Genomic DNA, 144,179 nt, shown 5'->3' with positions numbered 1-144,179 from the left:
GTCTTTTCATGGAATCTATTACTTTAATGCTGAATGTATAAATGAAGCCATTATGAGCATCTCTGCCTTCTGCTCTGCAGCCTCTCTCTAACCTTCTTTAGTGCTTCTAAGGTGGAGCTACAGAGGTGTTCTAAAACAAACTTTCCATTACGAAGAAAGACATTTTTCATACCCATTCTGGTAACTGAAACACAGTTCACTATACTGAGAGATTTCACGTATGGCTTAGCATCCAACTTCAATGAACAGATAGAAGATAGGTTGTATTTACACCACAGTCTTACTAATCTTTAAGTTTATTTAAACGTGGACTGTGAATATATGCTTTTGAAATATAAAGGGCAAGAGACTTTGACTTAGAAAATTACATAAGAGGGAAATTATTTTCAGATAATCTTGTCTCTGTAAACACATTAAGTACTCCACATGTGGGTATGAGATTAGTTTTTATTAAACAACTAAATATTTTTAATTAGACATGGTGAAAGATTTCCAGCACCCTGTGAAGTCTGCTCAGGCACATGCCGAAAATAGATGCAAAATGAGCATATACAATAAAAAAATCATACATTCTAGCTAGTTTGTACAAACAAGTGAATTTTCTGCTTCATAAGAACTAAAAGACAGATCAGACAGACTTTGATGTTGTATTTTCTTATATGAATTAAAGTAGTTTTATATTAACATCTAGGTATTTTTTAAAGATTATAATGCTTGTTGTAAAAATCAAATTAATGAAAGGTTCATACATTTGAGGTTTTGTGATTGAACTTTCTCGGAGGTTTTGTTGCATATGGGTTACTGTCTGTCTGAGGCTGCACTGATGTAATGGAGGCTGTGTGTATCCAAAGAACAGACTGACAAAAAAATGCAGAACATAAACACCAAAAATTGTCAAAAATATAGAAAGTTGAAAATGTAACTTCTCTTTTTGTCTCCTTTTCTATCACTCAGTTTTCCCCTGCTCTATTACCCAAAAGTGGGAACTGTCTGAAGTAGCATACTGATCACTGCATTATAAATTGTTGTACTATGTTGCTTTTTCTGTTGTCTTTGTGTTCATATTCATTAGCTTCCAGAAATCTTTGGAAATTAAAAAAAATAAGTCTGAGTGCTGCTCAGTTAAGGCTATCAGAGATGTTGCGCTCATACTAAGTGGCTGAATTGAAGATATGTTTTGGGGACTAAGATTGTTTTATTTATTTGTCTGGTGGTTTTGTGGGAAGGGGAAGATGATACAAGAGGATCGGCTAAAAATGTTCTTTAAATTGCTTTCACTTCCATCAGGAATTTTCCAATATTTTCATTAAAACTCGTACTTTTTCTGCAGCTTCTGGAAAAACATAAGAATACAGAAAGTATGGTAGAGCTCCTTGAACTGTACCAAATGGAAGATGAAGCCTACAGTAATCTTGCAGAAGCAACGACGGAGCTCTACCAGTACTTACTGCAACCATTCCGAGATATGAGGGAACTTGCGATGCTTAGAAGACAGCAGATAAAGGTAGGGTAAAGTCAACTCAGATACTTATTATTTGGGAAGTTCTACTTTATAGTTCCTGTTTACTAGTTCTGTTATGCAGTATATGAAGTGATGTTTTTCCACTAGATGCTTACCCTGTTTTTCTGGGCCCTTCACTAAGATGAGTGCTTTTGATGAGTGAGAACATCTGACAGATGTAGCTAAACACCACCTGTTTATCTTACTGTCTTACCCTTCAAATGCATGGCTGAATTAAGTAGGTCAAACTTGAAATTTTGTGGTTGGGAATATTGAGTAATTTATAAAATACAAAGAGATGTGCAGTGTTTATACTATGGTTAGTCCTAGAAAATTATCTCAGGAAACTAAAATGAAAAGTAACTTTCTATGTAATCTGGTGAACTGTGAATACATGGAACTGTGTTAAAACACGATTTGTTGTAACACTTGGACAGTGTATTTTTCTAAGAGCTAAAAAAGCCATCTGAAGAATACTGCATTTTGGTAAATTTGTTCCAGAATGAGTATGTTTGTTATATTTGAAAGTAATTCTAATCTTGAATGCTTAGCCAGAACTAACAAATGTTATCTTTATTGCATCTTGGATGTACTTTTGATAAAACTATTAGTTCCTGTGCAGATTATTAACAGCCTTCTGATTCTAAGCTAAAATTTTGTTTCATTTAATCTGTATTGTAAATGTCATTTTATCTCAGCTTGATACCTTATTTAGTTAGCCAACAATTTTTTTACTGTTTTCAGCTTAAAAATAGTGTTTCTCTCTGGTTTTGAGAAAGAATGAGGGAGGGAGGCAAAAGATTTTATTATATACTAGCTTTATTTTGGCACATTGCTGTGTGCCTAAAGTAATTTTTCAGAAAAATCATCAATCTTAAATGAACTCAGTTTTATAATGTGATGATGTTTTAACTAAAAGTGCTTTTTCTTCTCTTGAATGATGCTGCTGCACAGAGAATTGGCATGAATATTTTTTTAAGACAGTATTATACCGTTGAAGCCTATAAACACTTAATTTATTGGAATGCTTTCTTCAAAGCATGGTGAAATAATTCCAATTTTATTGGTATTTGTAGTAGAGAAAAAGATTATTTCTTCTTTTGTCAAATAAGAGAAGTAAATATTACATATTAAGAGTTAAAATACATATTAAGAGTTATGTTGTGTTTTTAAACCTCAGTAATCTATTGAATTCCAGTTTTAAAATGCATCATTTAATGTTCTTCCTGAAAGATTAATGTTGATAAACTTCAGAGGTGTGTTCTGTGGTTGATTATTTTAGTGATACATAATTTCTTCTAATGTACATTGGTTCTCTTCCTAACTTGGCAATTTGTGAGTTAAAAAACTTGGTCATCTGTATAATGCAGTAGAGAAAGATGCTGTCTCTTGTTTTTCCTTTCATCGTTTGAGAGAAAGCAGTACTTGTATCTATGATGACAAAACATATATTATACTGGGTAGCTAGGGTTGAAGAAATGTTTTATAAATAGAACTTGTGCATGAAATGGTTTGTATTAACTTGCTGCATATGTGTTTCTGGCAGGCTTTAATGTTTCAGACCTTTTCTGTATTAGGTATCTGTTTCTGATTTGTGGGGAAGTTGGTTTGGTTTTTTGGGGTTTTTTTAAGACTTTGGGAGGTTTAAAGTTTTTTAATCAGCTTAATTTTGTCAGATTTCACAGTGAGTTTAGAAGCATGTTAATTACATCACCTGTAATCTTTGGGAAGAGTGTTTTCTGGTTTTGGAGCAGGACATAAAAATTGGAACATATGTCATCTGGTGTTAAGTTTCTGTTGTTCCTGTGAAATTTTAAGGAAGAGACAAGCCTATAGGAGGCAAGGGAAAAACAACAAATTTCTGTCTTCAGTGGACGCTTACTAGAGAGGGACATCTGTGTTGAACCCAGATTCCTTCTTTGGGGAAAAAACTCACCAAACGACAAACCAAACCAAACAACCCAGAAAGAAAGTTCATAACAAGGTTAAAAACTATGGGGAAGCTTGGAAATGTAGATTACTGCTGCCCATTATAGACATGATAGAATCTTGTTTCATTTTATATTTTGATCGTACACTGTGTATTTTGGTTCATTTAGTGTAAAAGATGGAACATTTAGATGTATGAAGAGTCAAAGCTGTGAAGTAATTAAATATTTCTGGATTTGAAAAGCAGGATGGAAAAGTTATAAGATCATGAAAGGAAAAAAAGCTGGGTTATTATGAAATTAAATGTCACTGTGGAAAAGTAACTTCTAATTGCATTTCTGCTTAATTATGGGCTAGTCATCTGACCGTAGAACAATGTGTTCAGTAAGTGATATGCTTGTCTTTTTTTGGGCTTCCAGCATCAGAAAACCTGGGTTTGTTTATATAAATGCTCTTTATGTGTAAGTGCTGCTCAGATCCATGGGGACTTCCCTTCAAGTGTATCAAGATACCATGCATTCTTGAAAGAGCTGAGCATTGCAAGCACAGCTGTGTTTTGGGACTTAAATCTTTCTATGTATGATATGGGAACAGCCCTGCTCACCCCAAGGCCTTTATGAGGGACACAGAAATAAAAGCCAACTTGTAATGAATGGTATTATCAAATTGAAAAATGCTATCAAAGAAGCAAGTCTGAACTCATTCCAAGATGAAAATGTAAGATACACTTACTAGACATACTCAGTGTGTTTAGTATGACTGTATTTTGTAAGGCAGAAGTGAAAGGTTGTATTGATAACCCAGCCAAACAGTCCATATGTTCACTGAATGCTGGAGAAGGCATAATAAAGGAATTGAAGACAGTATTGTATTTTTTATATACGTAAAAGCTGGGCTGGATTTATATAGGCATTTTCTGATTTAATTATGGACTGTTGCTGGTTTAGTTGTAATAATATGTAAAGACATTCAAGCAGTGAGTTTTAGCATGTTAATTTCACTGTATTACTAGATCTTTTCTTCTGATTTCACCTTTTCTTTCTGATTTAGTTGTGTATTATATAGGCACCAGGAAGTGAAGCTTGATACTTAAATGCTGTATTACATGTTTTGGACTGTCTGTATATTCTTCCAAGAATTGGGAAGACAACTGTGAACATAAAATCACAGGACAAACAATGTTCATGGATTAATCTAGCATTAATGTTGGATTTTAAATGGAATTTAAGATACTCTTTTTGCTAAGAATCAAACTACTTGGCAACCAAGAAAGGGTGTTAAATTTTTCATTCTAAAAATGTTTCACATTTATGGCCACAAATGCTTCCTCAATCAAAATAAATTATTTCCTTGTGAAAATTCGCTTCTTTTTTGTGTGTGCAGAACACGCATTGCCATAGCAGAAAAGTTGGAGGTAGTAGTCATCAATAGCTGGAAATAAAAATGCTGTGTGTTTCTGAAATTTGGAAAAATCACAGTAGGTACCTCTGTTCTGGTGCCTTTGATTTTAGAAAGTTAAATCTAAACTTTGTGAGATCCTCCCTATATAGTGCTGTGTTCTTCAGAAAGTATGTGAGGGAGCGGCGAGTTGGTGGTTGATACTTGGCTATAGAGCTAGTGGCCAGGATACCATGATCAAGCTTTAAGTCCTATAATACCAAGACATGAAGTTTTCTTTGATACAGGGTACCAAATCTGGTTAATTAAAAAAGACAAAAAATAATTTTTTTAAAAAATTACTTCACAGGCTAAACCCCACAGCCTTTTTTGTCTGTATGGCTGTGTTCACCAATCTTCCTAAAGTCAAAGAAACTACCTTGCTACTTAGAATTTTTATAGCCTTGTCGATGTGGACAGTACTTGAGTCGTGATGAATAGACACCGGGTTTGTTCAAATGCCAAGTGAAGTCAGTGGGAGGCCTTCTCTTTTCATGCTTGAGGGTTTTTTGGATGTCCTTGATATTGGACTAAAGATAAAATGTAACAAATTGCTTCACAACCTACATCTAGATGCCAGCAAAACTTCAAAACATGCATACTTGAAGGTCTGAGTTGAGCTGGTTTTGCTTAACTGGAAACTAATAATGTCTCATTGCGGTTGAAAGCTTAGAGCCACCATTACATCTCAGCTCATCTCCAGGAAATGAGAACATTGAAAACTTATTGTATGTTAAATATATTAAACATACTCGTAGCTTCATTGCTTATGTGTTAATTATTTTTACTTGAATGTTAGTTCATGTGAATGTGAGGAGATTTTAATGACTTCAGATACATTAATAGTGAGGTGTAGCACTGGAAGCTACAGATTAGAGCAGTGTATATGTTGATGATTCATAACATCCTGCTTTTAAAAATTTTGGAATCTTATATTAGTCTGTCAGAAAGTTTGCTTCCCTCTCAAGCTCGCTTATGCAGATTCTGCTATATTAAAAATACAATTCTAGCGCAACTGTGTGTGAATTCATTTGTTTAATATATGATGAATTGCAGTAGTGAACTTTATAACTAATTTAACTTTGATTTATGCAAAATTAAGTACTTAAAAATAAATTACATTGTATTGAACATGTAAAACTTTGGTTAAAAATAGTTTAATGAAGCATGAAACAAGTTCAAGGGAGAAGAAATTCAGCTATGAGAACAGCTGGCAAAACCGAGAGAATTACTTTGAAAAGTATTTATAGAATATCTTTTTTTGAAAAGTCTCTAATCACATAAAGATGTTTTGGAGAAACTGTGAAACATCAAAGGATTTTATACTTTTTTTTTATCTATATACAGCTGAAGGTGTGTCCTCACATCATCAGGAATAATGCTTAAATAAACATAGCTTTTGAAAAACCTGTAAACTGGAGAAGAAATCTGAGTTTATGCAAAATGATCATAAGCTTCAGGGAAATTATTTCTTGCTTGTTTGAGAATATGATGCAATATAGTGAATTATGCTAATTTTCTTCATAGTTTGATTCAAAAGGATTGTATGTCAGTCTCTGTTTACAGTTTGGATTATAAATCCTCTAGACTATTATATGAACTCAGAACAGAACGTTTTGCTGACTTTAAGTCAGGTCTTTATGGACTTTCTCAAAAAAAAAAGTTCTAAAGAGGCGATCTGATAGAAAGCAGTCTGGTACCCTAAATCATTTAATGAAACTTAGTTCCTGGTTAGAGGTAGCTGACTACAAAACTGTGGTGTGTATCTGATTGGTTAAATCTGCTTGCCTGCAAAATGAGTATAGTACAAGACTGCTCTAGGTATTCAACTAAAATTGGTTAATAAGACTTGTAGAAAAATTTGATTATGTCAAAATGCTGAAAGGTTTGGTTTTTTAAAAGTCACTGTACAAAAAGCTTGTTTGGATAATAAAATGGAGGTGAAATTTCAATAAATAAAAATTAATGCATGCGTAGAAGGTTGATGACAACCTCCAAAAGCATACATACATATTTATGTGCACCTAAATAACTTTTGAGGGAAAATATATATGGTTTATCTTGAGTTTGCTGCCAAATGCAGCAAAATGGCACTTTTGCAAACACTCTATAGAAAACATCATACTTTGGTATACATCCATGGCATATTTGTGTCCTGAATGTCACAGTTTTATTTTCTTCCTCGCAAAAACATACCACAGTATCAGAATAATAACAGTATGGAACGTAAGGGTGTTTCCCTATTAAGCATCGTCAGTGCCAGACCAAAGTAAAAGAATTGGATTGCCTTAGTTTCAAATGTGATTCATGCCTTAGTTTTGATGTGATTCATGAAAGATCGGAAAGATATATAAATCATGGATGTTAAGGGGTTGAAAGTAAGAAAATAGGGGTACCTCAATGTGGTGCTTTAAAACAACCTACAAATAAAGCAGAAACAAACTCTCAGTACACCTTACATGCTTTGTGGCAATAATTTCTGCAGTTTAACTGTGGACACCAAATATATACGTGTTCAGAAAGAGAATCATCAGTGGCTATTAATGATTCAGATTAACCATCAGCTTAAGAGGCCTGTAAAAGAATTTGGGAGTTAGCAATGTATCCGTACCTTTTCATTTTTTTTTTCCCTCTAGTGCTAGTAATGGTGGAAATAGTGCAGAAAAATGCAGAATCAGTGCATCCATTCAAAAAGGCATCTTGATGGAACTTTGAAAGGCTGGTAAACATGCAGAAAATCCTAAATTATGTGTCCCTGAGGATTAGAGTCAAGGAGGGTGAAACCTAGAAAAGTATGTTGTTGTTTGGGGTTTTTTTTTCCCCTTTGCAGTGTCAAAGTTAGGGAAAGAGGAAAAAGGAGGAGACTTTGATGCAATGTTATTTAAACTGTGGAGGTCAAGGAGAGGGACTGAAGGCCTTCAGAGGCTGAAAAATTTGCTGAGAGTCTAAAGTTTACAGAAAGTTTTTTTACCTAAATACCTAAATTGTTTGATATCTAGTACTTTTTAGTACTTCTTTTCAGTAGTGCTCTTAAAAAAACCCTTTTTGTAAGCTTTCATCATGTTTTCTAACTTTATACTGAAACTTATCAGGCTCTATTTGCTAGTTGTTACAGTTACTTTATATTCATTCATGGCTACTTATATGTCTTTAATCTGATTTCTTCTGGCTAATACTTTTGTCACTATTTCTCTTTTCAGTATATCTGTATATAAAAATTGTCAACTTTATTTTGATGAACTCTTAATATATATGCTTAACATTTTGTCTATTGCATATATTAAGTTTTTTTTAACTGAAGATTTAAAAATCCATCCAATCATTTTAATGCACAAACAGCATAGAGAATGTCTGGAAACACTCAAGAACACTTGCCTTTGAGGTAACTTGGTTTAAACAACATTTTCAAATAACTAGGAGAATATGTCTTCTTAAAAATATATTTTCTGAAAAATAAAAGCTTTCTTTTTGAAGGTGAACTCTCTTAGTCTAGGTCTCAGTCAGTGAAGCTGAGTATATGTATAGAAAGGTTTTGTGCTATACAGATGAATGAGTAAGGAAGGCATAATGCTGGGTAGACTTTAGCTTTAATTCTGTCAATTGCCAATATAAAATACTGAAGGTTAGTGTTTTTAATACTTTACCTCGTTACATAAATTCTTGTGTGTCTCTGGAAAAAATACAAGTTAAATAAACCCAGTCTTTCCTCTTGTGCTTGCCCTAACCTAAATCTTCCATGATTTTTCTCTTCTGATTACTTCCTAGTTTTTCAGCATTATCCATCATACTGAAAAAAACATTCACGACTGCACTTCGCAGTAGAATGACATTACTAGTCAGTCTTCTTTCTGTATGTACTAACATCTTGTTACCTTTTGGTTTGTTGCTTCCTTTACAGTCTTGACTGAATTGTATATGTTGTTCTCCTGTGTTTTAAGATAATCAAAACTCCTGCAGTTTGTATTTTAGTCCCACGTGCCAGATATTTTGAGGAATTTAGATCGTGCAAACTAAATGGGTTTTTATGAATTAACATTGAAGTCCATGTCCGTATTCCTTAGGGTAAAACTGTAAAGCCCTTTTCAAAGCTGAATGCTTTCACCTAATATATTTAGAGCTGTATGTATAGAATTATAACTTATTTGGGGAAATCGTGTTGGGTTTGTGTTAACAGCTCGGAGCACAGTTAAATTAAAAACAACAACAACAACAAAATTAGTAAGACTAACTTTGAAAAGTCTCTGACTAGATGCTGAAATGTGTGTTTTCTGGCTACTGTATCTAGCAGGCTGTGATTGGAATTACTTGTTTGACTTCTTGGAGAAGGCAGATAGCTGAGCCTTTAATCTGAAATGTGCTTTTATGTATAAAGCCATTTCCATTTTGTGTTTTGCCACTGCCATCTGCACTACTCACTCATTTTAGTTTTCTTTGTTCTTTTAATTAACTGACCTGCTGTTACATGTCACATTTTTCTCCTTTTCTGCCTATTACAAGTCCATCCAGGAGAAGGACAACAAAGAGAGCTGGAGAGATGTGACATATCCCTGCCTAAGTTATTACATGGCCTAGGCCAAGTCTTACTTCTGTCAATCATGTCTATTGTCCAGAAAAAAAAACATGGAAAGTATTAAAGACCTTCACTTGGTAGATGTATAGTGTATGTGTATGCCATCATTTCAGGCCTGTTGTTCATATTTTCTCTCAGTAAGCTTACTTTAGTCTCTTCAGAACTTAACCATAAATTGCAAACTGTTCCAGAGAAGAGTATTTCCAGTACAGGATTGCCTCTGTTGATCCATCCTCATTTACTTATGGGCTCGTTTAGGAGACTCCTTTCAGTTTGTTTTCTCTGAAGAATTCATTTGTTTTCCTTCAGAAACATCTCAATACAATGTTGAGATGTGTTCTTTTATGTTCCATTAGTCTGAAGCAATAGCTGATGAAAATAGGTGTTTGTGCGATGTGTTGAAGTTAATGGCTTCTGCTGTTTCTATTTCTTCTTCTGTGTTTTGTGACAACCACTTTTGTGAAAGCTGTCATAATTTTCTTAGCTTCAAAGCATCATTTGAAGTAAAACTTGTAAAACATGAAAGTCTACAAAAGCAAGTTCCATCATCAGGGGAAAAAAAATCATAGCAAATTCTACTGTGAAGCTTGGATTCCTCTCAAGGAGAATATAGGATTTTTAAAGAAAGGATAGCTATATTGTTTTATTGGTAAAGTGATAAGTAGAAGAGAAACTAAAAAAAAAAAACTAAACCTCTCACCTTGTGAGATGAGAGGTTTTTCTGTAGACCAGGCTTTCTCCAAAACTTTTGAGTCCAAATAAGCAATTCCAGGACAAAAGCTCATTTTGAAAAAATGTTAGGTAACTTCAAAGCCTTTTAGGTTAGGAAGAAACTTCAACTACATTGTAATTTCTTAATTTTTAACTAAAAATATTACTAAACTGAAAATAGATATACAATTTTACAAGAAATATCATTAGATGACAGCACTTTTTAGTTATTCTTTGCCTTCTTTTAGTCATACTTAGCATGGATAATAGTAATTTAAAAATTATTTGTTCAGTCTCTAAAATGACATCTGCTCTTTTATGAGCTATAAAAACTGAAGATGCTTGCATCATAAAGGTGAGCAAAATAAAGCATAAAGAGGTCATGCATATATTGCAAACAATAATGGAATGCAGAAGCATGTAAGAGCTTCCTTTAATGCCATAATGAGAGTTGTTGTCTTACATCAAGGTGATTAATTATTGAAGAGAATATAGAAAACAAAGTCTTCAAGACTCTCACAAGCCTGTTCATGTTGATGTTTAATAGTCCATGGCTACTCCCTTTTCCTTTTTAAATTCTTAGCTAGGACAAAATGAGGGAGTGGTCACTTCTGTCATGGAGGTGTTTGCAGGTGGGGAGAAAATCTGCCGTTTTATAAGCTGCGAGCTCCAGAGGCATGTGCCTTATCTTTACTCCCCAACTTTTCCTCCTATTACAGCTGTAGTCTTCATTTAAGCTCTCTTTCTCCTCATGGGCTTACTTTCTGTTTCCTGTGATAACATATGCTCTGAATAATTTCTGTCTTGTATATAAATGTACCACAGTTATATTATTTAAATTGAATATTATGATTTAATATATATTTGTATAGATTTTCTCTAGTGGAATTTGGTTGGGCTGAGATAAAATGCCCAGACTGTTGTTTGGCAAGGGGGACCATATATATTTCAACCTCAGTGTCTCAGTTCTTCATCTCTGTTTTTCTCTGGTGATTCTGTGCCTGCCCAGAAAGGATGACAAGCATAAATTTAATTAATGACAAGTAGATTACAGTAATTCTCTAGCTAGGTTGCACTTGAGAACTGGTAATTCTTCTAAGTTGTTGGTGCTGTCAGTATGCGCACTCATAATATGTCTGTCTTTTTAATATGTTTTCCCAAAGTGTGCCAGGTTCATGGCTAGAAGTATCTTTTCATATGCCCTCTGTCTTCTAGTTTGTCATAGTTATTTGGTTTTAATTATAAAGAATGACCGTAATTACCTTTGGAAAGGTTGCAATCAGTATTTTCTTTTATACTGCAGTTTTTTGTTTAGTAACTATTTTCCAATTTTATGTTTTGATGGCAAAATTGAATCAGGTGGAATGGTGGCTGGATGGGAAGAAATTGGTTTTCCCACAGGGAGCGTTGGATCACCTTGAGGTCAATGGAGTGGCTCTCAGAAGGCCGCGGGGTGTATGTCGGGCAAACCCAGCAGAGCAAGCTTGGGCAGGAACATGACAAGCCTGAAGTGAGAAGCAGGGAGCAGTAGCCAGCTAGATCTGAGGCACCAAAGGAGCTCTTAAAGTTTGCTGCCACTCAGAAAGTCATTGACCTAAGAAAAGCACAGGTGGGAGCTGTGCCTTCGAGGAGGCAGTCCAGACTCTATTAATTCAATACTGTTCTGGAGTCACCTTTTGACAAGTCTGCTTTTCGCAAAATTAGATTCTGTCATTCACGTATCCAAAGAGTAACAAAGATCTTTGTGACTGAGGATTGTTACTCCAGCCTGGAAGCTTGTTCTTGAACTTTCTCATTTGGAATTTGTCACCTTGAACAAAGAAAGGTTCTCTCAGGCTAGCATAGCTGTGGAGAGGTTGTGGCTGTGGTAGTCTGGTCCAACAGCTTCAGAAGTGAAAGGAACAAGCCTTTCAGTTTAAGGTTCATCCTTAGCTTCTAGCCATTCAACTTAATATTAAAAAAGCATGTGGGATATTTCACCTGTCAAGGATAGTTTCCCACTTGTACCCAGACTCTGTCTTCACCTTTAGATTGGATGCTACCTTTGTAATGGTGACAGCTTCATTCTTTGTCATAGTTGAACCATGACCATCAACCCACACAGCTGCTTGCTCACTCTAGCTCAGTGGTGGTGGGAAGAGAATCTGAAAAGTAAAACTGAGAAGACTCATGAGTTGAGATAAAGACAGTTTAATATGCAAAGCAAAAGCTATGCATGTGAAGCAATGCATAGCAAAGCAAAACAGGGAATTCATTCACTGATTCCTGTGGGCAGGCAGGTGTTGAGCTATCTCCAAGACAGCAGGGTAACAGTGACTTAGAAAGACACCCATCCGTCTGAACATTGCCTTCTTCCCTCAGCTTTATTGCTGAGCACAGTGCTCTATGGTATAGAATGTCTCTGTTGATCAGTTGGGGTCAGCTTTCCCTCTTCTGTCCCTTTCCAGCTTGTGAACCCTCAGTCTCGTCACTAGTGGAGTGGGATGAGAAGCAGAAAAGGCTCTGTGCCAGCACTGCTTAGCAGTACGTGAAATATCCCTGGATTGCTAAGATTGTTTGCAGCACAATTCCAAAACAGAGCCCATACCAGCTAATATGAAGAATATTAATCCAGCCAAAAACAGCACATCCATCCTCTGTTATTTCGTGTCTTCAGAGCCAGAAAGTTTGCATTCTGTGCGTTTGTCCCTTATCCAAGCTGCAGAATGCAAAGTCCTAACGTGAACATTAGCTGTAACTTTGATTTTTTTTATTGTACTGCAAGATATTTAAGAACTGTGTTCTAAGTGGCTGGATGGGTAGGTGTGGGCAAGCATGAAGGCAGATCAAGCAACATTATGGAGAAGTTTTTATCTATTTTATCTTTCTGGGGCTTCTTTCACACTTCTGTTAAGCATGCCACTGTTCCTGAAGCCTAAAGGTAAGCTGTTGATCTGTTCTTGTTCATGCAGTTTATTAAAGCCACACCTTCTTGGGTTTTCTCTGTGTTGCTTTATGAGTACCTTTGGTGCTAACTATGATATATGGATGACATACTTGGGATTGTGGATAATGAAAAGATGCTTCCCTTTTTTTTGTTACTTGTAAATACTTGCCCTAGGGAGCAAAGATACAATTACATTATGCAACCATAAAACTCTTTAGCTTGCACCATGTGTGAATATTTGGCAGACAAAACTTTATGAAAAAAATGGTACTTTGAGGTTACTCTCCTTGAAGTCATGCCTAGTAAGAACGTTACTCACATTACTCAGTGATCCATTGTCTATTCAGTGTCAAGTTACCTCATCTCTACCAAGGAGCAGGAAAGGATGACTTTTAATTGTGTTGCTTTTTATCCAGTTTCACAAATGAATTTGCTGTTTCAGAGTTCTATGTAAATGAAAAGCATTAATTTCACCAGTGTGTAATTCACTGGTATGTGTATTTATATATGTCTAAAGTTCAGTATTTATTTGGAAACCTGTCTGTCCACTCATAAGTACTGCTTGTGGGAAATATGGTACATATGTGCTCCATAGAATGACATGTTACAATGTATCTAGTAAGTGTTATTCACTTACCACTTGTCCACATTATGCTTCGTCTGTTGCCTTTCAAAGAGTTTTGGAAATATATGAGAAGAAGATGATTTAAATACGTTATAATGTCCTGTAAGTGTTTTTCAAGAAATGTGTTTTTCAAGTATTTATTTAGAAGGCATCTATTTGTTTTCACTTATGAAAATCATACATCTGAGAGACAGGGACAAGTAGGTGTGCAGAAGTGGGTCCTGACCAGTCACTTAAAAACCTTTCATTAGCAACTGAACTATAGAGTGGAATGGCTGTTTAGGCCAAATTGAAGCTTTGTGAAATCAAGATTGATACCTGAGGCATTAGAACTTGAGTTTGAGATATTCAGGGACAGACAAAGTTATGAGCACTTTTGGTTTTGTTCAGTTTTGCCTGTGCCATTAAAGTACCTTCTTGACTGATAGATATGAAAAGTATTAATAATTAATACTTTGGTATTGAATGAGCAGGCTTAAATTTTTAATTAAGATACAAGATATGTAGTCTGTTGCAGTGTGACAGGTGTGTAAAAATGTTTAGGTTTGGGAGAGAAAGCTATGTATTTATTAATTGTAAAACCAACTCTTTTAAGACTCTTTTCTTTGTCTTAAAAGACAAAGTCTTTTATTGGCTTCAGATAGCTGGAACCTCAGAATGACATTGCCTTGATCTTAGCAATGAAAGGATGTTTGAGCTCCCAGGCACTAGAAAAATATACTTTTTAAAGTCATCTATAACAAAGAAAAACTTCTAAAATGTTGATGGTCACTTAGTGCAACCCCAGGATAGCCCTGGTTGCCAGCTTCATTCTGATCAAAGAGCATTTATTTACTTCAGAATGAAATAGTCCAGGTTGGAAGAAAGCCTGGACGAAGCATGAAGCATGCATGTAATCTACAGGTAATAAGATACATAATAAAAGATGATGATAAATCAAACTTACATATGTGGGTTTGATGCGTCCACTAAGAACAATAATTAAAAAGATGGATGTACTTTTTCAAGAGGAGGGAGTGCTTCTAAAGAGTTTTTTACTGTTGAGTAGAAACTGTGATGGTAGTTTTACCTCTGTTGTGTTGCATTTTCTTTCTTAGCCCTGAAACTGTTTGCTGTTGGCAGAATAGGTGCAATTAATTGTATTTTTAATTATGGGCTCATTTATTTTCAGATCTCAATAGAGAATGACTACCTGGGTCCCAGAAGAATTGAGAGTCTGCAAAAAGAAGATGCTGATTGGCAGAAAAAAGCTCACATGGCTGTGCTTTCTATTCAAGATCTTACAGTTAAATATTTTGAAATAACAGCTAAAACACAAAAAGGTAGTTATTTCTTGTCATCACATACAAAAATTAAATTATTTAGTGTTTACTGTGTTCTGTGTTGTACCATGAGCTATTTTTTCTTCAATTCTTCATGAGGAAAATGCAGTTGTCATTGCTATTTGTTTTTTCTTCTGTATCTATTTGAATCTTTCACTTGTAAACCTTTTCAGAACATCATCAGCAGTGAACAGAATAGAAATTTTAGGTAGAAGTTTTACAGCCACTTTCTTAATGTAATTGTATTAGTGGTACTCTGTATTTGCAAAGGATTTATGAGTATAGAGTCCCTGGTGGATTCTGTTTTCTGTACTGGATATGGCAGACCCCCATAGTAAATGTTAATTATCTTTCAGTTGATTTCCTTTTCTAGTCTTCCTTGCCTTTCAGTAGTTTTTTTCATAACTAAACATTAAGCAACAGCTCAGTTTAACTACTCAATAAAAGCTGGTCTGTTGTTCAGAAGTCTTAATGGATATAACTTTGGCTTTTCTGTGTTTGAAGAATGTGATGGTGTTACTAAAAAAGTGGTACAGTAAAGTGAGGTCAGATGACTAGGTACGTACACCTGTGCTCTCATCCTTGTACCATTTTAACCTAAATAACCAGTTTAGTAGGGCAAACAGACCTTTTTCTAGTTCACTGACAAAGTTTGTCCTGGTGTCCTCCCCTGCCTAACTGCAGGTCCCTGTTTCTTTCTTTGCCTTGGTGGTAGTGATTGTGCAAGATCCACAGGAGAAATCCTTTTTTGACTGGTAGGTCTCTTGTCATCTCTGTACATGACTGCTACATCTGACTCAAGAGATGCAGACACTGCAAATTTATGCTGTTCAGTGACCACCCAAGTTAAAGATAATGTGAAATTTCACCTTGCTCTGACTGGATGACTTAAAAGGTTAAAGCATGTTGAAATAAATTTAATTAGAGAAAATTCTAAATGTACTAATCAGCTTCACTCCTTTTCTAGTATGACAAAGGCAGCCAATAAGATACCCTACTAGATGATAATGCATATTTATAGATATTTACTTGTTGCTTTTGTTCACATGATTTTTTTATGTACAGCAGTCAGGATTTGGGGAAAAAACAATGGAAAGTGACATGCCTGAAAGCTGATTACAGTGTAGATCTTTAAAATACAGGTTATTTACCTGGTTTTTGCATTCAGGGTTTTTCTTGGCCTCCTGCTGATCACAGAGTAGTCTTACATACCCAAATATTAACAGATGGCAGAGGAAAAATACATGAGAACTTAAAGGTGCTTCTTATTACCTAAGAACAGCATGTAATAGCATATGGTGACTTAATGCCACCCCTTTGATTCCATTACTTTTGTGGTTTTGCTTTGCAAAGCTAAGTACAGTCTCACATGACCTGTATTTTAACAGTGATGAAAATCTTGTATTTGTCCAACTAGATGTTATCTGGGGCCCAAAAACAGTAAATCTGAATCAGGCAAGGGATTTTTGCATTTGAGTTAAAATATAGATGTTGTTTTAATTTCATGCAGTGTTCTTACAGAATTGCACTTGAAGTTAAGCTGAAATCTGTTTTAAATAGTATTTTTTTCACTCTTTAGATTTACTTTAATTTATGATTGTAATATAAGTGTTAAGGTAAGCTGGAGGCTTTAGTAGCTGATAATTGGTGGTTACAGATGTGGGGGAAATTTGGGATCCAGTTCAAGACCAAATATTTGTATTAATGAGATTTTTATTAAGTACAAATGTGTGCATTTTCTTTGCAGAAGGATCACTAGTGGTTTGAAGAATAGTCTAGTAAGATGCCTGCCTCTTCTTTTCCTTTCTGCAGCTGTGTATGATCGAATGCGAGCAGACCAGAAAAAATTTGGTAAGGCAGCATGGGCAGCAGCAGTGGAACGTATGGAAAAGCTTCAGTATGCAGTTTCTAAGGAGACTTTGCAGTTGATGCGTGCTAAAGAAATCTGTTTGGAGCAGAAGAAACATGCGCTCAAAGAGGAGGTAAGTTTTCTTGCCAGTAAGTAGAAAATTACAGCGCATAGAAAGAAGTGATGTTAGACAAATGATGTTGCAATGTAGGTGTTGGGAGTTCTGTGCATCTGTTTTCTGTTCACCTTTTCCTGGTTAGTCAACCAGAAAAACAGTTTTTGAAAGACAGAAAGACAGTTTTTGCTGTTAATGTTTACAACCAGCCACTGGGATGAGTAAAATGAAGAGAAAGGATAGGATAGAAACTGGCTACTATGTAATCTCTGCAGTTTAGCTCTGAGGCATGACTACCTTTTCAGAATAGCTCTGACATTCCAGATGGAAGGTGTCTGACCATTAGTAAGTATATGGGTAACTGGACGGTTGTGTTGCACTCTCTCTCTGCTTACCATAATTACTAAGGCAGTCTTCCAGAGGGGAGTGTGCTAGCTACATTTTTCTTGAGGAAAGAGTTCATGCATGAAACTGTGAGTAAATGCCTTAGCAGGAAAAAAATCCACAATTTATTGGATTTTATGACATCTCAAAAGTAACAGTGTTTCAAATTCTCTTTTAAACTTTGCCATCATATGGATGTTTGATGCAAAGAACTTTCTGTCATACTAATGTTAATGTGTGTTCTAGCAATTACATTATTGTTTCAGGAGAACTTTTCAAATGTTTCAACAATATTTGACTAAACTGATGGTGCTGATATGAGAAGGTTATCCAAAGAGCTCACAACTTTAGCACTGCAAAGGCTGGTAGGTTTGTTAGGCTGATAGACTGTGTGTCTATTTTAGGAGCCTCTGTAGAAGACAGCTTGATCTGCAGGGAAGAGAGAGTACATGCAAGACCCAGAGCACAAAAATAGGTTTACTGCATTCAGTGTTCTTTAGATTTGGAAATCCAAGAGTTGTCTGAAAACCTGAGTTTAGCAGGCTGTCATCCTTTATCAAGAGTTGACGAGACAATCCTAATTGGATAATTGGAAATGTATTCAATATTTTCACTTAGAGTAACCATGCATCTTCTTTTTGTGGCACATCTTATTTTTTTTCCCTGTGGAGACCTCTGAATTTTTGTTGAATGAGATCTCAGTCTGGTAAATGAGTGAGTGTTTGGTCTAATATACTGAAGTATTAGGGGCTGCACAGGAAAAGGAAGGATTCCTTGTAGTATACATTGGGATGAAAGTGAGCTGTGAGTTTGGGGCTTTTGGGGACAGAGAAATAAATAACATCTAATGGCCGTGGTGCTTTGGGATGGTGTGTTACAAGGTATAGAGAGTTCTGGGTCTGAATACAGTGATAGGGAGATACCACCAACCAGCTTCTGCTGGTTCTGAGAATGTAAAAAGCTTAAGTATAAAGAATTGAATGTGAGAAACGTGACTGGGAATCCCATCTTTGCGAAGAATGGAATGGTGGCAGTCTTATAATGTTTGTAGAACTGAAATACCTCCTGGCAAACCATTTAGCTACTATATTCTAGAAGATAAAAACAGGATATTTGTTTGAAGATACTAAAATGCTCAAGAAATTAATACATCTGGATTTTAGCTGAGAAAAATGACAATTCAGAGCAAAGACATGATATGACTCCACTTGAGGAAAGTGTTTGTGTTCAGCGGGTTGTCTTTGAATTTTTGAACATTTAGTCTTGGAAAAGAAATTTTTTGCAAGGGCATATTGTGGCAGGAGAAGGGGAAATAACTTTAAACTGAAAGTGAATGTGTTTAAATTACATATTCAGAAGAAATTCTTGGAACTTTGAGGGAGAACACTGGAACAGGTTGCCCAGAGATGTCTTAGATCAACATCCTGAGACATGTTCAAGGCTACATTGGATGGAGCTTTAAGCAACCTGGTCTAGTGAAAGCCTGCCTGTGGTGGTGGGCTTGGAACTTGATGAGATTTCAAGTCTCTTCCAACCCAAGCTGCTCTTATGATTCAGTGAATGCAACCACTCTCTGATTGGTATGAATGCAACAACAAAGACTGAGATTAAATTATTTGCTTTCATTAGTGCAGAAAGTTGTGCCATTATAGGAAATTGAACTTGGATCTCTCCAGTTTAAGTTTTTTGTTCCACCACTGTGATGTTTCAACCCCAGCAAGCAACCAAGAGCCATGTGGCTACTCACTTGCTCCCTTACAAGTGGGGTCAGAAAGGGTTAAAAGCTAGAAAACGCATGGGTTGAGATAAAGGCAGTTTAATAGGGAAAGCCAAACACATGAGCGAAGCAAAATGAGGAATTCATTCATGTCTTCCCATGGGCAGACGGGTGTTCACCCATCTCCTGGATATCAGAGCCCCATCACAGGTAACTATGACTTGGGAATACAAATCTCCACTAACTTCAAATGTTCCTCCCTTCCTCTTTCTTTCCCCGACTTTGTATACTGGGCATGATGTCACATGGTCTGGAACGTCCTGTTTGGTCAGTTGGGGTCACCTGTTCTGGTTGTGTCTGTTCCCAACCTCCCATGCACTTCCATCTTTCCTAGAGTGACCATACAAAAAGCATATAAGGCCTTGGCTCTGTGCAAGCCCTGCTCAGCAATAACAAATACATCTCTGTGTTACCAATCCTGTGTTCACCACAAACCCAAAACACAGCCCCGTACCAGACACTGAGAAGAAAATTAGCTCTAGTCCAGCCAAAGCCAGCACAACTGCAGAATTTTTCCCGTACTGTTCTAATATTAAATTTCTTTGTGTTTCTTTCACTATGTTGATCAGCCTGAGAGCTACCAAGGATGCAGGAAATTAGTGGTACAGATTAGGTAAAAACTCATAAGAATTGCTCTCAATTAAGAAGAGAAATTTTTAACAGAATATACTGAAATATGTCCAAAAGTGATTATACTGTTTTGAATTATCACACATCATTAGTATTTTACATGAAGTTTTAACATAAATTGTTGAAATTCAAGGTGTTTGTTTTACTTTTTCATGGGGAGCTATTATATAGCTAGGATAGCTGCCCATGAACCATGCAGCAGTACTAACTTCCCATTTCTTTTGCACCTGAAAGCCTGAATAAAGTGGTGGGGTACCCCTAAAACAGAACAGGTAACTAACAGCATCTGTAGTGTATGCTCTTTGTAGGGCAAAGGTACAGTTGTCAGTTGCTAAGGTCCTTATCACGCAGACACCAGTGCAACTGACTGAAGTACTCAGCTGCTATAACTTGGTGAGCTGATACTTTTGAACATGGTCTGTATATGTCTTTGTCTTTATTCAGTTTTTATTACATTGTGTAATTAAATATTGGAACATCTGTTTTTAAGAAAAAAATTGTGAAGGTTTGAGTAATTTTCACAGTTCATGGAAAAAGAGAAGTTCTTAGGTGTGGTCACATTTGACACTATCTTGATTTAAAAAGCAAACAAACATTTCCCACACTGACTTTCCTTGCCCCCAAACCCACCAAATTGTGCTGCCTTTTTACAGTGGGGAAATCCTTGAAAAATGCCAAATCCCTTGAAGAATGCTAATATCCTGCCTGAACAATAAACATTATCTGTCTTATGTGGAAGAACTGGAGAGTTCAAGAGAATCAGTCCTTTTTTCTTAAAAAGTAGCCTGTAGTTCACTCCAAATATGCAATCAGTATGTCATTTACTGTTCTGGTCAAATTAGTAATTTAATATGGAAGCAAAGTAATAAAATGGCATAACAAGACATTTTTGTGTAGCACTGGACTCTAGCATATACATGATACATTAATGATTGTAAGGTTTCTGGTGTTCACTTAAGGACTTATTGGAGTTTTCAGACTAATAGTTGATATACAAAAAAGGCATACAGAAGTACAAAATCTAGCAGAAGAAACTTAAAATAGTTAAGTTGCAAGAATTGATTAGCTGATCTTCTGTCTAACAGTCTTCTATGGAAATAGGTATAGGACATGGAACTATTTGCTTTTAATTGAGCTGTGAAATCCCTGTCAATAGATAATGGTGCAGATGCTAAGAGCGTACATTAAAAAAAGAAACAAAAAAAAAGGGCATAGGAAAAATGTATTAATTATGTCCTGTAAGTCTGTTTTGTACAAGAGGCAGCAGTATGGTTTAAGTTGTGTTACAGGCTGTGCTAGAGGCTGGTGAATCCTTTTGGGAAGATACCACTCCACTGCCTGTTTTGTTTCATCGTCTTGGATTTTTGCAACATTTTCCCAAAACAGGGTATTGACTAAAATGGATTGTTGGTTTCATTCGGTACAGATACCTTTCTAGTTTACTATAGTCATATTTAAGTACTCAAGGCACCCAGTTTTAGTTGTTTGTTACAGACTCAGTTTTACAACTTGAAGATAACACCATAATGTACAGAATATGCTAGCAAATATTTTTTTAAATGTATCAGTAAATAGGTTGGGTATTTTTACTTGGTAGACATCTCCTTTTAATCACTGACTGTCTATAATATGAAATTGGACATTTCTTCTGAATAATGAAGGTAGACAGATCACAAATCTCCATTAACATTTACCATTATTTTTATCCAGTATCTGAGAGAAACTATCAGATATGCACATTTTGAGCAGGTAAAGAATTTGGATGTGGCCCTAACTCTTCTGCGTGCAGGTTGTAGAGGTGCACGAATTCCCTCCAACCTCAGCACATAAGATTCCCTTACATGCTGATATTTCTTAAATATGATCCGAATGGTTGACTGTGTTGCGCAGATAAATCTTGTTTAACTGAATAAAAGAGAATGGTTGCAGTTCACTCGGTTGTGTGATACTTTTCTATTCAAACATATAATACAAATCAATACTGAAATATATATATAAGTATTTTAATCTGTGTATATATTCTCCTATGAAGGACTCCAGAAAAAACAGAACAGCTAAATTGTCATTACAACATGACCAGTGCATGTATTTATCCCTGTTTGCACATCCTTTCACATTTTTCCTCAGTTCTGCTTTTACAGGCTTTAACTGTAGCTTTCTAGATGCCTACTTTTAGGCTTGGGATTGAAGATAGGAGAATTCTAATTTAATTATGTATCTTCAGAGAATCAAGTGGTAGAGTAAAAAGAGTGTGAGGGATGTTTCACACTGTGCACTGTATCACTTGACAGTTGCAAAGTGTAATTCAATGCCATGGATTTATTTCATTGCCATGTAGAAAAATGTCAGTTATTAAAGGCATCTTAAAGTGTGTGTCTGATCAGAACATATCTTAGGGACTTGATGTGTTCAGTTTTAACGTGTTACATTTACTGTACCAGACAGTATTTAGCTGTAATCATAAAATCTGTGGTTTTGTTGTCGTAATTATCCTGGAGTTGTATGGTTTTTGTTTGTTTGTTGTTTTCTCTTTTTATTTAGATGCAGAGCCTGAAAGGTGGTACAGAGGCATTAGCACATTTGGACCACTTAGAAGCTGATTACTATGATCTACAGCTTCAGTTATATGAAGTGCAGTTTGAGATCTTGAAATGTGAAGAGTTGCTACTGACAGCACAGCTTGAAAGTATCAGAAGATTGATGTCAGGTGCTTTATTTATTTCAATTAATACAAGTCTGTGAAAGATAATTTTCTTCCTAAGAGTCCAGGGAAGCCTGTGGAAATGAAATGAGAACAGATTCTTTGCCATGTGAAGAGCTGCAAGTACTGTTAAATTAAAATCTACACCTGTTTATAAGGCATATACATACACATAGAGAAGTTCTGGTATGGTTCTCATTGCCTGTATTTGGAAATTTGAATATAAGATATGCAAACTGTATATGTTTTGAAGAACTAAGATGAGCGAGAAGGAGATGTCTTAATTACTAGACTTGTCTAAAAATATGCAGTACACATTGATATAACTAATTTCTTGAAAGTGATTGTTTTTCAAAAGCTATATCTGCAAATTGGATTCCTTTTGCTACACTTGAAGCTCATATTGTTATCTCAGATTTAGAGCAGCAATGAAAATCTTATGCTTACAGAACCAACTATCCTACTACACCTCATGTGCTTAGAAACTGTGAAAATGGTACTTGCAAATCATACAGCATTTTTCAATCCAGTTCTGTCCTTTAGACCCTTCTATCTTTAATGTTTGTATTTAAGCGAGCTTGGTTTTGCTGTTTTTAGAGTGTAGGGCTTGAATAAAAAATTTTGCTATGGATAGAAAATTCTCCTAAGTTTGAAGCTGGATTGTATTTTGAGTTGCCACTGGAAAAGGACAAAACATAGGTATCGCAGATTCATCTCACTGTAACATGAATCTCCACCTTTATGGCTTCTGATGGAAATAGCTATAGCTGTCCTTGGAACCAGAGGGTTGGAAACTTTGTACATGAGTTACAGAAATGTGGCAGCTTTGACTAGGTAGAGAATTAGTTCGTGGTTTTGAGGTAGATAGATTTTGGACTGGGAAATCAGACGTGTACTTTTGGTACTGAAGACGTCTGCTCACTTAGGAACTGAAAGAAACCACCTGAACAGGAGATTAAGAAATGTGTATCAAAATCCTTTGTCTTTGGTGTAGTGATAGTAAACCATCTGGGCCGACAGAGACTAAGCTGTAAAAATTTCACAGGGCAATACAATTTGTCATTGATGTTTTCTTCAGAAATCTCAAAAAGACCCTCAACCTACAAGCTAATCCAAAATAAAACCCTCAGTCAGCTAAACCATTACCCTGTTCCTTCCCTCGTGGCAACAAAACTGTTCACTATTCTGGCTTTCTTTGTTATTTTAAATTTGTAAGATATTGTTTAATAATAATGCCATATATATAATAATTCCAAATAATAAATAATTCCAAAATAATTCCAAATAATTCCAGTAATTGCAAAACTATCCCATAGGACAGAAAATTAAAAATACAGTTCCTAAATGTCTGGGAATTGTTCAACACATGAAATTACCTTCTCAGACTTTCATTAGGTGGATAGAACAATTAATGTGAAAAATAATGTGGTGTACAAGTGACTACATATATTTGACACTATTCGACACCTAATCTGAATTCAAGCATCTAAAGCATTTAGTGTTATTTTAATATGTATTGTTTCCTATGATGTCAAAAGAAAAATCTGTTACACTTTCTTTTTGAAGTGCACTGGTAGTAAAGTAACAGACTTTGATTTTACACATATGTATGATTTGAAATTCATCTGTCTAAGCCAAGTAGATGCTGTTGCTTCTCTCTAGTCTTTGACTGTAGTGGTTCTGCAGAGATAGTTCAGAGAATTCTCAGCTAATGTTTTGAGAGCATGGTTTGAATTGACTGCAGTTGGTTGTGACCTAGAAGAACATCTTTGCAAATTCAGCAAAGGATCTGAAAAGGATCAAGTGATAATACATTGTCATATTATGAGCAACACTACTCATTAACAAATACCTGCATTGAAATTCAAAAAACATGACTTTATTAGGTAGAATTTTGAAGGGTTTTATCTTAGTCGTACAGAGTATGAGTACATTCTTGTCAAAATGGTTTTGTGATGGGTGACCTTTTGTATTGTTGTTTTAACTGTGCATAAAAGTCTTCTGAAGCAAAATTCAGGTGTAAATTCTCCCATTTTATAACTGCCTGGTGAAATATAATTGTCAGCCATGACTTGTCTTCTTACTCAGTAGTATCTCAAAGGGAGTTCCAGTCACTTGACAGTTACATATTGATGAAGCTTTACAGGGTTTTTATTTTTTAAACTGAGCCCTGAAGTAAAGGAACTGTTTGGTATGTTTTATTAGCTTTTATTTTAAGGTGAATATCTTGCTGTGCTTATTGTCTGGTCCTGCCATGACTTCTGCTGAGCTGAAATCAGCATGGCAGTCAGAATTCCGGTTGCAGCAGAGACTGTACACACAAATAACGTGAAGTGATAACAGCTTTTAAAACGGACAGTGTACTGAGGAAAATCCTGTGCCTGTCCCCAAATAATCAAGTAGCTGAAGTAGGAGAAATTAGTCTTTCTGAAAGTAGTTGAAAAAGTTGAAATAAGAAAGGTGGGTGTTGCTGTGGAATAGACACTTGACAGACATGCCAGCTGCATCTGCCTGTTTCAGACAGCAGTAATGCATTTCCTTCTTGCTGTATGACAAATATGTCCTACTTTGTATGCCAATGGAATAAAGAGCAAGAGGTCTTCACTGCTTCTTCATCCCAACATCCTTCAAGGATTTATAATCACCACACTTTCCTTCTTGGCAAGAGATGAGAAGGCAGCATTTAAAGATGAGCTCGGTGTTATTCCAAATGCTTCACTCAGCAAGCTAAAAATCATCAGTGTTGATAAAACTGTTAGTAATTACCTCCTTTTCAGGCCTGTAATGCTTTGAAGGATTGCCTTGAAGTTGCCCTCCCTCCCAGGAGCAGTGATTGGGACATCAAAAACCTGTGAGAGGATTTTTGCTGTCCTGTTGTCTGAGTCCCTTGCATGAAATTACAAGTTGGTTCTAATGGCAGAATCTCATACCGAAGACTTCAATAGTCTTGTTTATCCTGAACTTCATGGTGAAGACCAATGAAAATTGCTACACACCTTGAGTCACTTGTGAGACACAAAGACACGCATGGACATTGTGTTCAAATGAGGCTACACATTATAGCTGTACATTTAGAATTGCATTTGTGTTTTAATATTCTGAGCTTGCCTGAAGAGCAGGCTGAGCTTCATTGCTGTTTATTTCTGTTCCTCAGAAAGACCTTAAAGCTGTATAGTGCCTTGCTGTGTAATGCTTTTCCTCTGACCTATTGACTTTTGGTAGTAGTCCTCTGAAAGGGCTGTGGCATTCTTCTGCATCATATCTTGCAAGTCACTGGGAGGGTTGTTTTTAAGGAAAACAAAATGTTAATCAAATACAAAGCATTGATTTGATTTTTTTATTGCTGACATCTTTAAAACAGAGAAGAGAGATGAAGTGGTGTATTATGACACTTACGAAAGTATGGAAGCCATGCTTGAAAAAGAGGATATGGCAACATCTGTGCACTTGCAAAAAGAGGAGCTGCAAAAGTTACAACAAAAAATCCGCCAGCTGGAAGCAAGGCGTGGACGTATTTCAGCCAAGAAAGCCTACCTCAGAAATAAGAAGGTACTGTTTAATTGCCTTTTTTTTGGACATAATTAGTTTCCTTCAGATACAAATTTCCCAAAATTTTTGTAGATTATGTTCATTGTTTGCTAAAAGTTGTTTTGCAGAATACTAAATAAAATAGCATGTATTAATATATTGATACATTTAAGATTCTGTTTACCTTCTTCTAGCTCTAAAGGAACCTTCAGTTACTTTGAAGTCAACATATTAACTTATTTCTATTAACTAATCAGAATACTTTCATGCAGGAAGTCCATGCTAGGATGAATGTTTTTATGGAGAGTAGTTTTGTATATGTTGCTTTAGTGAACTTTCAAGTGTGTTTTTCACTAGTGAGTTTTATTTTCATTCTCTTACCATCCCTTTAAACTTGTGTCATGTGTTGTTGATACTCTGTGTTTGGCAGATCTATATGAAATACTTTTATATGAAATACAGTCTATATTCTTAATTTGTAATTCTGGACATGCTATTTAGGTCAAAGTTTTGGGAGATCATTGTAATACTTGTTAGAAAATCAGTTCCACGCCATACTATGTACTGTAAAGCTATGCAGAAATGTCAGATGAGGTCTCATTCTAGATTAGGATGAGTGGTCGGTTTTGCAATCATGTCCTTTATGTGAAAATGACCCTTTCATATAAAGAGTTCTTGGTAGGTTGACAGTAAACTCTTCAGGTCTTGCCTCCACTTCATAATTAATATATCTATTTCTATACCTAAATCTGAAGCGTAACAGAGAAATGAAAAGTTGTTGATATATTTTATGTATTTTATTTTTTGTATTCTGTCAAGCACTGCCTTATTTCTGGTTAACCCAATATGGAAAAGACTGCAAATCAAGTATTAGAAGAGAGGTCTCCTGTTAGCTGATTATGTGAACTGGCTTGCTTTGTCATTTTGTTTGTTTTACATGAGTTTGTAAAGACAAAAGGCATCAGGAACTTTGTTAGTATTTTAAGTAAGAGAACTTACCTGTTGTATTACGCTAATTTACACCGGCTATAGTATAATAAGATATTTTCTCCTGGATATGAAAAGACACTGCTAGCACCTTACAAAGTAGACAAACCTGTTTAAAAGTGACAGCCTGTTTGCTGTTCTTTGCTTAACTTACTGGAGTTCACAGGTCAAGAAGAAATCCTGAAGCAGGAGTAGAGATTTTTTAGCATGCCCATATATCTGTATAATGAAGTAGTCACCTTCAGTGGCTGATTTGTTTCAGTGTTATGCTATGATGGAATACCTTGTTTAAACTGAAGGAGTTGGTTTTGGCTGTAGGAGGAGTAGCAGCATGCTACTGGTTGTGCACTGTAACAAGATGCAAAGCTGTGTGTGGCAGTGTTGCTTTTCTGCATCTGCATGCAGGAGTGGTGCGGCTACATCTTCTCAACATTGTGGTGGGATAGCTGTGGCTATACTGCTTTCAGGACCTGAGGTAATGTCTCCATGTGGAACTTGGACATCACATCACTCTCAGAAGTAGCTCCAGCTCTCTTACCTATGTCATTGCCCAGCATAGCATTCTCTGCAGTTGAGTGCTGCAGGGACATACTTAGCTTCTAGAAAAATCACAGAGTAGAACAATGTGTGTTTGAACTTCCAGGAGAAAATAAATTATCTTTATTTGAGCAAAAAGAAAGGGCTGAATCTGTTGTGTGCCATTATGTGGCACTTGTTGCATAGAAAAGAATATGGCCATTTTTGAGCTTCTCTTACTGCTGGATAATGCAGAATACTACCAAGCTTTCTGGCAATTACCTGAAAATCAAAGCTCATAGATTTGTCTTATTTCTTTGAGCAATCTTTGTATTTTTAATGGCCTTTCTAGTGGTACTGTAAAACGTTGTTCATGAATGCTATTTAAGGTGCCTGGTGTGAGTACTTGTATTTGTGGGGGGAAAAAAGTATTCTTGCTCTCAAGTGTTTGGAAATTAAGTCAAGTATGCAGAACTAAGATACAGATGGGATACAAAAGCAGACTGTAGATGGTGAGAATGAAGGCAGTGATGGCTGAATGCTATGTGAAGAAAAGTGACTTTTTGGGCGTGAATATGGAAAGTACATACTGTGTGGTAAATCTGTGTCTGTCTCAATTAAGAAACATTTATTGTTTCTGAGATGAGAGTATACTTAATGCTTTTCAGATTGTGTTCCTGGCTTCATGTGTTTCAGATTTTTAAACTGGTGTTCTGTTTTGGATTGTGTTGGTGAGATTTTGGTGGTCGATTGGTGGGGTTCTTCCTTCTTTTTTGTTGTTTATTTTTTTATTTAAGTTCTGCAGGTGAAAAGAAAAAGCAAGTTATGCATTAAGTGGTGTATAGGAGGACAGTCTTGTGATATGTTTAGAAATTACAGTCCTTTCTCATTATCAAGATTTTGGCAACTGAAAATGCCCTTAGGAGAATGTCTCCTTTTTAGCAGCAGAAATCAGGATTAAGGAAACAATTGGAAGTTTTTCTCCGTCATCAGTTTTATATTTTGGAAGAAGGTACTTTCATCATCCAGGTATTTGAAAATCTTTTCTATTGAGGAGATAACACAGTGAAAGGAAATAAATTACTCTGTAAAGAGTAAGACTATATGTAATTTAAATATAAACTTCAGTGACTTGAGTCTCTATTTTGTTTTTCAGAAATTCCTTCCCTAATTTTGCAGATGATGCATCAGTTTTTCAGTAATGTTGTCAAATAATCATACCAAATTTTTATTTAGAAACTTTTATTGAAGGTTTGTTACAAACATAGTTTAGTCATGACTCTAGAATAAATGAACTGGCATTTTAAAAATTCGTGGTTTTAGAGAGTTTGATATTTTTCTCTGTACTACCATGAGTATAAACTCTTCATTCTCTTTTTTTTTTGCATTTGTTGAATAATCATTTCCTAATGTTTGTGTTGATGACAGTGAATTATTAAAAAATAATTTTTAATAGCAGTTTAACTTTTTTTTCCTTACTTCTAGAGAGCTAGCTGTAGGTTTTTCAAGCAGAACGTTGCTATTGTTATGCCAGTCTACCCCCTGCTGGCTACACATTGGTATTAATTAGATTATATATGGAACAAGCAGCTGATTTATTAGGGAGCTAGATTTATAGCAAGGAGGCAAGTTAAAAAAATGGTATAGAAGGTATCTCGTAAACTGTGAAAAAACAGAGCTGTGAGGAAATTAAATTATTTGGCACCCAAAAGGAGTGTTCCATATCATAAGTAGTCTGGGAGAAGCAACTGGTTGGTGAAGCTGTTTGGGGTATGTTCATAATGTGTGCTTTCATCTAGGAAACTTCCTTACATGCTTTTCTGTTCATTTAATAGGACACGTTTAGAATTTTGTAAGCCCACATTTTAAAGCATGGCCCATGCCAAAACAGGTCTTCTGAAGATGCAGTGACAGCTGGCATAGGATTATTGGTATTCTGTTACTAACTGCTATTCAACAACAGCAGCATAAGAACATAACTACACTGAATGCTTATAGTAAAATATGGTTTCTGCACATGAAAAGTTAGCCTTTTAATTGGGATTTTTTTAAGCTGAAAGCAAGACTTACTGGTATTAGTTAGATATATACTAATGCACCTCTTTTACGTATATTACATCTTACTAGTCTTAAACATTGTAGTTTATGCAGCTTCATTTAATAGGACACGTTTAGAATTTTGTAAGCCCACATTTTAAAGCGTGGCCCATGCCAAAATAGGTCTTCTGAAGATGCAGTGACAGCTGGCATAGGATTATTGGTATTCTGTTACTAACTGCTATTCAACAACAGCAGCATAAGAACATAACTACACTGAATGCTTATAGTAAAATATGGTTTCTGCACATGAAAAGTTAGCCTTTTAATTGGGATTTTTTTAAGCTGAAAGCAAGACTTACTGGTATTAGTTAGATATATACTAATGCACCTCTCTTTTACATATATTACATGTTACTAGTCTTAAACATTGTAGTTCATGCAGTGGCAAAGGTTGAAATGGTTCCTCAGCTCTTCCATTTTGTCTGTTTTGTAGAAGTACAACTTGATACTGTGAAATCAGTCAGCTGATTAAAGAAAGAATGGGCATTACTTCTTGTTGCTTTCCTAGTTCCATACAGTTCATCAACATATTTCTGGAGGTGTGGCTCTCACTAGACATAATTTCACAGGGAGGTGGTAAAATCATCCCTCAAACCCTGAAGGTGTTTGAGAAGTGTCAGGATTTGGTGCTGGGTGATGGTTTAGTGGTAACAATGGCAGTACTGGATGGACAGTTAGACTGAATGATCTTAAAGGTCTTTTCCAAACTTGATTAGATGATGATGTGCCTGCTTCCCAGTGCTCAGAAGTAAGGACTACCTTGCATGTGCAGTAGGCTGTTCATACACCCATTTATTATGTATGGTTTTGGAGGTTTTTTTGCCAGAGTTCATTAGTACATGTTGAACTTGTCATCTACCATAATCATCCAGTTGGTTTTCTTAATACGGCATTGTAGCTGTTTTTTATTTCATCCTTTATTTGAAGTCATTTAATCTTGTCTGCAAGTAGGACCCTGCATTTGTCCCTCTGAAATTGCAACCTATCTTTTTCTTCCTAAACCATTTCTGTAATTAGTTAAGATGATTCAGTTTTCTAATCCTGTCCTGCAACATGTTTTCAGCCCCTCCTAGAAGTTTTTATTATTTCAAGTCAGAGAGATCTAATTATATTGAAGTATGTTGTTCATTAAGACAAACTCAGCACCAAGTATGTTTTGGTCAGGTTTGTCCTCTATACATACTTCAAATATCTTTCATTATTGCATTTAATCAGAAATGTTGAAATACTGATGCTAAAGTGAAAATATTAGATAAAATTTTGCCCCCTGAGTATCTGAGGCATATCAAAAAACCCAAACCATGCTTGACTTACATTTTCTCATTATTTTATAATATTTAAAACCTAAATAGAGAAATAATCTGAACAACTAGAAAGTTGTTCAGATTCTCTATTAGTATTATGTAGCTTGCTGTGTCTTTGAAACATAGAGATGAAGTATTTTGTACTTTTTCAACGACAAATTAAATTGATTGAGTGTTCCAGGATTAACTCTTTTTCACCCGGGGAAAAAAAACCTCCAGAAAGAAGTACAAAACCCAGCAGTGTTTGTCTGTGTATATGTGTGGACCTGTTACAGCAAGTCCAGAGTAGGTCCACGAAGATGATCAGAGGGTTGGAGCGCCTCTCCTATAATGACAGACTGGGATTTTTCAGCCTGGAGAAGAGAAGGCTCTGGGCAGGCCTCAGTACAGCCTTTCAGAACATAAAAGAAGCTTATAAAAGGAGGAAGAGTGCCTTTTGACATGGACAGTTATTTTACATGGACAAGAGGGAACAGTTTTAAACAAGGAGAGATTAAAATAGCTGTTAAAAATTTCCATATTCTGGGGGTGGTGAGCTGCTGACACAGGTTGCCCTGAAAAGCTGTGGATGCCCTATCCCTGGAAATGTTCAAGGCCAGGTTGGATGGGGCCCTGAGTAGCCTGGTTTAGTGGAAGTTCTCTGTCTGTGACAGAGAGATTGGCGCTAGAAGAGCTTCAAGATGTCTTCCCACCTAAACCATTCTGTGGTATACCACTGATGAAGATGGGACAGTATTTGCACAAAAATATTTGCTTTTGTGAGTTACCTGTATACAGCAGCAACATTGATGGTTTTACTGTCCTATACAGGCTCACTTTATGTGATCAAAGCATGTCCATAGACAACTTGCAGAAGAACAGCTTTTTCTCCATTTTTAAGCATCCAAAACAGTGAGGTTTCTTTAATCCCTTCTCTCCTTATTTTTGTTCTTTACTCCATCAGTTCCCTCAAGCAGTGCTTTCAGTGGCAAAGCTCTTTTCTGAATCTGCCCAGAAAGTCATACTGAATGATGACTTGAGAACCTCATCAGCTCAATGCTCTATCTGGATTCACACTCCAAACTGCTAACATTGCACCTTCTTGCACAACTGTGAGATTTGTTTATGACTGTACATCTGACTTTGTTCTAGTTCTGTGTGGTGCTTGTACCAGGTCTAATTCCATTGCTCCTACTGTCCAATTTCCTGGTTCTCAGTATTGTCCCATGAAGTTGTCTATCTACTTGAAGTTTGACTGTTATCCTCCTCATCAGCTGTTGTAACATGATCTAGGTTTTTATTTGTTTGTTTTTAACCTGTTCTTATTTGCAGGCAGTGTAACAAATTCTTGTTTTAAACCAGATGTTAGAGATGTGAACTCAATGTAATAAACGAACACCATGAATTGTAACAACTTTGTTCCTGTCTGCACTTGCAGATAGTACATGGAAAAGATGAACGGACGTCTATACATGGGAAGCTGTCTATTTGCATAAACAGAAATACGTGGTACATTCAGGAGTTAGTTATTTTCCATGGGTACAAATATATGGGGTTAAGCAAGGGCATTATGAAGTGTTGACAGATTGGTGATTTTTTGCTACTCTTATACTGGTCCTGTAGAACAGACTTTCCAAGCAGCTTGTCACTTGGATCTATTCTTTTGATAGTTAAAACTAATAGATTTGGGGTTGTCTGGCTTAGGTTTTTTTTTTAGTTACAGTTGTAAGTTAAATAAGCCTGTATGAAATAGGCTCTGCAGTTTCTATTTTTCTACCTGCCATTTGCTAAATATGGCATTATGTAAATCTGTATTTAAATTGCATGCTTTATAGGTTGTATTTTGTATCCCTGCAGGAGATCTGTATTGCAAAGCATAATGAGAAGATCCAGCAGCGTCACCAGAGCGAGGAGGAGTACAAAATGCACCATACTGTTCAGCTGGTAAGTTTGAGTTTTCCACTGTTGAGCTTAGCCTGTCATTAATAGCTTGCATTCCTCATTATACATTAATTAGGGGAGCATTCAGAGTGATAGCTCTTTCAAAAGATGGTGTGTATCCCTGACCTTTGCAATGGATTTCTGTGTCATATTATGTTGGCAAGCGAGAGTATATAGTAGTGTTAGGAAGACATGGGAACCAAGCAATAGAAACAGTTCTTTAGCTAAGTTGTTTTGTTACGTTTATCATCATGTGCACATAGATGATTCTGAACGTCTTTGAGTACCGCATCTGGTATGCTGATAGGAGTAAGGAAATCGCACATATTTATTTTTGAATCTTAATAAACTTGTTTACTACTTTTCTTCCTTCTACTAAAGCAATTACTGGAATTATGTTGTATAAACTTGTAGTTCCAGATGGATGATTTTTTTCTTAGTCTCGTTGCAGAGAATAGACCAGCTGGTCTCTTATGCTGTACCTAATACTCTTATCTTAAAGAATATTCAAATTTTGGACTAGGTCTTGGGAGCTGATATAGTATCAATATTTGATAAAGATCACTGACAAAGATGGATTGAAATCCAAGTCACTTTAATTCAGTCTTCAATTAGATTAGTGAAAGTGATTCTATTTCAACCTTATACATTTTTAACATTGATATTTTTGTCCAGGAAGTCAGCTGCATAATTTATTTTATGAAAAGGCTACTTGTCAAAGGCAGTATGTATTGGAATATTCTTTCAGGAATTTAATTATTTTTTTTCATAAGTTCTTACAATAAGACAGAGGAAGTTACCGTGGGGACTGTAGACCATTTATCTGTCTTACAAATAAGACTTGACAAAGCCAAAGGATTTAATTATCTCTGCAGTACTGCAGAGCTTTATATTAGGGAGTCGCCTGCTTGAATGCTATAAAAACCTTATGCTAATTTTTTTTGTTTGTGTGGGTTTTTTTCTGGTAAAAATGTGACTGAAAAATTCTGGCATTATGGTAAAATAGGTTTTAAATTACTGGATTTCATTAAGAATTTTGAAAAGATAACTCTTAGAAAACTTTGGAAAAGGGGAGTCCAAATTTGAAACTGAAGAAAAATTGCAATTTTACTGTTTTACTTAAAAGCTAAACAAAACCAAATAGACAAGTTGGCCAAAACAAAAAAAACAACCTTGATTTTGAAACTGCTTCAGGGAAAGTTTGATCTGAATGCATATGTAATGCATGCAACATTCAGGTATAGTGATAGAACTACTTTTCTTCCTTTCTTTCTGTTTTAACTTCTTTGCCCATTGTTCTTATTTTCTTTTACCACATGCTTTTCCTCCTCTTCACCTTGTTCTGTCTTCTGTCCTTACTATTTTTCAGACATGTTCTCATCTTTCTCTCCCTAACGCATCTATACTTCCTTCCTTCCAAATCACAGCAGTTGGCTTTTTATGAAGGACACCAGGCCACTAGCTGACTTATGAAAATGGCAGGCAGACACTGCTTTTGTGGTGACTGAATGAGAGTAAAAGGTTCATAAAAGTGATCAGAATTTTTGATTATGAAGATACGCTTTCAAAAGTAACATTAAATGCTGTGAGTCATCTTAAGAATTAAAGCTGCTCAGGGATTTTGCTTTGTGGTCAGCTGTTATTTCACTTTTCCTCATAGCTTCTGAACTTGCATGCAGTGAATTTCACCTTCTGGTAATTATCTTCCATTTCCAGTAACTTTCACTGAGGAGTGGGTATTTGTTTCAAAGGTGTAGTAACTCTTGCTGAAATTCTGTAAGAAAGAATGATTAGTTAAAGGAGATGTACCCAAAGGTGTGTTTTCCATAAGGTAAAATAGCCGTACAAAAAAATGCAACTGTCCTAGGTGGGAGGAAGACCTTTACTTAAGTGCAATTATGTAAAATCAAGCTGGATTAAGTAACAAAAGCTGGAGTAAACAAACGAATATTTACTGTTGTGAATGTAAGTGTGACAGCATTTACTTAATTTGCTCGCTTTTGGGTTCAAAGCTTCGCAATGCTGAGTTCTGTGAATTCTTGTACTTTGAGAATACTAATACATCTTGTTTAAATGGACAGCCTTGTGATTTGGACTGTCATTTTGTTATTGGAATGAGGGGTAAATGGGTACTGCTTTGCTCTCTGGCTAATTTATGTAATTTTACTTCAAGGGTGCCTCTCTAAGTATAGTATTCTGTCACTTGTTATTTCTCATCTCTCAAAGTAACAAGTCTGCCAAGTGTTCCTATTCGAGATTGAAACATTTTTTACTGAGCTTTGCATTTCTTTGAGAAAACAAACCAAGAAATGTATACTATTTTTAAAGGGGAAGTCAAAGGCCAAATTTTGAGGTTATGTTTATTTGAGAAATAACTTTTTAAGTAACGCTTCACATTTAGAAGAAGAGTTTTTTTCTGTTGAAGCCAAATAGAACACTGGATGTAATATTTGCATATTTTCCATATATTTTCTCAGAAACGAGATCAGTTGCAAGATGAAGAGGAAAGAAAGAGCTCCTGGGTGAGTCAGGAGCGACAGAAAACCCTAGACAGACTTCGTACATTTAAGCAGGTAACAGAAGAACAGTTGTTCTTTTCTGGCTGTTTTGTTCCCCAAGGAAATTCTCACTCATTCCAGTAATAGCATTCACTTTCCTATTAGTGATTCTCTTTCATTGTATCATTAAGTGGTCTTTGGAAAATTCACAACAAAATATGGCATTGGTGGTAACGGATTTCTCTAGCTGTTGCATTCCCAGTGCCATAATAAGTTTGTATTTACTCTTACCTTGTGACAAGACACTTGGCACATATTCCTGAGAAGTATAATCTAAATGGTACTTCCCAACAAAGAGCATTGCCATCTGACATGGCCCCCTGCTGCCGATTGCTGGAATACCTGCCCCTTCTTATTAAAACGGAAGCATCAGACAGTGCATACAAGGTTGAATGAAGGGGAAGGAATAAGGAAAGGGCTGAAAGTGAAAGAAAACAGACCGTCTTAATTGGTGAAGACTTTTTGTTGTATACATTAAAAAAAACAAAGGTATGAGAAGTTTCTGTGCTGGAAAGTTGTCTTCTTCAGCAGTATTTCAGCAGTATATTCATGTCCTTATTGTTTGCAAGGTTCTTGAATTCTGTAACTTCTGTAAATTGAAGCAAATTTACTTATTTTAACCAGCAACTGTTTGTGAGGTGACTTTTTCTATTAATGTACTAATATTCTTACATGTTATTGCTTTAGGCCTTCCACAGTTTTGCAAAAAATTAGACCTTTCAGAAGCAGCTTAATTTTTTGCTTTAAAAAGGCTGTGGCTGAAACTAATATGAAAAGACTGATAATGAGGCAGCAAATGTAAGGAGTAAATTAAGGCTGAAAGTCTTGAATGTTCTCAAGATATACCTTTTAAAACAGTTTGATTCACATATAAGGCCAGTGTATTAAGTCAGGACTGGTCTGTACTTGCTGAGGGAGCCATTGACCAGGTTTAGAAGAGGAAAGCAAGAGGGAATTTTGAATTTTAGTTTCCAGTAAAAAAACAGTTTTGAATGTGAATCTGATTCATAGTAAAATCATAATTCTAACCTATGTTTTCACTGATTAAACTAATCAAATTGTGGCTTAAATAAAAATAAAAATGTGAATAATTTTTTGCATAAAGCTGGGAGTATGTTTGCTTTGTTTTTACATACAGAGTGAAATGAAAATTGTTTGTCAGAAATGACAGGTATGTAAAATCTAAAATAGTTGATTGCAGGTGCTTACATAATTGTCAATACCTTATTCACTTTAGCGGTACCCTGGGCAAGTAATACTTAAATCAACCAGACTACGGCTGGCTCATGCAAGAAGAAAATGTGCAGCCAGCTCAGTGCCCTGTGTCGAGCAGCCTCAATCTTTGCCAGCAACCATACAAATCCAAGACAAGAGTGAGGAGGTGGAATTGGAAAAAGCAGTTCAGCCTTTGCAAGTGCAGGAATCCACAAGCCTAAAACAACTTCAAGATGTCTCTTTGCCTCCTAATGGTGTTACCTCTGAACTGCCCCGTGTTAGCACTTCTCCACTCACCAGTGACCAGCTTCAACCAGAGACTGCTACTGGAGTACAGCTTCCACCCCCTTTGCCTCCTCCACCTCCACCTCCACCTTTGCCCTCCAAGGAAGATGCCACCAAATCCTTAGAGAAAAGTGACAGCTTTGTTAAACGTCAGAGTGTGGAGAAGGGAGTCCAGCACTCTTCTGGTGTCCCACCAGCACATCTGTTCGATAGCAGTCAGCTAGTCAGTGCCAAGAAGAAGCTTAAGAAGACTGGTGATCTAGAGGGTTTACAGAGGAGGAGAGGTAGTGTTTTAATTTCTTCATATTTAATTTAAATTTTGTTGTTATTAATTTAAAAAATACAATGCATATCAGTTCATCTTTTGAATTGCTCTGTAGGAAAGTTTATACTGTGATTAATTTATTATTAATAGGAAAGCTGTTAAATCCTTTTTAGCTGAGAAATGCTGGCAATTTGAACACTAGAGCTTTTACGACAGCATGGCATACTTGTTCAGTGGAAAAACACTTGTGAAATTAAGTCTACATTATTCCATGTTAGACTAGACAGAAAATGGACCTAAATGCTGTTGAAAAGAATATTTATGTATTTACTTTCTGCCAGCCCTGTAAATATTCCGTGCTTCACCTGAGGATGCAGTGTTCTATTTAATAACAGAATAACAATAATTTTCATGTAGTCCTATTGTTTATTTTACTGACTTGTATTTTATCTTGAAATTTTTTATAAAGCACCTATTGTGTGTGCACTTTTAAATACATCATAATAAGACAAATATAAGTTCAAATCTATTATCCCTCTTAAGAATACTGTTAATGTCTGCAGCAGCACTCTACCTGCTGCTCCATATCCCCTGAGATGTTCCAAGTTTCTAAGTTGCTTCAGAAATTTGTCTCTGTGTGACAGACAGAGACATTACAGTCCGTTCTTCCTCCTTCAAATGTGCAATACTGTATTCTTTTATATTTCTCTTTTCATTGTGTCTTTTCTGTCTCGGACTTTAGTGGAAGGACAAAGATTATTCCTAAATGCAAAACATGTTTTAAAAAAACAAATTGTACAATTTACAAAAAAGAACCTGGAGATAGATACATATTGATAGAGAGGTGCTGCACAAATTACGTGCTATTGTATGCAAAGTGTTTAAACTTTATTATACTTTATTATAATGCATTCTCTGGGATGAAGATCTTTCCCATTCATGGCTCTTAAAAGAGCAAAAGCCTGATTTTTGCAGAAAACTAGTTTCAAAATTAGTGATAAAGGAAGGATTTGCCATAAAGAACTATCTCTGACTTCTTTGTTTTCATTAATGATAAAGTAAGACAATTTCTATAACTGTGCTGGGACTAGGTGCTAACAAATACCCAGAGAAGTAGGAAAATGCATGCTCTTGCAATTGACTGTATTGCTGCTTCCCTTGCTGGCTTGTGGAAATAGTCATGTAGTAGGTAAAATTAGCCTAAAAATGCAAGTGGTAAGAATGAATTGCACAGTCCAGTATGTAAGACATGTACTCATTACCTGAGTTCTAAAGTAAAAAAAGATGATGCAGTAAACACTTTCATTATGCTGAAATCCTTGCAGTTTATTTGACTTTCCTGACTGCAGACAGAAAAGCCACAGTGTTCAGAACGTTTTACTTCCTGATAGGGAGTTAAGTAGTTACAAAAGTTATAATTGTCTGTATAAACCACCTTGGACCTCGTAATAAGGAAGATTATTTAGAAGCTAAAACAGTATTGGAGCTGCCATTATACTTATAGTATGGGATTATCGTATTTATAGTATGCAGGCACTTTTTGTTCTGTAGAAAATAAAAATTAAAACGGATCAAATTTTGTGAAAATAATACTGAAGGTCTTTTGATTTGCTGCAGTGAGTTCCCCAATGGATGAAGTGCTGGCTTCCTTGAAACGTGGCAGCTTTCACTTAAGAAAAGTTGAACAGAGAAGTCTGCCTCCTTTTCCTGATGAAGATGATAGCAATAACATCTTGGCACAGATCAGGAAAGGGGTGAAACTGAAGAAAGTACAGAAAGATGTTTTGAGAGAATCCTTTACAATTCTGCCTGATACTGACCCTCTGACAAGGAGCATCCACGAAGCATTGCGAAGGATTAAGGAAGCATCACCTGAGTCAGAGGATGAAGAGGAGAGTTTGCCTTGCACAGACTGGGAAAACTAACCTGTAATTAAGCTACATTTAAAGATAATATTTCTGCAACAGTTTTTTTATGACAGTAGCAGCTAAGCCTCAGGTTGTGCATTCTAGGAGACTTAGTAGGAATGTGACTAAACTGTCTGATGTCCAGTGTGATAAAAAATGCACATACGAATTGAGTATCACTGACTTTTCAAAGAATTTATGGTTTATAATAAGGAAAACCTCTTTTTAGACAGTATGTTAGCCTTTTATTGTTCCAGTAATGCTGCTGAATATTGACTTAAGAAAAAAGCTCTATTTTATTTAGTAACTTTGAAGGGACAGTTCCCAGTTTACCTAAAAAGTTTAAAAAGCAGCACAATCACTCTGAGACACACCTTGTACTTACTTTCTAATTATTTCTAGCCTTGTAAAAATTGGATATGTCTTACTTCAGACTGAGTAACTTCTAAGTGAAGGACAGTTAGGTTTGAATGCTGAACACATCAAAATCTCATGCGTTATCCTGAGTGGCTGACTTCTTGTTGGCTTGGTTTCAGTCTCTAAAATCTCTGACTTGAGTGAATTTCCAGGCTATAAACAGTAAATACGCAATTTATGCTTCTTCTAGTCATATGAGTTCCATGAACTTGCATTAAAACTAAGCTACAGTATCTGAAAATACAGATATCAGACTTCAGCAGGTGAAATTAATGATTTCAGAACAAACCAAAAATTGGCAAGGGATCAGTTTTCAAAATAATTGCTGCATCAGTAGCGCAAAGATATTTGTGACTGCAGCAGCAGCTTAGGGCACTTCTCTGTGGTGGCTCTCATTTTACTTACATGTGAATGAACTTGAGTATCAATGAAGGTTCCCACTAAACCAAAAATCTGAGAAACCAGAGGTATGACAATCTGTAAAGAAATTAAAAATCTGTTTAGAAAGGCTATTTAACCAAAATGGAAGACAAATATTTGTAATCCTTGCAACACAGTCAGCAGTAGAAAGAAGATAACATTTTTGAATGTTCACAATCCAGCATTTCTACCATGGTTAGTTGTTACCATAGCTGGAGAGTGACTGTTGGTAAAGTGCTACAGCTATTTAAAAAACTGATTCTGACTTGGCACATCATCTGCTGAATGTTCGTATGATTATGAAATACTGTCTCAATCTGTTGCATTGGTATGGTATTTTCAAATTATAATATTTTAATTTTTTGAAAAGGAAAATAAATGCTGTGTTCAATTCCTCATGAACTAGCCATTGGCCACCCTAATGATTTCACAGTGTTTAATTATGGCTTGCTCCTTCTATTCCATACCAAATGTACTGCTAGTTTTGGACTTGAAACTCCAGGAGTGGAGATGTGCTTAACTCTTGCTGAAACTCCAAGTGAAAATAATTTTGCTTTCACGTAAATTCTTTCTATCCTTGCATATTAAAAACTACCACTACCACAGCTCTTCAGAAGTCAAGTGACAGCTGTAAGAAAAGACATGTCTTGGAACTAACTTTTCTTTCTTAGTGCAATTGCAATTAGATTGCAATCTAATTTCCTAGATAACAGATCCAATTTGAACTTTGTGATTTGACTTTGATTTTAGTAAATCTATTTGACTGTTTAGAATTTTGTTTGCATTTTTTTGGCAAGATCCAAAGACATTTTCCAAAACTGACTTAATTGTTTTAAAATCAAATTGGTTGACCTGCTAAGCATTTTACATTGGAAGTGCATCTTATAAGTATTCATTGCCACACAACGTAAATATAGGTTGTTCTCTGCTATTTGCAGCCCTATAAAAGGAGTTCAGAATGCAGGCTGAAAATCACTGCTGCATGGTCCCTGGTTGTTGTCTCCTTTTTACCAGTCTACATCCTGCTGAAGTCCTGTGAAGTCCAAATCATTTGGACCTAAAAGCAGGATTCAGTGTCAGTTCAGTGTCAGGAGTATGTGCTCCTTGTTCTTTATATATCTGGGATTTGGTTTCTCTTACCAATGTTGTATTTTATTACAAAAGCAACCCTGTTAGAGGTTGTTTTAGGCGAAATTATTTAACACATAATAGTTTTGATTGAAAAATAGTTGTAAAGAATAGCTCAGAAAATAGCTCAGAAATAGCTGTATTAACAGCTCAAAAAAAACAAGGAAGGCCATTGCTTTCCAAGCACATGAAATAATTTGGGAGAACAGAGATTGCGACAAAGCCCTTGAAAAACTCGACTGAAAAAATACTTTCCATATAGATGAGCATACTTGCTTGAAGATACAGACTGGTTTACTAGCATTCATCATACAAGTCTAAAGTAATGGAAATGTGTTGCAGAAATAGCAGGGTAGTATTTTTTACTGTAAGGTTATCCACTTAATATCATGGTTTAAGATTGACCTACTGGTTTTTAACTTACAGGCACTACATGTGCCAAAACAGTAGCATAGAGATTTTAGGTTGAAACCAGGTTTATGGAAGTATGTTTCTACATATTTTATATGAATTATGCTTAATTATATGTATGTCTGTATTGGCTAAGTGTAATGCAGATTTTTGCCTTAGGAAATGGAGGCTAAATCTGATACAGTGATACATACTTACTAAGTACCAGAAAGTTCCTTGATATATGCGAAAGGAGCATTAGCAGTGCTCAATGAAGTGGTTTCATTAATTATTGAAGTTTGAAGACAAAAACTAATAGTAACTAATTCTTGCAGGAGATCTAGTAATTTCTTGTATTGCCTGTTCTGTGAGTTAAGAGAGCTTTCTGCATAAAGTTATGACTAACCTTTTTAAGCGCAGTACTTTCCAGACAGACATTCCGAAACATGTAAAAAGATACTGAGGCATTCTATGTATTGAAGTAGCTGAGCAAGTAGTATAAATATCTAGTAGCTTCTGTATGAAAAATCTGAGAGATTACTTGAAAAACTAATCAAAAATATCCTGAGAATATCTGCATAATAGTGCATCATAGTACACTAAGAATACTATAAGTAATGCAGAACCCGAGTTCCTGTCAGTGGTGGACAAAGTAACAGGTAACAAGGGAACTTTTGTTCTCTGTAGTCTCCTAATCCAGTATTTTAGGCCTCTTCAAACTCTAATCTGTGTGAACTGCCAATAATACCAGAAGGCAAAAAAAAAGATCTGGTCATATCTGTGTTCTGGCTCCAGACTCACTGTGTCATTATCCTGGGAGAAAAGAGAACCTTTGCTCAGTACACACTGCTCAGTATATTGCATGTTGCCTAATGTATTGAGAATATCAGAGAATATTTCTACAGCTGTTTACCTTTTCAAATGTTCCTTTTTCTTTCTTCCCAAACAGGTGCTTGACAGCCACCAACGTGCAAAAAGAAACCCCAGTTGAAGATTACTTTTCTTCTGCATTTCTGAGAATTCAGAGCCAGCAGTTATGACCATCAGTTCCACAGGAGGCTTTCTTTGGCAAAGAAATAGTCTTTGGCAAATAACTCAGTACGTGGAAAAAAATGGCCTGAAATGTTAATTTCAGGTCACTTTTTTCTTTATTTGTTCAGACAAATTCTGGTTTGGGCACAAAGCTAAGTTGTTAAGACATGCATTTTATACTATCAAGAATGCCCAATTCTTAAGCACTTTTTATATTTGCGTTAGTAATGTACGGCCAGTTAAGTGAGGGGGCCATTTTGAGTTGGGAGACCATTTGCTGTTAGAGTAACTTTGGGGTTCCAAACCAGCTGTAAAATGGCCCCTTCACTGCACTGAATATCTCATGTGCTTGAAAATTCAACTAAATGACTCCCTGTAGAGAAGCTTGCTGTGTAGCAATCTGAAATTCCAGAAAGAGAATTCCTAGTTGCACTACAGTAGCTGAAATTCAGTAACATGCAACTAAGACTTTTTTTCTTCTTAGCTTGAAGAAGCATATATCAGTATGAAAAGCAACAAGTGACCACAGCACAATGAGAATTAAGAGTTGAATTCAGAACATATTCAAGAATGTGTTTGTTTCCACCATGATATATTTAGGAAGACATACTGCAGCACCTTTTTAGAAGGTCATGTTTAGTCTGACTTCTTTTTAAAGTAGACATTTTCATGCTTTTTAAAAATATTTAGCTATGCTGAACCAAGTTAGTTATACTTTTATCATTTGTTATAAGAAGCAATATTTTGTAATTTCATACTTAAAAATATTTTTCTCTTTTGGTTTAAAATGGCTTTTGATTAGTCTAAGCAGCCTTCTTTAAAAAATATCAAAGCACTTAAGCATTCTGATAATTGAGTTGTGAAAATCATGCTATTCTTGCTGGTTTTCATTATTCCCTTTAGTGGCTGCAAAAATGTTTGTATTTCATACCCAAAAGCCTACTGGCTGAAAGAAATTTCTTTTGATTCTGACTGTTTTATTTTTAAAGGAAAGTTACAACTTCCTCTGCAGTGAATACTTAGGAATAGTCCTAAACCTCATGACTAATGGCTGCAGGCAGCTACTCTTAGGATACCACAGTACCAAGAGGTATGTCAATACAGAGATACAAGTAGCCTTGTACCACCTAAAAACCTCATGTGGTACTAAAAATCAGCCCGTTAGACTTCTAGGAAAGCTGAATTTCCACTAGCGTTTTGTTTTTACTAGTGTAACATACACTGTGTTTGAGAAATACACAGTCCCTGTCCTTTGTGTTGTGTGGTCCATTCACTGTTCCTCTTTTGACAGATAAACTACTTTATGGGGATCTGGGTTCTTTTAAGTGGAGTTACTCATTGCTGCTGTCGTGTAATGGAACACGTACTGTGTTAACATTTATAACAGGGGATTTCACGTCTTGCCGTTTACTTACAGAGAGAGGAGCAGGAGACCTTACCTTAGCAATAGGCTGTGTAATCTAAAGGAACCTCAGCTCTGGGACCCTTCAGTCTATTGAAGATGTTTTGCTGTGGCTGTCCAAAAATTAAAGCTCTGTCAAACATCTCGAAAGGATTTTCTTAACCATGTTGCCTTACTTATAAAGTTAGTGAACATTGATTTTCAAAGCACCTGTGAGCAGCGTTACTGTAGAATTGTATAGATTTTGCTGTGTTAGTTGCTAGGTCTCTATTTTTCAGCTGTGTGAAACACCTGATACTGGCTTTCCACAGGCCTAAAAACTACATGATGCTTTTTTGTCTAAACTTATTCTCCGAATTCTGTGTTAAATGGTATGGTTGCAAGCTGTCTGATGCTGTATTCATGCAGCAATAACAGCACTTTAAAGGTTCATCATAATCATGCAACACTGCCTATACCATCAGCTGTTTTGTTCTAATTCGTTTGTATTTTCAGTTACACCACACACTAAAACCAAGGTTATCAAATAAATTTTTGGCTGTAGCACAAAACAGAATTTTGATGTAGAATGATAATACACATTATATATTTCGTCTGAAACTTAGTGCTAAATTAAACAAGCAGCTTTTATGTTCATTTGTTCCTATTTTCCAGCCTGCGGTTTCTTTCCTTGGAGTATGCATACAGAACACTAGCAAAATTTCAAGCCGAGGAAAAATAGTGTAATTTTAAAGTATTTGTACAGTGGTTCCCTTGCACAAAACGTTTGTCTGCAGTTTACCACTGTGTTGTTATCTAAATAGCTCCATGCTGTACTCTGCTACAGTTTTCAGATATGTTTGCCATGTGATCTGTCATCTTTGCCTTGAAAATGTGTGCATGATTGATGAAATTACTCTTCTTAATCTGTTTCATATTTAGCTGAAATCTTAGATTTCTGTAGAAGCTTAGTCTCAATAGAAATGGAGTTCTCATATGAGCATGTATTTTATGGGCACACAAAAAGTAGTTGTTACGCTGAGCATAGCAGTATGTATCAGTTCAAAACTGCCATCTGTGTGGAAAATGAATGGGTTATTTTCCTACATCCTGCTCAAAAAAAACCTGATTTAAATCTTCGTGAGTCACTAGATGTCACAATTTCACATAATTTTCACTTTGATATAAAAGTTGTGAATATGTAGTGTACACAGGCTAATTCATAAAAGGTACCATCCTCTGCCATGTGAAATTTTCCAGTGGGATGGCTACTGCAGAAGCGGGGAAAGTTTAGTACATTTACAAGAAATTTAGGGAAATTATGACAGTCCTGCGTTGAGGTCAGTTCCTCCACAGCTGAGAAAAGCTGTAATAATTGTGTTGGTCCGTGAGAAATCTTGGCAAGCATCATTAAGGAAAAACACGTAAACATGCGCAAGGAAAAAGAGCCTCCATTAAAAGACCTGCCTATTGATATTTTTCATTTTACTGTTGTGGCTGCATTGTTCTGTTGCTAGTTATTTAAGTAGTTTGTCAGCTCTTGAGCTTTTTCTATTTTTAGAAAATTCTTTTTTCAAATTAGAAGTTTAACTATGGTATAACTGACCCAGTGAAGTAAAGATTTGGGATGCATAATGTTTATTGTACAAATGCTTATGTAAGGACTGAAAAACCTTTTATGAGTGGGAACAAGAAACTAAATACTCCATTTCTGCTAAAATAACCAAAATCTAAGGTAAACAGCAATAGTCTTGTTCAGAAATTGAATTTGTATCAACAAGAATTTCATGTTCTCATTCATGGAGGTTCCAGATCTTTTACAAATGACCAATAGTCTTACTCACTTTACTGTATTTCCATGTTAGTTATCTGTCTAGGGTAGATGAAGGCTTTGTTTTTTTTATTCTTTGAACATCACTTCTAAGTTTTGCCTGGTTTTGTTTATTGTTTTTTTTTTTAATCTGACAGTCTGCATTCTACACCAGACACTTGTAAAATAAATTAGTATGATTATATATTGTGTACTTTTGTGACTGAATTGGGGATAGAACTCAACATACTTCACTACATTATTTGTAAAGAACCATTTTGAGTATAAGCACTATATTCTGTATTGTTTAATAATAAAGTAGTGATAGATGCATTATTGAAGATGCAACTTATTGAGAAGAGGAGGCAGAAACATTATTGGTTTATGTTACCCTTATTCCGTTTGTTGCACTGAATTTCAGGAGTGTAATTTGTAAATCAAGTTTGCTCATGCGTGTAATCAAATTTTATTTTCATTGTAATGCTTATGTGATTAAATTACCTGGATGTATTTCTGGTAATGATTTCATAAGCATGAACAATGTGTTGTTGATGTTTCGCATTACAGCATTAATGTTAAGAACAAGCAAAGCTTCTTGCAAAGAAAAGGAGTAACAGAAGCACCTTACTGGGAGAGCATGTTGCATGATTTCAGTCCTCTTGGAGTTGACAGTAGGTCATCCTAAACTTGACTGCAAATTGCTCTTTGGTGTAATAAGCACATCAACGTACTGCTATCAATGCTATCAACACAATGGCTGTTTTTAACCTATAAGTATACTGTAATTTAAGTTTTCCTACAAAGTGAATTTATATTTAATTGCTGCCTAATACATAAATACTTAGAATTTCTAGGAGGGTCAAGGGAGGGATGGCGCGCATGCCAGTATATTTGTGGGTGGGGCTGTTGCATATATGGGTCTTTGTACTTCCCATTCAGTTTGACTGTTAATCCAAAACTCACAGCTCTGGATTTGTTGAATCTGCAACCTGACATTTAGGTATTTTTATTGTGATTCAGGACTTCTGTATTCTGTGGCTCAGAGCTTCAGAATTTGACAGAAAAGGTCATCTTTCCATTCTCAAATGTGAATGCTTTGTACCTCTAACATGGAAAATGACCAAGCAATGAATTTTATTCTCCTGAGTTTTTAATATTAATGTGTAGAGCATTATCTAAAGCTTGTTAACCAGTAGTGTGTCCATTGAAAACAAGTAGAAAGGATGAAGACCATTTTGGTGCATATAGTCCAAACTCTGCAGAGACTTTATTCCAGAGACTGTCAACTATCCAGGAATTAGTTTGCCATAAACTGGCTTGATTTTCAGAGTATAAACATAGTTTTGACTTCTGAATTGGTAAATAAGTGTTGGGCATTGGGGATATTCACTTAACATCTTCCAGCGTGTTGTTGCTGTTGCTGTATTTTTCAAACTTCATTTTAAGTGTATACCAACTCGTCATCATGAAAGGAAAGCTAAAGAAATATAGATGGCTGCAAGTTGTCTTACATGAATGAAACCAGTGAAGCTTAATGAAACTAACTTCTTTGTTAAGCTTGTAGAATAAATAAGAAATAATGAAAACAAATTTTCCATTCACTAGCTTGGTGCAATATTATCATTAGACTAAGACACTACTAGCACATTGTGCTTGGCTTTAAGAAAGTTCTTTAATTCCATTATATTCAAAAGGACATATTAAATGCATATTTTATTGTAAACAACTCTGCAAATTTACTATGCCTGAAAATGCTCAAAGTTATTAAGTATTAAGCACAAGTATGTTTAAAAAAAGAGTTTAATAACTAAACAAAAGATTTCTAGCAATACCTAGAAACTAAAAAAAAGTTCTAATTGTCTGCTTCTTGGTCTTTTTTCTTTAGTGCAGCTTTTCTGCAGTGCAAGTTTATTGCTGTGTATTTCATGGGGTTTTATTATCATGATTCAGAAATATAAACCTGTACGAAAAGTACTGCATTCACCTTATTGTACATGCAATGTAACATCATACTCACAGTTTTGGTGCTTTAAAATTATTCCTCTTTTCTTTATTAAAGGATATTTATTTGATCACTGTCTTGGTTTTAACTTTGATTATGTACTAGCATTAAAAAAATATTTTTGGTACATTTTGGTTCCCACAAAAAGACATTTCAGATCTAATTCATCTCAGCTCCCATTGGTATCCTTACAACTCCTCAATGGGGTTGTAAGAATAATGATTTTCTCTGCCATGGTTTAATGGTAGGTGGTTGCATCTAAGCTGTGTTGCAGCATGGAATATTGGTATTTGTAAACGAAGCCACATTTACAATTAAAGTATTACAGAAGAACCTTGCTTCTAAATTGTGCTGGGTAGTTGTGTGTAGTTACAAATCACACCCACTTTCCATCTCTTGATGAAAAGACAGAAACACTATGAAAAAGGGTGAAAGTTTAAATACAGAAATGTTAAGAGCTTAGCACCCTTATTACACCTGCCATGTCCTTAACTGGAATTCGTAGCGTGTGGAAGTTCTTCCTTTTATTGCTCTAGCCTTTTTGTATTACTATTTATGTAGATCAGATCTTGCAAAAGACGTATCTTTATATTGTATCTCTTTTCCCTTTTGCTTCTATGTTTTTGGTGTAGTGCAGGTAGGTTATGTTTCTAGCTGGTTCCTTAACATAAGGAAACAAAAAACCAGTGTATTTCTGGAACAGGAACTTTTTAGTGCCATCAAGAGAAAACAAGAAAAAGAACATTTCAAAGAGCAACATTAAACCGACTTTGTATTTGTAGTGCAAATCTGCATTGCAACATGTCCTGTACAAAATTCAAAGCTGTCTGGCTTTGGTTTCCTAGTGGTGTGTTCCATGCCAGGTAATAATGACTCTTAAATTTGGGTTATGGCAGAACATGTAGAACAAGTAGGAAATGTGTTTTGAAATAATCAGTTCTTTGATCATTGCTGACTTGAGAGAAGAGAGTTAAATTTGTGTCTGAGGTCTGTTCCTAAAGTTCTGGCAGTCTGTGACCTTTATAACTCTCTACAGTATCCATACAGGTTGGAAGTGAATTTAGTGTATGCATCAGGATTGCATATGAATGATATTATCTATAGGCAGATTTAAAAGGCAGTGGTATGCCATGCAGAATAAAGCTTCTTGCTTGTACAACACAGAAGATGAAAGTACCATTTCCCCCCCGCCCCCCGCTTGTTACATGTCAGATGTTAATCAAAGGTACGTTGTAAATAAATACTTAGTGGGCCACAGTGCCTCTGAAATGGTATGTGCAGGGTTTGCCTCTGTTCCACCTCGTAATACTCAACAGAGGCAGTAGGTACAAGGGAAAGAAGTAAAAATGGAAGGTGTATTTTGCAGATGTTGTTTTCCAAAACCTATTAACTGTTCCTTTTCTCAGCAGTTCTTAGTGCTGCTTCCCATCACAGGGAGAAGCCCATTTTATAAGCTTCATTCTTCCTGCAATTGGAGGGAGCTTAGAGGAATCCTGGACTGCCACAGTATCTGAATCTTGGGATCAGCAAGCCACCAGCATGTCACTGCCACCACTGCAGCTGGAGCTTTATGCTCAAGTCTGTCTAAATCTACCATTACAGAGTTGTGCCACTGTGTTTTTACCATAGGTTTTAATGTCCATAAAAATGGATAAAATGGGGTCTTAAACCTTAGATGTACCATGTCAGCCATTTAACTGTTACAGGCATCACTTTGCTTACACAAACTGCCCTTCAGCAGAAAACCATCCCAGAGGTGTTCCCAAGAAGCTACAGCATCATCACTGTGCAACCTACCTTGCTCACAGAAGTGCTGCAAGTCTCTGTCCAAATCTCCATCCTGCAGAACTGATCCCACAGAGAAGTGTTTCTGCCCTTTCCCCCTTTGCAGTAAGATTCTCAGTCTCTTATTAGTTTCTCTAAACTTTATGCAAATCTTCACCACACTCATGCTCACTGTCAGATTTTCATCAGCTTAAAAACAGCACATCTCCCTTGAACTGTCGCCTCCACAGGAAGGGCTGGTGGATAAAAACAGTCACAGATTACTCTGTGCTGTTAAAGCTGCTGCCTGTGTTCTTGCTGGGGTTCGCTCATCATTAATCCACCAAAACTTTGGGAAAAAAAGAACCTAAACCAAAACAGAAATTATAGTCACATTCACACTGTATCTGCTCTTACCCCTTTATTCCTATCGTAGTTTTGTGCTGTTTGTGGGATGTTTGTTGGAGATACTTGTGCCACAGGCAAATCATCTGTGTTGCTTTCTTGTCACTCTTTCCTCACCGCGGAATGCAGCAGCCTTCTTTACTTCTCTGAGACGTCTCACTATACCCCACACTGCTTACATAAAACTAAGCACATTCACAGACTTTCAAACATTAAGTCACTGTTTACTTCATTCTTTCATCTTAACAACTTTTCTAATTGGCATCACATTCCCTCTGTACATTACTGTTTAAAAGGCAGGAATAAGGAGGATTGAAGAATCATGCAATTCATACAAAGCACTTATATTAACTATACTTTTTCTTCCTCAGTACTTTATTTTAATCCCATTCAATTTCAGTAAGAGTGTAACTGAGTTTTTAGCATACAAAATCATCAGTGCAAGCTCAAACTGCCATGCATGTTAAAAGCACAATTTAAACACCAGTAACAGACATTTATGAATCAACTTCTTTTGAAGCACCATAAAAGAATGGCCATTTCCCCCCCGCCCCACCATGCACTTGGCTGTGGGTAAAAATGACTGTTGGAGTGGATAAAGTCCTGTGAAAACAAATAATCAATTTGACAGAGAAACCAGTGCAAACTGCTCTTGGTTTCTAATGACATGTTGAAAAAAAAAGCATTTTAAATTTGCATTATAAAATAATATAGTAACAAAAAAGAAGGAAAAAAGCACACATCCTATACTTCTGTTGATGGCATACACGTATTTTTGTCATGGTTTCCTAAAGATTTATGCTGCTGAAAAGTCTTCTCTTAATAGCAAACTAAGTTGAAACATAAGGTCCATTCTTCTCCTGCCCAGCACCACTGTAGGAGGAAATTTATTTCCCCTACTTTATGATAGTGTTTTATGTGTCCCCTGACACACCCATACCTTGCTGTGTCACTCAGCTCTAAGTCAAATTGCTCAGTGAGTCAGGCTGTTGGCTTTTGTGAGGTCTGACCATTCATGGGCCATTCCATGGGCCAGCAGATGGTCAAAACCCAATGATACTTGGAGGGTGCCTACTATCATTCAGCCATTCTGGAAACGAATGCAGAGGAGTGCAGAAATTGTCCCCAGTCAAAGGTTCTATTAAAGCAAATTTCTCTTTAAGAGATCATGTTTTTTTAAAAAAAAGTCTACTTGGGCTATGTATTCAGAGAAAACATGAGCCACATAGTGCCTACCAGGGCATGCTTTGCTTAATTGGTGTACAAAATAACATATTATAAAATAATATAGTAACAAAAAAGAAGAAAAAAAGCACACATCCTATACTTCTGTTGATGGCATACACGTATTTTTGTCATGGTTTCCTAAAGATTTATGCTGCTGAAAAGTCTTCTCTTAATAGCAAACTAAGTTGAAACATAAGGTCCATTCTTCTCCTGCCCAGCACCACTGTAGGAGGAAATTTATTTCCCCTACTTTATGATAGTGTTTTATGTGTCCCCTGACACACCCATACCTTGCTGTGTCACTCAGCTCTAAGTCAAACTGCTCAGTGAGTCAGGCTGTTGGCTTTTGTGAGGTCTGACCATTCATGGGCCATTCCATGGGCCAGCAGATGGTCAAAACCCAATGATACTTGGAGGGTGCCTACTATCATTCAGCCATTCTGGAAATTAATGCAGAGGAGTGCAGAAATTGTCCCCAGTCAAAGGTTCTATTAAAGCAAATCTCTCTTTAAGAGATCATGTTTGTCACTCTTTTTTTAAAAAAAAAAAGTCTACTTGGGCTATGTATTCAGAGAAAACATGAGCCACATAGTGCCTACCAGGGCATGCTTTGCTTAATTGGTGTACAAAATAACATGCATTATATTTAAATACTCAAAACCAGTTACATTTCCAAGTTAGTGCTATGTCCCATTTTGCAGAACACCCCAACCCTTCAAGTATTCAGCTTTTAATCTCTGTTTGCAGTAAGAAACTTTGAACAGAAACTTTGTGTCCCAGACAGCATTTGTTGAGACTGCGCTGTCAGCCATCTGGGATAAACCTGGGTTCTGCTCCCAGCCATTAGCTGCCTGAGATAACTACAGAATCCCTGCCTTTTGAGGCCCAGATGAATGAATCTGCTGCAGTCCTTGGTGGATGCTCAAGGTTGCAGGGATGCTTCTGGATAAGGAAGTGCTTGGTACTGTCAGTAGTACCAGCTTGGCTAAGTGATTGAATGCAAACTTTAGCTTCTGCTCCCCAGTGGAAGGAGCCTAGCTGTTCCCCAAGAGGACACTACTTCTGTTAACCCATCAATGTGTCATTGCAATAGCAAGCTGTGATGTTTCAGTTAAAAACAAAACTTACCCTGAAATACTGTAAATTAGAATTTCTTCACTTAAATCTTGGTCAAGACCTTCCAGCTGATGAAGGCCTGATCCCTTGACGTGCCACTGTCACCAGCTAACTATTTTCCAAGTAGCTGCATGCCAGCATTTATGCCGTATAAGACCCAGCACTGTGCTTGTGGGAGCTGTGGAGGTCACTTTACCTCTTGTAATGGCCCCCTCTTCTGGTGCAGCCCCTCAAAACAGAGACTTGAAATGTTATGGCAAATTCCACAGCCACCTAGCAGCTCTTATTGAGCTGTAAAACTGGCCTCAAGGCTGGTGAACCTGTTTGTTCTTATCCTGTAAGTGAACCATCCTCATTGCCAGGTTCAGGGAGCCGATTCCGTGTTCAGCAGTTCCAGTGCAGTTGCTTGCTCAGTCACAGAGCCGACCAGTGCTGTGCTCTGTGAGGCCTTATTCCCTTCTGGATTTTAGATACCTATGTCCATGTCACAGCTTCAACACTGCAGTTTGGCCCAAGTGTCAAAATTCCTTTAAACCCCTCTGAAACGACATCACTGTTGGCGACCTGCCCAACCTGTTAATCAGGACTAAGTCCCATAGCTGGATTTCCCAGCCTGACTCAGGTACAGAGAACTGCTCTTGTCTTTGTATTTGTTCTCTCATGGAGATTTCCAATGTTGCTATAATTCATTTGCAAAAGACCTGTCAGTTATACTAGCTGATGACAGAAATCCTCTAGCTTGATGGGAACTTTTGCTGCCAATCCCAACACATTTTTGCATTTTGACTTGAGGAGTTACATGTGCCTTATAGGTATTTTCTACTTGTGCAATACAGTTATCATCACTGGTGAAGAGCAGGAAAACTCATGTCTTCTGAAAATACTCACACTGATGTCTTTTAGACAGGTCTGATTCAAGGTACTTTCTAGTAGCATACCTCAGTAATGCTTGTTTAGAAGATCCCCAATGCTTCCTCACTGAGGCTGAGATGTTCATGCACAACAGTCAGTACCTCATTCCCACAGGTATCTTTTGTGTGAGTGGGTTTTGGGTTTTTTTGGGTTACTGATGTCCCTGCTGGGAGCTTGACACTGAATATTTATGTTTCTCATTTCATAAGCAGTTTAGGACTTATATTGACTATGGTTTGGTTGTTCCATGTTATGCAAGAGAAAAGAACACAGAACAAAAGGAAAAATGCAAGAAATAGAAGATAATGAAAGTTTTGACTGGTAGGTTCAAATGGTAACAATAACCACCTCAAATAAAGCTTTCATAATTTCTGTTCAAAGAGGTGGGGAAAAGCAGCTTATATCAAATCTACATATTACTCTTCTTCTTTAAGATATACAGAATGAAATTTCCCCTTTTCTCCCCCTGCAAGCAAAACTCTGAATGTGCAAAATGCTCTGGAGCAAAAGGGCTCCAGACTGGTAATGACAGAGCTACAATTCTGAAGCAGCAGCTTCTGAACAAAGGACAGCAAGCACTCCTGGGTTGCTTCTGGGACAGACAGCAAGTGCAGCTGGCAGGGTGTAGCAGTGTGGCCGTGCAGCAGGGACTAGATGCAGGATGCTCGCACGAAATACTACTTGAGGCACTCAGCTACGTACTTCTACACTGGCTCCTCTCACTAAGCGAAAGTTGAAGAGAGCTGCACCTTACACTGATAGATTTCTGGTTCTCATTGCTGTAGATTCCTGAGAAACAAAACTGCTGGAATTATAAAAATAACCATATATATTCAGATGTGAAGAAAGAATTAGATTTAATGTTAAAATTTCCATCCAGAGGTAAGGGCTATTATCTTTCTCCTGTAGGCAAGTACAAGGTCATTTTGCTTCAAATTTCTTTTGTTTAGAGACAATTCCACCGAACATTTAACAAAATATAAGCCAGACTCAGAGAATTTCAAAGGCCTTGTTCACTCTCTGCAAGTATCTGTATGACCATATTTAATTCAACAGGAGGAAATCCATACACACAGATTATATTTACACATACCTTGTCAAGTGTAGCTCTTCCTCTCCCCTTAGCACCTGGATGCATGGTATTGTTTGTGAAGGTCCTTAGTTCTGCCCTCCTTCTTGATCTAGTGGGAAAAAATCCTTCTTCTTCAAGAATTACCACAGTCACAGAAATGCAAATTCTCTTCCAAGAAAATGTCTATGCTGCTATTCTCAATTTAATGGAAGCAAAAGCACCTGACACACTGCTGGATCCATGCAGTGAGATGAGGCTTGTGTGAGAGCAGATGAGAATTCCCAAAGCAGGGAACAAGGTTGGAAACTACTTCCAAGTTAAAAGAAAGAAAAACCACCAAATTCGGCTCAGAATTCCATGACACAATCATCATAGAAACTGATGACAGCAGAAAACAGGGAGCACTGATGGCTATACTGGTGTCAAACCTCTAGAGTCATGAAGGTAAAAGACAGAAAGGACATGGGGTTTGCAGACTGTCAGGACTTCATGAAGTGTTCATGAAACACACCCCCAGTGCTGACCTTGGGAAGTCTCTAGCAATCAAGAGTGGGCAAGCCAGTGTGCTCAATGTCAGCGTGATGTGAGCACCTAAGGAAAGTGAGATCCTTTCAGGTGGTTTGTCATTCCCTATGCAAATCCTTCTCACCTATTTTACAGCTACACAAGGGTTCCACACTAGGGAATCTTTTTGAAATTGTGTTTCCTTCACCCACCCAAAATTTACAACACCTTTGATAGTTACTTTCCTTCCAATTTTTTGAAGTATTTTTCAAAATCCTTTCCTTTATCTGAAAATACTAAGGATTGCCAGATATATCATTGCAGCTGAGCTCTGCTTATGCAAGACCCAGCAATAAGGGGGAAAGTAGGTATATTGTGTTTCTTTGGTCCTATTATGAGCTGCCAGCAGTGCAGAAGCAGAACTGGCCACTACAGGTCCCTGAGAGGCTGTGGCAGGCAAGCTATGAGACCCCTTATGGTGTGAAAACCCCCTTATGTCTATCGTATCTAGAGGTATTGTGACATTAGACTCACACCTGCTTCCTGGCTAGGCATGGCCAGAAGAGTGGACATGAGCTGAACTGACACTGGGATCTAACTCAAAACTCCGCTCATTGTTCCAAAACGTTTAACAAAACAGGGAAAATTCATCTATCTTGTCTGAAGTAAGTGGAGTAAAACAGGGAACTAAGGCTGCTAAGCAAAACCATAGATTTCAAATAATGTGTTGTTATTCCATGATATGGTCTCTGCTTAGCACTGTTCAGAGGTAGTGCACAAATGCAGCATTACTAAGAAAATGTAAACAAGACAGTTTGAACATTGCTTAGCAGAGTCAGGTCCATTTTCTGAAAAAGAAACCCCAGTGTATAGGTGCCACTTAACTGGCATGTTCAGTTACTGAGGCTGAACTATGCACATTGGGATGGAGTTTCTTGATGGTATTTTTTTAATTGTCTTCTGACATCCAGATCTAATCTCTAATTAGATCTATCTTTGGCCTTAAGGTTTTTGCAACTAACCAAGTTAAGTGCTTTTACTGATATCTGCAGCTCTGCAGAGAATTAAGGTCTGCAAGAGTTTTCTATTCCTCTCTCCATGCAGTATTTCTGAAAAATGGCTTTGATTTTGACTTTTGAATGCAGTGTTCACAGAATGCTGTTCAGCAGCCACTTCAGTACAGAACATATAAGATGATAGAATGAAATGAGGTTTAGCTTCTTACTGAAGGCAAACCTGAAGTTAATCCCCAACTGGTAGAAAAATGAGCAGAAATCAGAAACCTTTCACAACTGAGAACTGAAAAGACATATCCCAAAACATTAATCTTTAATTGATGCATTTTTAATTCTAGGGTTTTCTTTAAAGGAATTATCTTGGGAATGCCACCGATAGCGTTAAATGATAATTATTTGTGTAACAACTGGTTTAGCCCTTTATTTATTTATTTATTTCTATTTTACCTGAAAATGTATTTTCTTAGAGACGTTATAACCACATTTCTGCATTATCAGTTCATTTTGTTCTCCTCTTTCCTGGATATATTGGCCAGGAAAAGGAACTTCCAGTCATCTATAATGGACAGTTTCATTCACATTTTTTACTTTGTCCACATAGAAAAATGCAATTTCTGGATCATTGAGGCATATGGATTATGAACAATACACTCCAAAAACTAGCTATCCAGACGGGGATATACTTACAAAAAATTTTTATGTCAAAGTCAGGATTTCACAACATAACACACTAATGCAAAATCCAGTAGCACCTGAAAGATTAAGGTAGCTGCTGCTATCACTTGCACATACTTGAAAAAGATTTAAGGAAAAAAAAAAAAGTCATACATTCTCCAGAGAATAGCAAGTGTATTTCAAAATAAAAAACCGTGGGTTCAGTTTTTTTTTTGTTTGGGGTTTTTTTAGTTTTTTTTTTTTTTTGTTCTATTTCTGTATTTCTGTGAGGCTTATGGTAATTCTTTTGTTGGCTTCTTTTTTTTTTTTTTTTTTTTTCCCCCAAGACTGTAGTTGCCATGTAAATTTATACACAAAGTAACTGCTCTCCCCTCCAGTACAAGTTCATGGTCATGTTTTCAGGCTATAGTACTGAACACCGTTTTCTTGTATACATATTCCCATAGTTTCATTAAAGATAGATACAATGTACAGTACTTGTCTCTGGGACAGTAATGTTTCAAATGGCAAAACCTTCACCTTAAAACATAAGTGAAGAGGCTACAGTAGGTATAGCCATCTAAGTATGAACTTTAGATCACAATTTCTAAACACTTGCCTACTGTACATAAGCATTAAAAATAGTCTTAGACATAGGATTTTATTTATATGTGCACGTATGTCCACCTCATCCCATATTTATGTTTGGCAACTATTTGGGAATTCAAAGGTGCAGCCCTCAGTAATTGTATTATTTAAAAAAAAAAATAAATGAAGCTTATCTCTACTCTATGAGAAAAAGAAATTCTCAAATATCAATTTCCAATTTTAAATTTAATTTCAATAGGAAAATATTAAAAATGTGCACATCTAAATTTTTCCATGTTCTGTATATACATATGTGTGTGTACGTATACATAGAAATGCTCATGTACCACACATATTCACAAAATTTAAGTGGAAATATTTCTGTCCACTATTTTCCCCACACATATGACATCATATCTTTAAAAATGTCAATAATAATATCATTAAAAATAATATTACATTTATTCCATCATTATGTTTTTTTATTCTTTCTTCATCTTTATTATGTCCACTGAGCATTAACAGGCCAAATTCTCCTTACACTTCCACGGATGTTATGCCAACGGAATGTTGCTGACATCACATCAAGGACACATCTGGTTTACAGCAGCACAAGTGACAGGAGAATCAGGCCCAAATATCCCCAGGAAAATTAAAAACTGGCTGTATCTGCTCATATGGACCTGATGAAGATATATACACACTACTGTCTAAAATCCCCTGAATGATTAACATGTAGCTCACCACAAAGTTTTCAACCAGTAGCACAATGAAACAAGCTCCCCCCACCCCTTTAATAAATGTGAGAAAATACCCTAAAAAATATGGAGAAAGCGTAAACATTGTGTATATTACATACCATATAATACAAGACAGTTTTAGCATTTAACCTAAGCCACTTCCCTGACTAGTCAGGGGAGACCTGATAAATCACCAGTTAATGGAAAAGAAAAAGGTATTCTAGAAATAAAGCATGTCTTTCCAATATAAATGACAACCTGCGTGTATTATATGGTACATACACACAGTACATACATGAAATCAAACTTATCTTTTCTAGTTTTGAATATCAGTCTCTAAGTGAAGAAAACTGTGTTCTACAAATTGAATAAGCAGCTAGAGTTCATGTTTAACATTCAAATTAATTTGGGGAGCAAACAAAGGTTCGTGCATCTTTCAACTCTGAGGTCTGACATTCATTCATACATTTTAAAAAAGCCCTCTTCAGCATTACAAGCAATTTATGGCAAGAATGCACTGTGATGCAAGACACATGACAATTGCCTTACCTTTCAAAGAGTTGGGTTTTTTAAATAAATCTATTATATAAAGAAATATGTTTGCCAAAAGTCTGTTAAAATTACATCAAAACAACTTTAAAACCTGCTCACTGAGGATAATTAAATTCAATGTCCTGTTTTTAAACACTTAGTTAACAGTTCAGAATATTGCCTGGTGTAGTTTGGATAAAGATGTGATATGAAGACCCATAAAAGAGTAAACATGTCTTCAGTTCAATTTGCTATGACAACAAAACTTCAAGAAAAAACTTCTAGCCTTTTTGGCTAGACACGCTCAGTGTACGAGCAATCCCTTGCGGTACCTCTGTGCTCCTAATGAGTCTGTAACAGAACAAGGCTCCCCAAAGCCATTATTCACAGAATCTCTATTTTGTGTCACATTCTGAAAAAGTCTCCTGCAGAACACATTAACAGCAAATTGAACACTCAATATAAGTATCAAGGCCAGAAAACAAAAACCTGGCCATTCCTTGTTACGTGTGCAGGTCAAATTTAAAATGTTAAGTTTACATTTAAAATTCTCAGTGGATTTGGGCTTTTTATTTTTCCTGCGGGACTCACCTTCTATCACTGGTTGGCTTCAAAATTTAGTTAAGTGGAAGATACTACCTCACTGTAATTACATGGAATTCATATGAAAAACTAAACCTTACATTGGACAATATTGTAGAACACCAAAGTAAGCTCCATAAAGAAATACGGTATCTTCCAGTATATATGTATAGCTATAAAAAAACCAAAAAAGCCAACCAGCCAACTAACCCCAAAAAAACAAAAAGGAAGAAGTTTATACAAGCAATTATAGTAAATTTGTTTCAATTAAAGATGCAACTCTCTCTCATTCCTGGCAAGAATAAATTTGTTCCGGCACTGCTTCTCCACAGTGCAACATATCCTGAGAAATTATTAAGAACAAAATACAGGGCTGTCATCACTAAGTTCTTGCACAAAACACAGCATTTAAATATTTTAAATAAAACAGCCAATATTTTAAATAAAATAGACAGATGCCTATATTGTATCTGTCACAAAATGGGATGTGTCCTGGGACACTGCTAATTCTTCCATCATTGATAATTAGAAAAGGATTGCACTCAATTATTGTTAATATTTTTCAAGTCATCTGTGGCCAATAATGTAAAAGGAGGTAATTTGTAATTCAAGTTTTTTGTTAGTTATTTTTTTCTTAAACTGGCTACAAGCTAAATTCTAAATTTTACAGTGAATTACAAGTCAAATTTAAAACAATCCCTCTCAGAGGAGCATTTTCTAATTTTGTGCAACTTTGATGCAGAGCCCAACACAGTCCTATGAAGAGAGACAGTGCATCTTTAAGCTGATTGGCACTGAAATCCCATTTTCTTTAACTGCACTCTATTAGCTTGGCCAAGTTATCTCGTAATTCTGTTAGTTCAAATATTTTTCCATCAAGAATTTCTAAAAGGGTCTTCAAGTTATTGCGAAAAGCTTCTTGCTCATTCTGACTTTTCTCCAGACGTTGCTCTAGATCAGACAGCTGTCCTTCCAGGTCTTTGTTTCGAATTTCTACTTCCTTCAGAGAAAATACACAACATATTAATGTGTTGTCTGCAAATAGAAAGCCATCTAACGTCCTCTTGGTACTCGTGTGCTATTTTTGGCAACTGCTTTTTAAAATGATTTGTAACCCTTTATAGTTTTCAGTAAGTCAAAAGCAGAACCTGAATTGTTACTACAATTGCATATGTATTGCCACTTCCTCCATTTTTTCCATAATTATCTGAAGGACTGAACTTTTGGAGAGGAACAAACTTTAGTCAGTGAACAGATGATACACTTATTCAGGTGTGTTATCACTTCTATCATTTAGAAATGTACTGCCTAACGAAAACACCTTCTCAGAGTTTACTTACATTCAAGTATGCCCTGATTTAGACTACATGATTTGATCAAGGACACAGTTCTCCATCAAAAGTTCTCATGCAAAAACCCATCCAGAACACTGCTTTAGAGACAGAGGAGCACCACCTTGTTCCCATCCCATATACGGGATTTGCGCTCTGAAAGTTAAGACAGGAACATAACCGGGCCCAGGTGGATGTCAAGGCGACTGTAACAAAAGTAAACCAGGAGGTGCAGGCTGCACATGGCCTCGCTGCACAGCACCCACCTGCGGAGCAGGGACAATGGCAGAGCCACCACTGCTGTGCGGACGTGCCGTTCCCACGCACGGGGCAAGATGAACAGCGGCACGTCGGACACAGCCCAGGGGCTGGGACCCTGGGCAAGCTCAGTTCTCACCCACCAGGAGAAGCCCTTGGCATCTGCCCTGGGACTCCTCGCAGCTCCAGCTTGCACATGATGGGTGACAATGCCCACAGACAGTGCAAAACAGGTGCCCTCTCTTCAATCAAATCACAGGTGATTCAGTTACCTGGGTCTGGAATAGCATATTGTTCTTTGTTCCATTCATTGCACACCTAATAAATTAATGCTAAGGTTTGTAATTTCAGTTACAAAAATAATTTTCAAAGGCAGCACAGAGACATTGTGTTTAGTACACCATACACCCTGTACAGCCATCTCTGGAAAAGTGCATAATTAATTCATATTATGTATGGTAACATGTTTTTCAACACTTCCTCCCTTTACAGTGGTTTTGTGTCACAAAGCTTTAACATGCCTGCTCTGAGATTTTACTACAACTAGTTTTACAAACAGGAAGGGAGACCTGGCAGCAGTCAATCGCAGCATGAACTACTCCTCTTTCAGCCCTCCAACTCTCTCACTGGTTTTGGTGTGATTCTTCTGTCTCCCTCAAGGCTAAGAAATATATTCATGTTTACACTGGAGAGATCTCAGCTAACCATAGAAAACAACTTGACCTATACAGAAAATGTACTGGGTCATTCAAGACTAAAAGGTATGTAATGGCAGCCCTGTGTCAAAGCCTGAGAAAGGTATCCACTTGTGAGGGGTCTGATGGCAGCGTCGATTGGGTGCTGCATCCCTGGCCACAGCAGGGATGGGGTGACATGGCCAGTGCTCAGCTTCAGCTCCCAGCCTGTGAACTCTGCAGCAGTGCAGAGTTCTGGGCCCCCCAGCAGTGCTGCAGGACATTCACTGCCTCATAGCTGTGGCTGCTTGTGGAGCCAAGGGTTACCTGCCAGCTAAACTGAAGGCCTCTCTTACTTCTTGTCTGCAAATGAGCAAGTAAAAAACTATGGAGTTTTCAGCACCAGTCCTGAACAGCCAGCACACCTGACAGCAGGAATTACCTCTTACTGCCAGGGTCCAGAGAAGAATTAATTTGTTTAGCACTGAATAATTTAGTTGCCAAAGTGCCAAAATAAACTAACTGGATAGCACACTTGTAGAAATTATACAAATAAAATGCATACATGCTTATACAGTGAATAACTACCTCACTGCTGCTACAAATGAAGACAGCTGGTTATAACCCAGTCATACCTTGTAAAGGCTCTTCTTCATTGAGTGTACTCCTGCCTTCCAAGCCAAGCACTTACAAGTACTACCTGATGTAGTGATTGCAGAGGTTCAAGACCCTCTGAGGGCCAAGTGATTACAGTATAGGACGTAAAAGTGAAATCCAAGGTCCTCTCAGCTTTGCCAGAGTGACACAGTCCTTTCTTTAGCTCACAGAAAACTGATTGCTGTTTTCCAGTATTTGCCCATTCTGTCATTGCTTCTCTCCTAGTCACCAAATTTGTGTGCTCTAGGAAGTCTTCTTGCCACTGCTCTTACCTCAAAGATAATTAATTCCTGCAAGCAAGCAAGCCATTGATGAAATAGACCACTTTGGGACAAATCTACAGAAACTTATATGGCTTTACATTGTGATATCTGGGCTTGACTAGAGAATTCTGTCAGCCTGTATCTAGCACTGAAGAACACCTTTCAGGCCCTTCTCACACAGTTTTAATGAAATATTCCAGAAGATGCTGATTTATTTTCCGGAAAATGCTATTTCTTAAATTTACATTTGACCCTTATGCATATTTATCCTAAATTAATATTAATGAATTCTGCAACGCTATTGCATTTTAAGTTCATGTCCAGCTCATGTGCAGTTTCCTGTTTCAAATCAGTCAACCTCAAAACTTGCTTCTTGATTGGAAGAGGTGGATTACATGTAATGTAATCTATTCCCCTAACTGTGCCATTTCCCTTTACTGGCAGCTGACCTCACCCAACAATGAACTGACTCTTTGGTACATTCAGGCCCTTTTCAGAATGTATTTTGCGCTTTGATTTTTTACTTTTGTTTTTTTCAAGCACTTCTTTCACCAGATGTAATAATTTCTCATATTGTTTTCTCTTGCAGAAAAAATAAATTATTATTAGTTATGTTTGTTATTTGCACCATAACAATCTTTTGCAGAATTCAGTGCAAGGATCGGAATAAAATATTGAAACCATACACAACAGCTATATTTAGAAATCAGCCATATTAATAAAGATATTCTGACCTACTGTGAGAGTCACACTGATCATGACTCACTGATATGAATTTTCTACATTACTAATGGAATTAGGACCCCGATACTTAAACTTCATGACAACATGTTGTTCTTCACTAGAGTTTTTCAATGACTGATACATAAACAACTCCTGATATGCATGTGTCATAAATACAATACACCTTGAAATACTAATTTCTTTGTAGAGCATTTTTCATAGAGGATTTTTACCAAAATATTTTAAAGTTACACAATCCACTTGCAAAGCACAAGAGGGAAAAATAAACCACAAGAACAAAGTGGGAGAGAAACAGATACAAACCCTGGAGAGGCTTACTCTGAAAATAAATTATGAGTCAGGTAAGTGAACATATATGAGACAATGTGAAGCTACAGCAGACGATGTGACTGATGTAGGGTGAAGTGGGTCAGAGAACACAAGTGTAATCAAAGCAGGACAATTACAGCAAAGCACAGACTCAAGATGTTTTTCTTGGGCAGGGTCAGGGCAGTAATTAAGTTTAAGCTTAATAAAGGTACCTTTAAACTCAGATCCTCAGTGATCCTTTAAATTTAATTGAATAAAACCATATAGACCCATTTCCAGAAACAGATCACTTAAAATGTGACACATGGACATTTATACAAAATATATCCATTTGATGATTACACGATCACAGAATCATAAAATGGATGAAGTTAGAAGGGCCCTTAAAACAACCCAACAAAGGGTTTCAATCCTTTGTCATGGGCTGGAACCCTCTCCTCTAGATAAGGTTGCTCAAAGCACCATCCAACCTAGCCTTGGACATTTCCAGCGGTGGGGCATCCGTAAGTTTTTGGGTAACCTGAAGCAGTGCCTCACCACTGTCACCACGTAGCATTTCATCCTAGTATCTAATCTGAACCTACATTCTTTCAGATTGAAAGAATTACTCCTTGTCCTATCACTGAAGTTCCTGATGAACAGTCCCTCCCTGGCTCCCCTGTAGGCCACTTTCAGATACTGAAAGGTTGCTATGAGGTCTCCATGCAACCTTCTCTTCTCCAGGCTGAATAGCCCACATTTTCTCAGCCTCTCTTTATAGGGAAGGTGCTCCAGTCCTCTTATCAGCTTCATGGCCTCCTCTGTCCTTCCTGTGCTGGGCCCCAGAGCTGCTGCAGCCCTGCAGGTGGGGTCTCAGCAGAGCAGAGCAGAGGGGCAGAATCCCCTCCCTGGCCCTGCTGCCCACCCTGCTCTGGATGCAGCCCAGCACACGTGTGGCTCTCTGGGCTGGGAGCACACACTGCTGGTTAGTGTTGAATTTTTCATCTACCATCAGCCCCAAGTCCTTCTTTGCAGGGCTGCCCTCAATCACTTACACATAAATATGCCAAAATGGAACTATTGACTTTATAAGGTAAAATTTGAATAAAAATATGCCATTTTCTAATCTTTCATCTCTTAGTAGTCTCATCATTCTGCTTGCTAAGGATAATTCTGGCTCACTGTTACTTTTCATATGATCATACAATGAAATTACTGCATTTGCTATTGCTGGAACAATTTCCAACTCTCATTACAATGTCTCTTTTTAGTCTCTCACCTAAATGCCTTTTCAGATTAAAACTTGTACATTTAGCCTAAAGCCAGTAACAATTTTTGGAAAAGGCAAGATCAGGTGTACTCAAAACACTCTTTAAATACTATTTAAAGTAATAACAGACTTTGTACAAACAAGTTGACGTAAGAAGGGGGAAAATGAATAAACTCATTTTGATCCTTAGTGTTTTATTCTGTAGGTTAAAATTTGATTCATAGAGGTTCCAATTCATGTCACACATTTCAAAGAATACCTGCCTAATGATTCTTAAGCTATGGCTGTGATCTGATGGGGCTTGCTTTCAGCATGCTAAGCCATAGAACCAAGAGAATCCCCTTTCAGCTCTTTAGGGTTGGAACTATTTAATGCCTGAGTTTCCAGTTCTTTCAAAACTCTGAAGGCTGAACCCAGAGTGTAATCCACATAAGCTTTTGGTCATTCAAGGGGCAGATGTGACAAGGAATGTGGCTATGTGCTGGCTGGTCAGTGCAGTGACAGACAGGAAAGAGCTCAGACGGAGCATGGGAGGATATAACGAGAGAATGTAATTCCAGCAGCCTCAGGTATCTGGCATTACACACGGTAAGAAACAACTTCTAAAAAAACAAAAAAAGCACAATGTTTCTAAATAATTCCAAGAAAATGTAGAAAGTGTGGTTTTAAAGCCTGTACTACACAAGAGCACTTTAACCCTTGCTTTCTCAGGGCATGTTTAAAAGCTGAACACAAAGTCATCCCAGGCTGATGACCACCGACAGATTGTTTCAGTGGCATGCAGAAACTATGGAAAGACACTGCTGGGAAAATGAGACCAGAACTGTCCAGGACATGCATCAGGGAAGGATGTTTGCCAACCTGAGAGTACTCTGTGGACTCATAAAAGCAACATGGATGTGTTTCCTCAGATAAAAATAGTTATTTAGAGCAGGTAGAAATTTTGATACAAATTCCTAAGGGTCATCCCAACCCAGCACTTCGAGGGCAGTCTAACTTACACATTCATCTGGCACATTCAGTGAATATAGCACAAGTTGCACATGCAAACTGCTCACTTGCTGATAATTTTTCCTTTTTCTCTAAATTAAGATGATACACTACAGCTCACCTGTAACTTCTGGGTCAGAGAATCCCTCTGAGCCTGGAGCTCTCTGGCATTTTCAATTTCTTGTTTCAATCCTTCTATTTCCTAAGGGAGAAGAAACAACCTTGCTAGCAGTCTGTTACCTGGCTTGGCCTTGGTGCTGGTAATCTGGCTCCTGCTTCTTCTTCTGAGAGAGTCATCGCAACAACACCAACACTGGCAGGTGGCTACTGCCCATCAGAGAACATGAAGTGTAAGCCCTGCTCCCAATACTCCTGAATCACAGTCCCAAAACAGCAACTCCATTGTGAATGAGCAAAAGACATAAGCATTTTCTTTTGTAAAAGTCCAAGTTTTCCTCTCAAAGAGACATGAAATAATTTTTGCCCAAAAAATTAAGAAAACAAATTTAAAAATTAATTAATTAATTTTTAAAATGTAATTAAACCCCCAATTATAATTTAAATTCTATTAGAATCTACTTTTCTCCACTTTTTCAAGAAAAAAAAAATCAAATTTTCAAATGTAAACTGCTTGTTATTTCACCAGCAGCAGGGCTGAACATCAAAACCTGCCTGTTTTGATTGACTTCTGTAAAAAGAGAATTTAAAAGAAATGGCATCTTTAATTTAGCAATTAGAAAATAATGAGATATACAATAAGAGATATAGATGAAATAATGAACAGAAGAGAAACCTGTTCTTAGCTCACTTCCAGAGAAAAGAATACTGAACAAACTAAAACTAAAGGTGAACAAAACTAAAAGGTATCACACTTAAAACTATTAAGTACTCTTGTCCAGATGGGCATATTCACCTCCCAGAACTCCTTTTGGCAAGATTGCTTTGTAGCAAACAACTCAGCATAATTCAAAAGCAAACGATTTCCGCAACAAAACGGGAAACATTACCAAGCTGACCCTAATCCATTTAAGTAGGAGGGAGTTTCGAAAAGGCTTCATTCCATTTTGAGAGGATATTCTGTAATGATTGTGCCTCTCCTGCATACTCCTTGGAAATACCTCACAGCACTGAGGGAAGGGTTGGCAAGACACACTGCCCCTCCAAGCACACACGCCAGTGCCCACACTCTCTTACATGTGGCAAATAATTCTTTCTGTGCAGCTGCTTCCATCTCCTTTTTCCATCCATATAAAGGGGTGATTCTTGATCCTTCTGTGGCACAGATATGCTTTCCTCTAGGACATATGCCAATGCAGGTGTTACTCCAATTCCTTTTGTTTACTTTCTGCTGGTCCATGCCAAGGCACATGGCACAGTAAATACCAAGTTTCAGGCTGGGGGTTTGGCATGTGTTTAAGGAAATTGATTTTATGGAATTGATCTCATGGACCATAAAGGTCAGCTCTATTAACAGGGCCTGGCTGGACAAAGGCATTGATCTATCACTTGTTTAAAAGCCTGTTCTCCAGAAAAACAGGAAGCATGCTTACAACAGCTTCCTTTCTTAGGGATTCTGGAGTGCATCAGTGTGATGACTGCCCCGTGGAAACCACTTATGACTTACTTTTGCAAACAGCAATGTTTGGTAAAAGCAAACAGGAAAACATGATACTTTTTTTTTTTTTTTTTCTATCCAGATACCCAGCTCTATATTGGGCTGATATAATTATATAAATTAAAAATACTAACAATTTCAAAGAAGTTGAAAAATAATTTCCTTTGTAACACTTATACTAAATAATTCAGTATCTAGCAGCCATCACAAGCTTAATATTGAAAGGTTTTAGAAATTATGTAATAGAAAAGCCAAAAATAAATGTCAGCAGATACCTCTTCTTTTTTCTTCAGTGTAGACTCTAATTCCTGTATTGTCTGGTTTAATTCTGTTTTATGAGTGTGGACTGCATTGGCTTGACTGCTCACACACTCCAGCTCAGTCACCTGTTGAAATAAGTAGAAGAAACACATACAGAATTAATTGCAATATATTCAAGGTACTATTACTACTTTGCATAAATAGCTCCCTTTGAAATACAGCCTAACTTCTGGATGACTTCTGTTGATTAAAATGGTGAAGGTGTTCTTACAAAGTTAGCACAATATTCCATTATATATCGTTATGTAAGTCGTTGCTATGAATTCCTGGAAACAAAAAAAAATCATTTGTAATAGACTGAAAAGAGCACTAATTAAAACTTATACTAATTATTGAAAGTTTTAAGAAAGTTCTGAATTACCATTTCAAACACAGTAATGCCTTGATGACTAAACACAGATCTGTCTAACTAACCTCTCCATCTGACACTTCTTAATGTTCTACCACCTTACTAAGCCACAATGTTCACAAACTTCCTAGAAAGCCAATTAACATTTCACAGCATCACTCAGCATCAACAGTGTAATACCAGACACTCAGCCACCAAAGTACAGCTGCCAGCTTCTAACTTTCCCTAGAAATGGAGCTCATCTCTCAGTCACAAAGACAATAGCTAATGTCACAATTTGGATTTGCTCACTTAACCTTTTATTAGTAGACAGCAAGCATGGTCCATCTGCCCTTGATTAAGTTAAGATACCTGGTATGCAGTTTTGTTTTATTTTATAATCAAAAGGATGCTAATATTCTGCCACTCACAGACAAACAGTTTCAAAAAAAAAAAAGCTTCTGCATGAAAGAAACAAAATCCATGCAGCTAGAGTTTATGCAGAAAAGTCTCTGTTCAGGTTCAGGTACCTCTCACATTACAGGTCAGAATATTAGAGAACTTTCACACCACATGTCTGCCTGGATGTGTGCACTAAAACATTTTTGTTTAATAACTAAAACCTAATATTGAATTTCTCTCCAGAAGTTATGAGTCAATCCTAATGTATAGTTTTCCTGCATACCTACAAATCTGGCCAAAAAACTCCTTTGAACAAAGTGCTAGTTAATTCTGCAACAAAAACCTTTAACACTCAATTTAACATTCTTGGAGAGGTAACCGTTAGATAGAGGGCAGACATTTTCCAAGACAATTTTATTTCTTAGGTAAAATAATATCTCAGGGAATCAAGGTTGCTGCTCTTCAGCACCAATGTCCCCTAGCTAATAAAGCCACTGTGATACCAGTAATTTCAGACTGAACTATTTGTAGGCTCAAAAGGGAGGTTAATGAAACAAGTCCAAGGGAAGTCAAGATGAAACACAAGGAAATTAAAACAACTTCTCTTGTCGGAATCACAGCCCACAAACCTCTCCTCTGCAATAGCCAGAGATCCAATGATGCATCTAGGTTGCCCTGCTGGAAAGCTATTGATTAAACATTTTTGCACATGAGGTTTGTAATGGAGAGAACTGAGATTGGAACAAATTCCTGGCAGGGCGTAAAGGGAACAAGGGAGTAGGATATAGCTTGGTAACACAACATGCCCTGTCCACCCCAAAGAACTTTCTTATTTGCTGGTATTGTCTCAGAAGGAATACCAGTGCTCATTACCAAAAAAACCCAAAAACAACAAAACAAAACAAAACAAAAAACAAAACCAAAACCAACAACAACAAAACCCCAAAACAACAACAACAACAACAAAAAGTTATTTCCTTCAGTTCATATGCCACTGAAGTCTTAGATGATTTTCTCAATTACACATATCTATCCATATTTAGATTCTTATAATACTGATACAATGTTCACCCCTTCAATTACATGAACAAGAACTGGAACACATCGATGAGGACAAAGCTATGTCTGCACAGTGTCTGACCTAGCATCTAGAGGGAACAAGAATCAGAAAGGCACAGAGCAATTTAGGCTGGAAAGGAACTGGTGGAAATCTGGTCAAGGCCTCCTGGTCAAAACAAGGCAAATTTTGAGGTCACATTTGCTTGCTCAGGGTCTTGCCCAGTCAATAATCCTCCACTATTAAGGAGAGCTGCGACAGTCCTGACATTGCAGGTTTAGGAAGAGCTCTAGCTCCTTCCTATGTTTTGCTGGAACTGTCAAACACATTCACCTCTTTCACCTTCAGCCCTTCTGATGTTTTAACTTCTCAAACATTTCCAAGCTTTCCTACTGAGATATTGAATAGTAACTTCCAAGAAGACAACCTCTCTTTCAAAGCTGTTGCACTCAGCAAGACCCACTGGCCCTCAGCAAGCACCAGCACAGAATGCTCACTTACACAAAACCTCAGCTGAAGAGCCAAAAGTAAGCCCAGTCCTCAAACTACCTCTGTCCTAGAACCTCATGCCTTGAAGCATGCCTGCAGAGGTCTCTCCTCCTGGGACTAAGAAAGCACCTGGACTCCCATTGCTCTCCATATGGTTTCCTCTTGGCTGGTACACACAGAGAGGATGTATGTATTGGTGCAAACTTGGAATCCAAGGGGCTGATGAATCAAACTGTTGGATGAAATGCCACTGTTCTAACTTGCATCTTTTACTGCTGGTTAAACTCACCTCCTGCAGCAGCCCAGCCAGGTGCACAGCTCATGTGAGTACTCCCAGGTACACTCTGGTCCACACTAACTCAACACACTTATTGAAATTGCTTAAGCAAACACAGATGATTATTCTTAAGCAGAGCAGGCCATGCTCCCACAAACCTTCTTGCCAACAGAGGCAACTACTCTCAGATGGACAACTAATTGCCAGCACTAAAAGAGCTGTGATGTCCTACTCTAGCCCAGCTTTTGTCTGGGCAAACATCCATCTCTTACTGATTATGCAAGAAAATAATGTTCAAATGTTTTGTTTATTGTTGATTGAAAACTCAGTAAGTTGGGAATAAAAAGAACAGACTCAATTAAAAAACTGGGTTACTTTAATCAGTCTTATTTAAATGCCCATTTTTACAGAGATCTCAAAAGATGTCAAATATTTTCATGCTTTTATCTTCTTGAACATACCTATAAAGGAGAAAATTATATTGTGACCCTTTCAAAAAGATCTGTAGAGTAATATGGGCTGGAAAATGATGTGATATAAAGAATATGCAATTGAAAACAGAAGTAACAAAGGATAAAGCTCTAGGCAAAAATCTGCATAGCATTTACTTGTCCTGTTTCTTGTCTCAAATTGCACTTAATTTCTCATGACCAGTGGTCCAAAATCATTACAAATAACTGTTAATGCATTATGCACAGAAGGGGGCATAAAAGGAAGTTAAAGTGCTTTAGTCTGACCCTTCCACAGGCTATTATCAAGGACACCTCCTCAATCAGTGTTTCAGGTTTAAAAGCAAAACTCAATCAATTCTTCAAACCCTTGCACAACAGTATCAAGCAATGTATCTGTGATTACGCCTCATTTTAGTACAGAATTCAGACTGAAAGAACAGTCTTGAACAGTAACTGGCTAAACGATGTCCTGCTATTGTGCCTCCATAAGACTGCACTGACTTGCGTATCTAAAAATGTCGATAACTCTGGCTTCGTTTTTGAGACTAAAAAAGAAAAAAGTTACTGTTCTTAGCCTCTGTTTCTTTATTTTGCATTTATCATCCAGGTAAGGATTGCATGTAAGGAAAATATTCTGAAAAGGCTTTTTAGTGACTATTTAGTGTGCGAACTCTTCTAGGATGTGGATGGCATTATACACAACTGCCTACTTCAGGGTGAAATACATCAGCTGAAGTAGGACAGCAAGGCAACTTCTGGTAGACTCTATGCCCTCCTAGCAGTGAGCACTGTGGAGTTTTCTGGACATTTTCGTCTAGGTTCAACAACCAATAAATGCAGGAAGATACCAGGAAGAGGTTTTCATTGCAGCAGAGGGCAAGCACACTGGGCTGCTGGGAAGACTGTAGAAGGGAGACTTCAGGCACACAACACAACAAGGAGTAACAGCCTTGGTGTGAGCTTAAGACGACTGCCCAAAGCTTTAGAAAACTCAAAAGACTCTCAAGAAAATCGTGACCACAGAAAATTACTTTGCAAGTGAAGACTTTAGGTAGACAGAAGAAAAGAAGCTGAATGGCACAAAAATATTTTGAGTGGTGACCGGCCCCAAGCAATTACTGGCTAAACGATTCTGTGCTGTGTTTGCTCCAGCTGGATTAATTTTTGCAAACCACTTTCCTGAGATGAATTGTACAATTCAGTACCAACAGATCATGCAACTCCTTCTTACCTACATACAGAAATTATTCCAACTTCTATAGAAAAGCAAAACAAGACAGATTAGGACACAGAATCCATCTAGAACACAGAATTTGTCACATAAGTAGAGAGTAATTCAGGTTGAAGAAGACTCTTAAGACCATTGAGTCCAACAGTTAACCCAGTCCTGACAACATCACTACTAAGCCACATCTCCAAGTACCACATCTACATGTCCCTCAAATACCTCCAAGGATAGTGACTACACCACTTCTCTGGACAGCCTGCTCCAATGCTTGACAGCTCCTTCTGTGACGAATTTTTTCCTGCTAACTAAACTGGCACAACTCAAGGTCATTTCCTCTGGTCCTCTTGCTTGTTACTCAGGTGAAGAGACCAACCCTCCCTACAGCCTCCTTTCAGGCAGTTGTAGAGACTGATTAAGTCCCATCAGAATCTTCTTTTCTCCAGGCTAAACACCCCCAGCTCCCTCAGTTGCTCCTCACCAGCTCGTTTGCCCTTCTCTGGACTCATTCCAACATCAAAATGAGGGATGTGACTCTGCTCACCACCACTCTCTGGGCCCAGCCATCCAGGCAGGATTTTTTCCCATATTAGCATCATATATTCAGTGTGGCTGTAGCCTGTTTTCTCTACCTGACACAACTAACTTGTTGTTTCTATAATGTATACTCTCCCTTTTATGTACTGTAGATGCAATATCCAAGATTTACTAGTCCAATCTACAGTGCAGAACACATAGAGTGCTCTGAAGTCACACAGAGTGCTAATGCTAGGCTGAGTTGAAGTATTAATTACATTGAAGTATTAACTGAGTTGAAGTATTTTTAACTGATTAAGTTACATCCCTAAAAGGATCGTAACTATGACTGTGACAGCATTGTTCCATCAATAATTGAAGATGAACTTCCCACAAAAGAAAAAAGAGCCCTTTGTTTCCAAGAAGAGAAGAGAAATACTATTTCATGGGTCAGCAAAACTGTGGATAACTACATAAAGTTTCACATATTTTACGCAGAGAAAACATCTCAGTTCTTAATGGAAGACAGTACTAAGAAGCACAACAGCATGCAACAAGCTAATCATAAAAATTATTCCAGTGTAGCTTTCAAGAATAAAAATATCTTGGAAGATTTTTGGCATTAAGAAATGTGAAAATGCAGAAAGCAAGAATAATTTATTTTTAAAGGTGATTTAAAAATAGGAAGGAACAAAAAGCACACAATGCCATAATTCATATAAATCACTTTTAACAGGAAATTAATTATTGTAGCTTTCCAAGATTTACCCATAGATAAAGTAATAACCTGGGGGCGAGTGTTGTGCACTACCAGCAATTTATTACTTTTTTCAACAGAGAAAACATAAGATTTTGCTGAAAAAGGACACATTTCTGCCTTTGGGCAGTTGATGCCTTAAGCCATGGGAATACCAATATGTTTTCCATGGCAGATGAAATAGGAAGAACCTAGCATCTTCTTGATTTTTGTGAAGAAAGTAATGAAACTGTAGTAGGAATCTTTAAAAATATAACAAGTTTACCAGAATTGATGATTTGACCTTCAGCCATGCATTATTATTTGCAATTGATAAGGTAATACTAAATTCAAAGCATATCCCTTTCCCTACAATCTAATTAGCAAATACTTTTTCCAGTCACCTGGCCAGTTCCTGAAACACAAGCAATGCAAACACTGTACAGATATCATCCTTCAGTCCTGAGGATCTAAATCCAGTCATTTTCTTATTCTCCTGCAGTTTTGAAATTATAGTATGTATTTAAATCTGCAAGATTTAACAATGTAAACATCTTGTCGCATGCCTCCACAAAGCATGCGTTTTATAACTTGTAGATAAATGTATCTTAAAACATAGGATTTTCTAGAAATAAGAAGATGGGGATGAGAGAGCACGTCTCTGAAAATTATTTTATTAGCCAGAGTCAGAGTAGCTTAGTTTCTGGTTGGTTGTTTTTTTATTTTGTCCCAGATTATTATGTTGTATATGACACATTCACTGAAAGTGAATTCCCATTAAAAAAAAAAAAAAAAAAAAAAAAAACCCCAAGAAAAACAGTCTTGGGTCCAAAATGCAAATCTTCTAAAAAAAAAAAAAAGGCAAACTGAAGAAGACCAAAAAGACTTCAATCCACCATAAATTTTAAAAAAAAGGCAAATTCACACTCTGATTCAAGGAACATAACCTGATACTGATACAGCTGCTGTCCAAAAAGAGATCATCTTTCTTGTAAAGTGTAATTATCAACCAAGGCTTGAATCTTCATAAATGCTAGGTGGATTATCTGTATTAGGAATCATGAATACAAAGGGAGATTAAAATATGTGCTGGGTTTCACAATTCTTTGTCTAAGAAATGCTCTGATAGCTGAAGGCTGACAACACATACCGTTTCAAAAATAATAAAGCACTTATGATGGCTGAAATGGATATTCTAGGGACTAAAATGTACATCTGAGAAAAAATTCCCAACATATGGTCTGAAATAAAATGCTTGTACTTTTTTCCATTGGTATCCCCTGATGCCATGCAAAAAAGTGGTCATCTATTTTCATTGCAAACAAGAAGTACAAAGCTGCTATCTAACCACATGCTAATTACAGTATTTCAAGGAGCAGATTATACTTGGTTAACATTTTTTTTCTTAATCAATTAAACCTAATTTATTCAAAATTTATTCAAAGCTAAATTTGAGTTGTTCAGTAGGAGGGACACAGTCTTAAAGGGAGAATGACAAGAGATAGACATCAAATAAAAAAGGTGAATTACCAATAATTTTTTGGATCAGAACTCCATTTATAAATTTCTTCTTAGCATGCTTTCTGTCACATTCCTTCATATTTCCACTCTTAGATAACGTTCTTCCGTGGGCATATAAAACCAAACAGTTTTCTACAGTAGCCACAGGGATGCTAACAAGACTTGTCAGCAAATATGAAGTCCACGGCATGGGCTCCAATCCAGAAGACAAACTCATCATATCACATTTGCATGTTCAAAAGTTAGTTTTGGCTATTCAAGTATTAATGCAGCTGAGGGAAATGTGGAGATGACTTCTAAAGGCTCTGCAGAGATTTTCTATGTATAATCTGAACAAAGGGTTTATATAGCACTCCATACTTCTTGTGAACTTTCACAATCCTTTTACAGACTGTTGTTCTCTTTAAGTGATACAGAAACAGTCAAATAAAATGACGGTGTTTTATTTTGGTACGCTCATGCAATTTTTTAATATCCATTTTAAAATTTCTTTTAACACTAGGAAAATCATAGTCCATTATTTGTCAGGTGATTTTAATAACTACATAAGATATCTCACACTTATTTCATTCACTGAATGAACAAACACAATAGCCTAATTTTTATCTTATTTTATGAGGAAATTTTGAAAAATAACAAGCTAGAATTCAAGAGTTTACCTCTCTGTTCTTTCATGAATACCCAGGAGCTTGATCACTTCCCTTCATCTCTTTTTATCTTAGGCTTCTTTTCCTGAAGATGAATGATCTTCAAGGACTGGAGCTCTTATTATTATGCACTGGTGTTATTACTTTGTGCTATTGCCCAGTGTCATAAGATGATTTACTTTAGCAGATAGAGTGCATGAAAAAAATTAATCATTTTCTTTTTTAACATGACAAAGACAGAACTTTGGGTTACTTTCCGTAATTTATATCATCATTCAATCCTTTCCTCTTTGTGGTAGCAGGATTAATGTGAGGGCCCATGCTATTCTATTTGTCTGAAGCAGCGTACTTCAGGGTTTTTCTTTCTGTTACTGAGCTGTTTTAAACTCATGAATCCCTTTTCATGTCAAAAAGCTAAGCAAGGTGTGTAGGAGTGCTCACCAGCCCCATTTAAGGGAAATTTTTTGTCGTTTCTGAGCAGATTAGAGAAAGCTGAGAGCTCCAAGTTAAGCTCGTGACTGGGCATCACATTTTCCTAGAATTATCTCTTTGTATTTGAGAGGTAAAAATCCATACACCCATTTAGCAAACTTCTGAAAAATAAACTGTCTGACAAAATATCAAAATACAGCGTTTCTGAATTAAGCTTAGGATGTATCAGGAGAAAGCACAACACTTTAATTTTCAGGAGAAAGCACAGCACTTTAATTTAATTTAATATATTATTATAATATAATTGAGAATGTTTCACTCAGCTACACTGAATCTGTATTCTGATTTATCTCAGCTCTAGGCATTATTAAGGCAGAGAGCAAATGGAGGAAGGAAGATAAAGGCCTCAGAGAAAGCAAACAAATGTACATTAACACAAAAAAACTGAACTGATAGATGAGTAAACCTTATACTTACTCAGAGATGGCCAAAAAAAAAAAAGTGGAATTATTTTAAAAATGCAACCAAAATCAAAGAAAGAGAAGCAACCTTCGACAGTTTCCTTAAGAGTGGAACTCTAACTCTTCATGCTTTTGTCTCAAAAAGAATTACTAGAAAAAAAGATTACTATCTTAGACTGTGAGAGACTGATATTGTTAATGGATAAACATTGGTAAAATGACTGGAAAGCTTTTGCCCACTCTTGCAAACTGCAAAGAAGCAGCTGTTTATCTATGACCACCAAAGCCCACCCCTCCCCAAATACACCTACTACCTGGAATTTGGATTGTGACTGGAACTTGAGAGAAGATAAAGGGGATGCTATTGTCCAACCATTCCAGTTCTGGGGAGAAGAATGTATCCACAAGTAATACTGGAAGAGAGACTGGAATGCTAAGGTCTCACACATTCAGGGGGCAATGTGGTAAGTACCCACCCAAGTGCAGAGGGCTGCCTGGGCAATATCAGGGACATTCACGTGGGCCTGAAGGGGCTCATCTCTGCTGATGGGCCATATTGAGCTAAACTGCACTGGCGTAATAGACAGCTGTAATGACAGTGAACCTGAGCATATCAAACTCATTAAATCTTTTCACTTTTGTGGACTTTTCCCACCCCCTATGGAACAACATCTCCACTTCAAGCAACAGACATCAAAATTACACCAAGTCTCATTACTTGAGCCAGCAAGGGGGGTTGACTATAAATCTTTCCATATTTGCCTTTTTTCCCTCTTTCCTCCTTTGCCTTTTTTTTTCCTCCTTACACATTTTTAAGTGCTATTCTTATACTTTTATATTGCAACATTATTGCAGACAATAAGAACTAAAATGGCTACAATTGACTGTTTGTCTTTCCAACCAAACTGTTCTAAAATAAACTATATATATATATATATATATACATATATATATACGTTTACAGACACTGACTATTCAGTTTCACTCTAATCTTCCCCAAGGGATTTATTAACAAGAACATGGGTTACCCTTGTCTTAAAGGGCAGGACATAATAAAGATATATATATCAATTTATACATAATCTCAGGTGAGATTGATTCAAGTTTGGGGAACATTTTTTGGATCAACTGCAGCTACATGCTTATACAGAATAGATAAACTGCACAGAAAGATAGAACAAGACAAGGACTGAACACTGCTTACTGCCATATGTACTGTAACCAACAGTCTCCAGATCTGCCATTTCAACAGCACATTTTTGATCTGTATAAGAAAGAAGCATCTGACTTGCAGTTTCTTTCTGAAGTGAGGCACTAATTCAGTTTGAAAGATCAGTCTCCAGCATGCAGTTTAGAAGAATTTTTGTATTGCACTGCACTGCATGGTAACAGATGGAGATCGAATTATTTTTAACACTACATACATTTTTTTTGCTTAGAGAATTTAATTCATTGGGTTAGCCAAGTCTAAATTTTTCTAAAAGCAATTCCAACAGAGGGCAGTACTCCCAATGAACTACCCTGTTGTAATTTATTGGCATTCCCAGAGAGAGTTAGGAACAGAGTGTTTCTAAATTCTTTGTGAAATATCAACAAGTCCCAAGGTTACAAGTTACAGAATCACCTAATAAAGGAATGTAAGAAATTATCAAAAGAGCATAGTGTAGATAATACCCTGCTATGGATTTTGTGTTTCCTTAGAAATACAAATAACTGCAGGAAATGTACTATGAAAAAGCTAAGAAAAATTATCAGCTATTAATGAATGTAGCCTCAAAGTCTTGATTAATACTGTTAAATTTAGTATCAAATAAAAGCAAAATGAAATGCTAAAAACTCCAATATTCATTAATTTTATTTTCATTAATTTAATTTTTCAATAACAGATTTTCAATAAGACTTGACTGAGAGTGGGAGTAACATAAAAAAAATAAAGGGATATTTGCCTGTCTTGTCTGGTTGAGTCTCCCAAGGCAAACACAGCTGCTGTTGTTGTGCATTACTTTTCTTTCTTAGGTAAGGATTTTATTGTCTCAGCTTTGCAACACAAGCTGTACGTTTTTTTAGGAAGAATGCCATCTTATTATGTCCACATTTTAGCAATGAGTTATTCACTGTAAAGCCTATCTAGTGTTCCAATTCACCTGAACATTTGCACTGTAGTACCTTTAATACAAGGCTGTAATTTAAATAATTTTATCGACAGTGGCTGTTATAATCTATTCACAAACCTGGAGCACAGGCTACAACTCCCACTTTTCCAAATGAGAAGCTTAAATGAGATGACAGACAAAGTGGCAGTCTCCCTCTGTACAAACACACATTACAAGCTTCTCCTTGACTGGAACATTTCTGAAGCAAAGTTTTGTCAGCAGCTGCCAATTTCTTGAACTGAAAGCACTTTGCAAAAATTACCAGTCTTAATTATATTTCATGCATTTTGTCCAGTCAGCTATGGTACACACAGTTACAGTCTGTTGGAAGCTGTTGTTTTTTCCTATCAAATCCTTTGCCTGGGACTTCAGGAGTGTTGCCTGCAAGTCAGTCCAAGTGTAGGACATCCCCAACAACTTGCCATTTCCCTAAGTTTCTTAAACCACAGGGTATTCTTGTTTCTCTTCCACACAGGTCAGGCATAGCCTACTGGATTTCTCACACCTCAGATGAATACAGGATTATTCTTGGGACTACCTGAACAGCCTCCAGTTAGACAAGTCTAGCACAAGTCTGAAAGATAGATTTTGCAGGACTTGGCTAGCTGTAATTGCCATATCTTATTTTCTATAGGTGACTACAGCATTTAAAACCAAAGTGTGAGTCTGCAATATTCACCCTTCTTTTTCAACATATTCACTACACCTTGCATAGTGCATAAAATTGCAATGATTTGGTTTGGGTTATTTGCATTTTTTTCTTAAATTAAGTATCACAGAATCATAGAGTGGCCTGGATTGGAATGGACCTTAAAGATTATCTCATTTCAACTCATGTCCCTGCCATGGGTAGGGACACCTTCCACTAGACCAGGTTGTTCAAAGCCCCATCCAACCTGGCCCTGGACACTTGCAGAGATGGGGCATCCATAGCTCAGGGCAATCTGTTCCTGTGCCTCACCATGCTCACAGTAAAGAATAGCTTCCTAATGTCTAATCTAAATCTACCACCTTTCAGTCTGAAGCCATTTTCCCTTGTCCTATAATACATGCTCTAGTAAATACCACTTCAGTGTTAAGTACAACTCCATGATTTTTTCTAAGCTACCTTTATTAACAAAAGTGATAAAGTTACATCAAAGACATCTTTCCTTCTCACAGATTACCCATGCCTTCACTTTGGAGAGAAATTTGCCCTAAGCTATGACAAATTCATATGGATAAAGGTTGATAGACTATACAACACAGACAGTTATACGTGAAAAGAGAAGAAAAATTACATATTGAATACTTGTTTTCATAACAGACTTCAACCTTGCATGTTATATTCCTTCCTCAAACACTGTCCTTCCTTCCCCCCATTGTGAACTAACTTCTGGTTTGCCAAATGATCTCTGCAAAATTTGTCATGAAGGCAACAGGACTCAGACCCTTCTGTATGAAAATAGGTGCAGATCTCTACTTGCATATAGTGACCTTGTGCTTGTATTGTTCACAGCCCTTCATGTGCAAGAAGGAGGGTAAGCTCCTCATCTTTGTTATATGAGGGCATGAGGGCATTACAATAAGGTTTCTTGAACTTAGAGATTTGATGTCAAGCTTCTGAGGGCCTAAATGCAGAAGAGACTGGACTTCAGTGCTGTGGACAATGCAATGAAACAGATGTGATGGCATCAGATAAAGAGGTAAAGCTGCCAAGTAAGTCATAAGGTTTGATAACTTCTTGCAACAATAACCTTTGCAGAAAAAGAAGTCCTACAAAGCACATAATTTCCAACTGGAGGAAATGCTTTTAAGAAAAGCATTGATTTATGTCTCAAAGATTAACCTGAAGCTGCAACAGTAAACTTGTTTTACTTGAAAATGAGTGAATACAGTCAGTAGTACTTCCATCTCAAGGATCCTGGCCATTTGCCTTGACTCACCCGCTTATGAAGACGCTCTGCTTCCTCCTGATATGCAGCAAGTTGCTGTTTCCATTGTTTCACATTGGCAGTGGACTCCAGCAGGGCTGCTGTGAGCTTAGCGTTATTACCTTTGAGCGTGGCCAGTTCTGCCTCCCAGTGCTTGCTGATTGTCGAACTGCACAGACAGAATGAGAATGGTCAGAACTCCCAAATCTCTTCCTTTATGCTTCTTTAATGTCTTATAAATTTTCTTTTAATATCCAGCAAAAAGAGAATTACACAAAAATTATATGACTAACAATAACCAAATATTATATCTATTTTGTATATAATTATGTACCAAATAGAACAACCAAATGCGAATCCAACTGCTCAAATCATCAAAACTATAAATTAAGAAAGTATAGGCAATACCATTATTGTGAAAAAATCTACCTTTCCCGTTCAACAGGGTGTATTTATAAATAAAATTTTAAAGATCATGAAATCCACATAAGCTTCCAAAAAGCAACAGCATGAAATTTGAGAATATGTGTATGATTAGTCACTCTTTTAATATATGCATATTGAATGGAAGTGCTTTTTTAATCCACTACTTTATTAAATGTGTTGTAGGAAAATATTTGTCATTGACTTGATTAAAGAGAGCTAATCACGTGATTTGGAAATGCAGCTTTGTTGTCTTAATACAAGTCTTGCATTCTTGAAATACACCTTATTAAATACCATATTTAATTTGTTCTTGCAAATTCAAAGACCTTGAATTTCATAATACTGTTAATATGGTTTTCCTCACTAATATGAGCAAAGAGAGTAGAGATCAAGTAGGATGGATATACTACTGCTTTACTTCAAAGTGGAATCTAATGTTGAGGTTCACTAAAGCAGCCTGTAAAGGAAAATTCCTGCTTATAATTTAGTTGTTCTCTTAGCAAATACAGGGCTTTAATTTTCACAGGTAATTAGCTTGCCATCATCTGCAGACCATATCTTTACACTCAGTATGCAAGGGAAAAGTATCTCAGACACATCAGGTGAATGCATTGTATGATTTATATGCAAATAGCTCATTAATGTGTACTTGTAAAATGCTAACAAAATGTGAGTTGCACACCTACATGGACAGTACATGTAGAAAATAATTAATTTTGTTGCATTAGCTCACTACTAAAAGCATCAGTGAAAACCAAAAATCTGTAACTCTGATCAAAATAATATTTTATGGGGAATCGTTATTATAGAATGATATATTTTAAATATATTGCTTAATATTATTAAATTAATTACTATTTTGACTGTAAGTTTATATATTTATTTGCACTTTGTACTCATTATAGTGAAATATTTTGCCATGATTTTGACCACTTAGTTTCTTTCTTCCACTTCCTGCATAGGCAAAGTCCATCCAATCAAAGCATATTTCAAAAATGTTATGACTCCTACAAATGCTTCTTACGTGCTCAAAATTAACCAGACTCTGGGGAACATTCATTACCTATTCAGACCACATGTTTCACTAAAATATCAGATCTAATTCTTCTATGGTACAGCATTTCCTTCCAAACAGTACTTTGTCCCCTTCAACAGGAATACAAGTTCCTCCAGAATAGGAATATGATCTAGCATTTAATGATACAACTAAATTATATACAATTATAAATTCACCACTGGAAATTTTAGATCTTAAAGGACTAAACTAAAATAGTTATGATCCTACTTCCTCAGGGGACACAGACTCACATATTCAAGAAGATAAGCATGAATTTCTGTAACCATGTTCACTGTCCTGTTCCTCTAATTAGATTTAAGTTTCACTTACATTAGCCCAGAAGATAAAGAAACTGCATTAGAAGAATGCTCAAAATATCTAGTTCATTAGTATATTCATACTTCTCTCCTGATGTTCTGATCTGACAATATCTAATCCAGTAGTTTCATGCAATGAGTTCCACCTAGCAGTCCTGCAGGACTATTGGCTACTACTAACTTCTAGGAAATTGTTTACATAGGAGACTGATACTCTCTTACCAAATGTGCCTTTCTACTCATCTTTGCCCTCAGAAGATATATGCATGCAAACTGACCTAACACAGCTGTATCTGAGCAGTCCGAAAGGCTGAGAACTGTCTGATCATTCATTATCCAAAGAACAGAAAGGATTTTTTCGATCTATTAATGCATATATCTACAATGATACCCTTCTAATCCATGAAGAATCCAGAAGTCAGATTCTCAGGTAGTGATGAGCAATGATGTGAGGGTGATTTGTGGTGTGTATCACTTTCACCTTTGCCTGCTGCCCCTCCTAACAGTGTCTCCCAAGAAAACAGCCCGGAGCTTTTAAGTTACTCCTTGTATAATGGAATGTCAGTATGAAATATGAAGCATGTATTTTCTATTACTGCTATGGTTACCCTAGTTTAAAAGCTGTAAGGTTTCTTTGAATCTGGTCACTCTTCAATTGGTTATTCTCAATAGGACTGCATCAGTATTATTTCTCAACAGTACTCTTTTTCCCTAAGAGACCTCCACAGTGTGCAGGAACGTTCCTGTTGTAATACAGGTTTGACTTGCTTGTAGCACATACTGGGGGGTTTTTGCTACAAATAACTGTTACTGTATCTGCTACAAATTCTATTACAGCACCATAAAATGATAAAATGTAAACACGTTACATAAATTAGTCTAGTTCTGTATTTGGTAATATACAGAGACTTCCTAACTCTTTAGATTTACCCTGTTTCATCTTAATCGATATCATACCGGGAAACACAGACCCAAGGGAGTGGATTTTTTTTGTTGTTTTTTGGTGTGGTTTTTTTTGTTTGTTTGTTTGGGGGTTTTTTGTGTGTGTTTTTTGTTGTTGTTGTTGTTTGTTTGTTTTGTTTTGTTTTTCTTTGTTTGTTTTGTTTTTTGTTTCAAAAAATAATAATTTGATTAAAATAGCCCATAACCAGTCTTGGCAGCTCTGACTTCTTTTCTCAAATACTTTCTTGAGATTTAAAAAAAAAAAAAAAAAAAAGGAAAATAAAACCAACAAAGAAGATAATGAAATTATGTTCTAGGGATTAGTTTGGTTAAAACTGGATTTATATTAATTACTTTAGAACCAGACAAAAGCACTTACACTTACAGCAGGCTGTTCTTAGGTTAGACTGAGAATATCTCTATTAAAGCTTGTATCTGTAGAGCTATTACTAGTTCAAATTTACCAACCCTTCCTGAGAAAACAGTGGGAAACATATGATTCAGACATATGAAATGAAATTGTCCCTTGGAGGAGGAGACACTGAGAATAACCTCTGTGAAAGCGAACACAGAGATCAAGAAGTTGATGGGCACATGAAAGTCTAAAGGGGTCCCAGAAACTGCTCAAGCATTTAGCTGGAATTTTGATGGTGAAACAGGTGCACTACAGTCCCTTGGGATAGGTACAGGAGAGCTGCACATACTCTTTCTCTCTAAAACTTTTTACTTAATTCCTGTCTGAAAGGCTTGCTGCTAAAAGGAATTGATTTTGACCTCACTGCAATAGAAAATACACACAGGTTGTCATAAGAGTTGTAAATACCTAAATCTAATCTGAATCATCCCTCATGTGTTCTGAGACTATGTACTCTACAAAGCACTTAAAATATGTACACTTACTCAGTGATCACACTGATCCAAACAGTAATATCTGCCAGAGCACTTTCCAGCTCTGCAGTGTTGTGGAAAGATGTATAGAGACACTGAGGGACACATGGCCATACCTACTTGCAGTCCTGTGGTGCAAGAATTCAACCTGCATGCATGCTTTGTTTTCTTCTGATAGCCATCCATCCCTTTACTGGCAGTGTCACAATTTTAACAGTTATTTCTTGAAACCTGTCAGAATTAATATTACTGACTGCCTGACAAGCCCAGAGTTTCAAGACAGTCCTTCAAAAAAAGAAATGTTCTTAACACTCTGGCTTGTTGCCTATTTTTCAGCATGAAAATCTACACAAAAGTTTTAAAAATACCCTAACAGAGAATAAAGCCTGGTCATTTCCCTTGTGAAACTTCAGAACATCTGAAAACACAAGGACAAGCTGTTTTGCATGCATCCCATTGGTGCCAAATACAAGACAGAGAAAGAGATCCTCTAAAGAATAATAGCAAACTAGGAGTTTTATTTGCTCAACTACCATATTAATTTAAACAAAAAACCCAAAAAACCCCACCAACTTTCATAGCAGAGGCTTGGGTTTGACAATGACAACTCTTCACAGGATCCCAAGTGCCTTTAAGTGAGCAAAAGATCAAAACTCTCCTGAAACTCCTGTCCTTGGTTTTGGCCACAGTATCTGGTATATGTGTAACTTTAGACACGTCCACAGTCAGAACACCACATGGTGCCCCACTGTCAAGGCAAATGATTCAAAATGAGATTTTCAACATCTGTGACATCCTGTAATTTAATCACTCTCACAAAACACTTTCACAAAACACTCCTAGAAAAACGGCTGGCTGGTACCACTCCACCTGTGATGCCCTCTGAAAATTAAAGTAGGAGCCAATGATATTCCTTTCATACATTTAGGCATTCTGGCCAATTAACATCAGGCCAATCTCCTTTCTCACTGGGGATTAGTTACAAGCCCAGTAAGTCACTGAGGAATTGCTTTGGTATCTGTCCATCTGTGACCTGAATAGTGTGCCAGAGGCTATAAATGCATGATTATCTTTCTCTGCAAAGTAGGTCACTTAAGGAAAATTAATCCGAAAAGCTCCAGTCACCACATTTAGCCAGTTGGAGAAGGCTTGCGAAGGGAAGGGGGGGATAAGCACACATTGATGAGTTCCATTCAGAATGAAGTTATTTTGAGAATCGCTTTCATGAAACAAAGAAACAAAACTACTTCAAATTATGTTTCTGCTTTTTGAATCATTATTGCTTATTTTCTGTTCACTTAGCTGAATGCAGTACCAACACTGTGAAACACGGTTTAAGGTTTATTTCAGATTTATATCAATAAAATGTGAAAATAATTATACTTTATTAATATTTAGGGTTCTTAATATTGCATTCATTGCATAAAATTGATTAGTTTAAAATTTATTCTATAGCATAGTCATGGTTTCAAGAAACTACTGTTATTCAAGAGCAGGCAAATTATTTTCTTCAGGGGTCATTGCGATCTCTGCAACTGTGGGGTGAGCAATCCTATCTTGGGACAGCAGATGTGAAGAGGAATTTGGCCAAGTAAGAATGGAGTCCTTTCAACATTTCTGGTATAATACCTAAATCCATGAGAATTGACAAATATGAACAGAGCACAGTCCTGGTAGCAGCTGCCCAGATCATAAATAGTGGTATGTGTTGGAAGCAGCCCAAGAGTCTGGCAGAGTGAGCATTATGAAGCAGAGGGAGTGGTATGTCAACCAGCTGGTAACAATGCATTAACTGTGCTGGCAGCAAGGAGTGATCCCTTCTGACAGCCAGGCTGGTAAGCCTTACAGAGCAGCTCTTCTTGCTCAACAAAGCACAGGGGCATCGTGAACCATTTGGTTCTGTTGCAGTAGCATCTGAGAGATCCACAAAGCATCACTTCTTCCCCTTGGAAGTGTAAGGCAAGTGTTTGCATTTATGTAAAATTCCCTGGTGCATTTGGAAAGGAGTGCTGCAAAAGGTCCTTATGAAATCCCCCATATCAAATAAGCTTCAGCTAATGCTGAGGGCTGTAAGGGCAAGATCTCTTCAACAAGCTATGCTTGCTATTGCTGACACTGAAATGAGATTACTGCTTGATTTGATGGAGATGTTGACTCTGCTGGTACAGCAAGGGGTTGCAGCATCCCTCAAGGCATTCCTAAAAACTCACAAAAAACCTCCTCAGATTCATGCTGAAAATGAGACTCAAGCTCCTCAGTTTACATCCTGATGTAGAAGAATTTTTAAACAAATAATTTGGGAATTACACCCCTTTTTGGAGATTTCAAGAAGCATCTACTCTGGCTGTCTATTAAATGTCTGAAACAACTTTGTGATGGAAAGGATTTAAACCTGATGGGTTTTGGGAGTTTGTGCTCTTGCTATTCCAAAGCACCATAAGCCCTTAATAATGACATGGAAATCTCTCCCTCTCTCTTGAATATTCAAAGCAATAGGGAAGAGAAGGGAGTTTTGTCTTCTATTAAATTATGCAGGAGGAGGAGCCCTATAATGAACCAGAAGCCAGAAGAAAGAGCCACGGAGTGTACCAGGCTCTATCTCACCACTCCAGGAAGAGGCAAGAAAGAAAGGGTGTGAGTTGGTCTGCCATTTTTGTCTTCCTACAGAGCTGTCTGCTTGTAGGGGCCTAACTCTGAATTTACGTACATGTGGGACAGAGTTGCCCAGTTAAATGATTAAAAAACAGCAAAGGAGTGAAATCTACAGTAAGAACAAGAGATTTTGTAAGAGGAAAACTTAAGACACAAAACAATTGCCTCTCCACAGCCACTGCTGATGTCTTACATGCAGCTGTGATTAACTGTACACATACAAAAGGAAGTCTTATTTGATAAACTGGAATTTATTTTAAAAAGTAAATCTTCTCAAAGTTATAATCCAGAGATAATTACCAGGAAATTGCTTTGAGTTAAATATTTTGAGTGTGGCCAATGCAAAACTAATTAATATTCAAAGAGATCCTTATCCTTAATTAGAGTATTCAAAATAATTTTTAGCAAAGGAGGATAGGTCCCCTGGGGAGAGAAGGAAGAATATTAACAGAGCATGAAAGATCTGTTCTTCCTTTTGGGATAAGGAATATCTACATGATCTCAGTGGAGTTACATCAGCACAAAACCGGAGAAACATGGTTGTGAATCAGCTCATAGCAAAAGAGATGAAGGAGGCCCTTGAAGCACATTTTACTTTAAGTGAGGTGCCTAATATCAAAGCCACCCTGCTGGAAAGCAAGAAAGGCAGATGAGTGGATGAAATGAGGAATCAGCAGATGAGATAATTTTGTGTCTGGGAGTCTCCTGTTCTGTACAAATATTGAAGGTTCATCCCACTCCAGGACATGTTATTTTGTTTTGCACACACCTTTGTTCAACTTGGAGCTACACTATGCTTGAACTCTCAATTTCTATATCCATGTAGAAGGTAAATACAGAAGCTTTGTCTGCAAATTTGGGCAGCTACAATCAATATATGGAGATAGAACAGATTTCTTCCTCAAAGTGTTTCACATATGAGCTTTCACTTCCATTTGGCCTATCAGCTTGACCAGCCTCTTGACTGGACTCTCAATCACCCAGAGTACCCATGCAGCCCATGGACAGAAGACTTGCCTTTCCAGTTCTGTTACAGGCAGTACTGCTCTTAGGAGCCGTATGCCTTATCAGCTCACCGAGGAAGGATCAATATTTTTTGGACTTAATGGGTGAAAATGACAAAAGAAGTTGAGTAATGATACAGACTGTTTCCATTATTCTTAGGAGCCGTATGCCTTATCAGCTCACCGAGGAAGGATCAATATTTTTGTGGACTTAATGGGTGAAAATGACAAAAGTTGAGTAATGATACAGACTCTTTCCATTACAGAGCAGACCACTATGTAATGAAAATGGGTGGCCATATCTTATTTAGATCCACCACTTAAAGCCATGTTCTGTATGTTGTAATGCAGCCTTTATTAATCACAGGGCTATAGAAACCACCATAACACAGACTGCTTTATCATGGAGGAGTAGACTGGATATGAAAAAAAATTTTAAGAATGGGAATTTTCACATAAATACCACATCCAGTAACCCAGCATTGTATGTTTGCAAAAGGCAACAAAGCCAGAGTTAAAAATGGCTAAGTATGTGTTCACTGCTCATGGAAACACTAAGAGTTAATAGAAAAAAAGGATATTGAGACAAAATTAACACTTCAACAATGATCTCCAGTCATGTGGGACTTGGGTCCTAGTCCTGACCCAAGTTAAAGGAAGACATAAAGCGAAAACAAAACAATGACACTACTAAGTTTCCTGTACTGCATGCTATTGCACCCTGGATGTGTTTGCACGGGTAACATTTAAACTCTGATTCTTATTTAAATTACAGATAATAATAATCTATTAAGCACAGAACTAAGCATGATTTTTTACACTGTATCACAAAGCAAAAACCCTGTATTTAACCTGAACAAAGTCCCTGATCTCTCTGAAGAGGGTCAACTTCTAATTTTATACTTTTAAAAAGACCTCATTTTTATTAGTAATTAAATTTTATACAGTAAACAGAATTTGTTATCTCTTTATGAAGGCCACAGAGTATAAACAAAGAACAGTAACTCTTTCTTATAACTTTAAGTCATTTGAAAGCACAAGCATGGCTAATTTCTGTTTTTTTGCAGTCATCATTAAAACCTTACTCACTTACAAATAACACATACTCTGAAAAAGTGAAAGAAGAAATTGTCCTTGTCCCCTTATTAAAATAGCATGTTGGTGTTGTTGGAAGTAGTTTACTCTCAGATCTGTAGTGTGTAACTGATACCCAGTAAGTTTTTTTAGTGCACTGAACATTAGGCATAATTTCTTGCTGTTGCTATGGTGCTGAATACTTCAAATATTCCAACAAAATTACATTTTTAAAATCAATCAAAGTTTTTTAGGAACTTACATTCTATTTTCTGAAATGAGTAGGTATTTGACTGCAAAGAATTGACTCTGGCATTTATGGCACTTAATCACTTTAAGAAATCAATTAGATGATGTGGCTATCAGCAAGTCAGATACTAGGACATGGTAACCCTGACACTAAAATGATCTTCATTGTGGAACTCATCTGTACACATAAGAATTTAAAGCAGTTTAACTGCAAATTCACACTCTGAACTAGTATGGATTAATTCTGTTAGGCCTGTGGCAAGGCAAAATCCCAAGTTTCTTTCAAAAATGCTACTAATAACAATAATTTGTGTGTGCACTGAATCAATTTGCACTCTATCAGTAATGTAACATAATAGAATATTTTATTTCCCTACCTTCCTCTTACCTGGGCTTTTATTGAGTGCTATTCAGATTTCAACAGTTTCACTGAACTGCGCTCTCAATGACACCTTCAGTGAGTTTTTTTGTCACAAAATCACTGTGGTGGTAAGGACAAGGAACAACTTCTTTCACAGTGACCACCTTCTCCACTTAGTAAAATAGGGCCAAAAGCCCTGAGCTTCCAAAGGTTGTATGGACTGGGAAGCTTGCACTCTCTGGAAACTGCCCTGCCCAATGGTACCATGTCCTAGTATCTGGCCAAGGAGATTCTAAATACAGTTTGCCCATAGTCATGTTTAGCACTCTTCCATCTTCACAGTCTTCTGAGGCCTTATGGGCTCTGTAACCCTTCCATTCCCATCTGAAACACTCCCGGACACACAATGTTGATTTGTGTTTTTGTGCAAGGAGAACACCACTCAAGTGGGTGGCAGTGAAGCCCTCTGATCACTGCAGGTTTGTTGCTGATGAAAATAATGCCAACAAAACACAGTAACTGTGCCCTACAGCTACAAGGACACTGAGCGGGCACAGAAGAGGAAACATGAGGAAACAATTCAGCCACAGACCTCAGTGCCAAGGCACATTTTATTTAGCTGTCTAGATACGGCTCAGAAAGCTTTGGTAGCTGCAGGTCAATTCTACAGGACGACAGGTTTTCAGCTCTGCAACAACGAAGAGAGTAAGAGCTACTCTCTGGGCAACCCAGCCACATGCAGAGCAGTGAGCTGGCTAAAGAGACTTCTCCCAATCCTGTAAGCCTGACATAAACCTCGCACAAGTAGTGGAGATCCTCAGCACAAGCCTCTGCCTGCATTTATAGGTGCTTCACAGCTGTTACTGAAGCATGTTTTGCCTCTACTGAAGATGGAGCAGCTGTTACCAGCAGTTCAATGTGAAAGATTTACAAATGTCTGGTTTAATTCTTAGCTGAACCTTCTGTCGTTGACACAACAGGACAGCTCAGCCTGTAAGACCCCTTAATGCTGGTTCCCTTCTTACTTTCATAGCAAACACTGACTTCAGCAGAAGACTCAATACAGCTGCAGGGCCTCACAACTCCACTACCAGCAATAGAAAGGCATTTTTACAGAATGACCTACAAAAATGGTTCTATATAATTTGCATAAAGATTCTGGTTTATGACTACAGGGCTTCCACCCAGATAGTACCTTAGGTTATCTTACGATATCAAAGAGTAACTACTGGTGCAATTCATTTTTGCATTACAATTGACACTTTGCTTATCTCAATAAATACAAGGACATACATTAATCACACAAGTAGTGCCAGAAATGGACTTTCATTTGCATGCTGACAACAAAATAAGCTTATTCCATTAAGGGAACTGAAGCTACATGGAAGCATTGAAAATTTAATTAAGTTTCATTTATCTCCTATGGTAGCTATGCAATTACTTAAGAGCCAATAGTGTAAATATAAAGTCCAAACTAAACCATCTACGGAATTCTCAGAAGTACTTCGAAGAACAAGCAGTAAGTCACATGATATGATCACAGTAAAATATTTATTGACTGTATATGTTTGAACAAAACAAATCACAAGTGAGTTGTAACACATGCAGATACTGCAAGTCGTGTTCTTTTCCATTCAAGTTCTTTAAGAAAATGGAAGTATTACATTTGCCTTGTTTAAATCAAACCTGAATCCAAGAAGAGACTATATTACTTGCACTATGTTGATCCTAAAGCCAAATTTACTAAAATCTAATTAAATTGATGAATCAAGAGATTCTGTTTAATACATGGGAAGTCTCTGATACTGATACTTTTCTGATTAACTACAGCTTTACACTCAGTGGATGCAGTCCCTATGTCTTAATTATAAAAAAATCTCATTTTTAAAGAAAAAAACTAACATGTCACCTTTCTTAACTAACTGGTAATTAATAGTTCTTATTTACTCAGTCTAGACTAAGTGATTTTAGATTTCCTGCATCTTCTTTTTGGAATAATGGAGATAATTCGGCTCAAGAATTCAGCTGGAAGGTAAAATATAATAATGTATAGATCCATTCTTTCCAATTCAACACTTAATTGATGTAACAGTTTCCAGGAAGAATATAAAGCTTGGTTCCCCTCTTATCTCCATGTGTCATCTTACTTAACCCACTGCAACCCAACAGGGAAAGAATGAAGTTGCACACGAGTTTTTCTAGTTGTGAGCTCACAGACAGCAGAGCAGAGACTGAACTTTCATCCTTTCATGAGGCTGTGCCTATGTGCCACATTTCATCATGTTTATTTCCTAGTTTATTTTCTATTGCAAGCTCTATTTCACTTTTCCTGACAAGGCCTCTAGACAAGAGAAAGGATAGGACAAACGCAATGATGTGAAGATGTTTAAAAGCCAGCTTCCTTCAGCCTGCCACTATGCTGATCATAAGCTCAGCATAAATAATTCCTAAAGTTCCAAAGAATAATTAAACCAAAATACTAAAACTTCTGGAGAATATAGAAGGAAGGTACTACACAACTGGTGTTGTCATGTGATTACATTAGTTTTACATTCCAAAATACTTCCTAAATGAAGTGCAGGTAACTTGCAGTCATACACAGTGATGAGTTAGAACACACTTCACACACATAGGATATTATTTTGGCTATTTTTTTTTTAATTGGGCCAAATTAATCTGAATATCTTACCTACATGCATTTGGCTTCAGACAAAAAAACCTCTTCTATTTTTCTATCTGTTTGCATTATAGTGAAAGGAAAAATCACTTTTATCTTTCTTCTTTTGGCAAACTACTAGAGCTGAGTAACTGAGTAGAATTCAGTCAATTCACTTTCAGGGTTTTGGTTTGGTTTTGAGTTTTGTGTGAACAATGTTATTTGAAGAAAATGACTTCTTAATTACCTGTGGGATTGCAGTCTCCCAGAATAATGGTTTCCACTACTCTAACTTTAATTTAGAAACCAAACCAAACCCTCTGCATTTCATATCAGAAAGACAGAATATCATTATATCACAGCGCCATGGAGTAAAATCAGCAAAGGCAACAACTGTACAATCAAAGCTGATCATGAGATGTGGACCCCTCATAATGCTTTATTATTGTGTACTTGAGAAACCAGGGTTCTGGACATTCCAGACATTTTATTTGAGCATGTTCACACAGCTCTAGCTTCTGCCAAATGGCTTAAGAGCTGATTAAAAAACTTATAGTTCATTTGCTGGTTTGTGCCAGCTTAATTCATTACAGACAAAACTTCATGGCTGTTTGGTGTTACTATGAAATACTCTTAAACTCAAAAAGATAATACATTAAGTACACATTTTTGACAGACAAAATAGTTGTGTTTATGTGTGCCTGCCCCTAACCTCTACCCATGTCTGCCAGAACAAGGCTGACCGTATTGATGTCCCATTTCAAGGGGTCTGCCTTCATTTCTGTGACAGAAAATCAACATGACACAATTATGTTTAATCAAACTACTTGTTCAGGTGCAGACTGACTGCTGTTTGCACATTTAGACACATCCTGAAATGGCTTAGAGGAAAGCAGCCTTGGCTGTGTACTTGATCAATGAGATTTTACTCTAGTCTTCCTGGGGCTTACACTATCTGGACAGGACCCTTGACCTGGAGGGTAGGGAGAGTAATTGAAACAGTCCATCAGGGAGCCATGGCAGGGTGACCGTAATCCCAGGGAACACCACACTGTGTTGCCTCCATAGAATACAGAAAACAAAACTGTGGGTTGCAACACTGCCAGGAGGCACAAATAAAGGCTGTATCTGGGAAAGAGGGTTTAGTGAATGAGACCTGTCTTTAGCAGGTTTAGATGTTTAAAAGTTAAGAGGGGTTAAGTATCCCAACATGGCACTTCATCCACCCAGTCTTAAGTGCCTATCTAAGAGGAAAAGCATCAGGCTCTATGGAAGCCCTTCAGGTGTTCTTTTTGACCTCACTGTCACATGCATGTGGGAGAATTTGCTGGATCTCCATCAGAGAACCCAGGCCACAACATCCTCCGAGAGAATTACTACCTTAACCTATCACTAAAGAAGGGAAAAATCTTTAGCAATCTTAACTCATTTGACAAAACCAAGACACTTATAAGGTATTGTGTAAGAAAAACAGCATGGATCTTTTGCCTTGGACTTGAAACTAAGCTTTTAACTTCATGTAAAAATTAAGAGCTTCTGGTCCTTGGTCCATTGGTCTTGTAGGGATGTAAAATGATCCCTCAAAGAATATACATATCTTACATGCATACATACGTACACACATAGAGATTTTACGAATTCCAAATAAATTCTAGAAATAATAATTTAGTTGAAAGCTATTTTTGTATAATTTATTAATTTAAACATTAAATATTCTTTATAAAAATACACTATGTTACTACTCTTTTAATATAGACAGTTTTCTAGACTGCTATTCTCTTTTTTGTTGAACTTTAGCTTTTATATATGCATTCTTTCAAGAAGTGGGCAGAGGTAATCCATTTGATTGAATCCAATCAATAATAGGACTATCTAAATATATCCAAAACCAACAAGTTGCTTGATCTACATGATCTCTTTGCACCACACAGACAACTGTATGTTGGCTCTGAACTGGTGAAGTCAAAAGGCACAATAAGTTAGCTCCTGAGACACATGTGCCTGTGAATAAAAAGTTTTCCAAGGACAGAAGTGTTCATGCAACTCTATCCTATCCTCCCTGTTCTGTGTAACCACTGGAAGAGCCTGTACAAGCTCAAGGTACAGTTGCAAATTCTGAAGATCTACTCTGGCATCAGAAAGGTAGCAAAGGAACAGGAGCTGCATTCACATCTCCTGAATTCACATACTATTTCTGCCTCCTCTTAACCCAAGCAGAATTTGATATAACAGCACTTCTACCTCACATTTTCCACAAGAATAAAATTGTAACTGAAGCCAGCTCTCATTGCTTTTGACTTTCATGCTAATCCTCTAGTATTGAGGTATCTAATTGACTAAAATTAGCTCATTGGAAGTCCATATGGGTTTCATTAACACCATCTAAGCACTTTATAAATGGCAAAGCCCATGGATGAAAGAACCCATGTGGTGTGTTTCAGGGGAATCCACAGCTAACATTTCACCAAGACTCAAAGTGGAAATGTTTCATGACTGAAGATGCTTGGCATCTTATAACTCTGGTGCAGTATACACTTTACACTCAGATGCAGTGTAAATTGCCCTATCATATATCTAATATATCCCCTATCATATGTCATATATTTAATACTATTCTCATAAACAACATCACGAATGAAATGAAAGACTGGCTCTTAAGCTTAAATACTTGCAGAAGATGGTTCTAGCCATCCCCTTTCTATTTTCAGAATGCATCTCTTGTACAAGGAGAGAGGGCAGATAGGAAGGGAGTAATACAGCAAATTCTAAAAAGAATATAAAAATCCATAGACAAAATTGGTCACTTCATCTTTAACATGAGGTGTTAAAGGATGAAGTTCCATTTATTTATTTTCTGATTGGAAGTTTGAAAAAAATGTTTCAAAAATAGGAATTAATTAGTCTTTTTTAACATTGTCATTATAGTTGTTTGTTTATCATCATGCCTCCCAGATGGCACTGAAACCATAACCACACAGTATACATAAAACTTCAGAAGCAGATATCTATCTATATGTGCAGCTTCTCATAGGCAATGTACACATATCTCACGATCCACCATTACACCTCAAATCACACAGGAGGCAGAGTAACTTGTTGGTATTAGTAAAAGAGATCTAAACTGATATATCCATCCAATGGAGCTTCACTTTTGCTGAAAAGTGTATTCAGCTACAGGCTTTTTTCTTATCCCGTCCGTCTTTTAAAAGATACTTTCTTCAAGGATTATACTGGGTTTGGCCCCATGCCCAAAAAGCGTAACGTAATCCTCTCTCTTGGAATAAATAAGGCAGATAAGGAATAGCAACACAGGGAAGTTTCAGAAGAACATGGGAGCAGGTGAAACAGACACAATACCTGGTGCAAAGGTAGAGGGGCCAAGTGACTTGGAAATGTAAAGACCCTACAGCTGAAAAGAGCCTCTAATGGAAAGAGTCAGGGTTGTTTTATTTGTTTTATCATAGAACCACAGAATGGTATGGTTTGGTTTGGAAGAGACCTTAATGATCAGCTCCAACCCACCTGCCATAGGGTTATCTTCCAATAGACCAGGTTGCTCAGACCCCCATCCAACCTGTCCTTGAACACTTTCAGGGATGGGGCATCCATGACTTCTCCAGATGGCCTGTTCCAGTGTGTCACCACCCTCACGTTAACACATCTGGGTGAAGATATTCAAGTACTCAATCAACTGAACAGCTGGAGATGTTTCCTCATTAAAACATATTCTTCATAAATATTCAAGAAAGTATGGCTTGTGGGAGGCAGGTTTATGTAGACTTGAAAGGACTAAGCTTTAAAGCTGTATTTTGGAACTACATTGTTGCTATGAGTGGGAATATATTTTAATATAAGAAACTGACAAAAAGCCAAGTTTTCTCTTGCTGAAGTTTTTTTGAACATATTTTGAACTCGTGGACTTTGAACTCAAAACTCTTTAGCTACACTTGAATTTCCTTTACTAAGGCGTATGACAGAGGCATTCTTCCATGACTACAGACTGTAAGTTGCACAAGTGTATCTGATGTTACTAAAAAAAAATCAAAGTTAACATGAAGTGAACCTTGGGATGAATAAAATACACAAGAATTGAAAAATTATAGTGATGGAGATTGTTCTGCACAAATCTTCAATTCTCTTCAATGTTTTTTTCTCTAAAACTGTATAACCTTTTCAATAAATTCTATGTGGATGAGAGTATGAAACCCAAGACCAGATTATTCACAGAAACACATCATAATGACAGAGTCAATATGTAAATTGACAACTCTGGAAATGCTTCTTTAGCATTTGTCTACCCATATAGATGGTTGCATAAGCGTTGTATTTTGTGTTGGCAAAGACAAGGGGACTTGAAACAAAGCAGCTACATCAGCTACAAAGCTACACATCAGCTACTAGGAGTCTTTATTTTCTAAAATACACTTCTGTCTGGCCTCTGGGGTATAAGACAGGGCACTGGAGAGGTCTCTTTGGCAAGGCAAAGCATGTGTGCGTGCAGACAGGAGCAAACTGTGTGATACTCTTACCTGCAGAACAGACTGCCATAAGAAAGTCTGATTACAAATAGTCCAAATTTCAGGTTCTAAAGAAAGACCCTAGCTTTCTTATCAAGAATTAATTCTAGGCTGAACTTACAGGCATGGGTGGTTCATGTTATGGTCTTGAAATATTTCCATGTAACTCCTTTTCTAGGTAATGAGGAGGAAACTGATGTTTGAGTGATCAGACTTGGTGAGAAACATCCTCTCTTCTTTCTTTTTAAAAAGGGCTTCTCTTCTCAAGGTCAAGACTTTTGGAAAACCCATTGAGACCAAAGAGATCAATACCCATGTGGTTGTTTTGGGTTTTTCTTCCCTGGCAACTTCAGGTATTATTGACTTTCTGGTTTTCTTCCTTTAATGGGAGGCTGAAAAATTCTAAGTATGCAGTGAAGCTTCCAATGCAAAGAAAGCATGACATTTGTAGTTTCAAAGTGCTAAGTCTGTCCACAGATGAGTTTCAAATGAAAAACAATTCTACAAAGTGACTATTTCCTCTCAAAGCTTTTTGTTTGCTTGTTTGTTTTCTTGGAGAATAGTTTGTTGAGACCTGCAGCATTTCTTTGGTGTATCTGTTCTCTTTTACATTAACAACAATTTTTAGTCTTGAAAAAAAAAATTTTAAAGACATCCAAAAGAGATCCCTAATATATTATGGACAGGACTTTGGTCTACTTCATGATGCCTCAGGAAAGTTCAGCTTGCAGTTTATAGAATCATAAAATCACATAATGGTAGGAGTTGGAAGGAGCCTTAAAGATCACCTAGTCACAACCCCCTTGCCATGGGCAGGGATACCTGCCATTAGACCAGGTTGCTTAAGACCTTGCCCAGCCTGGCTTCAAACACAGCCAAGGCTGGGACATCAACCTCCCTGGGCAACCTGAGCTCCACTACCTTACCAGATTCAAAGGAAATAATTTTTTCCTGATATCTAACTTCATTTCATGTCTTTCAATTTGTACCTATTACACCTTGTCCTAGCACTACAGTTCCTGATGAAGAGCCCCTCTCTGACTTCCCTGCAGGATCCTTCAGATACTGGAAGATTTTTATGAGGTCTCCACACAACCTTCTCTTCTCCAGGTTCAACAGCCACAACTTTCTCAGTCTGTCTTCATAGAGAAGGTGCTCTATCCCCTTAATCTTAATCTTTAGACACTTAATTCCTTGTTACTGGTTAAAAGGTTTCCCATAATGACATGAAACAATATCAAAAACAGTGACAGAAGGAGGACGGGAAGAAGAGGACAATCTGGAAAATCTAGAATAAAGAAGTAGCTCCTTCACTACTGTCTAAAAAATGATGAAAAGTGGTGACTTCACGCTTAAGAATACACTCCTAAAATGAATTAATGCAATTCAAAAGTTGCATTTGTGAGACTATTAACAAAATTAATGATTATTAAAAAATGGGTGCAACACAAAAATCCAATCCAAGCCACTTGCCCTACTGAATCAGATTTAGTGTCATATCCCAATTCACAAAACTAATGTTTACAGTTGTTGAAGTACGAACAATCTTTAATGTCATCCATACTTTGAATAGGTTGGAACCAATGCATTTATTTCAAAAATAGAATTTCATTCCTTAAACAAGTTAATTTTCTTTTGGTTTTAACTGGTTTTTGGGTTTGTTTGTTTGTTCTGTTTGTTTGTTGTTTTTTTTTTTCCTTATGTATGTGATTAAAGGGAGGAAAACTATATTAAAAAGTAGTATGGTTTTGGCTTGTTTTGTTGTCTTGATTTTTTTTAAATATAAATACCATAAGGATTATATTCCTCCTCTAAGAATGTACTTGACAGGTATGTTTCAAGAGTGCTTCACTGTCCCTGAGGATGGTATTTATATCATCTAATTTCAGACACCCAGCTCCTATAATTTACATCATTCTCTCAGAGTTCTCACTAAATAAACCTCAGGAAGTAAGCAATTCACATACCCTAAATAAGAATTTGCCTATGTGCACAAGGGAGATGGTGAAATTACTCTCTTAAGCATTAGATTATTTTTAGTTTTTTACTTTCACCCATTTCCCCAGCTATTAAAATTAGCTCTGTTAGTTCCAGAGTTTCTTAATTTTGAAGAGTTAAGCAACACATATAACATAGACATTCTTCCTCTCTACCTCTCCTTCCATTACTAGATATATCTTATTAAAATGGTTTACTATGTATTTCAAAGATATCTTAAAGAATAATCAGAAATTGGCAAAATCAGGGAAGTCAGACACAAAAAGAATAATTACACAAACACAATGTGAGACCTTCCTTTCAAACCACTAATTTCCCAGCAGGAACTTTTATTTTGAAGGAGACCCTACATGAGCTAGATTCCAGCGGCTTAGGCAGAAGTGCAGGAGTTTGGGAAGCAGCAGGAACTGGGTCAGGAAAGGATGGGAGAGCACCAGGCTCATGCCAGTGAAGCACAAGAGGCCGGAAGAACAGCACAGCTGGCCTTTACAACATCAGAAAATGTTGGGTGAGGGCAAGTCAGATCTAGGTGTAAGTTTCTATATTAAGTAGTTCTTTGCTTACACTGACAGCTGGAACATATCACCTCTGAGTTTCTTCTCTGAACGTGACACAAGAAATAATCTTGTTCAACAGAGCAATTGAATTTTGCAGAATTCCTCTAGTGTGCCCTAAAATGTCACAGTTCACTGCAGTACTATGCAATGTGAAGAAGTTGCTGCCTTTTATGTGACACAGAAACCTTTCAAAAATGCCTGATTTACCATTTTCTGTTCCAGAAAGCTTTCAAAACCCAAGTGGATAAAGTTTAGAGCAGCTTGATCTCGTCTCATAGCTGTTCTTTGAGCAGGAACTTTGATTAGAGAGCTTGTGAGCATCCTCACAACAATAAATGATCCTCTGATCAGGTTAAATAACATTCAAACCCCAGTATTTTTTAAAAAAGCAATCTGCGCCCCAGAACTACATGATAAGGAAGCATAACTCTATAATAAACATCTAAATACTAGGATTGGAGTTTAAATTCAAATTAAAAAATACCCCAATAATTATTAACTCAGATATTTTCCTTAAAGCCAACTTTACAGTTCTGCCTGATTCACAAAGTACCTGTACTATAACACAATATAATATTTAAGCTTGTAGAAGTGAGTAGTTTCAATACACACAGTGAAAAAATCTACTGAAGAGATTTCTATATACAACTTTTAATGAAAACTCAGAGAAAGAGCACGACCTAGCAGCAAGACTTTTTGGTTTTTCTTTGTTGTACAGCATTGGATTTACATGCAGCATTATTAAATTGTAACCTATCTACACAATAACATATCTAAGATATAAGCATCATTCGAATTAAGTCCATTTTTCACTAAGGCAATGAGTCAAAATTCCCCATTAAGTACTTGAATACAAAAATATGAGTTTTAACGAACAAGCAACAAACACACACATGATATATTATCTGATCAAAACATTATGCAATAGAAATTCCAAGTTTATGTATTACAAAATAAAATGAGGTAACAGGTACAAGTCATGGTTGACAGGAAATTGAAGACTTTCAAATTTTGTCCCAGAAGAATCGTCTTATATTTCCTTTCTAAAAATGTGTTTTATCAGTTTCTTAAGGTGTCAGAAATGGAATAAAGCTTGTTATAAGCAAATGAATTCTCTTCAAGAGTGAAAGAGCAAATTCAACAGTTATCAAAAAGCAGCACTTGCAAAGTTCACCAAATACACTATTCAGCCTTAAACTGTAGTTCAGATATTAAAACTGAATAGTTTTAATAAAAGTTTTAATCCTCATGATGCATAGTAGACAATTGCTGGTTATGTGAAAACTTTAAAAGTCAGTCACATCTGTAGTAGTCCAAATTTTTTAGCAACTCTTTTTCTCTCCAAACTCCACTTTATAATCAACAGCTCTCAGGTGGAGAAAAACAACTTCATAACTTCACACACTTGGAAAATATTTTTAAACAGGAAATATATCTGAGGAAACTAAATTTTACTAAGAACAGAAATATGTATATAAAACAAAAATATGTCTATTTTTAGTCTTAATTTAAATGTTAGTTTTGATTATCTACATTCTGCTAGAAAAAAGTCTTCTTGGACTAGCTATTGTTCAGAAAAGGACTGATCAATGGACATGGACAAGACTTTTAAAAATTCTAATGCCATTCCTTAGGCTACATTTTACTTCATTTGTTCTGGCAACATTTACCCATAACAGCAGTGCTCAGTCTGTAGAATATTATAGGATGTGGGAGTTCACAGTAATGTGACTTCATTGTTCAACATTAACCATCATACATAGCTTTAAAAAAGGCAAGATATTTAATTACAAGAGTTTGGTTTTGGTGCAAGACTTGTAACTGTTTAGTACACTTATCTCTCAAGCAGTTGATCTGAATTACACTGCTTGTGAAGTGCATTAGACTTTCCAGATGAGAATTAAATTGAAGCAACTAGACTTCAGCACTGTAATGCTCAAGGGGTATTAATGGAATTTTAGACATATTCTGGAGAATGTTAATTTCAATTCTTACAACTATTTACTGAAGTAATACAACATTTGAGTTCTAGTAAAACTCTGGTGACTTGAGTAATGCTGATATTTGGGGTCAGAAAATAGCTATAAATACAAAAGTAGTCTACACTTATGCAGCCAAAATAAAAGATCTCAGCTACTTAGGCTAATACCTAAAGGGCAGAAGAAAACATATGTGGCCAGAAAAGACATGTTGTAACAAAATCCAACTGAATATTTCTCAGGTATGCAGATTAAAAATGACAAGTAGTAGGATATAAACTAAAGCACGACCTTCACACGTGCAATTTCTGACCTTTTCCACTTCTGTCAGACTTCCAATTCATATAAGGACATGAAACCCCTTACTTGAATCACTGTTTCGACAGTGGCCCCCTTCAAATCTTTACTCCTCCCTCTCCTCTGCCACCGAGACATCTGTCTCTGCTGTGCTTGACAACCTTCTTGGCAGTCACAGCTCTCACCTGGCCAGCCACTGCTTCTACACAGAGCTGTTCACCTCATCTTAGCTGCCCATGAAGCTACAACACTTGCCCCATGACTGCATGGGCTTCTTCTGTGCCACCCCACACCTGCTTCTGTGTGCTCCAATGCGCACTGAGGACCACACCTTTTCATTCTTCACACAATAAGAATCTAATCTCTGGAGCTTTCCCATTTATTGAATAAACGCACTTGCTACGGTAGTGTTATTTTCAGTGCAGTGTAAACCAGCCTGGGTGACTCTCACATGCCCTACACCTAAACTCACAGCAGGAAAATCCACAATGCCTTTTATTCTGAAAAGCACCTAGAGATTGATCAGCAGTTTCAGGACTAAAGGCAAATCAGTGAAAAGAAATGCCACAAATAAGACAACACTTAAATGCCCTTGCAGTACTACCTTCCTCACCGAGCAGGGCTGATTAAACTTTATCTTTTTTGAAATGTAGAATGCAGAAGGGAAAGGCCCAGGATCACCAGGGTGCACAAGGAAAGGGCTCAGTTCAACAACTCTTCTCCAACACACATGGAGTGCCACATACACACCACATCATCAGGCAGGCAACAAGGGAAAGCACAGTTCTTTCCTGCACTTGCGACACATTAGAAGCCCAGGGAGTCTCCAATAACTGGGATGTGAGGTTTTAATTTTTTTTCCTTGTAAGTCAGGGCAAGCAGACTGCCTGTGGAGAGCACCCTTTTAGACAGCACAAGCAGCTGGGTATGTCTACCTAGCTGCCAATTTACTATTATGAAAACCCTCTACAAAAACATGCCCATTTAACCAGGATTAACACAATCCTGGAGGCTTCACTTTCCATCTCCTTTGTGCATGTGTTTCATGCATATTTATTTATTTATAATAAATAATACTTATTTATATATAACAAAATTCTTACCTATTCCAAAAATTTAATTTATTTCAAAGAGGTATATAAACTTGGGTTTTCTTCAGTAATAGCTCACTAACAAACTTGAAGCTAACATTAGCAAGACAAAACACTGGTCTTTGGAGAATGAACAAGAAGTAAATCTCAAAATGCAGAATTATTGTTGGAAGATTAATTATAGCTACTGATATCTAACGGGACAAAACCCTAAAACTAGGCACTCACACTGCATACATTAAGTAGATAGAAAAATGCAATGCATATAAATGTTTTGTAAACTCTGTATCATTAAAAATGACAAGAGGGTTTCAAAAGTGTCTTCAGTAATGCTCAATGGAGAGCAAATTTAGTTACTACATTGGCATACCAGAAAACATATTTACATATGCAGAACCAGAAGGGACATCTTCAAACTATCTTTTTTTTTTTAAATAACAAACCACACTATTCATGTGCGGGCTTTATCACAACTCCTTTTCACAAAAATATTGATAGAAAATTTTGATACTTAAACAGTTTAAACAAACCTGTTACAGAGCACTGATAGATCTGCAACATTTGTAATACTCTTTCACCATGCACATAACATTCTCACAATGCACCATTTCTTCTGAAACACATAATACATGCACTGGTGACAGTATAAAAATAAACAGAATCACTCTGTTAAAAAAAAATAGTGTAAGAGGGTTTTTCTCATTTGAAAAATGCATTTTTTTCCAGATGCTTAACAGTATTATTCTCTTACAAAAACCGAGATCTTCTGCACAATTTTGGTTTCATTTGTGCTCACTCTGAATTGCATTACATATCTGAAGTATTAATATTCCCCAAATGTTGATCAAGAGCTCTTAAACTCTACTCAGGCTGAATTACACAATGCTTAAAAAATAAATCTAGTATTTCTAGATATGTTCTAACTTTATTAAATGTTTTACTTACTCTCCATGGTCCCAATAAATTATGTGTTTTATTGAGAACAGCTCTTTACAATTACTTCTAATAGGCAAAATATATCCATTGTAACTCATCACTTGTATAATTAAATAAAAAGTCCTACCTTTCTCAAAGAACAGAGCACAGCATTCCTAGTGCAAAAACAAGAATTCAGTCTGAAGCAGAGCTGCACTTCTCTTGTATTTTGAAAAAAAGTTGAAAAATTTTACAAGTGTCAGAGAACTGTGCAATTAAAGCCTGCTTTAAACTTCATGATCCAAAACTGCTGCAAGAGTCCCTTTTCTTCCAAGAACTTGTCAATGAAAGGTTGACATCGAGTCCCATCAGCCATTTTAAAATGTGTACAAAAATAATTTAATTGGAATATTCTATGAAGTAGGTAATTTTACTAAGAGCTCAGACATTGAAATATTGATTCCTGTTAAAGGGACACCTACACTAACCAGTGTTCAAGGGCTGATTAACTATAATGTTCCCCCAAATCTTATTCCAAGAGATTTTCTCGTATTTTTTTTAAATTAGAAAAAATATTACAAATCCAAAAGTGAGTCCATTTTTGGGGTGAGAGGTGGGTTTGCTTTGTTTCCCCAAACAACATGGGAGAAGGTCCCTTTAACAAGGAAGGAGATAGGTATCACTTAATCAGGATGTGGGAATGGAATCTGTACCTATGGGTAAATGGCAATGCGTTCTGTGTTGGTTCAGCCCTTGGTTCTGAGTTCTGCGTCACTTCTGGCATCGCTCGCTCGTCATCTGTCCCGTTAATGCTCTCCGGAGTTAAAGGAGACTGAATATCCCCTCCAGCTGATTCCTTAAGTGAAAAAAACAACATATTGAAATTACAAAGTGACCTGCCCAGAAAGATTATGTACATAAAAGAACTAACATTCATTCTTAAATAATACATAAATTTTATTTAGTATTAATATGGTGTTCAGATTTCCAGCACCCCTCATGGTCCCGTTTCATCATGTGTATATAATACAGAATTACCAAAAGATTCACATTATCTTACACAAAACACAAGTGGCCTATGAATTCTTTGGGAGATCCAACCTTCCACTTATTACAGACCTCTCTCTTACCTGGAATTACATTCCACCCTCACTCTGATACACAGACTCTTGACACTTGGAATTCTTGTCTCATACTTTACATTCTAATGCAGTGAAATAAAACAATTCTGGTATTTATTTCAAAATCTAGCTTTTGTGCTGTTTATTAACCAAAGTGAACAGTGGGAGGGAGGGCCATTTGCAGTGTGTTCCCAGTTTCACCTATGAACCATCTGTAAAGAACATTTGTTCAGCAAAGTACAGGTAAAAATTTTCATAGCCATGTTAGTCTGGCCTAGATCTTGCTGGTCGTGCTATTATCTGAGAAGGAGAATATTCCAGCTACAGCCAGAGGTATACATAGCTATGGTTATGCAATCAAACACCTGAAGAACTTAATGTTTGCCTTCTAGCAGAAGGCACTGCTGTGGTTTTCATTATCTTTCATCACACCAGCATGTACGTTTGTGTGCACATTTAAGTATGAAAAAGAAGAGAGTTGATAATATAGAGACAAAAAAAAATTTCTATACCAATGGCATAGTTTTGTCTTCTACTACTACACTATTATTGTTATTATTCTCATCATCCAATAGGATAGATAGTTTGCATTGACAATAAAAGAAGGACTTTCTGGATCTAAATGTTTTTCTTCTATTTTTTCTTCTTGTCAAACTACATTATGTACTATAAAAATTTACATACCACAGTCTAAAATAGCTGCATAACTTGTATCTTTAAGATAAAATTCCTGCAACACTACTACTAGATACATAAAATCAGAGTCTACTTATTAAAATGTTTTAAATGTGAGTGCAAAAAAAATTATTTCAATAGAAAGAAAAAAACTACGATTTCCATCTAGGCTTATTTTTTCATTAAAGTACTTCCATAGACTCCTAATATGAATGAAATGCAAATAACAAAAATTAAGGCAGAAAAACATCGCAGTCTATGTAATAGCTAAAGTTCATGGCCTGCAAATTCATGAACAAAAGAAACATCAGTTTTTAATGTGTTTCTCCTGCACAAAAAGTACAGGTTAATCAGTGCTTTTACATATTCACAACTACCTGTGCCTGATAAGTAATTTATTTGCAGACAACTCTAATGGAGCTGACTATGAACAAAGCACCAAATATAATAGGAAAAGCCATTTGCACTGAAAAGACTTTTCACAAATGTTTACAAATAATGTTTTCATTTTATATTAATTAGAGGATTAAAAGTATTTTGTGAGATGTGCATCTGTAATTAAGGTTTTATTGCATACCATTATAACTTCACATATCCACTCCAGATTTACAAAATTGGGCATGACTTTGTGTATTTAGTATTTAAACAAACATAGTAGTGGGGTATTCATCAAAAGACATCTTATATTTCAACATCTTTTAAAAAAACCCATATGCACTTAGAGAAGAGTCCTCAAAGTAAAACAAGCCCAGATCAAACCTCCTTATAGTGATAACAATAAGGAACAGAAAAAATAGAAGTTAGTGGTTCTAAAATAATTAACAAAAACCACCAAATCCGTCATGTTTAGATACTGAGTATTACACTGTTGCCTCAATAAGGATTCCATACACCTTCTTGGCACAGCTGCTCTTCATAGTGCTTCCCTGCGTTGGCTGGCAGTGGCGTAAGTCTGCCTGCCACTGCCACCCAGACATGTATGAAACATTTGTTGCAGTATTTGTTGCAAAAATTCATATAACATCCCGGACCTTTTTCACAAGCTCTAATGAAATTTGTACTTCTACAGAGAAAAAGACAAAAAAATTACAAACCAGGATAATTTTGCCAAAACCAACTTTTTTTTCACTAAAAATCATGTGATTGTAAAATTTTTCAGGCAATAGTTATTCCTAATAGTTTGCATAGAAAAGGCTCAGAATCACAGACAAGACTATTTTAAATAATTTACCCACCCCACAATTTTAGAAACCAAAAAAGGTCTTAATCTGAAATAACCAGGGTCAAAAAAACCTATCAGAGCACAGTCATCCTTAGAAGAAAAGAACTGAGGTTCAGATGCCAACTGATTTGGGTGAAACCTCTCAAGACTGATGGGGTGCAACTGCAAACTGTACAAACTGCTCTATTTGGTTCTGCACTTAAACCTAATTAAGGCTACTTTAAATTAAAAGAAGGGGTGCAAGTAGGTAGACACAATTGTCAGGCTATTGCTTCATGCAGCTCAGTAAACTCCAGAGCTAAGTGTAAGGGTATGGCGAAACTAGTAACTGAGAAATGGGTGGTTTGGCATTGAGAGATCCATGAGTTTTATGACAAAAGCAAAATTATTTCCTTTATTACAAGATGAATCTGGGAAATAGGAGGTGGCAAAGCAGGGGACCCAGTATTTCAGTTTTATGTAAACATAGTAAGAGGACTACAAGTTTTTAATACCTAAGGCTCAGTTAAATGGACACCAGATGGTAGAGTTATTTGCATAGGTAGTCTTAGAAGTCCTGAAATAGACAACTTCTTTCAAGACCAAAGCCTCCAGACATACCAGATAGAGATAAATTGTGTACTATTATATGAATCTGTCTTCATACAGATGGCTTTAAAGTACAGGTTCTCTGACACAGAAACAATACGCTACTCTTCATCTTGACATAGCCCAGGGTACTCAGTGGGACTTTATATATAAAAAAGCAGCATCTCTCTTCTAATTTGGTGGTCCAGGTCACTGTCTTTCTCTGAACAAGTATAGTTCTCTTTATACTTAAGGTAAATGGTGATTTTATTTATTATCTGATATTCTGGAAAATTAAAGTAAAGCCTGCTGATAGGCAGGCAGAGAACAGGGAGCATTAAAGAAACAGGGAGAATGAAGAGTTTAAAATTAGCAGCAGCATTGCTTAGAGGACAAGGCACTCCTGCTATAAAGTAACTGCAAATTAGGCTACGCATGGTTTTATTTCTACCACGTGTTTCCCACACACTAAAAAAAAATCTGAAGAACATTTCCATCAAATGAAACAAAGTATCAAAAAAACCCCCACGGCACTTCTATTTCCTGGCCATTGAGGCCCTGTATAGGAGCAACGATTTGCTAAAGCACATAACACCTGACGGAATCAACCTAATTTTAGTGGATTAAAGGCAAAATTGCTCTCTAGTTTTAACACAGCTAGAGTCCACTAAATATTTGAACTACAAATACATGCCAAACTTCTGAGATATTTTTGCTGTTATGTCTTGATTTCTATTTCTCTGCAGTTTCCCAAGTTTTTGCATGGCATTCAGAATTGAAACTCACACGTAGCAGACATATTTTCAGGCTTGCATCAAACAATAGTGAACAGCAATTGTCTTGTGCAATGTTTTGTTGCATTAGTTGTAAAGATATTTTATAAAGATTCAAACAGTAAGGGCATACTGAGGCAGAGAAGTCTATTTTTACTATTTTGGAATTCTGTAGTGGAGAGGGTAAGAAATGTACCATATCCAGTACTTTAATTAAGTGACAAATAATAAGGACATTTTTTAAAGTTGTACCAAGAGAAATAAAACATTCTATTTAAGTTTTAAATTTGATGTTTATATTTTCCAGTTTTGATATGCAGTATTTTCTTGCTTACCACTAATTTAACACAGAAAGATACCTGCATGTCCAAGACTGCAGAGTCTTGGACATGCAGATATCTTGACTGATCCTTTTAGATAACTGAGTTATCATTACAGAGCTCATAAACCTCCCAATGTCCTTCCTGTCAATGCTGCCAAAGCTCCACTAAAAAAGCCAGGTTCCTGCAAGGCATTTACTGACCATTAAAAATATCTCCCTCTTTCACTCTCCCCCTCTGCAATGGATCACTATGCAAATGGGAATGAAGAGCTACAAAATTATTCAGAAGAACAACAATTGAATTGTTTGCCTTGCAGCCATCTTTTAGCAGATGATGAAAATGAGAGCAGGTGCTCTTTCAAATGTCTCTATGGTCCCAACTTCCCTCCCTAGTACCAAGCACCCATTCTCCTCCCAGTCATAAATCTGACTGAATGAGCCCAGTACCACAGAACTGCTGGAGTTTGTCATGATGCCATTGCTTCTTATCTGTTCTAAACTCTGAAGTTCTTGATTTGATTCCCATCTCTCTAGGGAACTAGTATGTGAAAACTACTATGCTCATGTGTCAGCACTTGCACTAAATGTATTACCCAGAATAATACACTAGCTTATCAACACAGTAAAAAGCCTAGAGAAGAAAAGTAAGGCCTGAATAGAGAATTATTCTTAAGTGTGCCATAATGAAATTGCAGCCCACAATAGGCATTATAGAATCACTCAGAGTAACATTTTTGTAACTGCCTACAGCATAAAATGTTAGGTTTCAACTGTAAAAAGAAGTCTGTACAGGAAAATGAACAACATTAATAGCTCACACAGTTTAAGAGAAAGCTTTAACCCTGATTGGCTGCAAGACAAAAGCATCTTATCTCTGAGTGAATAGCTCAAATTTACGTCCAAACCATGTAATAAGTCACTCTACATAACATTGTCAGATTAAAATTCTGAGTCCAAAATATAAATCAATGTGTCAAAAGAGAAGCATAATAATTTTTTTTTTTCCTGTAACATCAACTAGAGGCTTGGGGGGACTTCACTGTTTCTAAAGTCAAGTATGTATTATTGGTAAGTGTATAATATTGAAATACATACTTCCACTGTCTCTGTGGAATTTATCAAAAATTTAGAGACAGTAAACTTATAGAACTCCCTGCCTTATTTTTTTTCCATTTCAGTGGAGTAAGCAGTTTCCCATTAACAGCAAATCTAGCCTAGCATTTGGGCAAAATGCTTACAGGGAAAACAACATGATGCTTGTTCATTGTGTATGTTCTGATTTCCACTGACTCTTGGTAGGACACCAGATGTTTTTTGGTAGCAATAAAACTGTTTGTGCAGCACGCTGCAAACTGCCTGCCATCCTTACTCCATCAAAGATCAAGAGACTAATACAGTAAAAAGCACTGAAGATACACTGATTCAATGAAAAGACTTCCCAGAAAAAATGTTCAGTCTACTCAACCCAGGAGTCCCTACTGTAGTTTTCAAGCTGTTGCATTCTCCAAGAGAAGAAATTGCATTTGTCTTCACTACTGCTTAAAACAAAGCAAATAGATAACTGAGTCAAAAATCTTGGGCAGGGGGAATACAGGAGACATGGGGCATAAAAGCCTCAAGGAGTTTCTTTTTTCAAAGCAAGTTCTAAGTATTCATAATTAATTTTAGCCATAACTAATGTAAATGTCAATATAGTAACTGACTCTCCAATTTTGCTGAGATTAACTCATTTCGTGTTTTGAGATAGCTTTTATAAACTCTTACCGTGCATCACAGCTAACTGTAATATAACTCCAGAACCAGGCTGTGAATCTATCATCTTCCTTCAATGCATCTCACAAGAGAAAACTACACAGTAGGGAATAAGTAAAAATGGTTTGCTGTTTCAACCTTTATTTTTGGTGCAATGATTGTTCCATAAAAGTTAGTTACAGTGCACCACAAGAAGTTTTGTGGATACAACAGGAAAGAGTACAAAAAGTGTTTAGTATAGTTCATTTACATAAACATGTTTATTAATTTTCTTGGAAAAGCTAAAATAAAGGAAAAGGAATAAGAAACCCACACAATTTTATTTTAGAACAAGCCCCTTCGACTTGCTTGCAGTATATGTTAAATGTATTTTTAAGACTTCTTGACACTCTTGCTGACCAATGAGAGGATTCACAGTAACTGAGAAATTGCCCCTTAATTTTTAATACATATGTACATAAGGAACAACAACAGTAAGTAGCACAGACAAGAAGTAGGATGCTTGAATCAGGCAATAAGACTCACTTGAGAGGGTGTACTTGTTAGCTCCATTTTTTCATGGGATTTTTCCTTTGCTATTCGCGCAGCTTCTTTGAACTCCTGAAATTTTTCAGCAAACTGAAGGTACATACGTTTAAAGAATAAAAAAAAAAAAAGAAAAAAGAGAAAGTGTAGGCGTGAAATAATACATTGCATGCAGAACAGAATGCTGTACTTTGCATTTCACAATGTCAAATTCTGTCAGTAATTTAAAAAATTTTTCTCCTTATTAGATACTCATTTAAATGAGTTACACAGTGACATACCTTTCAGGCACTTAATCTTAATACATATCTTAATACACGCTCTTTATATGTCAGGAAAATGGCAATGCAATGAAGCATGATCTGTTGCTTGTAGTTTTAAGAAACTCACCTCAGAGATGGCTAATAATAGGGACAAACTGCTTTGCATAGCTGCTTTCAGATTCAGGTTTTACCCTTCTCAAAAAACAAATAATCTGCTTCTGAAGCCTGATGTGGTCAACATGAGCTAGGAAAGCTTTCAATGTACTTTGTTCTTTTATGACTGAAGCAATACTGACCTCTTCCCAAATGTTAACTGCATTTCTAATTTCAATAGCTAATTAGAAAAGAAACAGTGGAAATTCTGTGTTCATCTCTAGAATGTTCATTGACAACAATCAAGCTAAAGAACAAAGTCATTGAACTAGAACTGCCTATACTAAACACTAAATCATGAAATTGCACATGGAATTGCCATATGAGGCTTTATTTCTATGCTACATGCACCTCTTCCAGAAAATAGCTAAAGCAGCAATTTAGAAATATATGCCCTCTTAAACCTGAAAGATTAAATTAATTTGTTAAGAATAGGGCCTGGTTTTTCTGGCTAGAAAAAAAATTGGCACCACACTTCTCTTCTTGCTGCTACACTAATTTCTAGAGTGGCCACAAATTTGTTTTTGTGTCCTAGTGCTTTTATACAGACCATTATCTTAATATGATCAGCTTAAGAGTGAAATGATTCTGCAAAAATATCAGAAGCTTCTCCAGCAGCTTCTAAATTTCTTTGGCAGCAGCATATGAAAAAATTGTTTTGCACTCAATATATATACAAGGTACAAAAGCTACCTTTTGTGTGGCACAACCTCACCAATTATTTTCAATCAGAACTTCACTTACTACAGAAGACCTAAAAAAACCTTACTGTCTTTAAACCTTTTCCTGGTAAGCTACTAGTGTCTGAGGACTTTTATTTCTCTCCACTTGTATCCTGTATTTCATTTGTTACATTATTTGAAAGCTTATTTTTCATGGAAGTTTAATCCAGCATCAAAAAAAGTCTCAGAACAGATGATGAAATTGGCAACAGATGATGAAACAGGTCACCAGATAATACTTTTTTAAGACTTGTGCTTAAACCTCAAAATATTATGTGTAAACTATTGTTTAAATCAGTCTTAAGACCAGAGAATTATTAAATGGCAAATATGATTCTGAGGTTTGTAATAAATGGCTGAAGACAAAGGCAGCAAATATGACAGCCACAGAAACATTTAAAAAAAAAAACATAGATCAATAGCATTCTAAAGAGCCAAAAAGCCCAATTTGGTTGAGATTTCCACAATTTTTCTAGAATTCTTTGAGACAGTCAGGTGATGAATAATAGCTATCTCTTTATAAAATTCCTCAATAACAAAGATTAGTCTCATGGCATGAAAGGAGAAGTTTTCTGGAAGATCACATTTTTAAGGAAAAGATGAAAAATTATCCATGGAGACTACATAAGGCTGCTGCCAGTATCCATGGTGGCACTTTCCATTTAGCATATTCTTTAAGCTTTATGGAATAAATCAGGTCAGCTAACTCAAGAGGTTAAGACAGTGTACCCTAAAAGGAGTATTTCTGATACATCAGGATACTATCAAAAGCATAGACATATTCTGAATGAGAAAGTAGTCTCAATTTTTTGTGAAAGTGAAGGACATTCTGTTTCTCTTACTGCAGCAGCAAGAGGGACTCTGCTAACAAATCATGGTCATGTGAATATTCTTCAAAACAGGTATCTTTCAAGTATCACCGACAACTGATGGAGCAGTCTTGAGATGAATTTGTGGTCTAACATTGAGAAAGGCCTAGTGAACAGAAATAAATGTTTTAATTCATTTTCCTCTCTACTGTTTGTATGTGAAGTTGATTAGAGTGCCATTACTTTTCCATCAGACTCCACTAATTTCTATTCAGAATAATTGTACAGAAAAGAGGTTGGCATTGTTGCACTCTACCCCAGCAATCAGTTCAGAAGGACAGAGGCATGTGAAAAAAACCAAATAGTACAGAAGTCAAACATGTACTATAAGACATGCAGACAATAATGTGAGAATAAACAGTTTACTTTATCTGCTGGGATAATTTGCATCATTCAACTGTGGAAATTGGTCACAGATGAGACCAACTTTTTTTGTGGTTGCAGGCTGCCTTTTGCTCTCCGGAACTTAAAACACTTACAATCCTAAAGTGCTAGCTGTATCAGAGTGCTCTGGTAAACCTGGCTATGATGCACAGGAGCGAGGGTAAGTAATCTGACGGAGAGACAAAACAAAAAAGAGGATATAGACATGATTTCTCTAAAGTTACAAGGCAGACCTAATTAAGCTCTTCTGATTCCCAACCAAACATACCTACCAGCCCCAGTGGCTGAACAGCTTCTAATCTAAAGTTTTCTTTCCCCATCAATATGTTTATCATTTTAAAATAACACAAAAAAGTTAAATCTTTAGGAATTTTAGTAGCAACAACTGGCAATTGCAACTCATAGGAATATCAGTTTAATAACTAAGATATAATACGACAGGAACAGTATGCTGACAAGGGCTCATAGATTCACCACAATCTTCAGAAAAGGTCTGCGACTCTGAATTTTTGTTAATAAATTTACTTATTGTCCATAAAACAGCAATCTGAGTAAAAAAATCCGCTCAGAAAAAAAAAAAAGAAATTAAGAAAAAATGTCTACTGTAGCCTTTCAGATTAAATTTTCAGTAGCAATATAGAGCTTTATGTCAAAGGAATATTTAAAAGTCTTAGACATCTGTTTGATGGCAGTGAAAAGAATGGGATTGAAAGAACTGTAATTAAGAAGGTGATGGAGGGCAAGAGAAGAGTTGAGGATGACGATTAAAAAAACCCAACATATTTTCACTGGCAAGGATAACCTAGAGCTTGAAGTCAGAGTGTGTATGACTACAGCAGGATGCTTTGCCTTCAAAGAATCGTCTGTGAATAATAAAAACAAGCTAGTCTACATGCAATCTAGTAAACTAGATTAGCATTTGTGCTAAAGCCATTGGAATATTAAGAGAAGTTATTACCATGTTGGTAAGCAAGCGCTTCTAGGACATACACACCAAATTAACTGACAAGGTTTCCAAGTTCACCGAAGCAATGACAGGTGCACAAATGCACGTGCAATACCCGAATCACTCAGAATGTCCTGTGGTTGTGTTGCTTTGTGGAAAGGAAACCCAAGAGATTATGAAAGGAAGAAATCTTACAAGTCTGATGCTTGTCCAAATAAGCAAGCATCAAACTATACTATACTGGGTCTCATTTTAATGGTTTTCTGGCAGGCCGTGCTTATCCTTGGACTGAGACAAATACTTTCTCAAAAGGGCTGCTATGATTACTCTTCCTTCAAGCAGCTAGCCACCATCATTCCTTCCTGAACATGTATTTCTCTTGTTGTACTTAGGTGTCCAAATCTTTTCTTTATTTCAAATATGAAAATTTTCTGCTTAATATAAAAACAAGCTCTTAAACTACACTGAAATTCCTCATCTGAAGAAAAACCATACTTGTACAGGTTCTTGGACTCATCTACCAGGGCAGTAGCAAAAACAACAAGTAATGTAGAAAGCATGCTCAGAGGACCTATGCTATCGGTTTGAGAAACAGGGATTTCTTCTTTCCTTGGAATGAGGTCTGTTCCCTTCTTGCAGAAGTAGAAAAGAAACTCCTGTACAGCGCATACTGCTTCAGCAAACATTTAAACTTTTGCGTTCTAGCAGAAGATGGATTTTATTTTACACTGAATATATTTCCCACTAGCTTTACTTGAATGCTGCAAACTTTGAAGCAACAGTAATTTAATGTACTACATAGTAGAAAAGTGAAAGTGAATGTAGGCTAAAAGACAAAAATGCATCTGAAGACTACAAGCAGCTTTTTTCTAGAAGATCTAAATACATAAGAAACACCAAATTGTTTACTTCTTAAATTCTACCATGCAAAAACTGTAATGAAAGAACAACTTTTAAGAAAGAAAAACCTAACAAATCAGTAATTAGAAAGCATTAGCAACATAATGTGTAAGAGGCTTCAACCTCCCTCCTTTTCTTCATCAGTTAGAAGAAAATTTGGAGATAACACATTTATTCTCGTGCTTTCACATTATAAGGATTAATACAGAACAATTTTTTACAAATTATTTTTAAATAACAGTTGTGAGTAATGAGTCAAGATATAATGGGCGGGAATAAAACACACTTAAGTAGCTTCACTAGCTGAAGAGTCGCCACTGGTCATACTTACTTTTGAAAGGTGATGTTCAGATGAAAATCCCAAGCCATAGACTGTATTCGCCCTGCTGTCTGCCCACTGGCCAAACTTCTGGGATGTTTTAGTAAATGTCATGTTGGGGGTGATGGTGCTGTTTATTATTGCCTGAAAAAGGTATTAACAGTAAAAAATGGGCTTCATGGTTTTTATTTTTTTCTAAAGACAACTCATAATTGAAAATGCCAATATTGTAAGCAATTATCTGAATACACTGAATGAAACACATGCTGGGAACTAGGAAACAGTTTTCCAATCCAATGCCAGCTAAAATTGCAAAGGCATATTTTTGCATTAATTGTAAGGAGGAAATAACTGGGAGGGGTGTAGGCTTCAATTCGCAATTGCAAGCAGTCCTTTAAAGTTTCTACATATAAAGCCTATCAAAGTTCTTTTTTGTCTCACATTTGTATTTCTTTGTCCCTTAAGGCAGTGCCTCCCAAGTTGGCTGTCAACTCCACTGCTGCTCTTCCCCCACCCCTGTTGCAGATGAGATTCTCACTGAAAACACCCAGTAATACAAAGGAACATATTTTCTTTTTAAATCTCAGTTCTACAAGAGTCTGTTTTCTTTACACACATACAAGCAAGGCTAACAATGGCAGGGTCATACACCAACTACAGAAGTGGAGCTACTCTTGTTTTAATTTTTCTTCTCTAGTTCTTGTTCTTGCATCTACAGGATGCAAAAAATACCATCCTCCAGCATGTAAGTTCTGATAATACAAACACAATATAAAATTACTAGGTGATATGCTGGTTCTGCTAAAAGCAACTGAAGTGTCACTGTGGATTTCAACAGTATTTCCATCACATTAAAGAGTACATATGTGCAGTGCAAACGGTAGAGAGGTGAAGAACGTAACAGTGTTTTCTCAGGATGGTGACTGTTAAACTTTAACACCACAGAGACCAAGTACTGCTCTCCTAAGACCAAGATCCTCTAAAGTCAAAATCAGTCTATACTACTTGAGTGATATGGACTTCTGGGTGAATATTGAAATAAGTAGTTATTTAAAGGAGTTTACTGTGCACCCTTTGTTTTTGCTGAGAGATTTGGGTACCATTGGAGCACAGCACCACCAAATAAATATTTTCTATGAATTCTACAGGGCAAGCCTGAAAAAATTACAGCTGAGGAGCCAGCCAAGCTCACAAACAGCACCCATGTTCATACGGTGATTCTCAGATGTAGTGGAGAGGAGTATTGCAAGAAAGTTCAGAAGAATACATGCATTGCAACATGTAGAAAGACAAGCAAAGATGCTGCAGCACAGATAAATTTAACAAAACTCTTTACTGGTGATTTTGGCGGCTTCACTATACTCACATTAATGAAGATGAGAAAATCTGAATATAGCCAATTCTTTCTGATAATCTTTGTCTCTAAGTACAATTTTGCTTACCACTGTGAACCACTCCTTGAAAATTCTGGAATGCCTGAAAGCTTACATTTGAGCCAAGTAGCCTCATCAGATCAAAGACAGGATTTGCTGTGTGACCAGAAAATGGAGAACTATCTCCAGCATTGTCTGAAAGACATCCCTCAGATTTTCATATAGAAGCTGCTTAGTGAAGTCACTGGTACATGAAACACTGTTCTCCTTTGTTTAGGCATAAGGTTCAAAACTCACATAAAGCCAGACTCCTACTTGCACAATCGCCTCCAAGTGACCACCTAGAAAACTGCTGTCTATAGCACACAGGACAAAAGAGAGAATGTGAGACAAGACTTCTCAGAAAAGAGGTGCTCTGATACTCTTTTTTACTTGTATGCTTCTTGTCTTCTTTTGCGCCGTTAGTGGTTGGAAGCCCACGTTTGAAATAACAAGGTGGAAGCCCAGAACAGAGCTGTGCAAGCTCATTTAATGCTCAATCTCACTTCCTGTGGAAACTGTCAACAGTAATATGCTTGAAATTAGATATCCTGGGGACTGTGTAATACAGATTCTTCCCCCCAAATCAAGCTCTAGCTATGTTGTCTAGTCTGCTTAAGCCCAGGCCCATCCATTGCTTGATTAATTGAAACTTGCATTACATATTTTAGAGAGTGAGTATTATGTCATGGACATAACTTAGTCAATTCAGAAGAGAACTCCAATGCCAGAGAGCTAAGACCGCCAAGCAAAACACAGGTTTAAAGCCTCCACAGCTGCCATTTCCTGCAGTGACAGAAGCATAGCTGGCTGCAGCTTAACCCAGTCAAAACAGAGAAAGGCTTCTGCTGACCACATGACAGGCTCCACCACAGAGAACCTGAACAGGGTGCCTGGTCCAGAAGGGGAGAAATTTTTTTTTTGACAGCCGTCTGCATTTAGGCTGGGTTGACTGTCAAATTGCTTTCTTCCAAGAGAGAAAAGCAGAACGAAAGTTTCAAAAATAATTGTGTTGAGAGAGTGTTGGCTGTGATTTTTCCCTTTATTTTCCAAGAAGGAAAAGTAAAGAGGCTTCACTTCAGTAGAGAGCATTAGCTCAAAGACTGGGAAGACTACATTCAGATCCCAGTGATTAAAAACAAAACAAAACAAAACAAAAACAAACAAACAAAAAAAAACACCCAAAGAAAAACCACCAAAAAACCCAACAACAACAAAAACAAACAAACAAAAAACCCAAACCTTTCACTGAATCTACCAATTTTACAAGGAAATCAGGGTTTTCCATCTTCTCTAAATTAAAAGCCTTGGTATGCTAAGTCTCTCACATCCAAAACTATGCTTTTAAAAGTGTAATACTAGAGCATCCTACAAATACAGTCTGGTGTCTCTGGAAAAAGCTAGATACCAAGCCTTCATATATTTAGATTAAAAAACCATATTTTTTTAAATCAAAATTTACAGTTAAGCCTGTCTTGTCCATTCAAATGGGTACTACTTTAACTGCTCTCCTCTAATCCAGATTTCACTGCATAGTTATCAGTATAACAAGTGTCAAATATTTCATCAACTTTTAAGAATGTTGTTTCCATAAATGAACACGAAGATCTTAAAAACAGAACAGAGTCAATCTGACAGGAAGACATTTAGCTTTTGAAGAAAACTGATTTAGTTATCTTCAGGCTTTTTGGAATTATAAAATAGCTTTCATGTTTCTCTTTCATATTACTTTAGTGATGAGAAAATAGGGCATGTGTCTGAACTGTTCATTTTACGAGCTGCAAACCTGACAGCTGCAAGATACATAGTTGTGGTCAAATATTATTTTATCTTGTGCTTAAACTAATAGCAGTAATAATTTAAGACACAGAACTTTCTAACTTCTTCAAAGGAAAATCACTGAACACTTCTGTGTACAGGTCTTACTCAAAACATTTATTGAGCATTTTAAAAATTGTCACTTTAAACTGAGACAGTGATTAAAATAATAAGATCATGTACAGTAACACCAATGGGAGACTTGACTGAATAATAATATACGCAAGGTTCATGGAACCGGCAGACTGGGAAACCACTCTTTTCTAGAGTCTTCTCTTGTTCTAGAATAATACAAAATTTAAGTTTGTTTTCCTGCCTTGTAGCTATGAAAAAAATTATCAGAGAGTTAACTAGTACAGCAAGAACACTATACTTGGTCTCCTTCCTTTTTTCAGAGATGGCGAGAGACAAAATGCAAAAGACAGTGGGACTCAGACATCTGCCTGTACTGTTACTGGAGAAACAACGGAGGCTTTGTTCAATCACCTAGAGAAAGAAGTACTAAAACACATTTTTCCAAGGAAGTCTAATATGAGTATATAATTAATGAGAACTGAAAGCCTTAGCAACAACTGCTCAATGTTGTCATGCCATACTACATAAGAAATCTTATTTTTCAGGCTTTCTTTTGATTCTGGGACTGGAAGGAGAAAAAAGTCACATAAAAGATATTTACTCAAGAGGTCAGAGAAACTAGATTAAAATTCTATGAGATTACTTGCACTAATTTTTCTCTGCAATGGGCAACAGGGCTCCAAATACTGTGTATGACTATAAAATATATAGCCTGTACACTGAACACCTTATGGTCCTAGAACACTTTTTTGTAGTCAAGATAGAGGGACATACATCATATCTGGTGCAAGATATTTCAAGAGGAGAGTAGCTTCAGAAAATGTTACACAAAATGCATTAAAAGTAAGTTGAAGTTGTCTCTGTAGGAACTGTCTTGGCTAAATCAAATTCAAATAAGGAGAAAAAAAAACTCTCTTTCAAAATTAACCAAAGCCCCATAAGGAAATTCAGGCTGGAAACTGCAATGCATAATAGGGGAGTGAAGATCAAGTCTTTAAATGTCCTTTTGTTTTCAAGAAGAAAGATTTAATTACTCTTAGATAATTAGTAGAGAAGTTAAATTATATCCAGGAATACTTCTGAAATGCACCAACCTAAAGAGAGAGAAGGCTGTGGGACAGAAATAGGATTACCTCTCAAATCTATAGTGTACCTGTCTCCAACATTCCTAGTGCAGTAATATACATGTGAGCTGCCTTTACTTACTGACTTACTGCTCAGTGCCTGAGAACTGAGCACATAATTCTCTCTACCATACAAACCAAAATGATGCTGTAAAACCCCACCAGCACCCAGGTGTAAAATAAAACACTTGGATGTATTCTTTCTGAGGGAGGGGCATGACAGCTTCAAAACCAGTAGGGTTTGACAAGTTGTTTTGGCCACGGCAACATGTGCATTGTCAGCAGTGTTACTGACATCCAGCTATATGCCATACAGCAAGGACTCTCTCTGGGTGTACTCAAAAATGCTTTATATTTACATTTAACTCTTCGGAAATACAATATTATATGTAAACAGATGCAGTAAAAAAAAAAGGAATGGGGTTTGAAGTAAAAATAAACAAACTCTCTGGGAATTATGCTGGAAACTCACTTAAAATTCTTCCATGTGTCCCTCCGCTATTCACCTGTGTATGTTTCAGAGCAGTTTGGTGAATGCCTGAAAGAATGGGACTCTCTTTAACCATGACTGGGATTCTAGATCTTCATCTAAGACTTAGATGAAAACATTATTAGGATTGCAGCCCTCACAGAGTAAATAAAATCAATGAACTGAATTATCAATGTACCTTGCCATTAGTACTGGATGTAGAGAGAATGCTGCAGCAGACAAAAGAATAACTAAATAGGTGAACAACTACTTGACAATTTAATTCAGCAGGCACTCAGCAGGAGTTGCAGCATCAGGATGAAGGCAGAGAAACCTCAGTGGATGTCAGAACAAGGATTTTGTATATTCTCCAAATTAGTTAAAGCACTACATTTTATAACTGGTACTCTTGATTTCATACATCATCTAGTTCCAATCCCAGTGTCTTTATTCATTAATACTGACTCAAAAGTAATTTTCATTATTTGACAGAATTAATTGAATAATTTCATGAAGAATGGCTGAGAAGATAAAAAAACAAAGTAAGACTTAAAACTGAAAAAAATCTGGTAGGCTCTGATACCAGTCTCAGCCACTTCAAGCAGAGATTTTTGACTATGAGATCGATTTCTATATACTTCTTTGTGATAGAAAAATCTCATTTTACATTCAAAATGGCAATATTCTGGGTATTTAAAAAAATACAGGGTAATAATCTTCAGCTGACAATAAGTAGTCATAAAACCTCCATGAATACTGTCATGCTTTTAACAGAGTATTTAATTTCCAATCATTGTGAACTGATGCATTTCCAAAGGCTTCAAATGAAGGTCTCTGGAAAGAATCACAACTTTTGATTACAGTCGGTGTATCTTTAATGCCCTTAGTGTAGAGTTTTCTGCTACACTGTTTGTAAAAGTTACTGTTATTATAGTTATGTTGGTAGAAGCAGTCAAGGATTTTCTGCACATCAAATTAATTTCTAAGACATGTTTTACAAGAGCAGCAGTTCAGCACAATATCCTTTCTAGTTAAAACAGAGAAAAAACCCAAAACAAACCAAACAAAAAACCCACCCACAAAAAAACCCTACTAAAACCAAACTGACTCTAGATAAAAGCTTACCATTTATTAGATAGGCTTTATTAGGAGACAATCCTCGCACTCTCTACCGCAAAAAATGGAAGATTACATAACAAAGGATTTACTAAGTGATTATGGCCACTGAACAGATGTCCTTCATAAAGCTGAAGCTAATTATATTGATAAATGACTGACTACAGAAATAAAAACAAGTTATTGTAACCCTGTGAGTACTTTTTGTACAATTTTTTGTCTTTTTAGCTTTCTCACAGCATTAACCAAGCCACAGGTCACCACTTCAATTCAGCAACAGTTATTGAAGTCAACAAAACTACATGGAAAACAGAATTTACAAATAAACACTTAAAACATATGATGAGGCACTGTTACCATTTTAAAAAGTCAGTAATCTGTTGGTCAGATAATGATACAAACATCTGAGAAGAAACATGAAGAACATCAAACTAGAAAATAGTAGCAAAAATGCTTCAGACAACTAGGTTTTCTGAAATATAATTTACCTTTGAGCCATCCAAACTGATTATTCTGTAGACATTTCTTGTGCTGTCATAGAAGTAGGACACAGTAACAGCATGCTTGCTGGTGGGAACCCAGTTCTTCTTAGTGTTTGGGTCAATCTGGAAGACATGAGCTCGGGTGCTGAAGATAGGTTGTTCCCTGAAGGAGAGAGAGAGAGAAAAAGTCATTAATCTAATCTGTACCTACTATCACTGCACACAAGCTATCTGCCAGTTGTGCCCATTTGGATATACACAAGTTACTCTAGACAATAAACCTTGCGTGATGACTTCTGTATGCGCTGCTGCGTAGAGTAGGTAAGTTTGTTAATACATATATGCAAGCAAAACTCAGTCTTCCAAGGCAAAAATCAACATCCAGTCGTGGAGTCAGATAAATACAGGCATCTCTAATATAGATTCAGCACCATCTCATCATCCCCCCAGCTCTTCATTGCCCACCTATCCCTTAAAACTAAATGGCATTAATGCATGTGTAATTTCTGTCATTTCACTGCACACTACAGAATGTGCATAACTTGAAGTCCATTTCTTCTCCAAAATCTTCTAATATTCTGATTATTCTCATAAATTTTATGCAACAATCTGGATCTGAACTAGTTGATTCAATGCAATTACTCTAATACTAACATTAATTAAGCCAGGAACATGTGTTGTGAATCCCTCATTCTTTGGAGCTTTATGCCTGAAGGCATAAAGGTATTTACCAACATTAAATAATGTATAAAATACATTTTAAATTGTAAATTGCTTAGCAAATAAAATTACATGAGACAAAAAAACCCTGTATTACAATTAAAAATTTACAACATTTTCCCCCATGACCAATACCAGGACACACAGCATTGCACAGAAATCTAAACACATTCTAATATCACTAAGATATTGATAAGATGGCCTTCTACAGTAGAGTGACTGTATCAGTAGACAAGGGGAGGGCTGTGGATGTCAGGTATCTGCACTTATGTAAAGCCTTTGACACATGCCCTACAACATACTTCTCTCTAGACTGGAAGAGATGGATTCAATGGATGGACAGTTTGGTGGATAAGGAACTGGTTGGACCATTGCATCAAGAGGGCAGTGACTAGTGGCTCAGAGTCCCAATGGACATCAGTTTTGGTATGTTCATCAAACACAGACAATGGAACTGACTGCACCCTCTGCAAGTTTACACCTGACCCCAAGCTGAGTGGCACAGCTGATGAACCTGAGGGATGGCATGCCATCCAGAGAGACCTGGACAAGCTCTAGGAGAGGGCCCATGGGAATCTCATGAGGTTTAACAAGACCAAGTGCAAGGTGCTGCCCGTGGGTCAGAGCAGCCCTGGCACCAGCACAGGCTGGGGATGGACAGATCACAGCAGCCCGGCCCAGAAGGGCCTGGGGGTGCTGGTGGCTGAGAGGCTGGACATGAGCCAGCCATGGGCACTCCCAGCCCAGAGAGCCACACGTGTCCTGGGCTGCATCCAGAGCAGGGTGGGCAGCAGGGCCAGGGAGGGGATTCTGCCCCTCTGCTCTGCTCTGCTGAGACCCTCCCTGCAGGGCTTCAGCAGCTCTGGGGTCCAGCACAGGAAGGACATGGACCTGCTGGAGGGAGCCCAGAGGAGGCCACCAAGATGATCAAAGGGACAGAACACCTCTCCTGTCAGGAAAAGCTGACATAGTTGGAATTGTTCAGCCTGGAGAAGAGGAGGCTCTGGGGAGACCTTACAGCAGCCTCTCAGTACCTAAGGGGGCTACAAGAGCAGTGGTAGAGGGACTTTTTTACCAGGGCATGCAGTGAGAGGACAAGGGGCGATGGCTGCAGACTGAAAGAGGGCAGGTTTAGATAAGACATTAGGAGGAAATTCATTACCATGAGGATGGTGAGACTTTGGAACAGGCTGCCCAGAGAAGATGTGGCTGTTCCATCCCTGGAAGCACTCAGGGGCAGGCTAGATTGGGCATTGAGCAACCTGGTCTAGTGGAAGGTGCCCCCGCCCACACATGCAGGTTAGAATTAGATTATCTTTAATGTCCCTTCCAATTCAAACTATTCTAAGATACTATAGTTGTCAGTTTCAGTTTAGCTGTGTTTTAATGACAAACTGATTGCTGTATTTTTTAAGGAATGTTGCCATCAAATTCCAAAGATATTAAGTACCACAACTTTAGGTTGAATTTAACTTTTTAGATATTTTGACTCTCATTTTACAGGTGTCAAAAAACATACCCTTTGACCTGCCCTCATTTTATTTTCAGAGGTATGTTTTTAACACTTTTTTTCCCAAAACATATTCCCTCAGAATTTTGGGTACCTGTAGTCAAAGGGGTCTAATTTGACCTCACTACAAAGGCGTACATGTGAACTCAATGAAATATCTCTATTACTCAGCAGAAGAGCAGCTTTCAGTAGCAGAATTGTATTACTCAGCTGGGAGCCAAGATTCCTTGAAGGTCACCAGATGACAGACGTGGTGCTGTCCTATGTTGGGTGTTGGATGAAATGACAGGAGTATGTAGACTAGATCAGAGATAGCAAAACAGAGTTTCAGTGAAAGATGAAGAAGGAGGAAGGGAAGCCAATGGGATCAATGCACATACTAGTTCTCCACAGAAATGTATCCTCAGCATCAATTTATCTTTTCCTTGTAAACCACCAAGCTATAGGAGGTTGCACATCTGTTTTCCTGATCTAAATCTCTTGTACACAAATGTTATGCAAAGGTGACTGGCATTTATAGGCCTTTTGTTTAACAGAACAAACTAATTCTTTTTGCTCTTTTGAATATCTACAATTACTTCTTCAATCATACTTAAACTTCATTCGTCTTCAATATTAGGTATATTTTATAATTTACCTCCCAGTTAAGTAATTTCAAGGGATGCATATTAACATAATGCACCAGCTCTTTAACCCTGGAAAATTAAAGAGCCCATCAAAAAATGGGAAACAATCTTAGAAGCCTACCAACTGTTTTGATGAATATTGACATGGAAACTATAAAGGTTCTGACCACGTTAATGAAAGATCAAAGAAGAACTGAATCCAAGACATAGATGTGTGGGTAATAAATATGCATTTGACCAGCACTGATGCTCAGTTCACTCCCAGTACATCACATCCCAGTATATCACATAACAGGTACTTTCAGCATACCACAGGTTAGGATTTTAATATGTAAAAGGTAGGTGAGTACTATATGGCTGAAGTGAGTGTCAGTGAGCTGTTCAGCCCTGGGATGCTGCTCTCCAGCACTGTCATCACAACATCTTCCACAGCGCCACCAAAATATGGTCAATTTGTTTGATGAGGTGGCCTGCATGTTCCTGTTGATTGCTCAGCAGTGCTGCTCAAGACAAAGCAGAGCATTTTGCAGGGCAGAGTGTGGGTCTGGCATAGCGCAGTTAGGTATGGAACAGTATAAATGAAGCTTACCTATACTTCTTTAATCACTTCTGATAAAACTACAGTTACAGTCTTTTCTTTCCATGCTTAAAGAACAGCTTTACTGAATGACAAGCTGTCTTCGCTCTGTGGAAAAAGCATAGCTCCCTTTGTTAAACGAGTTGGATAAATCATGATTTTGCCAGATTACTGGGGTAATTAGGATTTTTCTGACAAAGACACTAAACTTCATATGACTCTAGAATTAGACCACTGTTTTGATACTTGACAATGAATATTTACAAAGATTATTTCTGCAATCTAATGGAAGTTATGTACTATATATCTACAGGATTAAATGTGTTATAGAACCAGTCACTGGTGCATCACTGAAGTCCTTCAAAGCTGCTACACAATTACATCATCTGCACTTTTCTGTAGCAACATATTATATAGAACTACTTAAATTTTAGATTTCCTAAAACACCTGTGAACATGCAACACATAATGTATAAAACATATAAAATATTTGTAACTTCGGCCAATACATCTTCACATAAAAGTTTTACTCTTCCATTATCCACATAAGGACAAGATGCCCTCCCAGTCTGGAAGTTTCAATCAATTCAGCTGAAATAATATTAATTTTAGGAATATTAGTTAAATAGGATGATAGCTTCCTCTTTTGCCTTCCTAGGTGGTCAAACAATTAATATGTTTTTTAAAAATTATAATGTATATTTCTATATATAAAAAATAAGTCTTCTACTTTTCACAGGATTACAGAATAAGCTGAGTTGGAAGGGATCCTCAAGGAACATTGAATCCAACCATTGGCCCAGCATATAGCACCATCTCCTCCATATAAAGTTCAGAAAGGAAGAACATCTTTAAAGAGGAAAAATCAATCCTGTAAAAAACCAAACCTCCCTACCAGTTTCTTACTCTTCCCTCTCGTCTTTTCTCCTTTCAACTTTCTCTTTTTTTTCTTTCATTATCAGAAGGTACTCATTAAAGACATTAATAGGAACTAAGGCAAGAACCTCTTACTAACTACAAAGCAAAGTAATTCATTTTTCCAGAAATATGCTGATGCTGAACAAAAAGAAAACAAACTAACAAGAATGCCATAGTAACACAGTTTGACTATTAGAAATGTCTGCTCAGGCATGTAAAAACATTAAGGCTCATATCCTGCTCTTCTTAATTGCCTTAGGCTGCAACATTACGGTGGTCAGACAAAGACTAACAAGAAGTGGCAAGTCCTCCTGGACCCAAGAAGCAATGTGATGAGTAAGGAAGCATAAGAAGTATCACTTCAGCAAGCATGTGTAACAGGCTTTTCCACAATCAATATAGAAATTCATTCATTGATATGTGATCAATCCTAAACTCAACTTAGGAGATAAACCTGTTTACTAACAGTTAAATAAATAGTTTCCAACCACTCTTTCCATTTTGACACCTTAACACAGCCTTTACAAAAAAAAAAAAATGCAGACTGCTCAATACATTAAGTGTTACATTAATCAAAGATTGCATAAAAGAAGCTTAAGTTAGTATAGAAGGTTAGAAAGTACTTTCCTTGCTAATTCATAATTAATATATGCTTCATTTTTAAAAAAAACCAAACCTATTCTTTAGCATCTGGTACTTCTACAGCACTAGTGTTAAAGACCTCTTTTTGCTGATTTCTTCCCTCACACTATTGCTTACCATGACTCCAAAATTACCTTGAACGCTATAAAGCCTGTAATTTCTGAAGACGGGGATTCCATTGTCTTAGTTACTCTGAAAACAATAATGCAACTGAAAAGAAAGTATGAACCTCTACAATGTTACTTGTAGATGTTCTACTTGCCTCCCCTTAGGGAGGGTTGATGATGCTAAAAAACATGTAAAAAATTAGATACAACCCTCCCTTCCTCCTCCATACTCGCTAAATTGACAGTGTTTTGGCAGAGGAGGAGCTGCACTATGTAGGATGAGGTGAACTTCCCTGTATGGACACAAGACCAGGCCAGGATTGCAGACGAAGACAAAAGAGGCATGGGTGTTGACTCTTAAGCAAGAGCTGGAGCAAAGAGCTGCCCAGGCAGAAGCAGACAGCAGACACCAAAATAGGCTAACACTGAGTGACTGTGGCTCATGGGGCAACTGAGTTTTTAAAAAAAAGGAACAACCACGGGAATGCCTGCCATGTGGAAGTTTTAAATTTCTCAGCAGAGGTATTTTCCCAAAACAGTAAGACAAAAAGGGAATGAATAAGCATGTGTGATGGGGGTGTTCTTACTCAGCTCAGTTTTGATAGTGAAAATTCCATGAGATTCGTGTCCACATCTACGTCTCCAACATGGATCTTACAAACTCCAGTGCATTATCCAGACTTCCTGGCTTTGATGCAAATGGAGTCCACATACAAGACTGCTTTCAAAACAAGTCCAACAAAATGTGCCTTGCAGATTTTTTCTTGTTGCAATCAGTGCAAGATTTCATCCACCAGGTTTCATAAAAAGAGTTTCAGAGGAAGATAATGCCACATGCAGACAAAAACAGGACAATATCTCTGTGCTCAAAATGGGAGTGCAACCACACTCCAAGCTGGTTGGAGTGGTGAAGGCTGGACACAAAATGTGCTGTCCTCATGCCATTACAGTCCTGGGCACAGCAGACCCTGCCATATGTCTGTCATATGGCAGGGTCTGCTGTGTCCAGTTCAAAGCAACAGGAAACCACACAATATTCCATGTTCATAAAATGCTCTGAAGTCTGATAAAAATTGTACACATCTGGGGGAAAGTATTGCATAACACTGGCTTCCAATGTATGGAAATTGTTCTGAAATGTAATCCTTTTCTAGACAGGATATAACTGACAATACCATCTTGAAGTTAAAATTATGGAGTTGAACAAACACACTCAGAGGACTTGTCTAATGACTACAACTTCAGATTTTGCTTTTTGTCTTACACACAACTTTCATGTACAATGTACATATACAATAACAACTTTCATATCTCAAAACAAGCTTTGAGATAGCAAAAAAAGTGGAAGTTACAATCATGTAACCAAATCAAAATCTCTCCAATCCCACCAATGGTTTATCTAGTTCTACACCTATATTCTTAGACCTGTTTTTGCTGTTATGTTTCGGTTTATTTGACGACAGCAAATGTTTAGAAAGTTGCTACAAAAAAACTTGTTTTCTGTATACAGTTATCAGTTAATATGCAGAACTGCCTATTTACCTATAAAGTTCAAAATACAAGCTTTACAGACTGTGCTGTAGCTATGTAACACTGCACAGGCAGTGCCTTCAAGCATTTTCTAAGCTGTTTTGTTTCCATTTAATAATCAGCTTCTAGTATTAGATTTTTAAGCACTTAGGAGTTAGCATAGCATCACAAGTAATAACTGCCATTCTTCAGGATTTGAGGGGAGAAAAATTATCTAGACACTTTCACTAAACCTGTTAGGTTATGTAAAAAATACATTTACCTTAGCCAGAAACATAATTATTTACTGTCCATTACATTTTCAAGGACCTGAAGTTTTAACCAATTTGCTTCAGCTTGAAGTAGGATATTGCACAGTACTTAAAGAGACATAAGGTATGGGAAGTCAGCAGCAAATAATTTCGTGATTACCAGAAATCTATTATCTTTGAAATGTCAGTGCCTCTATAAAGACTAGTGAAAAATCTGTGAGCTATATGGACAAGCAGAGGGGAAAGTTGAACTCTATTTGCATTCTTTAACACCCACACTTTTGAAAAGGAAAAACAAACTAATAAAAAATCCAAACAACAACCTTGAAACATTTTACTGTGGGCTAAGAAGTATATACAAAAAATGTATTTATACAGCTAAATGCAAAGAATATAGTACAATTTTGTACAAACCAGGTTAAATTTGATGCCTATGAGCAGACAGAACTCTGCTTAAGTCAGCAATTATGGACTTCCATTAGCAGAAAAACTGTTCACTTGTAATAATTGCATCAATTAATAGAAGTTTTATATTACACAGCAGGCAAGTCAGGAGAGCACGTAACTTAAAATATTTTAATTCCTTTTGGTAACACTTTGGCACATCCGCTAAGGTGGATGGCAGCTTCAGAAAGGTAACAGAGAAGGTGAAGGGACTGGAGCACAAGTCATATGAGGAGCAGCTGAGGCAGCTAGAGGAATATAGCCTGAAGATAAAAAGAGACTGAGGAGAGACCTTGTCACTGGCTACCACTGTCTCAAAGGAGGTTGTAGCCTGGTGGGGGTCAGTCTCCTCTCCTAGGTAAAAAGTGATGGGACAAGAGGAAATAGCCTCAGTTTGCACCAGGGGAGGTTTAGAGTATGTATTAAGAAAAAAAATTTTTATGGTAAGGGTTATGGAGCAGAGTGCCCAGGGAAGTGGTGGAGTCATCATTTCTGGAAGTGGATATGGCACTTGACAATATGTTTTAGTGGTGACCACAGTGCTGGTTCTAGGCTAATTGTCTAGGCTAATTGTTACAGGTCTTTTCCAATCTTAACAGTCCTACAATTCACAGGTATGCAATCCTATAAAATAGTCTGTTTGGGGAACAAATGGATGATTCCGTATGTGCCAATCTCAACCAAATGCTCAGGAAGCCCACACATGGTACCTTCCAGAGAAGGAAGGGAAAGAAATGAGGTAGGGGAGTTTCATACAAACAGGCACTGTAAGACAACCACTGACAGTTTAAAATGTATTGCCATCACATGACATCTCAAGAGTTCGGATTACCATACCCTGGAAAATATAGCTCTTGCTACTGAACAAAGATGAAGACAAATGAGAAAGTTTACTTAACCTCATTCCCCTTCCATCTGAGCTTACCATTCGTAAGGGACTCATGAAGGATCTTCGTAAACTTTAGAAGAGTAAAGAGCTTTTTCCGCTGCACAGATTTACATTGAGCTGTAGGACAGTACAGGCATTACAGTCTCACAAATTTAGTAACATCAACAGCATGAAAGGTGGCAGAGTTGCAAAGCTGAGGACAAATCAGTGCCCAGTACTTAAAATTAAGGCTTATATTATACAACAAAGAAAAATCCCAACAAAACTTTTACATTTTTGGTATAATGACAGTGTTTACACAGTTCCATGTTCACTGTCATTATACCAAAAAATTTAAAAGATTAATAAAGCTACCTGTTTGTTATGTATAGTGCAGTTAAACTGATTTTTTTTTTTTAAGAAGGAAAATAAACACTGGATTTGCTTTCACTTCTGCGATTTTCTGGGTTTGTTTCAAATGCCTGTTCTCCAATGCCCCCATATGCTGTTATTGTATGCTGCTCAAATTCAGCAGGTAAGCAACCAGCTGAAGTGCTGCAGGAAACATTCACAGAAATAATTTATCACTGACTGTAAAAGTTATTCCCACAGCCGAATGATAGTCCATCTCTCTAAGATTTTCCTTTTTTTGTCCTTCACTCGACCTTGAAAAGCTCATTTTCATAGGAGAAATCAAGGGAGAGTTCTGGGACTCAAATGAGATAACAAGAAGTGTATTATCAAATACTCAGCTTTATCTTCCTAAAGCTCTCACTTCAGTTTAGTAATTTATTCCAAGAATATAGGTATACGTATCTTCATAATTTTTCTAGGTACCTAAGCGATTATTCCTCTAAATTGTGCAAGTAAGTGGACAAAGGTAAAACGTTTACCTGAATAAACGTTTACCTTAAATTTGTTTTAATTACAAAATTGGATAGAACTAACCATTAATTTTTAATAGCTTAAGAGCAGCTAAACTATGTTAGGTTGAATTTTAGAATAGATATTTATCTATAGTGAAAATACCAAGAAATCATTACTTTAAAAAATTGTAATTTCTTCTTGAATTTTGCTCTGTGTGAAAATTCTTGTCAGGAAGCCAAGAGAGGAGTTCTTCTCTCTCTAGAACTAGACAATTAATTTTAAGATGTACAGCTATTTTCCACATCTAGTCACTAAAAGTATTTGTTTATCAGACATAAACAAAAAACCCCCAACTTAATGTCAGGTTCTAGTCTATGAAAAAAGAATCCTGAAATAACAGTGTAATAAGGTATATCTGAAAGAAGTCTAGATATTAACATTCCTACAACAGCCCTTACATGCATTAGGCTAAGCTATGCTGCATCTGGAATAAGAAACAAGCAGGCAATGAATGGTCTAAAAATATTAATTTCTCTCCATTCTACAACAAGGCAATCCAACTTAGCCACACTTGCAACACAAGCAGAAAAGAGAAGAAAGCGGAAAGGAAGAAATACCATTATTCACACTTGTTAGTAAAATAAGTTTAGACAGGCCTGAAAGCAATCCACAACCAGGCTTTCTAGTTAGTTTCCCTAGTTCTTTGATATTCTGTACATAGACAAATTTTCCTTTGCAATCTTTATCTAAAATCTCCCTGCAAAGGAGTTCTGTCAGTCAGACTACTCTTAGAGAACTCATGTAAATATTTTAATGGAGAATATTAAGTAGTTTAACTGCTTAGCTTGAATTTCTACTGTTATTTCACACAGTACTTTATTACATAGTCATGCAACAATTAAGTGATAGTTTCCTGTCTTTCTGCACCACCTGTTTTCTTGAGCATAGATATTTTCTATATTTTTTATTTCTATATATTTTATATTTCTATATTTTTCTACATGGTCCTCAGGAACAATATCTATAGTCTTCAGAAGCATTACAAGAGCTACAATTTAAAGGGGAAAAAAAAACGAAAGAGAAAAAAAATAAAGAAACCCCTTAGACCAGTAGTACAAACACAGATCTCCAGATAATAGAAGCAGAGGGAGTAAGAGCACAAAGTTGCTTTGGGATCCAGAGACACTGCTAGTGAAGCAGGAGCTCCTGTACTGCTTTACAAGCAGGCACAGCAGCAGTTTCCTTTCCAGGGGCATGGAGAAGGATGAGGAAAATGAGGAGGAAGGCTCCAGATGGAACATAATTTTCAATCTCTGCAACCTCCAGAATGCAAGCCTATTCATGACCTGCATGTTTTCCTTTTCACATTTCACAAACACCCTCAAATTAATTTATGGATTCTTGAAGATCTAAAGTTCAGTAGTTTCCTTTGCAAAACAATTTTCATCTTGTGATAAGGGCTGTTTATGCCACTCACAAGCAACTAATTAGACCAGTTGATGCTCACTAAACAAGGTGAGAATTAAGCCAAATTGCATGGGACCACTTGGGTGCTCTTGCTGAGGCAGAGATAGACAGAAACAGCACCTTGCAAGGTCTTTGCTGTTAATCATAGTGGTCAGTGGGATTTAAGAGTCATATGACAACACTGATAGAAATGCCACCCAGAGCAGCAGATTCAGAAAATTGACAGACTGAAACTCCTCACTTTGTCCTGACATGAAAGCTTAAGACTGTCTGTAAATCAACGCTCTCTGTTCTAAAGTTCGGTTAGATCAATTTAGTGGCTGTAATAAAATTCTTCAGCAGCACTGACAAGTGTCATCATGCACAGGTAGTGCAGTATGAAGGAAGAATAGAGGGATGGCACTAGGACATGAAGCTATGTAAATCATTGAAATAATAAGAGTGGCAATCCCACATCATCTTATATTCCATAAAATACAACAGAGTTCAATAAACAATGTAAATATAGTATTTTCTGATTTGACATTCACTGTGATTTTGCATGCTCCATCAAGTCTCATCATTGCCTAAACAAGAATTTCTGTTCTGATGGCTGTATTTTACAGTTATGGAGCAAAGTGGCAAAGCTGAAGCTTTTGACAAGAGACTGATGAGAATTCTGGAACCTAGAAAATAATAGAAGAAATACAAAATCACAGAATCAAGTCATCATGTGTTTCCATTGAGATAAATGGCAATTATATGGTAAACAGTGATACTATTTAAAAATAAGTCTAACTGCTGTTTTTCTAATCATCTTTTGACTTTGAGAGACAACGCTAAAATAATACTAGTCATAATTTTGTTATTATTAAGACTAGACGTCTTGGCAATTTGTTAACAGCAGAAAACCCAAGGAATACATATCCTCCTTGTTTATTATTCCGCATTTGGAATTTGTCTCAAAGATATGTCTGTACTAAAATGAGGTTTCCTCATTTGGCACCACAGTCTTTACCAACTTCTCTTTGCTTTTTAACAGCTTTAATTCATCTTCTTATTAGCTCTAAACTTCCATTTTGCTTCCCTGTAGACCTTCATACAGACACAATCACACTTCCTCACCACTTCTCACCCAATCAACCACATCCACTCCATCTTCTTCCACATCTCCAGGTTATTAATTTTGATATGTTTTCTCCATGTGAAAAAACTTTTTCTTTAAGTGGGCCTGGCACTTGTCACACCTTTCATTTCTAGCTTAAAACCCACAAACAATATATTTGACATTAAGAATTCGTCAGTTAACAGTTTTAAGAGCTTTTGCACTTAACCCTCAAAAATAAACACCCTGAAATAAACCACTAGCACTACCACATGCTGACTGCAGACACCGCAAAGCTGAACTCATGCCTCCACCAGCACCAATGGAAGTATCAGAACTGACATAAGAAGGGGCTGAATAGACATGCATTTCATCACCAGCACTTGATCTTCAAACAATTTGCAATCCCAACTAGAGTGCTACAGCTGCATGTTGAGTTTCAAAGGAAGAAAAAAAATCACTGTTCCACATCAAAAGATGAGAACTGGATAATTTTATTTGTATCAAGGAGCTGAATTAGACTCCTAGAAAGGTAAACAAATTAATTTTATATTCATAAATAACAAATCAATTTGAATCACTCACTGAGCACTACAGGAACTATAAAGACTCTTTAATTCTCTTTCAACATATTATTACCATGCCAGCAACTTTCTCCCTTCTGATAATTTACAGCCGAGTTAACACTATTGAATTTTGGATGCAGTGGTTGAACCTATATTGACCTGTAACTGGGAGTCCCAGGTCTGTTTCCTTGATTGTTCACAGCACACTTATGCCAAAGATTCTGAGACACCCAAATATCATTCCTGATAGGTATTGCAGTTTGCTCATTGGATCACTGAAGGTATTCCAAAGATGGCTCCAAATCCTGTCTCTCCTAATAACATGCTTCACACTGTCAGGCAACCCTCTACTGTAGTGAGATACAAAATAATGATAAAGGACAAAATCCATTTTTAAATATACTAGTATGAACACACACCGAGCATGGAGCAAAGAGTCCTCTGCAGAGCCCCTACAGTAGCTGATAAGGGAAAAGTTAGACAGGTTTGCACAGTAAGCATCAGTCAGGGAAGCACTTAGGCAAAGTGCTGTGCCATGGGGATGAACATCAACAGGCAGAGGACAGCCACACCTGAACTAGGCTGTTCATTCCACTGATAAGCAGCTCATGAGGGGAGAGCAGTCAATACTCTCTACTTGACTTGGGCAAGGCTTGTGACACATTCGCTCACAACATCCTCATTCAAAAATTCAGGAAGTGTGGACTGAATAAGTGGACAGTGAGATTGATTGAGAACTGGCTGAATAGCAGATCTCAGGGGATCAAAATCAGTGGGAAAGTTGGAGGCCTGTCCCTAGTGGTGTCCCCAAGGTTCAACACTGGGGGACACCAGTGTTGAACGGTTTAACTTCCTTGACATATGAAAAAGGTCGGATTTCCCCTCAGCAAATTCAGTTATGATACTATGCTGGGAGGAATGACACCTTCAAATTCTGTGCAAACCTTCAGAAGGACCCTAATAGGATGGAGAGACAGGTATAGATGAACAATCTGAAATTCAGCGAGTGCAGGGTCCTGCACTGGGGAGGAACAACCACAGGCACCAGCCCAGCCTGGGCCTGACCTACTGGGGAGCAGCTCTGTGGAGAAGGACCTGGTGGTCCTGGTGGACAGCAAGTTGTCCATGAGCCAGCAGCGTGTCCTGGTGGCCAAAAAGGGCAATGGTATCCTGGGGGCATTGAGAAGAGCATTGCCATGCAATGGAAGAGCAGGTTATGGAAGGTCATCTGGCCCTTGTACTGGTGAGGCCTCACCTGGAGTGCTGTGTCCAGTTCTGGGCTCCTCACAGCAACAGAAACATGGAGCTCCTCCTCAGCAGAGGCCACAGAGATGATGAGGGGTCTGGAGCATCTCTCTTATGATGAAAGGCTGAGGGAGCTGGGGCTGTTCAACATCAAGAAGAAACAACTGAGAGGGCATCTCATCAGTGTATACAAGTATTGAAAGAAAGGGTGTCAAGACAATGGACCAGTGGTGGACCATGTTTTCAGATGTGCCAAGCAATTCAACAAGAGGCAATAGGCAGACACTGATCTGCCTAGGAAGTTCTACCTGGACATAAGGAAGAACTTCTTTACTGTGCAGTGATTGAGCATTGGAACAGATTGCTAAGAGAGGGTGTGGAGTCTCCTTCACTAGACAGAGATATGCAAGAACCATCCAGACACAATCCTGTGAAATGTGCTCTGGGGATGACCCTGCTTGAGCTTGGACAACATGACCCATAGTGGTATTTTTCCCATTCTGTGATTCTGTGAAGATGACAGTTCTGGAAACACAAAACAGCATCAGTACTAGCCACAGCATAGGTATTGCTATTGAAATAATGTCAAGAAACATTTTCTCACTGACAGCTCATGCAGTTCCTTTGATTGTGCTGGTGGAGGCTGGTAAAGACAAAGTGTTATGTGTTGTACTGGAATTAGATTAGCAACCACTTTGCAAACAGCACTTCAAAATTTAGCTTATAATTCTGAAAGGCACTTATGATGACCTTAGTTCTAACCCCAAGATAGCAGGTGGGTGTCAGGGCTTCACTCAGATGAAAATAATTTTAAAAAATCAGGTCTCAGAACACTGCTTAGCATTTTGACAAACTGACAAAAAAAAAAAGCAGAAGTTTTGGCTCCAATTACCTATTTTAGAGGCCTATATTTACCAGTTCAATAAAAATATTCAGCAATACTGAACTGCATGCTACTACAGTTAAGAAGCATCTAATCAAAAAGCAAGAACCAGTGTTTGTTAAGAGCTAGTTATTTTAGCATGATTTTTTTTTTTTTATTAACAATTTTACTTATATGGTACCTGAATGAGCTGGTAGGGTTCCATGCCTTCAAAACCTATGTGTGAAACAAGAACTAGAAAAGCCTCTCTCATTCCCACCGTTGCATAAATAACAGAATAGATATTAAATGTAAGAAACCAAGCCCTAGTGTATCTGTATCAATGAAATAAACAGTGGCCAAAACCGAGCAGGTTCATTAGCTACTTACAGAATGCTTGCATTGCAAAGTCAATTTTAAAGAAAACTGCATCTAAAAACATTTTAAAGCTGTATGTTAGAAGTGGTATAGTCTTCCCAAACGGGAGCACTTAGGTGCTCCCAGAGTTATGTCCAAAAGAGGCTTAACTGAAGCATCAAATACTAGTCCATGTAGCAGAAACTGCTATTTCCCACTCACTAACAGATTTTGTGTTTACAGACTGGTTAATATAGTAAATAGAATGCCATGAGCAGGAAGTACTTATACCATAGTTAATTGCAAAAAATTTTCCAGTGTTACAAGCAAATGAAGAGTAACAGTTATTCAGGAAGATGAACAGTATAGATATAAGAAAAAATAATGTAGGGTGCCTTGAATAAGCAAATTCTTCAGTTTTACAAAAACATTAGCCAGTGGCAGAAGAACCAAGACAAAAAGACAAACATGACGGTGGAGAAGAAGGTAACCTTTGCAAGATCTGGATGTGAGTTCTATCTGTAAAGGCTGACTTAGTGCAAGTGATTTGAGGAGTACCATGTCCATCTCTGAGCACTCAAGACCAGCAGTATCCTTTGAATGTTGGATTTGCTGTTGTTACTAAGGAGGAGAAAAGGACTCTAAATATATTTTAATGCCAAGTGAAATTGTTCTTTGTAAGAACAATTAGAGAAGAAGCAGATTGCCTTTCTTTGTCTAAGAACTTCACCCCAGAATAATATTAAGTCTCCATTTCTGCTAACAATAAAAGTGGCATATTGAAAAGGACCCTATAATACTCATCATCATTCCATCCCAGTAATAGAACTACTCTAGCTTTTGTTGTAGTCTGATTTTAAAAACTATAATTAATGTGGACAAAAGAGGAAGTTTGGTTGGGTTTTTTTGTTTGTTTTTTTTTTTTAATTTCTATGTCACATTTAAGCTCACGAAATACATAAGTCTCAGTAACAACTACTTCAGATCTTGAGTGGCCCATTAAGATCCATTGTAAGAGACATGGGCAGCATTTACATTCAGATATGAGGTTATCTAAGGCAATTTAGTGTTCAGTGCTCGTTTCACAAAATCCAGCCAAAACAGACCATTCTTTAATCATGTACTTCAGCACTGGTGTCTTTTTTATGAAAACTTCTCAAAGATTCTTTGAGTTTTACTATCAAAGGTAGCCAGACATATTATCTGAGCTCTGCAGTAATTCTAAGAACCATAAGTACCTAGGACTCCAATTGCAGTACACCACCTATTCCCAAGCACTGCTAATTGTTTCCTAGTAAAAGTCAGTTCCTCCACATGTCTAGTTGTAGAAAAGGGACTTACACTCAAATGTTGAAAAAGCACTTGGAAATTAGTATCTAGAAGCTGAAATTAAGTTAAATTCATCAGAAGTGTTCCTGTCTAATTGCAGGTTAAATATTTTAGTCACACACAGTCAGTGAAAAACCCAAGTCATGCAAAAGCAAAGTGAATCACCTGAATATCTGCTTAGAACCCCAGTTTACTGCATACAGCCATTTGACAACAGAGGTACACAGCACATATTATTGCATATGCTTATTTTTGTTAGCATGAGAAGTACCAAGATACTTGCCATGGCTGTGTACTCCACAGTAAGTCACATTGGAGAAAACAGTGTTTGTTCCACTATCACACAGTACATTCTTCCAGAATTTTGTACAGACAAGCCAGGGCTAGCAGTCTGATGGAAATGAACAGGCCTAAGTACGTCTAATAATTGTGAGATTACATGTCAAAGATTATTTATTTCATCAACACTTCACCGTAAAGTGTCGACCACTTAAAGTTATTATTCAGTTTTCAAAACTCAGGGAAGATCTCATCATATGTCCTGTTAGAAGAAGAGATTCAAGATTAACTATGGATCCAAGACTACAGCATACTATTTATACAATAAGTAATTTAAAGGCACTTTAAAAACTCAAATTCTATACCCAGCAATATAACCTATTATCATTTGGGCTTACTGAGTTTGTTTGGGTTTGGCTGTGGTACTGTTCTGTTTTACTACAAAATACACTATTCAAAGGGGAAAAAAATAGCATTTCTCAATAAGCTGAGATTCAACCTAGTGGACAGTCACAAAAAACCTTTCCAGACCTGATCTGCAAAACTGAGGAGCAAAGTTCAATAGGAGAAGGTCTGAGTTCAGACCTTTTTAAACATTCCCTACAGAGTAAACAGACAGTGCTGCAGTAAAAAGTAGGTCTATCCCACCTGTAGTTGCCCCTCCCTTGTGCACAACCCTGTATTTCAGTCAGCTACATTACAGAACTGACATAGCTCACTGCACAAACACTGGTGCAGTAGTAGACAAGTGGATGAAGCAGGGCTTGCCTTCTGTGAGTCCCACCATTTGGTGGCAAGATCTGTGAAAATTTAATAATCAGGATGTTTGCAAAGAGCACAACCACAAACATCAACAAAACAGTGCCTGTGAATCATTTGCATGTATGTAGAGGAGGAAGAAAAACCTGAGAGGAGCTATGTATTTCAAGTTCTCCCCTCCCATTACAGAAAACAAGCAATGCAGTCTGCTTAAGTAACCTAACTTGATAATTGTAACTAAACCAGAAATCATGACTAGTTACTGGAAATGTCAACAGATACTTGTATCTGGCAATCTAACATCATCTGTGGCATGTTTAAACAGTATTTTCCTAGACTAATTTTTTAACGATGACTGGCGTTCATCACTACTTGCCACCAAAGAAGTGTATCACAGTGCAGTCTGTTGCCAGAAGCATGATTGTGATGCAGCTCCAGAAAATCAATGTAGTATTGAAACACAGTTCCATTACTTCACCAAATGGAGTAATGCCACTACCAGGACTCTGTGTAGATAAAACAGAGTTCCACACTGCATAGTGCAAAGACCAGGTAGAATAAACCCACAGCTCCCTCTAGCCTCTTCTCCCCTCTAATATTTCTGTCCTGAACACAATACTAATTTTGGTGGATCTCACATGGCTGAGCCTTGGGAAATATAAAACACTTGAAACAGAATGGGGAAAAGAGGTCTACTATCAAAACTGGATGTAAAAGCAGATTTTTCATAATGCAATGCTTTCAACACCCATTACACCTTACCTTTAAGGCTGAATATATCTGAAAAAGCCTTGCAGGAAGAACAGCACAAAACCCTGAACTAGAAAACATGCTCTTTGAATTTATTTTTTTTTTACAGAAAGCTTTCACCTAAGTAGGGTTTTTAAATAGGGTGTTTAAATACATGTTTCATGGTATCTTTAAAATAGAAGGGAAAAAAACAGAAGAGGTGGACTCTGGGTTTTCTTCACTTTAAATAATACAGAATACTTAGTTTCTTTGTTCATTGTCACAGTTAACAGTTACTAACACTAAAACAACACACATGGGGAAGCCTGAGAGTCTTCTCCAGTGCAGAACTGTCTCAGAGGAGATGCACATTGATAAAACACAGCCACATATACATATACTCATGCAAGGTCAGTTCCAGACCTAGTCACAGCCTGCCTGGGTATGAACACACCACACGGGTTTCCTTGCTAAGCACCTCTTAACTTTTAACCTGTGGACTAGCAAAGACCTTGGTCCTTGGTACTTATTTTAGGCCTCAACAGCTTCCAAATTACAGACATCTAAAGGAGAAGAAAAACTAAGTTCTAGTCTGAAGTATCTGCATTGTTTATATGGCATGGAATACCTTAGAAAACGATAGCTTCAACTAAAACACTGTCCAAGGCACCTACACAAGAGAAGCTACCAGTAAATTAGTGTTATATCATATCATAATGCTCTTCTCTGAAGTACACTAGTGCATAGACACAGATTTGAAAGGCAATGATTTAAAGAGTGATTAGCTAAAAGCCCTTAATCAAATTACAGTTTTATGACACAATCATAAAAAAATAAATGTTTTGCAACAAAAATTCCCATAAAAGTGATATCTAAATTCAACTTAAAACTTCTACTAACTAGCAGGCAGAAATACTTTGCTCAGCTCTAGTTAAGTGTCATTGCCTTCCCCAATTAGAAGTGCTGACCTGTTACAGAATTATAAGTCATTGCAATCTCTGTGGCTCCAAGACTGCACATTTCCTTAGATACTGGCTCAACATCTAGTTGAGTCCTGCAAAGATAATGGTAACTATGATAGAGCAAACACTATTTTGAAAAAGAAATCACAAGAACACACAGAACACACACACACCTGATGCTTGCCTTGAGAGTAAATATAATGAGAATAAATACTGAGAATAAAAATAATCTCAGCATAATTGGAAGGACTTAAATGTTTCTTTTCAGAAGTAGGATTTTTCCAAAAGGGTTGGCCTATAAAATCTTGATAATGAGTAGAAGTACCAAAAGAAATCAATTGTAACCTTAATTCATTACAAGTACCTTCACTAGATCAGCAATCAACCCCACATGATGCTCAGGACACTCATTTATATTTTACCAGGCCAGAAGATCTGGTTCAGATTTCTCATGCTTGTTTTGAAGTCATAAAGTGACTGCGACAGAATATAATTTAAGCACGGTAAAATCTACACATATTGTTCTCTGAAAAAGAAAGTTCTCTGAAAAGTAGTTTATTAACCATTTCAGGCTGACTTACATGCCATCTGTTTTGGTATTTATACGTTACCAATTCTTTACAGATAATCGAGTTTTATTATCTGTAGAACTTGTTACACTCTCCATTCTGCTACAGAAGACAGCATAAACTACTTTGCTGCCATTGCTTTCACACAATAAGCATCTTATTTTACCCAAGACAGCAAGATGGCCAGGAGTTGCAGTAACACTGAACTACTGCCAAGAAGCTACGCCTTTTGCTCTATCTGAAGTATTTCTGTGGAGGACAGCTGATAGAAGTGTTGCTAAAACAAAGTCCGGGGAACACTACCATTAAGTCTTGTGGGAGGAAAACAGGTTAAAGAATTTGATTCTGGACGAATTCAATGATCAATAATTCTTCTGGGTCCCAAGTGCTTTACCGTGTTCACGTCTTGTTACCCATATACAGAAAGCAAACTGAAACATTTCAGGACAAGACTATAGTTTGTCTTGTTTAAAGAAATGTGTTCAACTAACTGCACATACTTCAAATAGAGTAAGATTTAGGAGTGCAAGCTGCAGACTACCAAAAATTAAAATACTTATTTCTAGGCAAGTGCAGCACTAACAAGTACACCCTAAAATACTAATCTTTCTCAATATTCTCCAGCCAACTTACGAACCCTAGTATTCTAATTCTGCCATCTCAAACTGACATGTATCATAACTACCTTTATAAGGATAACATACTAAATATAGTCCAACAAAACTGAAGATGAAGCCTTTATAAAGACACCTTGACTAACATGACATGACAGAGATGAGCACATCTTCCAGAAGCTTTTACCTTGTAATTCCTTATAATTCAGCATGAACTATGGAAGAAACAAGTACCAAATTTAGATATTTGTCCATAGTTGTCATGTAAAGGCCATCATGTGAAGTAGTTATAGAAAGACTACACATCAATAAATCAAGAATTAATACTAGATATACTGTTTAATAGGACATCAATTTCTGCATCCCTACCAGTATTCACAGCTGTGCAGCTTTCCCATTGTGTCTGTAAAGAAGTGTATTCATTCCAGCCTAAACAACAACTGCATCCCTGTCTCTACTTCCCCTGCTCACAGATCGAAGTACAAGCAGTACCAATAACAAGAAAAATATAGCAATGGCTCCAACTGGAAACACAGTACATACCTAGCCAATGCATACGACAGCCTAAGCTGCCAATGTAAATCCTGAGTATGCTTTAGAGCTGTTATTTGAGGATTTTTAATGGAATCAGACTCCTGCTCAAAGAAGAGTGATTGGGCAATACTGGCAATGAACACATGAATACATGTTATCAACTAGGACAGAACACATGTTTCTCTGTTAAAGAATATTATATTGTATGTGGTCGGTCCAACAAAAGATTGTCCACAATTGTTATATCATTCATCAGTAACTATTGATAAGAATTTGTTTTTATGCAACAGGAATGAGGAACTGGGAGAAATGAGACAGACTGGCAGACAGAGAAACAAGAAAGGACATCCTGTGTGTCTGGCCTATATAATCCACAGGACTTGATACACTTACCTTCCGTGAGATGAAAGACATGCACAGACATACAGGACACAGCCATAATAAAGTGTCCTGAACTACTCTACCTTTCTCTAGTTTCAAGTTTCTCAAAAAAATGTTTAATAGCAGCACTGGCCCAAAGCCCAGTTACTCACCAGTTGGTTTCCACCACACCCCCAATTCATAATTACCTGGCTTGCCTGATGGTATTGCATGTGCTGAATATTGCACAGCAGAACAGTGAATTCTTCATTATATGTAATTAGACTAAGAAGACCCCTGCCGATTTGGCAAGCCAACTTCCCTCCCCCAGATTTTCTGTGTTCTAACCATTGAAATAGATGAGCTCTCCACCAGCAAGGTACTACAAGATCAGTCTACAAACTCACATAGCATACCAATACCCATTCAATACTGAATATAATAGACCATCATGTGACCCATGTACATTGAATTATCAATGATTTTGCAACTTGCTTCTAGAATGCACAATTTTTTGTATAGAGTATCATCTGTTGAATTAAAAGCCCAGTGCATCTTGGTTTAGAAATATTCTGAAATCCATGGGTACTTTCATTTAGAAATTAATTCAAAACAGCTACCAAATCAAGACCTCTGCTCGGAACAGTAACAGATGTCTGATACTTGACCATAGTTGCACTAAGTAGGTGCTGGCCCTGGCCTTTGTTGTGCTCACTCAGATTTACAGAGATGCAGGCTTATCAGTAACATATCCCTGCATTTCAGAGTTTGTCCTCCTTGTTAGAAGATGGTCTGCAAAGGAATTCTATATTGCAATACCCCAAAGCATACTGTCTAAAATGTCTTTAAAATATTTGCTAGCAAATTTAGTGTTCTTGACCTTAATGGGCCAAGATACCACTCAAGTCATTGCACCAACAAGTGCGGTATTTTTAAACTATTTCAGCTCTCTACAGATAGGGATTTGTAGCATTTATTAAGAAGCTATGACACTAAAACACTAGGAGAACTGGAGTTCTGGAGACAAAATATTTGCTCAACAGTTCAGTGGATTTGTAATATGATATGCTTAACCCAAATATCTACAAACAGTATTGATTTTAAATCAATGAGAAGGTTTTCATTATTTTAATTTTACATAATCATGTGTGTGATTAGCCATTTTAGGTATATATCCAAAAAAATTATCATATCATTTAGACTTTTGGCAGAAACGTCATTTTCTTAGATGTGTAGACAGTTGCAAGTTTGCATTTATTCTGTTCGAATTTTTTAATGGAAGGGAAGACAACAGAAAAATAAAAACAAGCCTAAGAAGAAAAGAGTCATTCCTTCCTACATCTTGACCTGTGACCCCCAGTGATTGCACAAAGACAAGGATGCAGCTGTTATCACCACATATGCAAGGAAGTTAATAAATTGAAGAACTGAAACGTCCTAAACAGCTTGAGGAGACATATGTAACTCCCACAGTAATATGCCAATTTCACATCCGAATTCCTAAGTGACCAAAATACAAAGGATATAATTTGTAACTTTTGTAGACTGCCTCTACCTTGCAGTTTGCCAGATCATACCAGGTTTCTGTTGCTTTGGAACACGGATGATTTTCCATTCCACTATCAGACAATCCCGGCAGTGTGGATTATTTTTTTCAAATCACTATACAAATTCCTAAGGATATGACTGTGGAAAGTTTTCATAGGTATCTATGTCACATTTTTATCTACCAATTTGTATGAGATCTGACCAATTTTATAAATTTTATTCCTTCTAATTTCCTTAAGCTCTCAAGTGGATTCTCCAGTGTACTAGGGAAACTGCTGTGAAGCCGAGTTCCTCAGAGCCTTCAATTTATTGAGAAATTCCCACGTAGTTCGATATTCTCTGAAGACTCCAGAAGAGTGAAAGCGAGCCTTCCCTGTTCTGGAATTTCACCCTAGCGCACTGAGTTTAAAGCAGCCGTTTTCAGGACGGAACATCACCTAACCACCCGGGAAAGATCCTCACATTGAGGAACTGGGAGCCGAGACGGCTCTTCCAGAATTCTGATGTGGCTACGGCGGAGGCAAACCTCTGCAGATCGCGGTGCGCCCCTCACGGATCGCACGGCTCTCCCCTCACCGGGCTGAAGCACGGCACCGACTGCAGCAGGATTCCTGCCGCTGGCGCACCCCGCCAGCGAGACCCCTCGACTCCGTGCGCATCCAGCAGCGCCCACAGCTCCGCGGGCGGCCGCTCCCACCCCCAGCCCCGGCACCAGCCCGGCGGCCCCCGCGACATCCTTACCCCATGGCGGCCGGCAGCGCCTGGCACCAGTGGTGCCGCGTCCCCGGGGCGCTCCTCGCCGCGCCGGCAGCTCCGCAGCCCCGTGGCGGCGGGGCCGCTGCTCTGGGCTCGCCGCAGCTGCCCGGGGCCGCGGGCCGGGCTCCCATGGCCACCGGCCCCGCCGGGCGCCCGCAGGCAGCGGCTCCGGCCCCCGGGCGGGCGGCAGCGGTGGCTTCGGGGGCGGACGAGTCCCCTCCTGCAGGCGAACGGGGAGGCGCTCGCCTTCTTCGCGAGGGACTGGCGGCGGCTGCGACGCTTCTCGCCGGGACGTGCGCGGCCGCGGAGGGCTCCGTGTGCCTCAGAGGCGGAGCGG

General features: G+C 37.1%; 2 protein-coding genes across 3 annotated transcripts in view; one reads left to right on the top strand and one right to left on the bottom strand.

Annotated features, from left to right (window-relative positions):
• The window catches only part of JMY (junction mediating and regulatory protein, p53 cofactor), a 64,369-nt gene extending 16,657 nt beyond the window's left edge, over nt 1-47,712 (top strand). Inside the window, exons 2-11 of one of the 2 annotated variants that reach the window (XM_039709668.1) lie at nt 1,331-1,504; nt 14,871-15,021; nt 16,834-17,003; nt 22,318-22,483; nt 25,839-26,026; nt 32,749-32,835; nt 35,310-35,405; nt 36,628-37,174; nt 38,773-39,083; nt 42,367-47,712. In XM_039709668.1, coding sequence (XP_039565602.1) covers nt 1,331-1,504; nt 14,871-15,021; nt 16,834-17,003; nt 22,318-22,483; nt 25,839-26,026; nt 32,749-32,835; nt 35,310-35,405; nt 36,628-37,174; nt 38,773-39,080 — 1,887 coding nt within the window. In that variant the 3' untranslated portion in view covers nt 39,081-39,083; nt 42,367-47,712. Of the gene's footprint in view, nt 1-1,330; nt 1,505-14,870; nt 15,022-16,833; nt 17,004-22,317; nt 22,484-25,838; nt 26,027-32,748; nt 32,836-35,309; nt 35,406-36,627; nt 37,175-38,772; nt 39,084-42,362 lie in introns of both variants that reach the window. The other variant, XM_039709669.1, reaches the window with a different exon arrangement.
• Nucleotides 47,713-56,053: 8,341 nt separating this feature from the next.
• Nucleotides 56,054-143,958, bottom strand: HOMER1 (homer scaffold protein 1). Its single transcript, XM_039709765.1, has 9 exons — nt 143,828-143,958; nt 120,769-120,925; nt 114,279-114,410; nt 109,711-109,803; nt 103,467-103,609; nt 79,786-79,942; nt 67,119-67,229; nt 65,350-65,430; nt 56,054-59,753 (listed from the first exon to the last, which is right to left on the bottom strand). Exons 1-9 carry the CDS (start codon nt 143,830-143,832, stop codon nt 59,565-59,567), a joined length of 1,068 nt encoding a protein of 355 aa, XP_039565699.1. The 5' UTR covers nt 143,833-143,958; the 3' UTR covers nt 56,054-59,564.
• Between the last annotated feature and the right edge of the window lie 221 nt (nt 143,959-144,179).

This window comes from Passer montanus, unplaced genomic scaffold (assembly GCF_014805655.1).
Source record: "Passer montanus isolate IOZ18808 unplaced genomic scaffold, ASM1480565v1 scaffold22, whole genome shotgun sequence".
Classification (NCBI taxonomy): domain Eukaryota; kingdom Metazoa; phylum Chordata; class Aves; order Passeriformes; family Passeridae; genus Passer; species Passer montanus.
The sequence above is the reverse complement of the archived record's forward strand: the minus strand, read 5'-3'. Positions and strand labels throughout refer to the sequence as shown.

What these genes read in the sequence shown, in the direction of transcription:
- HOMER1 (XM_039709765.1), bottom strand. An exon ending in TAACAAGTACACCCTCTCAA is followed by an intron (nt 103,610 to 109,710) that starts GTGAGTCTTATT and finishes TTTTCACTTAAG; the next exon opens with GAATCAGCTGGAGGGGATAT. An exon ending in GCATTGCCATTTACCCATAG is followed by an intron (nt 79,943 to 103,466) that starts GTACAGATTCCA and finishes CTGTCTGTGCAG; the next exon opens with TTCGACAATCAGCAAGCACT.